Source organism: Argentina anserina, chromosome 4 (genome assembly GCF_933775445.1).
Source record: "Argentina anserina chromosome 4, drPotAnse1.1, whole genome shotgun sequence".
Lineage (NCBI taxonomy): Eukaryota > Viridiplantae > Streptophyta > Magnoliopsida > Rosales > Rosaceae > Argentina > Argentina anserina.
Genome location: NC_065875.1, coordinates 24,610,817 through 24,723,933, shown reverse-complemented (window position 1 = coordinate 24,723,933; position 113,117 = coordinate 24,610,817). Strand labels below are relative to the sequence as shown.

The following is a 113,117-nucleotide window of genomic DNA, read 5'->3' as shown; positions in this document are numbered from 1 at the left end:
CCCTTGAGAAGCCAAGCATCTTTTTTCATTTGATTCCCTACATCCCTATCATTTCCCTTGCTTTTGTCTCTTGGTCTCTTATCACCCACATGCCACATCACATGTGTATGCTGCTTATAATCTTATATGTAACATTCAAACTCTACTTACTTATTCCAACTTTAACAGTTTATGATTCTTCAAGTTTCATCTCAGATTGTGTTGTGCTCAAGGAAATGACATCAAGGTAACCAGTACTTTCTGGTTCTGTAAGTTCATAATGTTGAGATTTGAAATGGGGGGTTTTGTGGTAAAACACAGTTCCTTTCCTACTAAGAAAAGGAGGATTTTTGTTTTTCAAATAGGAATATATATGACTGGGCAGACAATTAACTCAGATGCTGCAAACAGTTGCAAGCAAGCCCATGCATATAGAGAATATTGGAGGAGAATTAAGAATGGAGAACAGAATATAATAGAGAGAGAGCAGATCAGAGCAGCCACCAAAAGAAACAAACACTTGCTTTATGCCATTCTAAGATCTCCTCCTCATCCACTTTAGACTCTTCCAAGCTCTCTTCCCAATGCAACTAAAAACAATCAAGACCAGTGTACTTGGTTTCTTGTGCTAAATGTGTTTCTTTATGCTTTACTTTGCTCTTCTTTGGGTTTGGTTGGGGGTGCCAATATTGATTAAACCCCCATTCAGTTTCTTCAATCAAAGACACTCCCATTTTGCAGATCAATCTTTTTCTTTTTGTAACTCATTGTTTAGTGAGTACTGTGTTTTTAATAGTTTAGATCACATGCAACTTGGAACATTCTAAAGCATAAATTCCTGCACTTTAATCGAATGTTGGGGAGAATGACATGTAGCCTTATTAGGATCGATTGTGAATGCCGACTGGTCACTGGTCATGATCCAAAGCAACCACCAAATCTCACTCAGCTTGAATGGTTTTTTGTTAATATGCTGATTCTTTGCTTTTTACCCCCCAGCTAAAGTGAAAAGAGCCAAGTGAGTTGTAGCTTTCTACTCCATTTTTCTCTCCACGAGGTTTAAACCACCCAAAGAACTGAAAGAAGGTTTCACAAATCAAGCATTACAGTAAACAAGAACATGCTCATCATCCATAAACATTTGCGGCATCAAGAACATGTTCGATCTCCTCTAATGTAACAGTATAATCGCTTGTATATGAATACAATGACATATTAAGTATTTCTAAAGCCGCTGCTATCGAGATTGATCCTATGATGCACGGATACGTCCAGAAAAGTGAATGCCCATATCGTATCTGTATCGGATACGGGAACGGGCTAGATACGCTGCATATATGTATCCAACGCTGAAAATACGCACCCAAACTATGTAGTATATGTTAACTCTGTGGATACGGTCAGAGTACGTTTTAAATACGTTTTGGGGTTATAATTGTCATTGTCATGTAAATAAAACTTAATCTAATACCTTCCCTCCCTTAACCGTATTATTTTGTTTTGCTTGAATTTATTAAGTATTTAATTCATGAACTTATGTTTATTGTAAAATTGATGAGATTTAGGTATTCTAATTGTTTGTTTGATCAAATTTTAGAATTTAATATATATATAAATATTATTTTACAAAACGTATCTAAAACATTACATTTTAGAAAATAACGTATCTCGTGTCATGCCGTACCCTCGTGCATATTGAGCTCACCGTTTCATTGAGAACATTTGGATTCTCAACGCTGTGTCTTCGACTTCAAGTCCAATTGGAACCCTTTTTCCAAATTTAGACAAAGACAGATGCTACCTAGCTGGGGCTATTTGCTTGTTTTGGTTTGTATATCCTCGTACGGCTACGTACCTATCTAGTTGTCATGATAAATCAAGTAATGCTTATTCTTTCATTGTTCTTACTAATCTGGTGAATGTGGACGTGGATCCCATTCCACATCATTTAAACCAGAAAGAACAACTGGAGATTATGTTAACAATTCCAATTAAGGCTTTAAGCGTTCTCGAGGTTGGTCTTAAAGTTGTGGCTTTCTGCACTTAAAGTTTAAACTCCCTTACTTAACTGTCTCGTGAAATGACAGCAATGCTCGTAAGGGCTACATACCAATGGCGGCAATGAGTACCAAAGCAAGTTTAAAGATGACAACGAGGGAAAGAACTGTAGTTTAACTATTAATTGAGTACCATAGCCGATCTTTGCACAATTTAGCTTCTTTCTCTTTTCTTCTTTTCCTTTCCTTCCATCCTTCCACATTTTTAAACATAAAAGACTATATTCATGGTGAACATGACAGTGTAATGTATCTGGCCGATTCATCACAAACTTGCTAACCTTTTCTTTTCTTCCGCGAGAAATGCGACCTTTTCAGTTCAAAGGAGTACTATTCCGGCACGGAGGGGGAGTTCTTCGCTCTCAGGCGCTCCCCATGCCCTACTGAACTTGAACACATAAGTGAGTACGAAGCAGATGGTGCTCCTATTATTCAAAAAATGATCGAATTGGGACAATGCTTCTGGATAAACCCATCTTTAGGGTAAAGGTACAACAATACAAAGGTGACTGGAAGCTGCAAACAGAATGTCCCCAAACTATATGCTAAACAGCTAAAGAGAGATCGAAGCTTCCCTTTATCTACTTTACGATCATTCATCTTGGATCATAATCATACCAACAGTGTGAGAATATATGCTCCCTTCTTTATCATTAATTATCAACAAATCTACTACCTCGTTTTAGTCTAAGTCACTGTATGCTGAGATCTATAGTGAATCCATGATCCCATCTTGCAAACAATACCAATGTACTAAAAATGAGCAATCCTTCTATAGATGGTATACTGTTCCAAACCTGACCAAGTTCATGGGTATAAGCAGCATCTCACATTCTGAAGTTCAGAGATTGAAGACAACAATTCAAAGACCCAGATCAAAGACTTGCAAACATTTATTTGATTCCAGGTTAGGAATCTCTATCATCATTCATGTACAGAGCAAAATGACAATGAAAAGAATTACTTAAGCCTTGTATGGAAATTGGATAACAAAAAGTATTATACAAAATAGGATCAACAAACAGGGCAAATATTTTCAATTTGAACAAGACGACCTGTTCCAGATCACAACCAGCTGTGGTGAAGGGTAACTAGAAGGAAAATAACTGTTTCCTTTTTCCCTGGTTGAATGAAATTAATATAAATACATACATGAAATACATGACAACCAGACAGATAGGTAACTGGGAAGCTATATCATCAAGCTGTAGCCTTCTCTTTTCTTTTGTTTCTACTTTCTCTTTTTAAATTTCTGGAAAACGTGAAATGTGTTCATAATGTTTCCATTTATTTGTTCACTAATTTCCTCTTACTCAGCCACACAATGGAACAGAAAACTCTCCCACATTTTCCTGACTACATGAGGATTAGGCAGTTTCTTGCTGTGCAGTCGTTCCAGGGGGGCTTGATGCTACCGCAAATTGCAGACCCCCATGTTGCCCAGATTGAAGAACAAAAGCGACTTGGGTTGCTGCCATTGCTGCCGCTTCCTGTTCATAATGAAACAATATAAAAATTAATAAAAATCATCGGCACAAATTAAATGAATCATGTTGCACTCTAAAAGTCTTAGATTCTGATTTTAAGTTAAAACCAGGGAACATGCCAGGTAATAGTAGAATAAACTAATTAATATATTATAATCATAAAGTTGCAAAAATTACCCCTAAAAGTAGAATAAACTGTAATACTAACCTGTCTTTGCTGTCGACGCTGCAAGATACTAATCGCCCAAGCCATAATGTAGCAGGGCAAAAGAAATCCAGCCGCTCGAAGCAGAAAGAGCTACAAGCATTCAATTAATGAACTATAAAGTCAGATTTATTTGATACTAAAGTGTCAGATGGGCAAGTAAGAAAATGAGAATTATAATCCACTTACTGAGAAGATGGCAGAGGTATCATCATCAGAATTATTATCTGTGACCCTCAATGCATGTCGCAAGATAAGAAGCGCCATTAGCTGCCAAATGAAGTGAATACAATTCAAATCCAGTCCACATAATACAGATTACAAACACCACTAATTAATATAACAAAATGTCAGTTTTAACCTTAAAAGCTCATGGGCTTACAATTAAGGCAACAGATCGGAAAAATGGAGCCCCACTACTGTCTGAAGCAGCATACTCATCATATTCAGTATCCAGAAACTGACGGTCTGCTTCTGTAATTGATAAGATGCGCGGATCATCCAAACTCAAAGGAGCTCCAGAGAGTGTCCAGCCTCCTCTGTAGGAAACATAGTGATCCAAAGATGATAAGACACGTGCAGAAGCTTATACTGTCTTGCATATACATTTGGCAATTCAATATAGTAATGTAGGATCACAGTCACAACTAACAAGAACTTAAGTATAACTAGTAGATAATTTAGTTGTAGTCCAAGAAACCCAAGAACATAAATAGAGTTTGAAAAAGATAATAGATGCCTATAAACATGCATTACATGAAAAACTATATTCCTATTCCCAAACCTACAATCACATTTAGTCATATTCCTCAAATATGGGGAAAGGAATCCCTAAGAAGCACCACTATAATCCTAAAGTAAAGTGGAAAGTCTTGGATGCTTTTGCATCACAATGAAAATGATAGAAGTAAAGTAGTATTAACTAGCATTGTTACCAAACATCTTTAAAGGATAAAAAACGTGCAAGTATTTCCACTAGAACACAACGAGGGGGGAACGAAAGGCACTCACATTTCAATAGTAGTTTCGTCAGGATGCGGACGAGGAGGTGCAGTGTAGTCAGGTTGGTAAGGCTGTAGATAATACAAAATTCAACATGTAAGCTGGACCTGATACTAAGAAGTAACTTGAGTTTCCTTTAACATGTCAGATGAAGCAATATCAACTACGAACAATTTAGCCATATGGCTAATCCAAAAATGCTACTTCTTCAAATTCAAAAGGATAACTGATCTATTCAGTGTTGAATGAATATAATAAAAGCATACTTCGCAGGAGATCTAAGAACCATGTGAACAACTTTATGCAAATGGCTTTCTATTCACCAGTTAATCTAATATTCATAGATACAAACATGGCCCTTCAGTATCCTTTAATTCATGAAGTCAAGGTTCATCAACCTTCCGTACCATATCACATCATAAATCCTAAGTAAATGCCATCCATACTCTCATTACAAGTTTGGATTCCTCATGACATGGTCGATCCCACACATTCCAATATAAATTAAAACTTATGGCACACAAAAGATCCAAGAAGCAAACCTGATGGCAAATTTCACATATAATATCTCCTTTCTCATTGCACCAATGCTGAACACACTTCCTATGAGCATACTGCAAAAAATAATAAGATTAAAACTCGTTGAATAATTCCAACGAAAACACATAACAACACATGTATCACATTTCACCAAACAAAATTAACCACCATATTCCACTATACACAATCAAAAGTCAAAAACAAACAACTACAAAGCTAACAATCGACATTTACCAATACGAAATTGCCACATTTACATCAATCATTTCAATTCCGCAAAATCAAATCCAAAAACTGTAACAGAACCAACTAACCTTGAGGCTGCCGCAACAACCGCAAGGAGTTTCCAAATTATTCACGCTATCCTCATCCTGGCAAATCCGGCACTCCGCCGTCTGAATCAGCGGCTCCTCCTCCCCGTCCTCCTCCGCCTCCGCAACCGAGCTCGACGGCCCCGCCTCGGTCTCCCTCGCCGCCGCCTCCTCAGCAGCAGGCTCGGACGGCGGCTGCGAGGCCACAGGGCGAACGAGACGGTCGACGTACAACACCAGGTGGTCGCTCATTTTACACTCTGTACAAATCACAACCTGATCAAAATTGAAAAAACCTAATCACAATCTGGTCAAAATTCAAAGCCCTAGGAAGCACAGGGACCGCGCTGGGACAGAGCACAGCGGATCGGAGGCTTCTGAGAGAGAGAAGGGGGAAGCGGGTATTGGGAGAGACGTTACCTCCGAATTTGGGAAGGAAATTCAAAACGGCGATACGAAAATTGGCTGGCTCAGGGGAAGAGAGACAATTCCGCTTCTTCGTTTTACTTTATAATTTGGATTTACCCAAAATACCAACAACCACAACGAGCTGATTACTATATATAGTGCGACGGGGTCCTACGACTCCTATCCTCGGCTTCACCGAACTATTTCAGGGGCGTTTTCGTCAGTCTGGTTTTCGTTGCCGCGTAAATGACCCCATTCTTTTGTATTTAAGTGGCTTGGCGTGAGGGCACAAATTATTTATGCGGATGTGAAATTCTACTTTTCGTCTCCAAGACGTTGCAAAATGCAAAATATGATTTACCCCTAGTGGTAATGCAGGTTGCATCTGCATGTTGGGTAAATGCTGATGTGATACTCTTGGTAATATGAGATCACTAGTTCGATTATCCGCATGTGATAAACACCCCCTAGAAAAGACATGTATCGTATCTGCTCTCCGGGCCCAGAGTGTAGACTCACCCGTCCACCATTTTTTGTACAAAAAAAAATGTAAAATATGATTTTACTAGCATAGGTTTCACATTTTACTGCGATTTCGATATTAATTCACGAATCCTAGTTTAAGAAAAGCATCCCCTTACAAAGAGACCCATCTTAAATTGCTCATGATCCCAGAACGTTAGCTCACTCAATCACCATTTTTTTGTAACAAACATAGAAGAAAAAGAAATCAAACAGTTGAGGCTATTTTTTTTTTCTCTCAGACATATGAGACATAGACTTGACAAACGAACATAATCAAGTGCATTATTTTGGTGAACCAACCAGAGCCTACATACTGTTGAATAGTTCCACCTGCAGAGTCTTGGATATTTGCAACTCTTGTTTAAATTAGAGCCCCGGTAGAGTGGTTTGGAACATGGTCCATTTACTATGTTTTCAATTATTTAGAATGGGATGCATTATTGGTTCCCTGTGGACAAATTTGGTAGGATAACGAATACATCAAAGTTGTAAGACCATTCAATAATTCAAAGTTTCAAACGAGTGGCCTCAGGACTTTGTCATCGTTTGACAGCTAAATAGGTAGTAGTTTACTTTAAAGTTTAAACACCAAGGAAGGTTTGCTTAGCCAAAAGGACAAATGCCGAGACATTTCCATTTGAAAGACGATGAAAAACCGGAAAGCGAATATATCACAGCGTCAAACAAATATTAGTCAAGAAGGGGCACTCGTGCTTCATTTTTATAAGCAAATAAAGCACGAGTGGTTTCAGGAAGGGGAAGGCTGCCGTTTTGTTACAACTACTGCCTGGGACGGGCATTCAAATGGAAGAAGGTTCGTGCTGTTCTTTCATAACATTGATTTCCGGAATCACAATATTCATTTCTCACTGAAAGTGAAAGATTACAATACAACTCTTTCCATACATCAGTCCAGAGATGACTGAATCACCAGCTAAAACATGGAATTTGGAAACCTGATGCCATGAATGAATCTGTGGAGGTATAAGAATAATTGTATGAGGAGAAAGCAGCAGAGCCTGTGCATTAACGTTAACGTAGTATCACACAACAATACAGTGTTCGACATCCTTCCCCACGGGTAGAAGCGAGAGCCTGTAAGCATAATCAACGAGAGGCACCGGACTCCCTCGGTTCCAAAACGGGAATCTAAACCTAGCTCCAGCACCTTACTCTACATTCTGTGGAGAAATCCCGCCCACAATGTACAATCTCATCTCCAGTTGATAATCTTATGAGGGTAGCCTTGGGCTCTAAACCGAGGCTGCTAGAGTGAAATTCAATTTACCATGTTGTGCCACTCATTCCCTCCACATCTACATAACAAGTGGACATTTCTTCTAGCAGAATCTATCAACTCCTATTTATACGGGTGATTATATACCGCCCTTTCTCCAGATCATAAATCGTCTTCAGCTGGGGCTGCTTCCTCCACTTTGAAAGAGACCACACTGTAAACAACAAAATTGCAAATATGAAAATTATTGACAGCAGCGTGGGCGATCCATCACTAATTATGGCTGAAATCCAATCATTGTGCCCTACGTCCAAGTCAGATGCGCTTTGCAAGATGAAAGCTCCCAAAGCCCAGTCAAGTGGAATACTTCCAATCTGATTTGCAACCCTGATCCTGGTATAGGAGTAATTACAATTGATAAGATTCAATGATTCAGTGGGCACATAACACCGATTAACAATGCATTGAGACAGAAGAGTTACTATTTCGGCATACACACTATAGAACGACAAACTGCATCGAGCCAGTCCAAACTCTATATTGAGGAGATACAAATCTGCAGTAAACTGAGTATTACCTTTCATCATCCAAAGAGATTCCAAGACTGTCATGAAGTAAGGCCACTGAATATGCTGAAGAGAAGCAAAACTGCAGCAAAGCTTCTTCATCAAATGATTGATATCTCTTCTTTAACTTTGACCAATCCTCTCCACAGAATTGTTGACCAGCAATCATCAGATTTGAAAGATATGCCCTTGGACCCAAACCAAAGAACTAGGCAAGAAGTAAAGGAGGGTGTAAGAAACACAGAATTACATGCACAATTTAAGTTAGTGATACGTTATCAACAGAAAAAGATGTATCATTGTAATTTCTCCAAAATGAACATTAGAATAATATTGTTTAAAAAACTATATTCTATTAACCAATAATGCTGAAGCATGGAGCATATGAAAACCTTGGACGTGTGAAAGAAATTTTCTGTAGCCAGAAACATCCCCTGAAGCTTTGGCATGAAAGTTGATCCTATACTGCAGGGTTGATATGAACATTTCTCTGATACCGAACAAAGAGATAATACATGTCAAAACAAAGCAAAAAGAAATTCTATTGCATACAAAAATGACATTATGGTGAGAGACAGTATGACCTTTTCCTTTTTGCAACATCATGTTTGCAGCAGATCTGCACTCGGAAAAGTTACCCCTAGATTGCAGAGCAGATAAATATTTATCCTTCTCACCCAAAGAACCTGGTGAAAGCTTTGCAGACTCCATGTCATATAAATATCCTTTAGGAGTGCAAGGATCAATTGTCATTCTTTCTCGAAGTGCTTCTGAAGCTGCATTAGTAAAAAAGGAAATGTTATAAATCTATGAAAAATACAACAGTGGCACAACAATAATAAAGTATCCATGCACCTAACAGAAGAAGGAATTGACAGCCGAATCAGATTGTAACAATCGTCTTAGGCCATCTTTAAGTATGGCCAATGATACTGTTTCAATATGGTTAATAATTAGGAAGGGGGGAAGGAGTACAAAATCCAAAAATATTATATGTCCCAGGGGCTAGTAAGTCAATCAGAATGACTTCTCCGTAAATTGAAGAGCCAATAAAATGGTAGGCAGGTCATACAACCAGCATAACAGCAAATACCGTTTCTTATTGTATTAGCGTATTACCCAAAGTATGGTATACAAGATACTAGTTCTAGAATTTTTAAGTTTCCATATGTAACAATAAGCCCAAGAAGAATTGAACCAGCAGAAATCCATCCCACTAAAATGTAGAGCCAGATCCTAGTATGACAGACAACCATATTCCAAATTGTGTGCGTAACAAAGAGATGTCAACTTCATGGTTGCCAGACTCACAAATTCAAATTGGATTTAAGCATGAGTCATGGTCTCATGAAATAAATGATTTAAGTTTCAAAGTATGCAATAAATAGGTACTGAATGCAAAGCATTACCTGAGCTGAAGTCCCCTGAAGCAAGTGCTTCCTTCAAGGATTCATATGCAACATTCTGCAGTACAAAAGTAGTTATGAACTTCAACTCATAATATAGTACCTGAGTGAAAATTTACTTCCGACACTTCTATTTATCTGATAGTTATGACAAGTTGAACCTGGCCATAATGAAGAAAGCTGTGACTGTAGATATTGTAGGTGACATTTCCAACTTTGACGGGACGCGCAAACTGAGGAGGCATGGGCTCACTTGAAACAAATGTCACCTGAAAAATAACCAAAACAATTCTGTTGATAAAAGGAGGGGCTTTAAAAAAAATCTAATTGCATTAAGAAAGTATCAGTGTTCCTGCCCTTTCTACTATATTGTTAGTGCCTGTCACTAACATATCATTTACAAATTGGAACCAGGTTCATAAAACCAAACCTGAGTGGAAGCACCACCAAGTTCAATAATCCCAATTGTCTTCAAAGGATCACCACCAAGAGTTCCAAGGGCATGGTTTGCCACAACCCACGCATATAGTCCTTCATCAGAACCTACATCAACCATAACTTTTAGCACCACCACTTTCGGAAAAAACAGCTCAGACAATCCGCACATTATAAATCGCCAGAATAAAAGCCTTTTATCTTCTCACATGACATCACAAAAACAATATGAACCACACATTTAAAAGCTAACATATCATATGAATCAACAAAATGTGTAAGCACACAATCAACTATGCACATTGTGGCTTACAGTCAATTCTAGGCTTCTAGCACATGAAATCATCATCTATCAGCTAAATTCGTACAATGCCAGTTATGCCACTGAAATTAAGCCGTCGAAAAACCGAAGCATAATTCACACAAGGCTATTACAGCATTGCAATACCTGTAATGACAGAAGCCCACTCGTCCTGGAACTTAAACCCGGAGCTCCTCAGCACTTGTCTACAAGACTCCAGAATCCGACTCTGAACATCCAAATCCAGCAGCCGGAGCCCCGCCGTGGCCATAAGCCTAACCTCCGTGCTCCCCCACTGCTCCTTCGGCACCTTCCCCTTTGCAAACTCAACAAGCTCCCTCAACGACCCGCCCGCCGCTCTCGGATCCTCCGCGAACGACGACAGCCCCGGGCTGACCCGCAGCGACGCCGACCCGTCCTTTCCGAAGTCGAACCCGCCGTCGGCTTCATACCCGAAGACGTGGACTCTCGTCCCGGTGCTGCCGCCGTCGATGACAATCCCATAGCGCTTGGAGGTTTTTGAAGCTCCGGTGAAGAAGAGGAGGTAGCAGAGGAGGAGCGCGACGGCGATCGCGACGGAGGAGAGGAGGAGGAAGCTTGATCTGGCGGTGGCAGTGTGCTTGGGGCTGCGGGAGAAGAGATTGGATCGGGTGCTGGACCGGATTTGGAGCTTGACCGGATCCATGTCGTCGTCGGTAGGTTTCGAACTGCTGACCCCTTTACGGGAAGGCAATCGTCGCATGAAAAGGTTAAGAATCGGCGCGTGAGAATGAGACGAGATTCATGCGAGTGGAATTGGCTAAAACGGCGTCGTTTTAAAAGGGGGGGTTAGGGTTTGAGGGAAGTTTGGGAATCGGAGACGGAGGGCAATAATCCCTCTGTGCTTCCCTCGCCCTCTCTCTCTTTCTCTAATCCCCCACTGTGTTTTTTTTTTTTTTGCTCTGAAAAAACAAACGACCTTGTCTTTGGTTTTCCCGGGTCGCAATTGTTGGGCCTTTCCCGGGTCGGGTTAGCCTGTCCACGTGTCGGCTTCTCATTCTGGAGTTACTATTCCCGGTCATGCTCGGAAGGTCTTTCCCGTGGATTCGGATCCTCTCACGTGGTAGCAACAAATCCACCTGACCTTGCCGACCTTCTGTAAGATTGGGACACGTGGAAAAACTGGATCTGATGGCTTTAATTCTTCTTTCATTCTCAGCCACACGTGGTCTCTCTCCCCTCTCTTTGTTCTCTGACTACTCTCTACTGAACTTCTTCTCCTACCTGCATAGTGCCTACTACTCAACCGCCAAATCAATTCGTCTCTTTGAATTTCAGAATTGCGAGTCACTTATCTGCTTTCATTTGGGATTGGAAGGGTTTTGTTCCTTGTAAACTTCCATTACCTGATTCTGAAAAATTTGCAGGAACAACCAAAATCCACCAGATTTCTAGAACCATACTCACTTGAACAACTTTGGAATTGAATCCTCATTCACAATCTCCATCTTGGGCATGGCACAAATCTGAGAGATGAACTCACTTCTCTTCTAGTTATTCTCATTCATTCATAGAGATTCGTTTTGTTTTGCCAACAAGTTTAGACACCCATTATGCCATTCGATCTTGTGCTATACTCATTGTTTCATACCAATCCAAATTTTGATATGAGCAAGACGGGCCCAACAAAAGATTAGATCGAGAAAGAGTAGTAGGCATGGGCGTGATATAACTTACGCAGAGTGAAGATTGAAGAATAGAAGGAGAAAGAACAAAGGAAGGAGAACCTAGAGGAAGAACGGAACAATAAAGGAGAGAAAGGAGATCAGTAGAGAGAAAGGGCTGAGAATGAAAAGACGAATTGCAGTCATTGGATCCAATTTTCCACGTGTCGTCATCTCACATAAGGTCAGCATGGTCAGGTAAATTTGTAGGTTAGGAGAGGATCCGGATCCCTTTCCCGTTCAGATCATGAGCTTTTGGTGTTTGTGATCTTTCGTCTTGATCAAGCAAATATGGTCGGTTGGTTCTTTGTTACGTAGCTAGAGTTGTCTTCATAAATGATATGTGTTACACATGATATGTAACAGGATAGGAATAAAATAAATCCAATATGTGTTTGGTGATTCAAAATGCAATTTATAGAAAATTTAAATCTTGTCAAGGTAGTATATCATATCCTGCTGGAGAGGTGGTATATGAAATAATCATACCAGATTTCAATAAACAAGCATGAATGTTGACTAATTGACCAACCACTCTTCTGCACCAAAATACAAACAATTGTTATATTTCTTCAGTCCCTAAGTTTATCCCTCAACTTTCGTCACCTCCCCAGCCACATATCCTCTATCGTTGCTAGTCCTCACCATCCTCTCCATCTCGATCAGTAACAATCCAGCTTAGTCTCCTACGTATCTCCAGTGCGAATTCAAATTTGAACTTGTTGTCGATCAAAGACTAGCAAATTGTGTAGACTGCAAACCGGCAAATTGAGCTGATTAAGAGAGGGCCATAGCCTTGTGGCCGTTACCGGTGGAGATGACTCTCTGCGAGTGACTGTCAAGGAGCGAGTACTAATCAGCGTGGAAGAAGAAGCATTGAAGAACGAGATTATCTGAACTTTGTATATATCCATTCCATCTCCAATTTTTTTACCAAACTCACGAAAGATTTAAAACAAATCCAATCTTATCCTAGTCTAATATGAATACTATCCTAATTCATTCCTATTCCGGATGCCAAACGCGGTCGATGCTGCCACAAGTTAGTGTTATTATGATTTATGTAGTCTACATACAACTCGAGTGTTTTATTATGATAATATTCGTGGTTGATTCTCGAATTTCATATACACAAACGGATTCGCTTGTTACGTCATAACATTTGATTATGTTACTTGTTAGTGGCTGGCTGCTTCGACTCATATAGTACCTTTGCTCGTTATGATATTTTCTTATAACAGTGATTGGATTTGGTGCCGTGTATAAGTTGGGTTGAGCGTGGATGATGTTTGACGAGCGTCTTTTTAATGTGGGGAGTTGATAACAGGCCGAGCCCAACAAGTTTGTCTATGATCCTCTCAGAAATTAGACATTTCATGATCTATCAACAAGATTATGATAAGAACAGCCCAACTCAAGCCCCCACCCAACTGACACTAGTCCCGCCTTTTAATTTTGAAAGCCACCCACATCAAGAACTTTGATTTTAAACAGTAATTTGACATTGGCCAGTGACATTATATCAGGTTTTCCTTTCTTATGTGCCTTTCAATTTCTTTTCAAAAGCTTCTGAATATTCAATATTCCATGCAATATATCGTTGATCTTTTGATCTTTACAATAGAATCATTGAATCATCTTCATAATTTGCCAAAACAATCAATTTAGGCAGGCTCTTTCAGTCACCCGTGATGGCTCTTTCTTTGGGTAAGGAAGGCTAACATCTTTAATGAGGAATACTCCAAATTATTAAAGAGGTTAGGCTTCCCTGAGACCGATGGTTTTCCTATTTTGAAATATTTTCGACAATGAAACAACTGTAAATAAGTTTCTGCCGATCAAATTCGATATGAATTACACACGGTGAGATTCAATAGTCATACCAATGCGTTACGAAACCTAGATAATGACTGATGCCGTATTGAACTGATCGTAAAGTTTACCATTGCATTGCTGAAGCCTAAAGGTCTATCTGAAAACGTACAGTAACTATCTGCTGCTCTATGCTGCACTACTGCTTCAGTCCCCATTATCATGCAATAATGCAAAGCAATTAGAACGATTACCTTAGTTTCTTGCTGATAATGGTGTCATGGTTCCACTCTGTGCACAATATTGGTACGTAGTCAAATGTCTGGCATCATGGGACAAACAAATCACAAGCTACCATTGTTGTTGGAATGGATTGGTTTGCAATTACTTTCTGGGTAGTGCAAAATGAGTCCAATACAATTTAAAGCACTACTGCACAAGAACAAAAGCTATTTTCATATCAAAGAAAAAAATAGTGCTCTACTGTGGATTTGGTTCAGACATCCTTACAAAGTAGTATTACTCTCCCTACTTAAGAATATATCCCACATTGCTTGAAATTTCGTGGTCGTGTACTGATATGCATAATAAGAAAATCAGTTTGAATATTCTCTTTTCCATCAAGATTCATGAATGCTTTTTCTTTGCAGCTGATAAAGAACTGCTCGATCAACATACACATTTTCAATGATTTCTTTTCTGTTACAATTATTTTCCCTTTAAACAAAAGTATGGAAAAGGACATAGCTATATATGTTAGTGATGAATTAAGATACGGGGGTGTGCTTTTTCTAGCTGTTTAAGTGCTATTTTGTTATAATTATATGAAGAGGAAAGGACTGAACATACACTCCAGTAGTCTGTTTAACGATCATTTCTTACTCACTTAGTATTGTGATTATTGTAAAAGGATGTTTATAGAGTTTAGCTACCTATTTGCTATGTTTAGAATTGATTACAGATACCGAGCCATAAGACAGAACTTATTAATTGAGCTATATATGCACGTAGGCTAGTTGAAGGGCACACGTCTTCTTGACAATAGCAGAAGCTTAATTTCATAAAGAGCAAAGCAATGGCTGTGACATGTAAGTGGAATTCCTTTTAGAAAACCTACACAAAGCCACAACGACTTGTAATTCCCACCACATGCGTTAATTTGCAGATATTCTACTGCCTAATGCTCTTGAACTTATTGCGGATGTTGCTGTACGTGTGGCTATCTACTCATTTCCTAATTACCTGGCCTTTTTTTCCCAGGAATCAATCATTTTCATAATGAAATTTCAAGCCATTTATGGAAATGCTTGCTTGGTCATGTATCTTATTTATATCTGGACGTCCCTCATAAATGAATCAAAGCTTTCTCAGTGGGCAACACAAAGATGGAGTTGTCCACCTTCAAAATAGAGAAGATAGAGAGCCAGATTCAACCACTTGAGCCAATCAAAGGCACCACATTTTTCAGAACCTGCTTCAATGGACTCAACACATTATCAGGTAACTGTCTCTTCAAACTATGCAGGGAAAAACCATTAAGCCAAGAATAATAAGTATTAACTCACTTAGTCACTTTATTATATTACCTTGTTTCCTCAGGTGTTGGAATATTATCCATTCCATTTGCTCTATCTCAAGGAGGGTGGTTGAGTTTAGTGCTTCTCTTCTCAGTAGCAATCTTGTGTTGGTATACGGGGCTGCTTCTACAGCGATGTATGGACTCAAATCCGCAGATAAAAACTTATCCTGACATTGGCCAAGTTGCTTTTGGATGCAAAGGAAGAGTGGCCATTTCCATCTTCATGTACCTTGAGTTGTATTTGGTTGCAGTTGAATTTCTATTACTAGAAGGTGATAACTTAAACCAGTTGTTTCCAAACATGAGTATAACCATGGCAGGCCACACAGTTGGAGGTAAGCAGTGCTTTGTTTTAGCCACTGCCCTTGTAATACTACCAACTACATGGTTGAAGAACTTGGGATTGCTGGCATATGTTTCTGCCGGCGGGGTTTTGGCTTCAATTATCTTGGTTGCTTGTGTTTTTTGGGTTGGTGCTGTTGATAGTGTGGGATTTGAAGAAAAAGGTGATCTCCTGAACTGGAAAGGATTGCCTACTACTGTCAGCTTGTATGTGTTCTGTTACTGTGGCCATGCAGTTTTTCCCACATTGTGCAATTCCATGAAAGACAGAAGCCAATTCCCAAAGGTTAAACTTCATGATCTGTGATGCTGAACTGATTGATTTTATTCAAATGAAATGATTTTAACTTTCCGGTTACTTAATGTCGCAGGTTTTGCTTGTATGCTTCATAACAAGTACCGTCACCTATGGAACCATGGCGGTTTTGGGTTACTTGATGTTTGGAGAATATTTGAAGTCTCAAGTGACATTAAATCTTCCAGTCCAGAAAATCAGTTCAAAAGTAGCAATCTACGTTACAATAGTTAACCCCCTGACCAAGTATGCAATTATTATCACTCCAATTGCTACTGCAATAGAGGACACACGCCATTTTCGCAACAGTCATGCCATTTTCAGCATCATGGTGAGAACTGTGATTGTGATAAGCACCGTCTGTGTGGCGCTGATGGTTCCATTTTTCGGTTACATCATGGCATTCGTCGGTGCATTTCTGAGTGTCACAGTCTCAATCTTGTTGCCCTGCCTATTCTACCTGAAGATTAACAGTGCAGTAGTTCGTAGATTTGGGTTCGAGTTGATGACAATACTTTGCATTATGGTAATAGGGTCTTTTGTTGGGGTTGTGGGTACTTACACTTCTCTGAAAAATATTGTAAACCATCTCTAATATCGTAGTGGCTTACTTAAGCTTTATTCATATATAGATTATTCTGATGTAACCATGTTGAAATACCTCAAGGGCTTATCTTATTTAGTTGTATGTTGTTTTGCTTAGCTTGGATTTTGTTCTCTTTCTTCTTTTCTCATTGTTGCTTTCTTCTCATCTTGCTTGAGTACTTTTTTCGTATTTTCAAAAAAAAAAAAAAATCTTGCTTGAGTACTAACAGAATACTATTTGCAGACGTCCAAAACTAACTTCGAACAGAAAAGCTAGCAAAAATGTGAAGAGTAACATAAGCAAACACTGCAAACTCATACATATCTAGGAAGTGCCCATTCTCTCAAAAAAAAAATCACCCTTGCACATTACGCAATATAACTCTAAACGTCACATTCCTAACTTCTTTGATAGGTCAACTTATCATATTAGAGACACGTACCTATATTTTACACCTAATTTTATAATAAATAATTTTTTTAATCAAATAAATAATTAAAATTCTACAACGAATTTATTGTGTCGAACTCATAACTTCTCACTTAATAAGGAGAGACTATAAACTCACTATAAATCAATTTCTAATCTTTCTTGGAACGAGTAGAATACTCATGTCATATTATGATTTATCACTATAGAAGAACAGCTCATGTTTCCAAATCTTCAGGTTAAGTGTCGTTCAGATATCATTAAATATAATTAAAGACAAATAATCATAATATTTCCATAGATAAAAATTACATTAGAAACGTATACAACGGCGAAAGAGACAAACCGTTACCGAAAGGTGAAGGGGTTATAAAGCTCACCGGAGAAACAAACCAGGATTGAAAACTTTCAGAGCAACAGAGAGCTCACCGGCTCTTATACGATCATGGTTGGAGTCCAAAGACCCACTCTTTCATTCTGCTTCTCCACACTTACGGATTCATAGATTTCACAGAGTTTATCAAGTAAGTTGTTTTCTATGTATCAACTCTTCATTTCCGGTTAATCTTATCTCTGAATTTCGTATACACACAGTAAATTCACATTTCTGTGTTTTGATTTTTACTGTAGCTTTGTTCTTTTGAATTTGGAGGTCTAAACTTAATCGCCGTCATTACCGGACATTGTTAAGGTTGTTGATACTAGGATGTCAGTGTCTTGTTGTGATCCTGTTGTTAAGTCAAAACGAGGAGATTCCAAGAGTGTTACAACTAGTGTTGATGACCTCCCCGAAGTCGCATTGGTCGAAATCCTTTGTCGATTGCCTAGTTGCAAATTTGTTGTTCAATGCAAGTGTGTTTCGAAACGTTGGTGCAATGTCTTGTCTGATCATTATATGATCGGTCGTTTTCTTTGGGTGAAGTTGGAGAAGATAGCCCCAATTGTAACTCGTACTAGTCCTGTAGTTAACAGCAATTTCGGGCGCCAGCTCTTCACGGCGGAGGTGTTTGGTAGGCTGAGGAGTTTGTTGGGTTTGACAAAGAATCCACTAGTTCTAGCAACATGGAATGATTTAGCTCTGTGCTCCGCAGATCGTTATCATCGCCCCAGTTACTTCATCTGCAATCCACGCACAATGCATCTGGTTACTCTTCCTCCTGTCCCTCGCTGCGACAGACGTCAGCCTGTGGGATTCATTTGTGAGCCTTACTACTATAAGGAAGACAGGAGTGACATTGGTGTGCAAAACTTAAGGCAGGTGGTTAAATTTAATGGTGAGTTCAGGTTCAAAGTTGTGAGAATACTTCTGCCTGATAAACCTCGTAAGACTTGCTTCAAGTTTAAGATACAGGTTTTCTCTAGTGAGATTGGTGAGTGGAGGGAATCAGTTGTACCGTGTCCAAGAGGCTGTCCGTCTTGTGACATCAGTGTTAATGGCTTTGCCGGCAATGGAATGTTGTATTGGAATGCTGATTATGGGATACTGGTGCTGGGTCCATTTACTAATGCTGCTGATGATCATGGCTATCAATTTCATGTTATTTGGACATTTATGGATAAGTTTACTCCAGTTTGCCTAGGCGTTTACGAAGGATGTCTGCTGTTTTATGATTACTGCTCCAGTTCAGAGAATCCAATCTTTGAGCTATGTATTTGGAAGTTGACAGAAGAAGAACTAAACCAAATGGCTGTTGATGGAGGTGGAAAATTGGGTCGGAATCACAAGAAACATTACCTGAACCTTATGTTTCTGATGGATCTTGATTCAGATAATGATCTGGACCTAAGTGACGCGGATGTATTCGGTTTCAAACCAACTAATTTGGATATCTTTTATGTACGCTTGGGTGAAGCTTATTTCAAGGGCAACATTCGCACAGGCTGGTTGTCTGAGGTTGATGTAAAGAGTTACCACGATGAATGTAGCCTCTGTGATGTTTCTTCAAAGATATTCCGCTCTCTGCTCCCATGGCCAACACCAGTTCCTAGACTGCCAGAACGTGTCGATGGCCTCAATTAGAGAAAATGGCACATTGTCTGTGGATTGTTGAATACTGGCATCACCAAACTAAAAGCGTCGTCCAGTGTTGCATAGTTTGATGTATTTCTTCTCGTTCACTATGCTTTTAAAGGTTCTTCAGCCAAATATTTTGCTGTATAGGAGGTAGATCGCACATTTTTCTGTTGCATAGTTTGTTTCCACTGGTTAAATAAGTGCTGGAGTTGGTTTACTTATATATACTGAATTTTAGTATAGTTGTCTTCTATGTAAGTGTTAGAACTTTCAACCATAACTTGCTGAATTTTTGAAGCACAAAACAGACAGTAAATGGATAAGCATTGCTTGTATATATGCAGCTTGTTCTGCACCACTCAAAAACAGCTATGGCATCACTGGCTGTCCAAACGACCCCAATCTCTCACCCAAAAGCTCACACTCATTCCCCAATATCACTCATTCCCAAATGCACCTCTCTCGCACAACTCCAGCAAATCCAAGCCTTTTCCATCAAAACCCATCTCCAGTATGACTCCTCTGTCCTCGCCAAGCTCATCAACTCCTGCACGCTCAACCCAACTACCACCTCCATGGACTACGCCAATCACCTGTTCGACCAAATTTCCCACCCGGACATTGTCGTCTTTAACACCATGGCGCGTGGTTATTCACGCTCCAGCACCCCATTTCGCGCCATTATACTCTTTTCGCAGGTTCTATCCTCAGGACTCTTCCCAGATAACTACACATTCCCTGCTCTTCTCAAGGCCTGCGCCGGCTCTAAAGCCTTAGAAGAAGGGAAGCAGTTGCATTGCTATGTTATCAAGTATGGAATGCAACATAACATATTTGTGTGTCCTGCTCTTATAAATATGTACACTGAGTGCAGTGATGTGGATGCAGCTCGTCGGGTTTTCGATAGGATAATGGACCCTTGTGTTGTCGTGCATAATGCTATGATCACAGGGTATGCTAGAAACAGTCGTCCCAATGAGGCATTGGCATTGTTTCGAGAGTTGCAGGCGACTGGTCTTGAGCCTACTGATGTTACATTGCTTAGTGCTCTTTCTTCGTGCGCTTTGTTGGGTGCATTGGACTTGGGGAAGTGGATACATGAGTTTGTTAAGAAGAATAGATTTGATAGATATGTTAAAGTGAACACTGCATTGATCGATATGTATTCAAAGTGTGGGAGCCTGGAGGATGCAGTGTCTGTGTTTGAGGACATGAGTGTGAAAGATACACAGGCTTGGTCTGCAATGATTGTGGCATACGCAACTCATGGAAATGTTTCGAAAGCCATGTTGATGTTTGAAGAAATGAAGAGGGCACGAGTTCGACCTGATGAGATCACATTTCTGGGTCTCTTATATGCGTGTAGTCATGCTGGACTAGTTGAGGAGGGGTGCAACTATTTCTACAGCATGAGTGAGAAATATGGGATTATACCAAGAATTAAGCACTACGGGTGTATGGTGGATTTACTAGGTCGATCTGGACGTTTACATGAGGCTTACAAGTTCATAGATGAGCTACCAATTAAGCCTACGCCTATAATTTGGCGAACATTGTTATCTGCTTGTGGCAGTCATGGTGATGTAGACATGGGGATGCAGGTGCTTGATCGAATCTTTGAGTTGGATGACTCTCATGGTGGGGATTATGTGATCATATCTAACTTGTGTGCAAGAGCAGGGAGATGGGAGGATGTTGATTACATGAGGAAACTGATGAAAGACAGAGGTGTTGTAAAGATTCCGGGCTGTAGCTCCATCGAGATGAACAATGTAGTGCATGAATTCTTTTCTGGCGATGGCGAGCGTTCAGTTTCTAAAGTACTGCATCAGGCAGTTGATGAGTTGATTGAAGAATTAAAGCTGGCCGGATATGTTCCAGATACTTCTCTAGTAGTTCATTCAGACATGGATGATAAAGATAGAGAGCTTTCTCTTAGATATCATAGTGAGAAACTGGCCATTACTTATGGGCTACTAAACACTGCTGCTGGGACAACAATTCGAGTTGTAAAGAACCTTAGGGTATGTGGGGATTGCCACTCTGCTGCTAAATACATATCATTGATGTTTAACAGACAAATAGTTCTGAGAGATGTTCAAAGATTCCATCATTTCAAAGATGGCAAGTGTTCTTGTGGAGACCATTGGTAGTTAAATTTATTGACTCTGCTTGTATTTGGTATAGATTTAATCAAGAATCATAATACAGTGTACTTTGTCACCTAAAAACTGTGTTTTTAGTGCTTCTGATCTTTCTATAAGCTTAGATTTTACAGAGGTGATTACCAACCTAATAAGCTACATGTATCTTGTTTTCAAAGACAGACAGAAGACAACTTCGGTGACTAGATCCTCGGTTCTGGATAAATTAAATGTACATAAATTGATGGCGGAAAGAAGTATATAGTGGGATATGCTGCGGACGAGAAGAGACATGGCCGGGTTGCGGTCTTTGCCTAGGAGATGTAACCTTATAATTTTCTGTTTATTTACCTATAAATAGTTCCCCATGGACACAATGATCTGCAGATTTCGCACCTTTTGTGAATGAGAGTAACCCTAGAAAGGCAGAAACAGAGTTGAGATGGAAATGAAATTCAAAAACAATTCATCATTCATCTGGCTTTTGATGTTACAAAGTCTACTACTACTTGGCGTTTCTCGGGATCATGATTTTTTCGATCTCGTACAACAGGTGCTGTGTTGGAAAAGAAAGATGACCTCAGGTCGTTAATGCTCAGTAATTGATCTTCATTCATGAGATTATACTACTGAAGATTATACTGTTATTTGATGCAGTGGCCAGGATCGTCCGGTGGAACTCATAATATATGCTATCCAACTACAGGAAAACATGCACAAAGTTTTATCATCAGTGGCTTTTGGCCCAGTTTTAACAATGGTTCGATCCCAACAACCCTTTTGATGAAACAAAGGTATACGATTTAGAACATTTCTTCTCCAAACTAGTACGTTGTCTTTGCAAGAATGTACTCCTAACAACATATACATTGATCGAGTAGCAGTACTGATATGATGACACCATGTGCAGTTGTGTACTACTACTACTACCACTACTACTAGTCTACTAGTTCAATATGATACCTTGTCTAGTGTATCTGAGCTTGTTTATGACATATGCTGAATTGCTGTCTTGCTGATAAAGCAGGTGGCAAAGATAATTGACTACTTGCAAACAGATTGGCCATCACTGGCCTGCCCGAGCAGCAACAGTACGGTGCTTTGGGCCGAAAATTGGGAAAAGCACGGCACTTGCTCGCAGTCTGTCTTCGATCAGTATAACTACTTCAATCATGCTGCCGGCCTTAAAGAAATCTTGAGAGACATTCTCAAATTCCTTGACGTTTATGGTACACATTCTCTACCTATTATCTTTTTTCGATCTTCTTCTGTTTTATTTTGGCGATTGGAATTAATTATTATTGCTGCTACATACAACTTACAGGAATCAAACCAGATGGGAACGCGTACGAGTTAAACAGCCTGATAAAATATCTGAAATCAGCATTTGTTGGACGCAATGTAGGTATAGAGTGCAATGAAGATGCATCTGGGAAGAGCCAGTTTTACCAGGTTCATATATGTATAGAGCCTAATGGTAACTTCGTCATTGACTGTCCAGTTCTACCCGACGCAAAATGTGCCGATAGCATTGTGTTTCCTTCCTTCTAGGCTTCTAGCTATAGGTTACTAGTACGTACTAAAGAATAATCGAGTTCTGCTTCGGTATCAAAACTATGTCATCTCACAGTCGATCCCATATCATTGATATATCAATGTGAAAGAGATTATATATAACCAACACATACAACAAATAATTACCAAAAGAATTGATGCTCTACAAAATCACTGAAGTGTTCTAGTGTGGATCCACGAGTTGCTTTTGTTGAAGTGTAAGCTCATATATAAATTGAATAGTATTGAAAACACAATGATTGGGGACACATCAAAGAGAGAATATGCTTTTGAATGCTAAAATTTTCTGTGTGAAACCATGTATGAATATCAGAAGCAAATTAATTAGTGTTCAAAGTGTTCATCATGGGAATGATTTGACTTGCACGCTATTTCACCAAATTGTGTTGGTTTGTGAGTGTGACTGTCACTGTGTGAAAGCCTTAACGTCCGTACCATAACTTGGGAGGCTACTTAATTGTCTTGTACCATTCTGGCTAAATAACAGCTGAATTGTACGTGTATATATTCTCGATTTCATTAATTAATCAAAGGTAATATGAAAAAAATGCGTGGTTCCAATAATTTCATGTAAAACAAATGTAAATACGAATAAACATAATTAATAAGATAAATTTCGTAATAATAGTATTAAGATCACTAGAATCTGCACGCCCTTATCTATGGATTCCATTGAAAAAGAAGATTTCAATTTCAGATACTACAGTTCTAAGCGTTAAATCCATTCATGGATTCATAATGAATGTGCACAGAGAATTAAGAAAACTGGGAGGTACACAAGGAGGAAGAAATCAATCAAAATTCAAAACAATAAATGTGACAGCATAAAACAACCACAGAGATATAAAAGGAAAATGAGCCGACGTAAAGAAATTATCATATATGCAAGCGTTACAGCTCACGAATTACATGATGTGGACATCAGATTTTTGATTGATTATAGCATAAATTACTGAATATTAATATTCTTCCTCCCATGCCTTCCAGATTGGCCTATAAATACAGCCATATAAGCAGCTCCATAATTCACACCAATTAATCATTAGCATCTGAGAGTGAGGAGAGGATCGAAGGAGAAGAAACAATGAAGTCCAGCCCCTCAAATTTGGTCAAGCTTCTAATACTAGGACTAGTAGGATCATCATGTCTTACAGTTCTCTGTGCTGCAGATGATTTTGATTTCTTCTACTTTGTTCAGCAGGTGAGATCTTATCAATGTCAGTTAATTTGGAATATTTTTGAACCAATTAGTTTAATTACTGATTGATTAAATACATGAAGTCATGAACGTATGTACGATCATCTATTAGTTTTATCTATGCATGTAGGGATGACAATATTACATATCGGGTAGGGTATTCGCGGGTATTCGACCCTAATGTAGCTGTGTAATAGGTAAAAACGGGGAACGGGTATGGAGATCCCCTATATTCGAAATATGGAATCGGGTAACGGGTGGGGATGATATCCCCACCCAATAAGAATAAAATATAAATTATATATGTTTCAATAATAATTAATTAATTAATATTTATGTAAATAAAAACTTTTTTATAGTTATTATTTTATTTTGAATATACTTGTATTGGTTTACGTTTGATTAATGCAACAAAAAAAAATTCATCATAATATTTAGTTTTCATTTTAGATTTTACGTTTTTCTATACTTCATATGAATTTTTATATAATAGAACAAAATATAATTAACGGGTATGAGAAACGGATCCTCAACGGTTATGGGGACATAATTGAAATTGGATATGAATATGGTATTTCGATCCCTTGACGATACCCTGCCCATTGACATCCCAATATGCATGGTGATTCTTTAACTTCTTTTAATTTCATGGTGTAGTGGCCAGGATCATACTGTGATACACAGAAAAGTTGCTGCTATCCAACCACAGGTAAGCCTGCTGCAGATTTTGGGATTCACGGGCTCTGGCCAAATTACAAGGATGGTTCATACCCCTCGAACTGTGATCCAAACCAAGGCCGGCCTTGAGCCCAAGCCATTAAAGCAATAGCTTTGGGCCCCCAATTTTAAGGGCCCCTTAATTGTACACAAAAAAAAAAACTGGGTCAGAAAAAAAAACGGTGACAGTATTTTTTACGGTAAACGCTATGAAAAAAAAAGAAGGGCCAGACTTTAAAATACCAAAATAAAGAACGAGATTCTAAAATATATATGTATCCGAAGAAAATGGTGATTCTGTTTCAGTTATTGGAGTTTTGAAGCAACTACAAGAGGACCATTGGTTTGGGTGAAGATCAGACTGTGTCTTGGGTAATGTAATGTGTGTCGTAACTGTCATTTCTATCTTTCTTGTATGTATCTAGTGTTGATTTTCTTTAGCACCAGTAGGAAAATTTAACAATCTTCTATGTGTGAGACCCCTCTAAGAATATATTGATCTTTCAAGGATATCAGTAAGTTAATATCTTTTGACTTTGTGGACAAAAGATATTGACAATGTAAGTTAAATACAAAACCTTGTTGGTTGAGACAATGTATTACCTGAGCAATTTTGTAATATAATACAACAATTACTTGTATTTATATTTGTTGTTATATTACTTTTACTAACAGTTATGATGAAACTACATCTTACATTATGTAGAATAACAATTTGTAAGCACTTTGAAATGAGTAAAGATAGCAGTTATTACATGCTTAGATTGCTTACAAACTTTTATTAGCCATACTTGTTACTGTTGCATGTGCTAAGAGAAACTTTTCGAAGTTAAAAGTTGATCAAATCTTATCTTCGATCAACTATGTCTCAAGAAAGACTGAATTATTTGGCTATGTTATCGATTGAAAAAGAGTTGGCAGAAAAGCTTGAGTGTTCGTGCTTAATTGATATTTTTGCTTCTAAAAATGCAAGAATGACAATTTTTGAGTAAGAAGATACTGATATTTGTAACTTTTATATTTTTGTTTCAAACATTATAGCATTTTATTATTATTGAAAGTTTTATTGCTATGTTTTGTTGTTTCAAAAAATTTATTGTTTCAATTTTTTTTTTGACAAGAGGCCCCAATTTTTCTCGTCGCTTCGAGCCCCGGAAATCTCAGGGCCGGCCCTGATCCAAACAACCCCTTTGATCAGTCTCAGGTATGAAATTTGATCTGATATATACTATATATTGCTCGGTAATTGTTATGTGTACGTAGTTTTCCCTAAAAATCATCGATCGATCATACATCTCTTTCACATTTTAAAGATTGCGCCGGCCAGAACATGACGTATATTTTGTTAATTTGGATCAACATGCATGGCCGGTACGATAAAGTTCCGTCACTCTGGAGTCTGGACAGTTTAGGGACACAAAAAGGGTCACTGTGTGAATATCATGTGATTCATGGCAAAGCCTCCGTGCAAGCAAATGAGCAATGCCTTCCTTGTCCTCCATTTTGTTTTTGTACATCTACTCTATTTTTCAGTTTGGGACCCTTTTTTTTCACCTGATGACAAAATGAAGGATAGTTTTATTACTTTAGTTATAAATTATGGAAATTTGGTGATTAACAATGTTGGTTAATGTATGGATTAGCTAGAATAAATTAATTAAGGAAAAGTTTCGTGAATAAATTGTTATTAAAGATATTTAATAATGGTGCATGCATGTTACCATTTTTTATCATGAAGCAATAAGATAAAGTTACGTACCCTATCACTTTTACTCCTTTCTCCTGACCATACTATTTTAATAACAGGTTTCAGATTTAATTAGCAGTATGCAAGAAGAATGGCCAACACTAGCTTGTCCTAGCAGCAGTGGGATTGCTTTCTGGACACATGAGTGGGACAAACATGGAACCTGCTCTGAGTCTTCCATTAACCAACATAGTTACTTTGCAGCAGCTCTTGACCTGAAGAAGAAGGCCAATCTCCTCCAAGCTCTTCAGAGTGCAGGAATTAAACCTAACGGCGAATCTTATACCCTGGAGGACATCAAGGGGGCTCTGAAAGATGCAATCGGGTACACTCCATTTATCGAGTGCAACGTCGATGAGTCCGGCAACAGCCAACTTTACCAGGTCTACTTTTGCGTGGACACTAATGGGTCTGACCTTATCGAGTGCCCGGTTTTCCCCCATGGGAAATGCGGTTCAAGCATTGAGTTCCCTACTTTCTAGATTTATATTAATTCTTCAAGTTTAATTTAGTAGAGAGATGAAGACTCGAAACAATCATGCATATTTAGATTAACTAGCTAGTTTCATGTTTCATAAATCACTAATTGTGATCAATTTCAAGTGTTTCATATATAAATCACTAGTTTTATGGATTCCCTTTGGTGGTACTCTCTCTAGTTCTAGCTCTGCTCATATCTATGATCTTTCACCATGGGTCACCAAATAAACTACAATAAGCTAAGAACCTTTCCTTGTGTTCTGAATTTTTTCAATAAAAGAAAACTAATAGATTAATGATGTAGTACAGAAAAAAATTGAAATAATGTTGGATTAAATTTTGTGCAACTCTGTAACAACCCTAAAATTTCGAACTTAAAAACTCAAAATTTCAACGTCGTTAAACACTAAACAATTTCAATGAAATCGAAATCATTTAAAATGCCACAGCGGATCATCTCTGAGTTCAAAATACAACTCAGTCAAATCGATTATTACAAACCAAATTATAATAAATGGAAATGTATAATCCTCACAACAACCTCACAAGATAGTCACACAAAATCCCCACACAAGCTGGAGGTAAATAACTTCAAGTCCTATGAGCGGTCCGTCAATTTCCGCTAATCCACACCTGCAGAGTTATCCACTACACCATCGAATTGGTGCACTGGGATTGTAAACACAAACCCGGTAAGCTTTACAGCTTGTATGAGTAAAATGAAAATATAATTCGCATATCAATATATACGAAAAATCACAAATCAACAAATATAAATGCCCTCATGAGTCAATGGACGGCCCATCTGGTTGTCCCAAAAAATATATGAAATGAAAGTGCTCATGAAAAATCGGGCAACCCTTCTGGTTACCCAAAAACAATATATAATACGGGTACTAATGAACGCTGGTACACATCTGTTACCCCTCACGTAGTACACCGTTGATATTGGGTAACCACCCGCTACCCAATATCCAAAACAATCTGAGTACTCATGAGCCGATAACCACCCGTTACCTCACATGCAGTACTATGGCAGACAGACTAGAGCTCTAACTGTATCGTAACTTTCACCCGGCCAAAGGCTAGGTTCCGACTTACCAACACGTACAATAATCTCACATCATATTGTACAAAAATCAAGTCCGAAGACAAATCAACATTTTAACAATCTCCATGTTAAAATCACGTACAATAATCTCACATCATATTTTACAAAACAAAATCACGTACAATAATCACACCTCATATTGTACAAATCAAAATTACGTACAATAATCACACCTCATATTGTACAAATCAAAATTACGTACAATATTCACACCTCATATTATACAAATCAAAATCACATGTTCGATATATAAATCTCATCATTAAAATGACATAATCACAATAAAATCATAACAGTATATTATATAGAAAACTATATATATATATATATATATATATGTACATATTTACCATTTATACAATATATATATATATAATCTAATATATCATATACATGTCTTATTTCATAAACACGTCCGAAGACAAAAACTCATTCGAAGACAAAACTCGTCCGAAGACAAAACTCATTCGAAAACAAAACTCGTCTGAAGACAAAACGTTTTAACAAACTCCATGTTAAAATCACGTACAATAATCTCACATCATATTGTACAATTTAATCACATGCTCAATATAATTCTCGTCATCGAAATGACCAATTCCAATGAATTCATAACAGTATATAATATAGCAAACTATATATATAAGTACTTATTTACCATTTATACAAATATATATTCCACTATATCATATACATGTCGTATTTCAATATTTAAAACTCTTGTAAAAATCTTGAATTCCCCGCAAGGGTAAATTCGTAAATATGTGAGATTTTACTCACCTTATCGACTCGAGCGTAATTCCACAATTTCCGAAGATAATTCATTTCCTTGATTTATCGATCACCTTGAAAAGATAAGAAAAGAATTTAGAAACGTTCGTAAACCTTTAAATGCCGAAACAGTAATAATCGGTTACTGTTTAGCAAATCTTGGTTTTACGAATTTACTGTTCACTGAGTACTATTCACTGAGTACTATTCACTGAGTACTATCACTTATTTACTATTCAAATATTATTGTACAAATACACATCCAATACGTATTTCTGTACGAGTACATACTGTTTTACGTATTTCTGTACGTATAAATACTATTCAAATGTACGGACTGTCTCAGTAAATAATAATTATTGACTTACCCTTCTAAAATTACTTTTTACATTTACTAAAAGTAATTTTACATTTACATTTACCGTACGTAAATAAAAATTACATTTACCGTATGTAAATCACCTTTTTACATTTACCGTACGTAAAATAAATTACAAAATTACCCTTTTCGGAAACACTGTTCACGCGCCGCCGCACGTGGCGGCGCGTGGGGGTACACGCGCCACCTCCGGCCAGCCGCGCGTGGGGCCCACGCGCCGACACCACCAACGGCGCGTATCACGCCACCGCCGCCCCTAATCTCCTCATTTCTTCCCCCTCTTCCTCCTCCTGCCACCGGCCACAACCGTACCCCCTGCCTGACTCCTCACGCGCCACCTAAAGGGGCGGTTTCCCCATATTCCTCCTCTTCCCCGATCTCCACCAAATCAAACCAAAACAATAAAAAATCCACAACCAATCCATCAATTACATCAATTCATACCTTATTCGAATCTAAGAACTCCGATTTGGCGTCGGAAGAGCTCGGATTGTCGGTGGAGCTTCGATTCCTCGGGGAGGACTTGAATCGCGCGATTTTTGCCCCTAAGTCGATATCAGAGGGCTCCAAGGGCGAGGACCGGTGTCGTGATGCTCTCCTCCGTGCCCTCGTGTCGCCGATGGTGCTCGACGGTGGCGATGAAGCTTGCAACCTCGGGTTGGAGCGCGGAGGCTCACGACGTCTCGAGGAGATGCGTCAACCTCGGGGTTTGTAGAGAAGCGCCGTGCGGTGCTCCTGTGCTAGGCGGTGAAGACCACGACAGCCTGGATGCCGAGATCGCCAGAGGAGACTTCGTTCGGAGGGAGAGAGCTCGAGGGAAGAGAGAGAGACGAGAGGGAGGCGCGGGTTTGGGGAGAGAGAAGAGAGAGTGAGGGGTTTCCAATTTTGGAAACCCTAAGCTGATAAGTTTTCCTTTTATACCCCTTTCTAAATCGGAAACTAACTTCAATCGTTAATAACTTTTACATACAACGTCCGATTAAAACGCGTCACTTATCCACAAATTCGTATCGACGAGCCCTACAACTTTCGTGAAGGAAGTTTTCGCAACCGACCGACGGAATAAAAGTTGATATATTCGTTTGGAAACGTAACGTTTTTTTTTCTAATTAAACGTTCCGAGAATGTTTCCGTTTCTCGTTTCATAACATCGCAACCAATCACATTCATTCTAATTAAATTTCACAACTTTATAGAATTTAATCAAACCAAATATTGTTTTGAAAAACTAGGGTTATTACAAACTCAAAGGCGGGCAATGCAAACAGAATGAAATCTTATAACGAGGATCATAGTGTTATTGTCCTGAACATAAATATAATGCGACGAAAATGTTAACAAGTTTGGGGCGTTTCTTTCTATTCGGATGATCTACACACAAATAGACATCCATCATTTTTATGTACTTATAGCAGGTGTAGTTCGACCACATCCATTCTTATCGATAAATCTGAATCTGTAAGATCAATAAGTGTACTTAAAAAAACCGATACCCTATAATACCCCCTATAACATAAACACTTTCGGTTAGACGCCCCTATGTACGTATACTAGCTAATTAAGGGCAATTGACCTTCTTGCCTCGATCACACCCTATCAACATTCATCAATTTTAGTTCACGAAGCTTACAAATCGAACTTGCTAGGTAGGCAGGTAGCTGATGTCCCTTTCATAACAAGTTTTTCCAGATCAGATGGAAAATAACTTGATCATCATAAGCTCGATCAATGGCTATCTCTTATCATCAATTCTATATCAACTACTCTATCTCTAGCTAGCTAGCGATCGACCGGCCAATACTCCCCATCTTATTGGCCGGAATTGCATAATTTGATTAATTTCCATGTGAACCTGAAGATTAATTTATATTTCTGGAACCCTAATATCTATTAGCATGTTTTTCTAGAAAAAAAAATCTATCAGCATGACAAATTAAGCTCAAGTAGTAAATTAAAACACATTTGCACTCGAATCATATATACAAAAAGCCCAGATTTCAGGTATGCGTCATCATGGGTCACATGATTGAGTCATGCATGCATGAACTGTCCGTCCACAACCAAAAATGCCTTGCACGCAACACCAGCGCCAACAATAAGCATCGTCTTAAGCATTCAGGTTACTTTAGCTAACGTTCCCCCGTTATCTGTAAGATTGGGCAGAAAAACTTCAGCTAGCTAGCTCGATTCATAGCTTAGTATTACTTCAAGACTAATCCAGCTAGCTATAGCACGCATTCCTTCCGGCATTCCAATTAATATAGTTAGGAAATTAAATAACCTACCTAATTCAGAAAGCATATTAATCAACTGAATGATGTCAAACTGAAAAAATAGATGGAAGAAGGCACGAAGAAGAAGCAAACTGAAATTCTTTTAATGTTAAAGACCGTTAGACACGCAAATGATCATGTACTACGCAGTATAAATTCACAATATTGGGGCCAATGGAGCATAAGCTTTCTGGGCAATTCCATCCTTTTTGTACTTCCATCTCTTGTCTACGTAATGTGTCTATTAATATATAAAGCTTTCAGCTGATCAGCATTGTCGTTCTAAAGCTAGCTTGCTAGGCCAGGTTTGATTAACGTAAAGTTGTCGATCACAAATTAAGAGAAAGAACAACGTACTAGGGCAGCTGGAACGATGAGATACAGTACTAGTTTAGTTTTGATCAAACTGCTGGTAATTCAATACCTGACAGTCGAAGTTCTTTGCACTTCGCAGGACTTTGATTTCTTCTACTTTGTTCAGCAGGTATACCAGTTAACTAGTATTATCAATTTCATTTCGAGCTTCCATATAGGCATATCAATCGGTCTTTATTCAAGTTCTAAGAGTTGAGTATCCAATCGTTATCAAAAAAAAAAACATCATTTTGATGTATGGATCAATGCAGTGGCCAGGAGCATACTGTGATACAAAGTACAGCTGTTGTTACCCGAAGTCAGGGAAGCCTGCAGCAGATTTCGGCATTCACGGTCTCTGGCCGAACTACAAGGATGGCTCTTACCCTTCAAACTGTGATCCGGACAGTGTCTTCGAGAAAACTGAGGTACCATGCATAGATCTATTCTTTGATAGATACCCCTTAGTTTTTCCAGTTTAACGAGATCAAAGTCATTTTAATTAGTATTGATTGAATACATACGTACTTGGGTACTTGTAATTCATGGAGTGTTGGAAGCAAGTTGAGACTCAGACAAGAACAGATCAACATTAACAGAATTATAAGCCCTAGACCTCGATCACATACTTTACCCAGGTCCCGGCCAAATAGCATGAAAAACCTCATTGTTTTATGAAACTTCTATCTTTGGCCTCTTGGCTCTCCATAAATTTTTAAAGCATCGATCACAATTGAGTATTTCTGCATTTAACTTGAAAATCTGTTTTGTTTACTTTTACGTATCGCCATCACCAAACATGCATGCATGCTTCTTGCACTTTTGAACCGACGAGTTATGGGAGGATTGGTTTCGTTGAATAATTCACTTAACTACTAATTAATGTCATGAAACGAGGAATTAATACTATTTGTTTGGTGTCTCTAATTTCAGATCTCAGAGTTGATGAGCAGTCTGGAAAAGCATTGGCCGTCAATGAGCTGCCCGAGTAGTAACGGGTACAGATTCTGGTCACATGAATGGGAGAAGCATGGCACTTGCTCCGAATCTGAACTTGATCAGAAAGATTACTTCCAAGCCGGTCTCAAGCTCAAGGAGAAGGCAAACCTTCTTCGTGCCCTTGCAAAAGCTGGTAATTACTAAACATGCAAGTTCATATATATTCAACTTTACGGTACGTGCCCCGATCATCATCGAAACAAATGTAAAAGCTTTGTAATTGAAATTTGAATTTGCGCGCAGGAATAAAACCAAATGATAAACTATACAGCTTAAAGAGCATTGTGCAAGCAATAAAAGAGGGTGTTGGGCATACGCCAGGGATTGAGTGCAACAAAGACTCTGCCGGTAACAGCCAACTTTACCAAGTTTACTTGTGTGTTGACACTTCTGGCCAGGATATTATCGAGTGCCCAATTCTTCCTAGAGGACGATGCCCTTCCACTATCCAGTTCCCTAAATTTTAGTCGATGGATCTCTAGCTATCAACTGTGCGTGGATTCTATTTATCATCGTCCCTCTTTTTATTTCTTATTTCAAAATTTCAGGCTACAAATTAAAGTCCCTGTTTATGTATCTAAATGCTATAGGCTATTTAGCTTCCTTCTTGTTAAAATTGTGGGTGAATTGCGTTTTGGATGTTTAAGTTTATTACTATCGTGGTGAAGAACATATTTGTGAATAACGAAGTACTATCACTCGCTACGTACGTTCCGGCTTAAGTGGGCAGTCTCATCAAATTTTGAACATAAGCAATGTCAAAATTAAGATCAGCATGCAATAAGGCATGGGGAAAAGTCGTTGAATGTTTTAACTGGCTAATACATAAGCAATATATGCCAAAATTAAGATAAAAAATTAGGAATAGAAAGTCCCTGAACTTAATTTTGGCCTCAGTAATGCAACTATCATCCATTGTTAGGTTTCTAGTGTAATCATTTATTGAATGTCCCAACTATTTCCCGGTTCGAACCAGACGGCAATAACTTTTAAAGTACGATGATTGACATGGATTTGATCCAAAAGACGTAGAGTATACTGCGCAAATATTTTCAATCCAGGAGGACGCTCATGCGGAAACTAAGGCAACACAAGAAATCCTAATCAAAATAGGAAAAGGATTTCAAGCATCGATAGCGCGATCGATAACGTCAAGTAGTTGCTGCTTTCCTGATTCCAGGTACCCTCAACGGCGTGACTGCACTGTTTATCAGGTGGCTTGCATGCGATTGCTAATTAGAAGTTTGAATTGAAGCTGAAACCAAATATAAATGAATAGATCATAAATTTACCTTACATCAGTTGCATGGACTAATGCAGTAAATATTGATTAACATGATATGACCATACATGCATGGGGTCATCGGTCATGGACTGTATTGATTGAGCTGGCCTAGTTTTCTTCCCTCTCTGGATTTCTACACAAATGGTGGTGGGCCGTAAATTGATTATCACTTAGGCCCGCCTCTTGCAGCTGGCCCAACTACATTTTTTTATTTTTTGGTTACAACTTAAACCTACTTTTCGACTACATCTTTTCGACTTGCATTCTACATTTTAATCAACTTGAACCAAATCAATGAAATCATAAGCAAGATTGAACTCATTTAAGCAATGATCTTCTAGTTTCGAATTGCATCTACAATACCGTGTATAGAAAACTTGAAATTGTCATTCATAGTCCCATACTCTTTAAAACAAGAGAAAATAACAAAGACTTTTATGGAGAGTCATATTTAGCAAACGCAAATGTCAACATAGAGATACCACGTGGTAAAGATAAAAATCGTGCTACATCTACATCGCTTGTCAATAATGCACCTTAACTCAAAGAAAATTTGTTGTTTTGTCTCAATAAAGATGCATGTCTAAAAATGTTAATGAATCTACTCACGTACTGACATACATTACACTATTACATTGCAAACTTATCATTATGACCAATACGTTGCATAAGCATAAGACACCCTCAACTCAATGTAACATACAACTTGTGTGACTAATCACACAAAATGATGGTCTCTAGCAACCCAAAAGAGAAACAATGACAATGATTGCTAACATTACAACGTGACATTTGGCAAGAAATAATGTAACAATTGTGTTGGTGGATCTGATCCCTTTTCTAATGATCCAATTCTAGGTCAGTTCCTTCATCCCTACACGTGCCTCTCAAATTGTCATTATACTATGTCTCTATTCCAACCCAAACCTCCTCATAAACGCTCAGAATTAATCACTCCCCCTTCATTATAATGTCTCACCATCATGTCCGCTCACCTGTCGGTGCTCCTCCGCTGCGTATAAAGCCAGTCATCCATTAGCATCAAGCAACCTCAATCCTCTCTAATTCCCCCCACGTGGCTCACTCCAATTCGTCCTTCTCCTAGTACCCGGTCCGGTACGGGGCCGTGTCCCTTAACTTTTAACCCACCCCTTTTGAAAATTACACTTCACCCGCAAACCGCGGCCGTAATTTCTGAGAGCGAAAACGTCATTACAATTACGCACTCCCTTGTTTACGGTCCCTTTGATTTTTCACCGGTTACCACGTTCGATGTTAATGAGGGCGGGGCCGGGGTGTGGGTCCCGGACGGTTATTATTTCCATCGGCCCTTTTAACGTTTTGTGATTTGTCCCTATGGAGCTGGTCCAGCTGGAGGTGCTTTGCTAGACGGACGGTGACGATTTCCGTTTGCCGGATATGATGAAGAGTATAAAGCGGAAAGAAAAAATAGAAAAGAAGGTCGGGCCTGCCAACAAGAGAGTGCCACGTCATAGCGGGACAAATGTCGTTGTTGTGGTAAGGTGGCCATTAGTAGGTCAATATTCAATCATAAAGGGACAGGCAAATTGGAAACTTAAAAGAACAGCTGAACGGGTCTTTCAAGGAAACCAAAATATATTTCTTTCCTCGTATTCTTCGCTATAAAATTCAAAAGCATAGAAAATAGAAAATGAGCCGGACTATGTCATATGTTTTTTTAATATAAATTAAACAAATAAAGCGGGGCGATGAGTTTTTGATGAGTCAAACTTTTTCTTCTAAACAAGAGAATTTGCTTGATCATTCTATTCAATACTAGCCTTGATACACGTGTTGTAATAGTGTAAGTTTGTAAAATTGTATTCTTAATTCTTGAAATCTCATTCTTTTATGTAATTTTATTTCTTATAAATAATAGTTTTAGTAAAACACATTAGTAAAACATTTGTATTTTATATAAGGATTAAATACTTGTGACACATTATATTTTAGATGTAAAAACAGTTTTGTCCTTCTACTTCCAAATTTAATATGTATATCCTTTAATTTTTATTTTTTTAACAGTTTTGTCAATTCCGTTAGTTAATCGTCAAAAAATTCAGTTAAACCGTTAAAATATCTAGAATACCCCCAATTCAAATCAGATTTTTTCTTTATTTTCATATGCCTTTTTTATTTTCTCCTTTTGTTTTTCTTGTTTTTAAATTTAATTCATCATATGTGTTATCAAATATATATAATTGTAATCAACACAAATTATCAAGTTAATTGTAAACATCTTATAATCAATTAGATAATGCCTAAAATGACATGTGAGTACCAGTACTCAAATCCAGTTAGAAACTTCATTTATATTATGATGCTCTACAAACATATTTTGATTATTTTCTACAGTGCTAAGACAAGAAAGACTTCTACTATCATAACCATACTTTGATGCAAAAATAGTTTCAAATTATTTATTTCTAACTTGATGTTAAGAAATTGTCATTAATTCTCCTCTTATTGCACAAGCAAATTAACAAAATCTCCAACAATGGGCTTAGATGCTCTGACCAAATGAAGAAAAAATGTTAAAAAGTAATTTTTGGAACTAAACCTCCTGTCGTACAACAAATGTTAGATTATAATTGGAAACATAGTGCAATTACTAGTAATAAAGTTTTCAAACAATGCATTCACTATCATTCGCTCTAAGTTTGAGTTTTGAAACACACTTACGTGAGGAGAGTTATTCTATTTTACTTGTTTTACATTTGCTCCAAGTTCTCGCAAGCGTTCAACAAAATTTACAGATAACTTAATAGAGAGCAAGATCGTCATTCTCTTGTTTACAAATAATTTGATAATTTGTGTTTATTACAATTATATATATTTGATAGCACATATGATGAATTAAATTTAAAAATAAGAAGAAAAAAAACCAAAAAAGAAAAAAAAAGGCATCAGAAAAGAAAGAAGAAAAATATGATATGAGTTGGGGTATTATAAACATTTTAACGGCTTAACGAAATTTTTTGACGGTCAACTAACGGAATGGACAAACTGTTAAAAATAAGAGTTAAAGGATATACATATTAAATTTGAAAATAGAATGACAAAACTGTTAAAAAATAAGAGTTAAAAGATATACAGATTAAATTTGAAAGTAAAATGACAAAACTGTTTTTACACTTAAAATATAGGGTGTCACAAGTATTTAATCCTTTATATAATTATCCTTATGTTTATGTATGAGTATAAAGTTAGAGAAATGTAAATTGGTAGTTTACAATTTGGTAAAAATTTCGGATGCTGACTTTATAATAATAGAGATTTAATTACATATTAGAAAATTATAGTAAACATATGTATTTTCCTAACTTACGTGTGTTTACTTTTACCTAATAAGCGGTTAGACATACAAAATTTAATCAAGTGTGATATACGTAACTACTCACATTGTCTAAACTCTAAAGAACTACCTTATACTCCACACTCATCAGGCGCTTTATAATCAAAAACTTTATAAAACTAAGACAATTAGAAGTATATATACAAGTTAGCGGTGTACTACCACACGCAATTAAGAGTTTTGCTAATGATTGAAGCTGATAAAAAAGAGCCCCAAATTAAGGGAATTCAATTAGGAAATAACAAAAAAGAAAATTCTTAACCCTTGGTTTCCTTTCATTTTCACTATAATAATTGTTTTTCCAATTCATATAAATAAATGCTATTTAGTTTTAATAAAAATAAAGTAAAAGCGGTAATTCACATTGACTTGAAAAAGGACCAAAAATTAAGTCTCCGCACATATGGCACAGCAAAAACAGTTTCTTTTATGGTTTTCCCACCGTTAACGCGGAGCTTCAAACGCTCCCTCCGCATTCCGGCTTCTCTCCGATTTCCGGCCTTCCTCTGCCGGAGCTGCCTCACTACTAACTCTTCAAACTAACAGTCCAACTCGGTAAGAAGAGCGGTGTCCTTTTTGTCATATCCATCGATCAGTTTTTATAGCTCTCTCCCCTCTTTAATTTCCCCTCACTGTTTTTTTACTGCCTCTCCGATCTGTACAGTTACTTCGCGCATCTCGGTTTTCGCTCCGCCACTATTTGCTCGCCGAGAAAGTTCGATAAGTTACCGGAATCAAGCTCAGCTTCTTTCTACTGTTTCCGGTGCCGAAACGACGAGAAGGTAACTGCTTCTATGAACTTCCAGACTTAGTTGATTTTCAATTTCGATGTTCATTTTTGCATTTTCTGCTTGAATTTTCTGATTTCGAGCTTTCTCTCGCCGGCGTCAATGGCGGTCCGGAACAGTTTTGTAGTGCCGTGTGAAATTTCCGGTGATTTTATGCTTTGAATCAGTCAGAACTAGTATTTTGTACTAAATGAACCATGAAATTACTAATATGTTTAAAGTATAGAGTTCGAGATTTTACATTGATATTTAGAGGTGAGGAGCTGAGGATGGACCGGTTTGGCCATCTAATTAGTCTTCCTTAAACTATAGTTAATTGGAGTAGAAATTACTGATCTGGTCCTGATGGAATAATTCAAAGAAGGATTTGACCAATTGGTATAGGAGGTTTGGCAGTCTGGAAGGTCCAAGCTAGGAATTTAGTAGTTTGGTGGATATTTGGGTTGAAAAGTCTAGATGAATAATGCATATAGTTTAGGTCAATTCCGTGATGCTGCAGCCGAAATTAATAGCAGAGGAGAAAGGTGTATATAGGATTGATGCCATAAGACAACATCAGCAGAAGCTTTTGGCTTCATGATCAATTCCCAGAAATAGAAAGCACTTTGATTGTCATTTTTTAAACAGATTCATAAGACTTCTTGTAGCCTAATTGATTTGGTTTCAGTTTCAGCCTGGTAGTTTCGTCTCGGATGCCTGAAGAATAACCACTTCAGTGTGTCTATTGGATTCAAGTTCACTGGAGAATTAAACCGTCTGGCTGCAAATATATTGGTAACTCACAGTTGTTGGTTTCAATGGAATAGCAGATCGGAAAGGAAGTGCAGACAAAACATATATGATTCTTTCTTGCTGAAGATCCATTATATCTAATTTGTGGATTCATTCTCACATTGGCTTCTAGTAATTCACACACATGGTAGCTGGGCTTCATTCCAATGAATAAGTTGGAGATTCCGACTCACAAGCTCTCCTGTAACTTTGAGATTACCAGAATGAAGAAATCCTATGGTGGTGTTGTGGCTGCATCTTTAATTATGCTGCTAGTCCTCAGATATGCCATCACGAGCTATCCCATTGGTGATAGTTACTTGACCAATGCATTCATTGCATTGTACTCCAATTCTACTAATCCAGTTGGTACTAATCCTCTTGAATGGTTGAATACTGCTCCACCTGCAGTTCAGAACCCAGAGAATGTTTCTCAAGTGGTAGCTACTGAGAAAATAGTCTCTAGTCTCTTTGTTCATAGGAATCTTTCCAATGAAGAGCAGCAAACTTTGAACACATGGAAACTATTGAAGGACCTAATTAATCAAGGTCAGGGTTTGCCTAATGCTGTTGATGCTATAAAGGAAGCTGGAGGTGCGTGGAATAGCCTTATGGATTCAGTTCAAGAGCAACGACTTGGTCATACTAATGAAAGTTCAGCAGGGAGAACAAAGCAGTGTCCTCATTTTCTTAGTAAGATGAATGTGACAGAAATTGAGAATGGTGGTTACAAGTTGCGTGTTCCTTGTGGCCTCACCCAAGGTTCATCGATTACGATTATTGGTATCCCAAATGGAATTCTTGGCAACTTCCGGATCGATTTGACAGGGGAGCCCCTTCCAGGAGAACCTGAACCACCCATTATATTGCATTACAATATTAGGCTGAACGGTGATAAGCTGACTGAGGACCCTGTAATTGTCCAAAATAGCTGGACTATTGCTCATGATTGGGGTGACGAAGAGCGTTGCCCGTCTCCCACTCCCGAAAAGAACAAGAAAGGTACAATACATTCCTAAGTTCTCATTTTCTAGTTGTTGAGTAGTACATAATGACAGTATTATCTGTTTTATTCGTGGCTAATGACTGGAAACTACAGTATGCTGTTGATATCATATCTGGACTTCCTTCTGTGTTTGGATTGTCAAGTGTGGCCTTCTTAAATTTTTTATTTCTTCGCATCTTGGTGGTTATTCCATAGGAGAAAAACATTGTCTCCATAAGTGGAACATATGAGGTTCAACCTTCCTAAATAGAAGTTAGTAATTTGTTATGCTTAAGAAAGTTGAGAAAAAGCGTGTCAAGAGTTGCATAACCAATTAATCAGCATAGCCCGGCTCAGATGCTTTGATGTTTGTGCATAATTTGAGAAACACGGTGAACTTGTATCTATTTAGAAATTTTATAGCCTGCATTAGAGTATGTGGCATACTTGCTGGTGAAAGCTGCCTGTGTTTACTTCAATATAGGCCATAGCATGGTACATTAAATTTGTAATGTTTACTAAAGAGTCAAAACTGGACGGTTTTACTGTGAATGTCATGTCCATGTATCTATTTATTCGTACAAGCATTCATTGGTACTTACTGTTTTTCTCTGTTTAAATAAATGATGCTAGTGGATGAGTTGGACAACTGCAACAAGATAGTTGGAAAGATTGGAGAGCAGAAAATACGTTCCAATGTCTCAAGACAGTTTTCAGTACAAGATGGATCAAAGCCCAGAAAATACTTTCCTTTTAAGCAAGGCTATCCATTTGTCGCTACACTTAGAGTTGGCTCAGAAGGAATTCAAATGACAGTTGATGGGAAGCATATAACATCCTTTGCCATCCGCGAAGTAAATTATTTTATCTTTGTTCTTTTATCTTTTGGCATTTCGAGGATTGACATAAGTGTCATTGAATTTATTTTCTTCTTTCCTGGTTTTATGTCCAGACTTTGGAGTCATGGCTTGTTAGCGAAGTAAGGATATCTGGTGACTTGCAATTAATTTCTATCCTAGCCAGTGGTTTACCAACGTCAGAGGATTCAGAGCATATTGTCAATCTAGAAGAACTAAAATCCGCTCCACTCTCTCTACACAAACAATTGGATCTCTTCGTTGGTGTTTTCTCTACCGCAAACAATTTTAAACGAAGGATGGCTGTTCGAAGAACATGGATGCAGTATGCCCCAGTAAAATCAGGGGCAGCTTCGGTGCGCTTTTTTGTTGGCCTGGTGAGCTCACTTGTAATTTTCTGTCGTATGTTATTGCAACATTGGATGAAGTGGTGATGTAGATTATTAATAGGGGATGTCAGTCTTTTAGAATACAAGATTATTTGGTCTTCTAATGGGAAATCCTATTATTGACGGGTTCAGATGCTTAATTATCATGTGTTGCAAACTAATTTTTATATTTGTAATATGTTGCAGCATAAAAACCAGATAGTGAATGAGGAACTCTGGAATGAGGCGCAGACCTATGGGGACATTCAATTGATGCCTTTCGTTGATTACTATGGCCTCATCACATGGAAAACTTTGGCCACCTGTATCTATGGGGTAAGCTCCTAACTTTCCCTTGAATATGAGCATACCTGTAACCCGTCCTTTGTCTCATTGTTACATCTCTTCAACAGACAGAGGTTGTTTCGGCAAAGTTTGTCATGAAGACTGATGATGACGCATTTGTCCGTGTGGATGAAGTGCTAGCTTCCTTAAATAGGATCAAGGTGACTAGTGGCTTGCTTTATGGACTCATTGACTCAGATTCCCGACCTGATCGAAATCCAGCAGGCAAGTGGTACATCAGTCCTGAGGTAATTTTCTATGCTTGATCTTTCTCAGAATTGCAATCTATAATTTCGAAACCTCTGAACTGTTCCAACTAGGTTAAATCTATTGGGATGGTGGTAGAATTTCTTCTATGCACCTGGAATATGTAACTAAAGAAATAGGTAGCACATAAGCTCATGCCACAACAGGATTCCTGAATTAGAGATCCGAGTACAATATATCTAGACTGGTTTATTGACTCTTAGGTCTGTATAATGAAGGAATGGCGAGAAGAAAATTACCCACCTTGGGCACATGGTCCTGGCTATGTTGTGTCAAGTGACATTGCGAAGGCAGTTTCCCAGCGGTACAAAAAACGAAGTTTAAAGGTAAAGAACAATCTACAGCTACTAAAACTCACTGTCTAGTCTATTGCTAAGTTCTTATATCTGAAATGATACAATGCTTGCTGTATCAGATGTTTAAGCTAGAAGATGTGGCCATGGGCATCTGGGTTGCAGAAATGAAAAAGGATGGTTTAAAAGTAAGGTATGAGAAGGAAGATAAAGTCTACAACGAGGGTTGCAAAGATGGTTACATTGTTGCACATTACCAAGGTCCAAGGGAGATGCTTTGTCTCTGGCAGAAAATTAAAGAAGGACAAGTTGCTAAATGCTGTGGGGGTGAGATATAGAAAAGATTATCAGACATTTGATTGGTTTTCTAAAGCTTCATCCAAGTTGAAGAGAAAAATCTTGGTCACCCCATCTTTTTGTAGAGAGTAGTTGAGCAAGATTGAGGGAAGACGAGAAGATTACACTAACCTAAGAGGAGCTATGGTTAGCAACTGGCCGATCGATTTTTGTATAGTAACACTATATAGTGATGCCTTAGGGTAAGCATTCAACTTAGTATGAGCGTCAGAGTTCTGAGTGTATAGAATCAGCTAGCATAATCCGCACCTATATTAGGTTATTCCTAGAATGAGTAGAATCCCTTAGTCTGGTTGTAAGTTGTAACAGGTGGTTTACTTCATATTCTAAACTCAGCCTCTTTGCTCATCAATATATAGAAATGAAGTTAACAAGGAATTTGTAGAGCTCATAGGGTATGTGAACAGAGCATACATTATATTGCCATAAAACTACTAGATTCCAAGTAATATCAACAAGAGTTTTCTGTCCACTGCAAGTTATCTTGACAAGAAGCCATATTCTGAAATTGCAATCTCAAATGCTTGAATTCTTTCCCCAGTAGCCAAGCCGTTGCGATCATAAGATGATATTTCAGCTATGTTGAGATCATTGCAGGCCTTGATTAACTCCTCGCCAACACGTTTAGCAGTTTCCTACAAGATGGCAGAACTGAACAGGCTCAAGTTGCAGAAGAACACAGAACCCTCCCGGAGAAGGATTAAAGAACTTGCACAAGCTTAGAGAACTCACAGAGGTACTACAATGGGGATCCTGACGTATAGATTTCTGCAGAGTGCTTCCATAAAACAAACACTTCTTGTTCCGGTCATCTACCAGCATTGCATACAACTGTTTGTCGGAACAGAATACTGAAAGCCTCGGCTTCTTAGCCGTGCCGTTGTACTGATCAACAAGTAGACATCAATGACTCCGGAGGGATCAAAATGCATTGAAACGATTTACAAAATGAACAAAATTACAAATATGCATTACTGAAGCACACACAAAGCATCACGCAGAAAGTTTTCAATCAGATAAGCACTTAAAGTGGGGTGAAACTACCTTCTTCTGCATTCTTTTGTTTCGAGTTTTCGCGCTTTCAGTTCTGGCAGGCTGCCTCGCTCTCATTACTACCGGCTTCGTGGAGAAATCTACACAGTAAAGTCGAGAATTAACGCGCTAAACTTCACAATGCAAATTTTCCACGACTACTAACGTACGGGTACATACCCAGTGAGCAAGTTTGAAGGGAAACTAAAAACAAGCGGATGTCGAAATTCACTTACTTCTTCTAGTATGCAAGACTGGAAGGTTGGAAGTTGCAGAACGACTCCCGAAAAGAGCAGAAGCTGTGAACTGGAGAGCAGCAACATTCACTAAAGCCATACTATATGGAAACGATTTACAGAAGCACCTCACCCTCCGAAATGGCTATCATCAAAAACACACTGCCGGAAATTTGCAAATAAACGCAGAGCACGTTCATTGAGGCATTCGGTCGAACACTTTATGGGCAGTCTATACAGTCTTTATGGCGCGAATGATGACGCATTAAAATTACACCAGTGTCTCCGAACTGAAAAGAGGTCACGGAGAGGGACACGAATTTGTCTCGCTAAGATTTCCTCGAGAACAATTTACTGCATATACCATATTAACTACACAAAATCATTGGATATACTAGATTTTACAATCATTTGATACTTTTATCTACTTATACACTAGAGTCCCTTGAGCACAAGATACGGAATGAGTTTTTTTCACCAACAGTCCCTCAATTCTGGTGTATCTACCAATGTGATACCTCAACTCTTAATCGTACAAATGTGATACCCAGACTCTAGTATTGCTATCATTGAAGTACTTCCGTTAGTTTTTTTAAACTTTTCCATTATCTTGGTGACGTGGCAGGTACGTGAGGCCCACAAAGAGGGTTAAAAGACAAAATTAACCTCATCTGAGAGGAGCAATGTTTTTCCCGCCCTTTACCTTGAGAAAGACACCCAACAATTCCAATTTTGGCGCCAATTTTCACTCCTTACTCCTTAATTTGTGTCTAATATCTAAACTAAAGAACTACCGCCAACCAGTCGACCACAATCTGATAAAACCTAGATCAATCTCATTTTCTATTTTTACCCTAGCACTTGTTAAACTAACAGAATAAATATATAAATTTATATGGAACATCTCATTTCCACAATCTCATAAGAATATAGAAACACATAACTTAACGAAATTCAACTACATGTACCATTAGTTCTTACAAGCAAAAATCATGGCAGATCAACATAAAAGGTGGCAACTAATGGTACTTAAACATGTATTTGAATTTCGTTAAGTTATGTGTTTTTATATTCTTATGAGATTGTGGAAATGAGATGTTCCATATAAATTTATATATTTATTCTGTTAGTTTAACAAGTGCTAGGGTAAAAATAGAAAATGAGATTGATCTAGGTTTTATCAGATTGTGGTCGACTGGTTGGCGGTAGTTCTTTAGTTTAGATATTAGACACAAATTAAGGAGTAGAGAGGGAAAATTGGCGCCAAAATTGGAATTGTTGGGTGTCTTTCTCAAGGTAAATGGCGGGAAAAACATTGCTCCTCTCAGATGAGGTTAATTTTGTCTTTTAACCCTCTTTGTGGGCCTCACGTACCTGCCACGTCACCAAGATAACGGAAAAGTTTTAAAAAACTAACGGAAGTACTTCAATGATAGCAATACTAGAGTCTGGGTATCACATTGGTACGATTAAGAGTTGAGGTATCACATTGGTAGGTACACCAGAATTGAGGGACTGTTGGTGAAAAAAACTCATACGGAATTGGGCTAACTTTGGGTCACCCAGCTCCAAACTTACTAGCCCGAAGAGAATGCTTACTAATCTAAAAACGGAAGGAAACCATACGAAATGATTCTCACCTCTCTTATAATGAATGTAAACTAATAAATTGGAGAATTAGTTCTGTGTGAGTTTCACAATATTATCAAGGAATGTCAATGAGATTGAATCTTAGGTTACGGGTGAATCAATTTTTCATTCCGACATTATAATCAAGGTGGAATTATTCCCGATACATATTCTTTCATCTTAATAAATACACGAATGAGAGTTAATCTTGAGATTGGTGGCGATTTCGAATAACAAGTAAAGAGAGAATGACGGTTCTTAACATTACAGTATACACGAAGTATAGCGTCGGATTAAAACATTTTTAGTCCCACATTTTTAATTTTTCATTACAGAAGATGACGTGGTTCAGGTGGGACTGGGTTATTGCTAGAACTAGAAGATATCCAGAGCGCCTAATCCAGATTTCTAGCTGTCCTCTCCTCCAACTACCAGCACAAACGCACGAAATAAAATTCCAGATTTTTCTTTCCCCCAAATTAATTTCATTCCAGATCCTTCCACAACGTTCCTTCTCATTCTTTGCGGGCGCCCCTCTCTCCCCTTTATAAACCCCAAATCCGAATCACCGCCACCCTCTCTATTCTTTCTCTCCAAATCAAAATTAGGGTTTTCCTCTTGAGATCAAACCTAGGGTTCCATGGCCTCCGACGACGCTCTCTCCCAATTCGCTGCCTTCTTCGACCGCCTCAGCCGCGACCGAGACCTCCCCCCGATCATCCCCTTCATCATGGGCCTGGCCGTCGCCGGATCAACGCCCCCCACCGCAACAACAGCCACAGACTCCGATCAGCAACCTCCCTCCGCCGATCGCAGATCCAACCGAGTCGACCGACTCGTCGTCCTCGACGGCGGTAACCAAAACATGGTGGTGATCCAGAGCGGCTCCGCCGGAATCGGTTCTCTGATGCGCCAGCTGGCTAAAGAAGGCCACCCGCCGGCGTCCAAGGCCTCCATCGCCGCCATGCCGACGGTGGCGGTTGCGGAAAGCGGCCGGGAGTGTCCGATTTGCCTCGACATTTTCGACGTCGGCGGAGAGGCCAAGCAGATGCCTTGCAATCACTTGTTCCATGGGAACTGTGTTGAGAAGTGGCTCCAGGCTCACGGGACCTGTCCTGTTTGCCGGTATACTATGCCGGCAGACGAGGAAGAAGAGCCGGAGAAGAACGAAGAGAATGGGATTTCTGTTAGTATCTTTATTAGGGCAACAACTGAAGAAGAACCAGATCAAACTCAAGACGATGATGACGACGACGATGAAGATGGCGGTGATGAGTCGACTCCAAGCCAAGAAGCGGCTGCTGATGATCATATGCAGAGTTAGAACAAAAATCCAAAGGCTTTTAGATTTGATTTTTTGGTAGTTTTTTTTTATGAAAATTTATAGGGGGTTTAGTTTTGTACAGCGTCAAAAGATTGATTTCTCTTTTCGAGCAATGGAACATCGTATATTCTTTATATTATGTGTGCCTTTCTTTGTGTTCGAAATTTATAGGGGGTTGCGATTTTATTTATGATATAGTAGCAAGTGAAACAAGCCGAAGCTGATAATGTTCTTGAGGAATTTTGACTTCTTGGTTAACTAATAGCAGCGTGGCCATTGGGTTTCTGCTCTTTCTTGAAGTATTTTGAGCCCTTGGTATCGTCCGAGCATTAGCAGAGTGGCCATCGGGTTTGTGCCTGGTGAATCCAGGAAGGTTGAACCATCAATCACTCTCAAGCTTTTTACACCGTAGACCCTGTAGTTATGGTCGACCACGGATCCCTTTGTCCAACCCCCATGGTAGTGGTAGAAGGTTCTGAGATTGTTCTTGCAGAGTTTCCGGAGCTCGTGTCTGGTAGGCATTGTCCTGTTTTGGTGTTCGGTTGAATTTAGGAAGTAAGCGATCGATGGAGAGACCTTACGGGATCAATCAGCTGGGCTAGCTCCACACATTGATGCAAGTCTTTCTTGCTTGATAGGTGATGCAAGTCTTTCTTGCTTGATAGGTAGTTGAATGTGACTGATGGGTTTGCTCTGGGATTGGTGATGTTGAGCTCAAGCTTTCCGTACGAGTCTGGGAAGGCAATTTTGGCAGTGACGAATTGTATTGTTGCATTGAAGCTATTTGGTAATATCGCTGTCTGGATTATGATATCGAAGTTATCTGCTATACCAACAACTTTTGGAGGGTCCGGTGTTCGATTTTGTGGCTTGGAGTTGGTTGATAAACAAGGATTGTCTTGCATTCCTTCTCCGACCCTCTTTAAATACTAGCGGGATTTTGAACTTGTTTAGTTGTTCTTGAGGGCCAATGCCACTTAACAGCAAAATGTGAGGGCTGCCTAAAGCTCCTGCTGCAAGTATCACATCACCTGCTGATCCTGACTTGTCTGGCTGGTTGAGGTAAGCTTCACGAGCCTGGTTTGAGCTGCCATCGCTCTTGATGAAACTAATACCTCGGGCTACCTTGTCATTGATAACATAACTGCCATGGCTAACCTGAATTGAAGGAAGCTTGAGGAAGACGAAGGCTAGAGAGAAAATGGAAAATATCTCTATGAATATTGCATCAAAATATATTGAACTTAGATCAACGAAATTACAGATCAGAGAGTATATATAGTAGCTGAAAATATAACTCATATTTACTATTACAGTGCCAACTAAGCTCACATATAAACCAATACAGTCAAAAAGTAAATCCAGTTTCATAACACTTGGACCATTGTTATCACCTCCCCTCAATCTCAGCTGGGCCAAGCACACTGAGATTGAACAAGTGTTCCTTAACAACCGGACTTTGCAATCTTTTAGTAAGAAATACATGCAGTTTGTAGTCTTCAATCTCACCCACACTTAGATTGGAGCATGTATCCAACACCAAGCATGCTTGACTATCTTCATTCTTAAGCATTTGAATAAAAGGTGAGGAAAGAGATAAGCAAGATCTTTGTGTATCCATACCAACACCATGAATACGTAGATCCTCCCTTGTTATCCTTCTAACATCAGTTTCATGACTATTAACCTTCGGGTGAACAGTAATAGCACCCATCATAGCACTGCCATCATCACCCTTTTTCTCCACTTTGATGTACTCAGAACTCTCTCTGACAACCTTTGTACTTTGAATTCCTACAACAATACCAATATTGACTTTCACAACTTCTTCTCTCTTCTTATCAGAAAACACACGAAGAACAAAACTATTATAGGAAACTTGAGCCACATATTGAATTTTAGTAGAATTTCTGGTGCTATCAGTAACATGGATATTAGTTGAAGTTGAACAAAAGAGACATTGATAAGCCCCAGTGAGATTTCCCATTAAGTCTGCAAAATAACCTGGTGTGCATTGAAGACAACCTCTAAGAAAATACCATACCTTAATAGAGATCCACCTGAACAAGTTGTACATGTGAACATAATTGAAAACCCTTAACACACTGAACATGATTGTAAGTACAGCCACTGAGATCATGACTACTCTTAACAAGCTCAAATGGCTAGACTTGGTAAACTGTAGTAGCCAAGGAACTTGATCAACATATTGGATTTCAATAGAATTGTCAACAAAGCTGTCTTCAAAAATAGAACCAACATGATTATCAGAAACAGATTTATCACCAGCAAAACAAACACTATCAATGTTATCTCCACATGAGTTAACACTTCCAGAAGTATCTTTATCATCACCAAAACCAGTCTCATCACCAGAACTATTCATCTCATCACCAGAGCTATCACCAACCAAACAAACAACACCAACATTGATTCCACCAGTAGTACCTTTTTCAGAACTACTACTATTGTTACCTGATTCAGTTCCAATATGACAACCACCTTTTATCTTACTTTGAGTAACACCAACATTGATTCCACAAGAACCAACACTTCCATACCTACCACTGTTATCACTAGAACTATCAATTATCTCACTTTGTTCTCCCCCCTCAACCACAGCAGGAGAGACTCCAATGTGGATGTCACACCTTGCTCTACTAGTCCTATGTGCAATAATTGCGGGAATAGTGGAAGGTGGTTCAACTCCTTGAAATGCATAGTTTGACATGCGATGGCAGTCCAAGGCTCCATGTCCCTTCAAACCACAATACTGACAAATAATCACAAAGCTAGAGGGATGACCAGACGGGATGTCAGTTCTATTCCAGCAATTTACGGCAATATGACCTTTCTTCCTACATATTTGACACTCTAGAGATGATCCAAAAGTATTCATGTAGCCTAAACCATTTTTAGACATGTTGCCAGTGATATTCCCATAATCATTCTGACACATTGTAGACACATCTCTCTTAGTTCTTGAGGCAGAAAAGGCTGGTACCATCTTGAGATGAGCCTTATTTGCAATATCTCTTTCAGTAGCTAGTAAAAGAATCCTCAATTCGTGCATTGCAATTGGAATTGTTCTTGCCCGAATAATCGTTTTTATGAGATTAAATTCCACAGGCAAACCATTGAGAACTATTACAACAATGTCCTCATTTTCCATCCTTACTCCTAATGTATCCAAAAGGTTCCTTGCACGTGTGATTTTTAGCAAATATTTCTCAACTGAATCCATTCCCTTTGTAATTGTATATAGATCAGTTTTCAACTGCATAACATGTGATCTTGAAACTGTTGCATACCTATCATTCAACCTCATCCATACTTCTCTTGATGTTTGGCTGCCCACCACATAATCCATTGTATCAAATGAGAGTGCAGCAATTAGAAGACTTAATATAGCCTTGTCAATCTTCTTCCACTCTTTGTATGCCGTAGTTATATCACATGTAGCTCCTTCATCATCAGTCATCACATACTTTCTAGGACAAGAGACATTACCATCAATATAACCAAAGAGGTCCTGCCCCTCTAAAAGAGTTTGGAATTGGAATCTCCAAGTAATGAAGTTATTATCATCCAATCTGCTAGTCATCATACTAAGCAACATATAAATCTGATATGGAGCTTGACTAGTGGTCATAAATGCAATACAACACTGAAACAAATCAACAACACTCCAAATTCTCTAATCACCAATCAACTCTCTGCTTACTATTCCAAAGAAAGGCTTCAGAAACTAATGGAATGCAGATTTCCAATCATGGAGCATCAATCATAATCAGTTACTTCACAATTTTGATTTTCACAATCCGCACATACTCCACTATATTGCTCCACCATCCACTTCACTACACAATTCTCTGCACTACACTTCACCACAATGCCCACTCTACTACACAATTTTATCTTCACAATTCACATATACTCCACTTCACACTCCACATTCAAATACTACCACACAATCACAACGATCTTTTACTCTACTTCACATTCATAATCCACAATCCAGAGTCTACTCCTACAATCCACAATCAACATCTACAGTACTCCACTTAAAACATGAACTATCACTCTTACCGAATTGCAACATTGAACTCCATAATCAAACTTTGACGATTTATCCATCAATCAAATCATAGAAGAAAGAAATAAGATCTAGATCTATATGGAGTGACAAAAAACCATATCGAAGCCACAAAACCAGAGAATCGACAATGAAATTGAGCAAAGCAACTTCTACTATCACGATTAAAGCGAAACTAGCAATCGAAGGCAAGGATTTCATTAACGATTATAATCGAATTGAAAGCAAGGACTATGAACACAAAACCTAGGTTTTCAATTGTAGAATTAGGATTAACGATAAAAGCGGAAGCAAAGAAGAAACGAGATAAGGCATGACCCAGAATCAAGAGATGAAGCACAGGATCAAGAGCCGAAGCTCTGATACCATGATAACATAACTGCCATGGCTAACCTGAATTGAAGGAAGCTTGAGGAAGACGAAGGCTAGAGAGAAAATGGAAAATATCTCTATGAATATTGCATCAAAATATATTGAACTTAGATCAACGAAATTACAGATCAGAGAGTATATATAGTAGCTGAAAATATAACTCCTATTTACTATTACAGTGCCAACTAAGCTCACATATAAACCAATACAGTCAAAAAGTAAATCCAGTTTCATAACACTTGGACCATTGTTATCAGTCATCTCTGGTACCTGCAACACCATTTACACTATCAGCGAGGTTTTCCTTAAGAGATTGTTCATTAGATGCTACCTACCCTGTTTATGGTTTCTCTGAAAGATAACTTTGGTCACTGTTGCATTTAAGAGAACTGTGAGTCGGCATAGCTTTCCGGCCAGTAAAAGATCAGCTGCTAGGTGTCTTCTTCCTTGTCTATCGAACAAAGTGCCTCCAATCTTTGTTCCCTGAACGTGCTCCCAACTGAAATCGTTGTTAGGAGAAATTCCAGCTTCAAGAAAGCTAAGCTCGGAGACATACGACGATGGCGTCAAATCTGGTTGAGAGATGATTCTGGACTCCATCCATTCATAAGCGTCCCTTACTCCTTCATTATCCCTCCCAACCTTTTCGATAAAATCTTCACTTGCTCTGCTGTAGAATCCGCCATTGAGAGCAGATGATCCTCCTACGACTCTTCCTCTGAGATTGCTGATACCATCTTCCGAGACAAAGCTTTGTGCAACTGATGTTTACTCGTCAGTTTGGAGCAATGAGAGCCCGTAGTGCTTTGACTCCATGATGAAGGGGTTTCCATAAGGCAAGCCACCGCGTTCCACCAGCAGTACTGAGTACTTCTCAGACAAGGTTGCGGCTAGGGGGCAGCCGGCAGTGTTGTAGTCGAAGAACTTAGCCAAGACTTGTTGCACATCTGAAGTCAGGATATGAGCATATAATGCGACGTTCTTAATATATATTATTTCTCTTATTTAATTTAGTTATTCACTTAATAATGTTAATTTTAACTTAGTTTACTGTTTTTAGGTTTATTGGAGCAAAACAAAAAAAAAAAGATGTGTTGAAAGGATCAAAAGAAGTAATAAAACCCGAATCAGGATTTTGTCTCTGCAGAACAGTCAACTTCGACAGATCATAGTGGACAAATGATATGGAGGAAAATTATGCATAATATATGGATGAAAAGCCCTATGAGTCTAGTTTTCATAGCCGTTGGAATCGCAGCAATCTCATTTTACTGGAGAAAGTTATGCTTGATTTACTGAGTAGAGGTCAAACTGTCTAAGAATGAAAAGAGGAAGCAATCCTAATCAAGGAAGGAAAATAGGTGTAATCCGAATTAGACTTTTATTAGGGCTTTTCTGAGCATATATTATGGATAGAAAGTTGAGTTATTTTATGCTCTTGGATCAGTTTATCATCATAAAAAAGAAGGGCCAAGATTAGCTCAATTTTATAGGATTTCTTCCCTACATATAGGAGACTTAATAGATGAATGGGGGAGCTCTTTTTTGCCGCACCAGTTCTCCATCTCCTGCCCCTCTTTCTCTACTCCATAATAGTTTAGCTTTTTCTTTCTCCTTAGTGATTTCCCTCTTGTGTGATCATAGTAGCTGTGCTCGAGGTTTCGACGAACAAAAAGTGTAACTCTATGATTTCTTCTTTTTATTTTAATTCAATCTTTATGTTGTCCATCATCTTATTCTCCTTCTTTCTGTTTCATTTTGATTATTAGTCTATTTTTATGTGTGATTTATTGTTCTTACGTTATCATATGATGTTCTAGCTATTTGATTCATTCTTGTTTATTGGTTTTAGATCTATGATTCTTATTCTTCATACATATGTACTTTGCTTGTGTTTGGACTGCGTTGGTTAACATAAGTGGGTAGGGGAATCATATATTGCATGTTAATATGGGGTATTGGGCTGCGTCGACTATACTCTTGTATTAGTATGTTCGACTTTATATTTTTCGTGCTTAATGATTCATGTAATTACTTAGCTGCGTCGGCTGTTTTTATATGAAATATTCTTTGTATCTTGGCTGCGTCGGCTGATATTTAGGAGGGTTTAGAAGCATTTAGATAATTACTTGGTCTGCGTTGGCTGTCTTCATCTAAGGAGTTGATTCAACGTTAAACTTGCATGTTTAGGTTGCTAGGATTGAGATAGCGTAATATTGTTTTGTGTTTACATATGTGTGTGTGCAATAAGGAGAGTCACATGTACATAAGTATATTTTGCTTTCGTAGGGATTTAGAAATAAACACATCTCTCAAACAATTTATCTCTTGTAAATATGTGAATATCGGTAAATAATTATTATTTTTTAATGCTCTATCTTGCAGAGTACTCTCAATCTCCGGCCTATAACGATACCATTACTTACACTATACTATCTTCTACATGGTTTTATTGATGACCTTAAAATGGTTCATCAAGTCATATAGGGGAGTGTCTATCATGAAGAACATATAGCCGAGTGAACAAAGAGAAGCACCAAATGCAATGAAATCCCCACCATACCACCAAAGCTTGTGCTCCCACTAGCTATAATAGACTCAAAATTCCGACCTAGGAACCATCGGTTGAGGAAGGAGATTAGGAGGGTGATCGATGAGCACCAAGGGAGGAGAGCCTGAGATGGCTGCCATAGTAAGGAGGCATGTGAAGGCTTCCAATGGGGGGAGGCTTGAGAGGGCCGTCATGGTGGGAGAGCTGATGAAGATCTTCATAGATGGAGCAAATAGCTCCAGCGGCTAGGGTTTAGTCTAGCCATAGCAACGACCATTGGTGACATCCTAACTTGCGGTGCATGTTATAGTGTTGTATTAGTTTTTAGTTTATACGAGCTTTTAGAGCTTACCAGGTTTGTTTATTTACAACTCGGTGCACCAATTCATGATGTAGTGGTTGATCTTGCAGGTGAGAGACAACGGGGTTGAGGCACTGATTGCATTGTGATAGCTAGATTGTGAGGACTATGCCTTAGTAGTTTTCATAGAGTTGTAACAAGTTAGATAGAGTTTTTCATTTTCATTTCTTTTCAAGTTGTAAAATTTAACGATGTAATTTGAATTGTATGAGTTGAACTTTCGAACACAATTTTCCACATTTAGTTATTTGTATTAACTCATAATTATTCCGGAATAATTTTGAGATTTATCACAACTCGAAATTGAATTTTTATTGTTCAATTTTGGGGTTGTGACACACTAAAGAAAATTAACAATTTAATTACTTATCAAGACCATGCCAAGTTGCCAACAACCATCTCCTTTGAATAATGGTGTTGTTTGAATGGAAAACTCGCATTCTTATCCTTTTGACTCATCTCTGAGGATGCAGAATGGTCCTCAATAAACACATTTAGTATATACAACTAAGAGAAGTGGAGTTTTTATCGCTGCCATCCAATAATGCGTTAATTATGTTTTCATTATGTTATTGAAACTACAGTGTCCTGGTGACACCAGAGACAAACCAATCTAACCAAGTTCCTCACCTTACAAGTTACAGACATGGCGGATCCCAAGTGTAAATGCAACAGACGCTGATTACATGGTGACCAATTAGCCGTATGTCAGATTGCAGCCGAAGTTGTATTACACTACTGTAGAACGAGAATCTGAAAACAAACAAGAGTGCAGACACGTGTACAAATAAAGTGTGATTTATTGAATATCAAGCGCAGGGTTACAATTTTTGTGAACTCCTTTGATTCTATCTCCGTATATGACTTGGCTCAAGGATGACATGCACTTGATCTTGAGAATTTGAGTTTGATTTGGATTTGGATTTGATGAAGAACGAGCGATTTGGTAGCTTGACGATTCTTCGTGGACTTGAGTTTGGATTTGGATTTGATGAAGAACGAGCGATTTGGTGGCTTGACGATTCTTCGTGGACTTGAGTTTGGATTTGGATTTGATGAAGAACGAGCGATTTGGTGGCTTGACGATTCTTCGTGAACTTGAGTTTGGATTTGGATTTGGATTTGATGAAGAACGAGCGATTTGGTGGCTTGATGATTCTTCGTGGATTTGATGATCTTCGTGGACTTGAGAGACTTCGGGATTTGCCGAGAGTGATCTTGCTCAAGTGATTTTCTCTCTTCATGTTGAATGGGGTATTTATAGTGTCAATATTTCTATTTTGTAGAATATTTTAATAACACTAAAATAATAAATTTATTTAATTTTATAATTAAATCGATATGTATTTTCTGATTAATTTAAAATTAGTTATTCTCATAACTAAATTAAACAGAAAATAATTAATTTAATTATAGCCGTTTAAAAATTTATTAATTTAATCAAATGTCTGATTACCATTTTGAATCGTCAACGACATTCAATTTTCGATTTAAGTCGGAATCACGTAGCTTCGATTACAATCATCCATTTATGTGCTGACACGAGTTTTATTCGGATCCGCACCACCTTTGTTGACTTTTGGACTACAGGTGCAATTTTACGGGCTCTTGGTCGATTTAATCATTTAATGAAGATGATTTACTTCATTAAATTTCATGTGTCTACAACTATTTCCAAACATTCTTTATGTGAACATACGCTGCTGTTCCGTGTCAGAGTTCTAATGCAAAGAACGGACCTTGTTAAGATTTATGATCGATCAAAGTAATTATCTGTTACAAGCTGATCAGGTTGAGGGATTGTTAAGGGAAGCATTTCTTTATTCATTTCTATCTACCTTCAAGAATTTTGACCCCTTGGTATCTTCCGAGCATTAGCAGAGTGGCCATTGGATTAGTCCCGGGTGATTCCAGGAAGGTTGAACCATCAATCACTTTCAATCCTTCAACGTTATGAACCCTATAATTCTCGTCGACCACTGATCCCTTTGTGCAGCCACCATGGTAGTGGTAGAAGGTTCTGACATTGTTCTTGCAATGTTTTCGGAGCTCATCTTCGGTAGACATCATCTTGTTTTGGTGTTCATTGGAACCTAGGAAGAAAGCAATTGATTCAGACCTTACAACCCGCTCAAGCAGCTGTCCCAGCTTCACACATTGTGCCCTGTCTTTATCGGATGATAGGTAATTGAATGCAACTGATGGGTTAGCTCTGGGGTCAGTGTTGTTGAGTTCAAGCTTTCCTACTGACTCTGGGAAAGCAATTTTGGCAGCAATCGGAATCACTGTTGCATTAAGGCTAACAGGTAAGATCCCTGCCTCGATTATGATTTGGAAGTCGTCTGTAATACCAGCAACTTTAGGAGGTTCTGGTGTTCGATTTTGCGGCTTGGAGTCAGCTAAGACTGCAATACCTGGATTGTCTTGCATTCCTTCTCCAACTTCCTTCAAGTCAAGTACTAGCGGGATTTTGAAGTTGTTTAGGTGTTCTTGAGGGCCAATGCCACTTAACAACAATATCTGTGGGCTGCCTAAAGCTCCTGCAGCTAGTATCACATCACCCAATGTACTCGAATTGCCTGGTTGTTGGTTGAGGTAAGCTTCATATGTCCGGTTGGAGCTGCCATCGCTCTTGATGAATCTTATACCTCGAGCTATCTTCTCACCTCCGGTACCTACAAAACCATTTACATGAGCAACAATAGGGCTTATTTTACATTTCTATTTAGATGCTATTCTAAAGAAATACGTACCATGCTTACAATTTGTATGAAAAATAACATTGTTTACAGTTGCATTCAAGAGTACTGTGATATTGGTTGGATTTCCTGCCTGTAGAAGATCAGCTGAGAGGCATCTCTTTCCTTGTTCATCGAACAAGCTACCACCAATCTTTGTTCCCGGAATATGCTCCAAACTGAAACCATTATAAGGAAAAATCCCAGCTTCAAGAAAGCTAAACGCAGCCACATACGACCATGGAGTCAAATCAGGTTTAGAGATGATTCTAGACTCCACCCATTCATAAGCGTCCCTTACTCCTTCATTATCCCACCCAACCTTTTCGATAAAACCTTCACTTGCTCTGCTGTAGAATCCGCCATTGAGAGCAGATGATCCTCCTAGGACTCTTCCTCTGAGATTGCTGATACCATCTTCCGAGACAAAGCTTTGTGCAACTGATGTATACTCGTCAATTTGGAGCAATGAGAGCCCGTAGTGCTTTGTATCCATGATGAAGGGATCTTCATAAGGCGAGCCACCTCGTTCCACCAGCAGCACTGAGAATTTCTCGGACAAGGTTGCAGCTAGGGGGCAGCCTGCAGTGCCTCCTCCAACCACAATGTAGTCGAAAAACCTACCGGAGACTTCTTGGACATCTGAAGTCATATAAGGGAATGTTTGCCCTGAAAAGCATATAGCTGAGTGAACAAAAAGAAGCAACAAATGCAATGAAAACCCCATCACTATGAATGTGCTTCGCAGTAGGAACAGTAGAAGCTTCAAGGCTCAGGTGCTTTCATATAAACAGATTTAATTAGCGTGACTTGATCGACTTGAAATGACATGTAGGGGAGAAATGTTTACCAAGTTCTTCAGTGATGGTAGTATATAATCTGTTAAATTCCTTAGCTATCATAAGTTAACATGCGCATGGCTTAGTTAATGATCCTTACTTTGGACCCTAAATGATTTTGTCCCTAAACTTGCTACGAGTAGTATGATTAGTGGTAGTTGTAATGCTCAAGGCACTTTAGTACAAAGGAGTAGAGCTGTTAGATGTTGCTCAGTGTCTAAGCAAGGCCTGCCTTTTTGTCCCTAACAACTATAGAAAACTTTTATGGCAGAGAATACTAGAATTTCTGGTATATATATTAACTGTGACACATTTACTGACATCAGGTCATGTGACATGTACATAAAGCTTAGGGAAACATACATTTGATGTATGTAATTATACCGTACAATTTTCCTGCAATATAAACAAGAATCTAGCAAAAACTGTATGTTTAATTGCAGAACAAGCATGAAGCAGTTTACAGGTACACTTGGTGGTAGTATATCATACCTTCTTTTGAATATGAATATGCTTTCAAAAGGTCCATACATATGACAATGTACATAGTATATAATACAAGATTAGCTCTAAACCCAGTGGGTTTCATTTTAAAGTACTAAATTTCCTTGCAGTTCAAGTCTAGTACTTTTGGACTAGAATCAATGTCATTCTGATACTTGCTATTCAAATCAATTGTAACCATTCTCAGATGGTTGCCAATTTTATCTCTTCGTGTTGCTGATGATCTTTTAGCAACTGGTTGCTCAACACACAACTCATCAGAAATGGAACTACTTATACTTCTCTTCTTCCCAATCCCATGATATTGATTGCTTGTAACATTAATTAAAGGATTCACTTCTGGGTGAATTTCCATTAATGGTAGTTCTACACAGGTTGAATTAGACTTCTCTTCCTTCCTCCCAGAGCTTTCAGAAGATGTGAGGGAACTTTCCATGGAACACATTGTGCCTCTAATGTGCTTCCTTTTGATGTCTTTTAGTGTTGGAGTTCCTGTTTCTGTTATCTCTGAGAATGAAGAACTGGGGCAGCCACTATTGACCATTGAAACTAACTGAGAGATTTCAGCCTTAGCAAGTTCTACACCCACTGATGAAGGATTGTAACCAGAAAGAGTTTCATGTGCTTTCTTTAGTACTGATTGTAAATACTTCCCTTGAGCTTCAATTCGTAGCTGAAGATGTCTCTGTACCTGAAACAGAACTCTTGGTAAAAAAAAGTTTGGCTCCTATATTGGCACATAGTAATTTGTTAATGGATTGAAGATGGTGTTACCTCAATTTGTTCATGTAATTTCCTCTGCACTTCCATTTGCAGTTGGAGAGACTGAGCTATCTGCACGCTTCTGATAAACATAACACATAGAAATCAGTCAGTAGCTGCTTTTTTGTGTAGAACATGAATATATTTTCATCAAAGAATATGGGATGTCTATTTATATATATACTCATTAATCTGGCTGTGAGGTTCATCATTGATATCTGTGCAGAAATGGCCACCACTGCTCTGAATCTCTTTGTTATCTGCATCACAATATCAAGATTTTCAGATAGATACATACAAATGCGTACAGATGATGATCCTCTAGAGTTTATGATGATCTAATGCACTGGAGTTACCTTCTTGAACACTGTCACTGCAGTTTTCTGATTGTTGGCTTTTCCCAAGCCTATATTTCTGCACAAGAAAACAAATTGTATTAGAATCATCCTTTTCCATTATGAAATGAAAACAGATTGCATATAAATCACTTAATTGAAAAGAGAAAATGCCTGTAAATGGCTCTTTAGGTGGTACAAAGTGAGTCCATGAATTCCCATCACCCTCATCAGAGTCTTTGGAGTGGCCTCTGCCCATATATGAAACATAAACATGAGAACTATCTATAATTGGTAACAGAGGGAATTTGAAAGAGAGTACAATAATTAAGCTTATATACTCAACTATCTGCACCTCCAAGCTGATTGACTGCTTCAACAAATCTCTGATGAAGTTCTGGAGTCCATTTTAGCCTAGGCTTTGCATCAGTGGACAAAACTAAATTCATATTCTGATTTTGCATATTCTGCAGACCCATTCTGGTGTTGTGGATGAGAAAGAGATATCACAAGACCCAAAAACATATATATTGGTTTTGATCCCAATTTGTGGCAGCTATTATAGCTCTTTATAATTGGGGACTAGTTGGCCTGTACTGTGTTCTCACTCCATATCTGGAAACATAAGTGGGGTTGTGTTGGGGGGAATATATGCCATGAGCTGTACTACCCTCCTTTCCTCCATCTCTCATTTCATACCAAACTTTTCTTTTTCCTATTCTTTTTCTAATTTATTTTCTTTGGTTTTCATTTTCATTTTCTTCCTTCTTTGACTTGAAAGAGGTGGAGAGAATCTGTGAGGTAGCAAAAAACACAGAAAGCAACATAGAGTTCAATTTGAGCCTTAAAAGGAGAGAAGAGAGGAAAAGTGTATGGTTTGTTTTATCTTGCTGTTTTCCCACCTCTCTCCCTCTTGATTCCCTTGTGAATTACAAGCCCTACCATGATGAATAATAGTGCTGCAACTTTCCTAATAGTGAGATGAACCAACATGTACAATATGAATTAAAATAATTGCTTAAGCTGATGGGAATTTCATCATGGATATTTCTTTTGCTGATTGAAAGGGAGATGTGTCTTTCTTTCTTTTAGTTCTTTTCTCGTTTTCTTTTATTTCTTTTTCTGTGGAGGATGTATTGTGATTGGCAGATTCCTTTTGTTCTTTCTTATGGATGGAGGAATCAAAGAATCTAATCTTAGATTTTAGGACCCAATCCATTACCTATTTTTCCTTCAAAAGAAGTATTCCATAGAAAGTGAATCAAATTAACAATTTACCTGAGTTCCTACCGGAAACTTATATATATAAAAAAAAGGAATGATGTTCATATTGTAAGACTATCCAACTACAGAAGGAGAATCTAGTACCAAGTGTCACAGAGAGCTCATATGGGCTAGTTTTGCTTGGCTTATATTGAAAAACATCACTAAAAGCCAGCAGAGGGTAACATCCATCAATCAAATCATGGTTCCAATCCAATATAATTGCAGCATAGACTGAAACTCATTACCTTATTTTCTGATTTCTTTATCTTTATACATAATTCTGCCGATTAGTTTGTTCACCGGAACTAACCCGTTGGAATTCACCAATAGCTGCCTTGAATTCAGAATATTAGGGTTTCTCGAATCCACGAGAAATTCTGTAATTCACCAGAATAATTGAGAAAACTCAAAGGTTTATTAATATAAAAGTTGTCCAAATACAAAGAAAGATGATGCTTATATAGTTATATATGCATCAATAACCTAAAGTCATAATCTAACATTGAAACTTAAAGAATCCAAATTTAAAAGGAAACAAATAAAATTAAATAAAAAGAGTTCTAAAATAAAAATATAACAAGCCTAAAATACTAAATTCTGAATCAGAACAATAAAACGTCATTATTTGTCTTACATTTGACAAGGCTCACTAAAGTGATTCTTGTTTGTCGTTCCCATTCCAGAAATGTATTATGTGTCTCAAATGGACATTCTAGCCAAAATCCACTCAAATTTGATTCACAAATTAAAATATGCAATTTCGTACGAGCAACCTGAAAAATCTAAAATATCATCTTCTTAAATATTTCAGCAACTAGTTGCCTTAGAACGCGTGAATTACCTATCTTCAAATCATTATTCTTGATTGTTCACCGCTTCCTATAATTTATATTTTTTTCTGATTTATTTTACCCTCATCTTTGTCCTGCATCAGTCTCTTCCACTTCAAAATAACTCGACCTCGAGTTCTTCTTAAATAAAAAACAAGAACATGTAGATAACAATCCCCATAATAAATTAGACAACTGAACATGTGCCTTGTAGACACGATCATCAGCAAACTCTGATGACACCACCATGAAGCCAACTCCAAAGACAAGTTTGTCAAACGTATCTTGAACAGATTCTTCTTGCATACCAAAATTACAATGTTGAATGACCTCTTTTGAATAATTAAACTGAGGTTGCAAATTTTCTTCAACACTAATAACCATGTCAACAAATGCAATTTCTTCTCTTACCTCTTCATTGATAAATTTTGGTGGAGAGTCTTCCATTAAAAATTCATGAACAAAATCTTGGGAGGCTTCCTTCATTGCAACATATTCCCCTTTTTCCTCAATAAAATTATTATTCACATTAGGCAAAGTAAACTCCTCAAGCTTTATCTTCTTCTCTTCCACCTTAGAAAGGTACTTCTTAATTGAAAATTCTCTTGGCATAAACTTTTCTCTAAGAAGACCTTTCATTTTTCTCCAAGTTCTAATATGATCTTTACCTTGCATCTTTCTGGCTTTTTGTAATCCATCCCACCAATCAGCGGTAGTGCCCTTGAGATGGGAAGCAACTGTCTCTACCTTCTTATGATCTGGAACCATTATGATCTCAAAGAATGTTTCAACCTCATCCAACCAATTCATAAAACTCTCATTGTGCATGTAACCGAAAAACTGGCGAAAACTTGTCATGCTTCTAAAATTTTGACTCAAAGTTTTTTTTTTCGCCCATTTGATCCTCTTTCCCTGCCTCTGCTACGGTTGTTATTATGTTCTTCCAACAACTCGCGAATTTTTTTGAGTTGATTAGATAAAACAGTCATTGATGTAGAAAAATATGAAGCACTAATATCTAACTCTGTTGTGGTAACCAGATTGTTATCATGTTGTTCGTCACCCATAGGTAATCAAAGTAGATAAAAGAGACATGTTAGATATGCTCTAATACCACTTAATGCAGCGGAACTAACCCGTTGGAATCCACCAACGACAACCTTGAATCCATAAGACTAGGATTTCTCGAATCCACGATAAGTTCTGAAATCCACCAGGATAATTGAGAAAACTCAAAGGTTTATTGATATAAAAGTTGTCCAAATATAAAGAAAGATGATGCTTATATATGCATCAATAACCTAAAGTCATAATCTAACATTGAAACCTAAAGAATCCAAATAAAAAAGGAAACACATAACCTAAATAAAAAGAGTTCTAAAAGGAAAATATAACTAGCCTAAAATACTAAATTCTGAATCGGAACAGTAAAACGTCATTACTTAGCTTAAAGTGAGCCTTGTAGATCTCGTTGTTCCCATTTCAGAAATGTATTATGTGTCTCAAACGAACATTCTAGCCAAAATCTGCTCAAATCTGATTCACAAATTAAAATCTACAATTTCGTACGAGCAACCCGAAAAGTCTAAAAGATTATCTTCTTAAATATTCTAGCAGCTTGTTGCCTTATAACACGCGAATTACCTATCTTCAAATCATTCTTCTTGCTCACCGCTTTCCCGCCTTTATATTTTTCTGATTTAATTTATCCATCTTTGTCGCATCAATTCTTAATTAAAAAACTTAAATTCAATTATAGGACTTTACTTATATCTCACATTCTATAGGTGATAAATGCCGACACAAAATGAAATGACATAAAGGCCAATCAAGAGGGCTCACTCTGCATGAAAAGTCTTATAAAGAAAGAAAGAACTATATTCCAAAGGGATAGTTTTGTTAGCTTTAATTCTGTAATCCATATCCAAAGCTCAATTGAAAGAAAATAAATTTTCTCACTCAAGAGAAATGAAAAGAAGAAAAGGAAAGGAAAGAGGCCGTGCCACAATGGCCAACAACAAATCGTAAAAGTCAATCATATGAGATTGATCTACGTATTTCTCGGGTTTCGGTCAACAGTTTGATCACCTTTGAATCAAAATCCAATCATGAATTGATCCCCCAAACCCTTGCCTTCCCAGTGCTATACATACTTGGTCTGCTACATTGTTTAAACATATGTCCCGCATTACAAAAGCATCAAGATCATACATAGTCACAAATGGATTCCACTAAGTTTGGGGGGGTTCTTGCTGAGTAAGCGATTAAGCTCATACATAGTTGATCACATTGCAAGCAAGGAATATAATTATTAACAAGTTCTTGTGGTAAGGTGGCCCGAATGTTTGAAAACTAAGGAAAGAGGAAGAGAGTGTTGTTGAAGTAGCAGTAGCAGTAAGAGTAGTCCCTTTCTCTTTAAGCACCTAGCTGCTGTACTTGAAGCTCCTTTGTTTTCTCTCTTTGCTTTAATATATTCCATAGCAGGGTAAAGGAGATTCTAGGATGATGCCAAATGGCCCCTGGTATTTTTAGGTCTGTCACAGTAACAGAAGATCGAGAAGGTCCAGTGAATCAAAAAGTCATCATAAACAAAGGTGACCTCCCTACCTCTTCATCCTCCTCAGTTTCTCATGAATTATTATTCCTCAGGGGTCCCAATAATAGAGATCTCACAATATATAGAAAGCATATGTCAAGATAGAAGATGAGAAGAATATATGTGGATGGCCTCAGGAATCAAGAAAAAAAAAAGAGATCATCAACAAAAGGAACCTGTCAAAATCGATCCCACCGAAGAATACCAAAGCTAGCTAATTGTTGCATTAACATTGTGTCCATCGCAGTCGGCCCTACTGAAAATGACGCGAGCAATATGTCACTAATCAATCATCAAAGGAAACAATAAGAAAGGGAAGAACTAAGATAATTATACAGAAAATTATATCAGTCAGTTTGCTGGAAGAACATGTATAGTTATTACACATTATGAAAAGGAATTAGAAAGACATATACCATTTATTGTCATCTGGAAAAAGAATTTACAGCGATGGAGTCACCAACTGATGTTTATCTGTTTATGTACCTTAACGAGGATTTTCTCCGTTCTTATAAATGAGTAATCAAAGTAATATCATGAGTCCTTAATTATCAAAGTGGTAAATATTTCATGAAGATTGCATAGCATAGCCTTGCCCTTGAGGATTCAGAACTTCAGTGGCTGCCTAGAATCTGGTAAATGTTTTCTTAAGAGACAATGAACTAATTGGTCGAATCGTTAAGTTGATGTTGCATTTTCTGTCAATATTACTTCTATTGATAATCCAAATGGGATGCCAATTAGCCGATGATGACGCTTAACATGGGATGCTAGCTTTCATGTTTATCTGACGTTGATAACATACAAGAGAGCATATATATTGGTCGACATATCATGACAGTACGTATATCTCACAATTGATGAAGTGAGTGACGTCCATTTCTGGAACCTGTACGATGCAAAACATCTTTAATTCACACCTCACAGTTGAACTGAGACAAAATATAATCATTAAGAATATTCCCTCAAATAATTAAGGCAAGACCAAGTTAACTAACTCCCCAACAAAATGATACAGCTGATATGCAGTTCTAATTCTTGGTAGGCATTAATGAATCCAAGAGATCGACAGTAGCACAGATCGGGCACATGTATATGGAGATTGGAGAGAAGAGGGCTTAAGTAGTTGGACAGTAATTCTCAAGAAAACAAGTATGGTAATACTTATTCAAATCATAGCTTCATTCATTAACACTTTCACAGGCAGGTTTCTATTCTTTCCTTTTGGAAATAGTTGAAAGTGTATATTCCTTTATTAGAGTTCCAAGACGTATAATTTGGAAGCAGATTTCGGCATTTCGCTGCGTAGTCTCCTTTGATGATTTATGATGGTTATCTCCAGCCTGCAAATGCTGAGGCTCAAACTTCAAACGAGCTCATATCTGGACTACTGTTTTCATTTCATTTACCTCTATTGCACATGTGAGGAAAAATGCATGTGTGTGTGTGTATGTATGCATATACAGTCCCTTGCATAAAGGCAGCAATGACAAAAATGATACTTACGCGTATATTTATTGATTCTAAAGATCAGCGAAAGTATACTTTAGATGGAATTTCACAAAATTAGCATAAGGGGTGAGAAGCCTATACATTGTTAGGTTACTTCGGCTGCATTTTGCTGAAATAGCTAGTCTAATGTACGTGGTTTGTGTTTCCCTCTGGAAGTCAACTCAAATTTGTCTGCTATGTACAAATTAAGGTTTCATGTAAATAACACAGGAAGAGTGAAAAAAAAAACACTGCTTTGTGGCATGTACATGGTAGTTCCATTTGAAATGTTGAATAATCTTCTTGGACGTACTTCGACTTGTTTAGGGAATCGTTTCGCTAAGCAAATTTAGTTTCGCATTTTCAATTTATCTGTATTTCTTTGGCTATGTACATTGAGATTTCTGCATCTTTGCCGTCACGACATTAAAACTGTAAATGAACTCTGGACATCTGTATTTCTTTAACATGCATTATTCATGGATACGACACGCAGGGCGTGCTGTAAATCCTGTAATGTAGTTAAGGTGCTCGTTTAATTTTCTTCTCGATCAAATGGAAATTGGTGTCCGTTAAGTAGTATAGGATTGGAACTCCAAATACTCTGCAGTAAGGCTAACTTATATAAGTTGGCTGAGTGCTAAAGACTCCCCAAGACCTAGTTACTCTGTGCAGAACAAGTAGAAACTAGAAACTAGAGGACCAACTTTCTATGGCTCTATGCAAGAGGATACTGAATTACTGATATATTTATGCTAGTCTCCAAGATGAAACATGAATACATGATGGGCAATCAGCCTATCACTACGGCCCAAACCTGAATCAAAAGGAGGAAATCCATCCAGTCCAGTATCCACGGTTTCTTTGGTGGACATGCTGATGAAGATGGTGTACTACAGTACTAGTAACATGCATATTGTTACTTGCAGAAAGGATGATCAAATGGTTAGCTTGAATTATTTAAAAAAAAAAAAAGTTTCATGCTACATCTGAAACTTCAATCAAGATTTTGATTAATTTACCTACACCAACAGAAAGTGTGCCACTCAATTAACCTAACCAAATATGCATGCGCAGATGTTCTAGTCTAAATATGGGATGCAGTTGACCAAACAGGAACTTAAAATCAACTTTATCATATGTTGCAGGTAAAGTTTGAAGTCCGAGACTCTAGCTCATATCATCCATTGTTATCATAACTCAATGTTCTAAATATATATATCCTGATATATTCTGATATATCTTCGATATATTCTTGATATTAAGAAAATGATACGATAAGTTGTTTATCAGTCTATTATATCGGTCAACCCAAAAAATCAAGTCAAATGGCGATATATCGGGTCAAACCGAGTTTGACTCGATATATCGGTGTTTTTTTATTTTTTATTTTTAAAAACCACGTCGTTTTGAAAAAATAATTTAAAGAAAATGAAAAATTCGTCGATAGTATTCAATGACGAAAGAGTTTATGATGAATGATCAACTCTATTTTTATTAATTAATACTATTTATATATTTTAATTATCAAAAAATCAAATATTTTTTAATAAAGTTTAGTTGGTACATTTTAAAGTATAAATTTTAATTTCTCAAGTTTATTTGGTATATTTTGAAGTATATGTTTATAACTATATTAAATTAAATTAAAAATTAATAAAAATAATAAATCTGATATAATCCGGTATATCTCTATATATCCTCGTTACATCTTTATTATACAAAACCGATACGATGCCGATAACTGCTATTTAGACTATTGCCATAACTCCACAAGTACTCGATCTTTCGCAGAAGCTAGCTGCATGCTTTTGTTCAAGCAAATTAGAGAGTTCAGAACTCTAAGGCCGATTAGGTTCATTGCTAATTGCTACGATTCAAGGTCGACAAGCCTGACAAGTTAGAGCATATTTATATCAGTATATGTAAGGCGCGCCATGAATTGGGAGTCTTTCTTTGTCGTGCCAACCTCATCAGTAGTCACTCTCATGCATAAACAATCTTAGTTTCACTAGACCGATCTAGTGATCTTCGATCAATTCTTCCACCGCTACAAAACCGGTTCTTTCTCCAGCACCATCATTTTTAGATTCATTCTTTTTTATGGATTGTTAGCATGAGTGAGTTGTGTGTGAGCTGTGTAAAGCAACAAACATGGTGGTAGAACAGTTAGATTCATCATTAGAGATAGTGCTAACAGCAATGTCATTGTCTAATTTATTTCCTATAAATAGCTAGACTTGTATCAAGATAATCAATCAAGATCAAACAATCAATATAGCATTTCTAGTTTTAACTTGGTATCAGAGCCAAAAATATTTTTCTGTTCTTCTGGGTTTGGATTCGTACCTCCCATAAACCAGCCGGCAGTGGCTCGGCGCTTTCCTCGCATCCCACCAAGGAGCTCCACCACTCCTCCACCGCAACGAGGCCATAAACCAGCCGGCAGTAGCTCGGCGCCTTCATCCGACGGTCTCCTCACCACTCTCTGCCTCCACACCGCAACGCGGAGCTCCACCGCACCGTAGCTCGGCGCCTTCATCTGACGGTCTCCTCGCCCGAGCTCTCCACCGCCTCCGCACTACACCGAGGAGCTTCACCGCACCACTGCCTCTGCACCGCACCAAGGAGCTCCACCGCACCGAGGCTCCACCGCCCGAGGTCCGGCTCCACCTCCTTTTTTTCACGTTTTCCATCGAAGGAAGTTTGGGAGAAGAAGAGGCAGCGGACGGAGTGTGTGGGTGGGTAGGCGAAGGTATTTCCGCCCTAAATACCCGGACCAAAATCAATTCGACCCGACCCGACCCAGAAAATCCGACCCGACACGGACGACCCGACCAGGACTATCTGACCCGACCCGGAAGATCCGGCCCGACCCGGCAGATCTGACCCGATTGCAGGTTTATATAAGTTTTTTTTATACTTCCGCTGTATAATTCATGATCTTCTCAAATTCATTTTCAATGGGTTCTAAAGGCGCAACTGAAGTTCCGAAATTTGAAGTAGCTGTCAAAATTGGTATGGCTTTAAATGTCTCTAACTTTGTTGGTTTTGATACATGGATTATTGATTCGGGTGCGTCTGATCATATGACTTATGACAAATCTTATTTTTCCGTATTGTCTCCTCCACCCGTACCCTATGTTACTAATGCTAATGGTGAGGCATTTCCCGTATTAGGAAAAGGGTCAGTTCGTATTACTCCCACCATAGAGCTTCACAATGTGCTCTTTGTACCTGCTTTATCTCATCATTTGATATCTGTTCCTCAATTAAACACTGACGCTAAGTGCTCAGTAACATTTTTTCCTATGTATGTGATATTTCAGGATCTTCTCACCGGAGAATTAATTGGTCGGGGGTATCTGAGGGGCCGCTTGTTTCATCTGGATAAGACATATGCGGGAGAGAAACCAGGGGCACAGTCTCGGACCGCTTTAATCTCCATTTCTGACAAGTTAAGTGAAATTTGGTTATGGCATCGTCGCTTAGGGCATCCATCTTTTAGTGTTATGAAAAAATCTATGCCATCTTTGTTCATTAGTGTGGATGAGTCAGTTTTACATTGTGAAACATGTGTTTTGGGCAAGAGTCATCGATCTACTTATTCCCATAATACTTCTAAAAAACATACTCTTCCTTTCGAATTAATTCATTCTGATGTTTGGGGACCCTCCAAAGAGTCTATTGTGTCAGGGATGTGGTATTATGTGTCATTTATTAATGATTGCACCCGTCTTTCATGGATTGTTCTCCTCAAAACTAAAGATGAGGTTTTTCCCGCTTTTTAAGTCTTCTATACCACTGTCCAAACACAATATAATGCCATTGTTAGAGTTCTTCGTTCTGATAATGGAGGGGAATATGTGAATCATGTATTTCAGGAGTTCCTTAACACACACGGAATTGTTCATCAAACAACGTGTCCTTATACACCTGAGCAAATGGAGTTTCTGAAAGAAAAAATCGTCATTTACTTGACATGGCTCGGTGTATTCTTTTTAGTGCCCATATGCCTAAATACCTTTGGGGTGATGCTGTCATCACTTCCGCCCACCTCATTAATCGTCTTCCCTCTCGTGTCCTTGAGGGAAAAGTTCCATATGAGGTGCTTGCATCTCATGTCTCATTACCCTCTTTTCATAATCTTCTTGCCCGTGTTTTCGGTTGTGTTGCTTTTGTCCATCTTCCAAAACATCAACGGTCTAAATTAGATGCCCGGGCAGTTAAATGTGTGTTTGTTGGGTATGGAGGACATCAGAAAGGGTACCGCTGCTATCATCCACCTACCAGGAAGTACTATGTCACTATGGATGTTACTTTCTTTGAGGACATGAGCTATTTTGCCTCTTCCGATACTGCTCTTCAGGGGGAGAATTCATATTTTGAAGCACTGTATCATAGAGAGGGGGAGACAAGTAAGCCAATAGATATAGTGACAGGTTTTATTGAGATTACCAATGTGTCAACTACACATGCACCACCGGATGATTCCGGTAGTGAAGTCACTCCAGATATTCAGGAACCGGAAGCTGACAGCACAACTGCCCCTCATGCATCCCCTACTGTTGTTTATACCCCTGACCAATGTTCCCCTGGTACAGAAGATCACTCACCTGAGGTTAGTCATTCTATTGGAGCTAATACTAGTGAAGCTAATAATATACAATATGTCTTGCCAAATAGGTCTACTCGAGGTCAGCCAACAAAAAAATATAAACCTACCCTTCAGGCTAAAGCTAAGTATCATGTGGCAAATTTTATGTCTACCAAAAGATTGTCTAAGTCATATGAATCATTTGTGAATCAAATTTCTACTGTATCAATACCTAACAAAGTGCAGGATGCATTGAGAGATACAAAATGGCTGAAAGCGATGGAGGAAGAGATGGAAGCATTACAGAAGAACAACACTTGGGAGCTTGTACCTCCACCACATGTCAAGAAGACCGTGGGATGTCGTTGGGTGTTTACAGTGAAGCATAATCCAGATGGATCAGTAAGCCGATATAAAGCACGCCTAGTAGCAAAAGGGTTCACCCAAACATATGGCATAGACTATGATGAGACATTTGCACCGGTTGCAAAGATGAATACTATTCGGGTATTGCTCTCCTTTGCTGCTACCTTAAACTGGCCACTTAGACAGTTTAATGTTAAAAATGCATTCCTTCATGGAGAACTTACAGAAGAAGTGTATATGGATCTTCCTCCTGGATATGTGGCAGCTTCTCTGGATAACTTTGTATGCAGGTTGAGAAAGTCTTTGTGTGGTTTTAAACAGTCTCATCGTGCTTGGTTTGGAAGATTTTCACAATTCATGAGGAAAATTGGCTACATGCAGAGTAATTCAGACCACACATTATTTCTCAAACACCAACAAGGGAAGGTAACAGCCCTAATCATATATGTTGACGATATGATAGTTACTGGTAATGATACTATTGAGGTGGACAGATTACAAAAGCAGCTAGCCACAGAGTTTGAGATGAAGAACCTAGGTACACTCAAGTACTTCTTGGGCATTGAGGTAGCCCGGGGAAGTGATGGTATCTATCTGTGTCAGAGAAAGTACATCATTGATCTACTAACGGAGACATGTATGTTGGACTGCACTCCCATTGATACTCCTATTGAGCAGAACCATCGGTTAGCAGAGTATCCAGATCAAATCCCTACTGACAAACCTCGTTATCAGAGGCTAGTTGGACGCTTGATTTATCTATCACATACCAGACCAGATGTTGCGTTTGCAGTAAGTGTAGTAAGTCAGTTCATGCATAATCCCAGTGAGGACCACATGGATGCTGTTGTAAGGATCTTGAGGTACTTGAAGTCAGCCCCGGGGAGAGGAGTAATGTTTTCTAATCACAACAATATCCTTGAGGTTTATGGTTTCACAGATGCAGATTGAGCTGAAAATATTACAGATCGGAGGTCCACATCAGGGTATTTTACCTTTGTTGGAGGTAATCTTGTTACGTGGAGGAGTAAGAAACAAAATGTGGTAGCTCGATCTAGTGCTGAAGCAGAATACAGAGGTATGGCTCAGGGAGTGTGCGAGTTGTTATGGCTTAGGAACTTACTACAAGATTTGGGTGTTAAACCTAAGTGTGCTATACAGCTGTACTGTGACAACAAGGCAGCTATTGATATTTCACAGAATCCTGTGCAGCATGATTGTACAAAACATGTAGAGGTTGATCGTCACTTTATAAAAGAGAAGTTAGACGTTAAGATCATTTGCTTTCCGTTTGTTCCTACAGAAGAGCAACTTGCGGATATACTCACCAAATGAGTGTCCAAGAAGGTTTTTTATGACTCACTTTGCAAGTTGGGCATGGTTGATGTGTATGCGCCAACTTGAGGGGAAGTGTTAGCATGAGTGAGCTGTGTGTGAGCTGTGTAAAGCAACAAACATGGTGGTAGAACAGCTAGATTCATCATTAGAGATAGTGCTAACAGCAATGTCATTGTCTAATTTATTTCCTATAAATAGCTAGACTTGTATCAAGATAATCAATCAAGATCAAACAATCAATATAGCATTTCTAGTTTTAACTACCTCATCAGTAGTCACTCTCATGCATAAACAATCTTAGTTTCACTAGACCGATCTAGTGATCTTCGATCAATTCTTCCACCGCTACAAAACCAGTTCTTTCTCCAGCACCATCAATATTTCATTTTTAGATTCATTCTTTTTTATGGATTGTGCATATCTGTGAAAGTGATGACCACATTTGTATAACTTTAGCATACAATTTTGCGTTATTCAAGTTCGACCAGCAGGTAACTCGGTCTGATTTGACTTCCTCGATCACTTGGTGTGTATAAGACTATATAAGTCTATAGTGTATTACAGTTAGTTCAGATAATGGAATTTTTGGGAAGATATGGATCATATTCAATATTTGGAAGATATATAGCTAGTTTCCCAACCCCAATTAACAATCTATTTTTTGACATCTTTCCGCCTCTTCTTGTCATTTAGAAATTGTGTTTGATGTAACATGTAGTTTAAATGTTGTCCTTCTTTTTGTTTTTTGACTTGCATAGTTATTGTGTGATTTACATTTTTAATATCGTTTCAAATAGCAGCGATGTATTACGTATATGAAGCAACAGATAAGAGTACCATAGCTTATCTACTGTGTGATGCGAGATGTAAAATTTGTGAGACATTGAAGTAAACTAAAATACTTGTGAGACACTAAACTAAAATGTGTAAAATTGTAAATCAATACAAATCAGTTAGTTTCACTCGTGTATAGATGAACCGAGCTACTGGTTGTTTCCGCTGAGAATAGTTTATCATGCTCTATGTGTGTGTGAAGATAGATCATCCATTCTTATCCATGTCAAATGGCTCAAATCTAAACCAATTTATTTCCAATAATCTCCATCTTGGCGTAATTCAAATCATCACCAATTATCTCACGATCTAAATAGCTCCACCTGACCACAAGCATTGATTCAAGTCCAAATCTTGTGACCCCAATCCAACTAGGAGCTCCACCAAATTCGACCGTACGACACATCAAGTCTCAAGCGTAACTTGGGCTCTGATACCAATTGGTGTGCGAAAGCGACCAACAATCTCACACACATGGATCCAATAATGCCGATACTCCCCCCAGTTTAGCCACACAGTGGAGTTCGGATATGGGGTTTTCCACAAAAACCTCGACATTAGTATGTGTGGTATCAATCCATATAACCCAAATATGACTCTTCACTTTTTTCAATGTGGGATTCCAAATGGCTCAAATCTAAGCCAATATATTTCCAACAATCTCCACCTTGGCGTGACTCGAGTCATCACCAATTGTCTCACGATCTGAATAGCTCGAACTGACCACAAGCATTGATCCAGGTCCAAATCTTGTGACCCCAATCCAACTAGGAGCTCCACCAAATTCGATCGCACGAGACATTAAGTCTCAAGCGTAACCTGGGCTCTGATACCAATTGTTGTGCGTAAGCGACCAACAATCTCACACACACGAATCTAATAATGCCGATACTCTCCCTAATTTAGCCACCCGGTAGACTTCGGGTATGAGGTTTTCCACAAAAAGCCTCGATATTAGTATCAATTCATATAACCCAAATATGACTTCATTTTTTTCAATGTGAGGTTCCAAATGGCTCAAATCTAATTCAATCTATTTCCAACAATGTCATCTCATGTACATTACAAATAAAACTTTTATCAGTTATGAATTATTGTATAACCTCAAACCTAATATGAACTCTCCTAATTAGCTTACCTCATGATAGTGGTTATGCATTATATGTGCTTGATCGAAGATTAGTTAATCCGCCCAACTTGCTCATGCATTTTGCTCGCACAGTTTAAAATAAAGAACATCAACCCAGCAAAAAGTTCCCAGGCTTAGAATCAACCTCATATTATGCAGGTAAATGTTAATAGTCTTGAGTTATATATGAACCCTTGGCCATCATCCGTTACCATAAAGACTTCTGCAGAAATTTAGCTTGCTGGATGCTTCTGTTTCCAAGCAAATGAAAGTGTTTTGGACTTTTGGGTTAGTTGGATTCAAAACCACATATGTTATTTGTAGCATAGTTTAAGGTCGGCCAACCTGACAAGTTATAGCACTACCAAGTTCGATCAATTTGTTTCTTTCGATCAATTTGTTTCTTTTCACTATAGTAAGACCAATAAAAACATTGTTCTTTACATTGTAGTCGCTTTCATGCATATACAATGTAGTTCCACTTTGAATCATCTTCAATTCTTCCATTTGCATCGTGATCATTTTCTCTCCAAGAGTCCAAGGATTTGTATTCTACCTTTTGATTTGTGCATTTGTGTGACAAGTGACCACTGATTTTAAAGGGACCTTGTAATATGGATGCCCGATGCCCCTTATTACCATTTGTGGAGTTACGTAGTCTACTGTATTCGATTTGATATTTTGATTCGATATGGATGGCTGGGCTGTTTGAAGCAAAATATGCTGATATTCCTGACCGAATTAGATGAATGGGTTTTTCGTTTTCTTGATCAATTCAGCTTTTTTCCACTCTTTCTGGCTTTTTGTCATCCATGATCGTGTTAATTCGTCATTGCTATTTCCTTCCATTTTACTTTCACGTGTATTATGTGATTTGAGATTTTATATGCATAGCTTCATAGTCTTCTAATACTTGATCTGATTATGTGTTTTTGGTTTTAATGCAATTTGTGAACATGAATGTGCATTATCAATTAGGCTACGTATCTTACGATAAAACAAAAAATTACCTATCTCCGTAATATTCTTGAGATATTGAAAGAAGTTAAATGTTACCTTAAATGTTTCCTTACAAATATGTCAACAGTAAAGAGTAACGTATGATGTATACCAATAATTCGAAGAGTGATGAAGTATAAATAAAATGTTGATAATCAATTAAAAAAGTGTAGTTCCCACTTTTCGTCTTGTAATGAATAATGATCAAATTCAAATGGAGTGGTCACGAAATCAACTTGTTACAGTTATTTACTAGCCTCATGACACACTTCGTGTGTGTAATTTTGGATTTTTTCTAATGGAAAAACAGGGTAGTTATATCTTCAATACATTGGTAGTTATAATCCATTTGGATTGAATTGTAGGATAGTCACTTTCTCCTTCTTTTTCTCATGATATTCTTTCTTTTCACCTTTATATATTTTACAAATTACAATTTCATCATTCCAACCATAGCCAGATAACTTTTTGAGTTTAATAAACTTTGGGCAATTTAGGTAGTTTAAAATTGTAACCATCTAAATTTCCTTCTTACTTTATTAATAAAAGATTTTTCTTTTATATAAAATTTGATTAATCATAAAGTTGGAGTTTAGAAAGTTAACGCAGAGAAAACTAAAACAGTCGTGTTTCATTGTTTTGTATCGTTCTTTTAGTATTTGGTAACTATGTTACGATACCCGCGTGTTGCTGCGGGTTACACTATATCTTGACAGTAGTCTATTAGTTTATAATCTGATTGTAAGAAAATTAGAGTTTTTAAAACTAATTTAAGTAAAGATAATAACAATAAAATAAGATAAAGAGAGAGAAAGAGCAATTAAAAAAGAAAAATAACAAAAAATGAAACAAAAAAAATTTATACTTAATAACAATTAAGTAAATAAGCGAAAAAATATGACCGAGCCAAACCGTTGGAGCCGGCAGTGTTTATAAGCTAATAAACAGTTCATTATCAAATAATAAGTAGGAAATGACCTTGGTAACGTAATAAAAGCATAAGTAATGAAATAAAATAAAGAGTCACTGCGCCCCAGATAAAGTTGACCTAGATTTTTATGGACAGAGGAAAGTGAGAGAAAGAGACTATTCTCGGGAACCAACGGCAGGGATGGGATAATCTGACCTTTTCGCTTGGGCTTTTTGCAGTGGGTCCCAAACCACTATGATAGAGTACAGATGTCGGCTCCTTCATAGCTTTGATAAGCTGTCCCGTGGTCCACCTACACGTGTCTGCCCCATAAATAAGGTGCCGCAAACGGCCCCAAGCCTGCCGAGCGTTACTATTGCTTCAACCAATTTGGATGAAATAGGCCAAGTAAAATTGATTTTCAGAGCATCTCTAATAAGACTTATCTTTTTTTGTCAAATTTAAATTTGACATGTGAGGTGGATTTTAACTAGTATAGAAATTTTTCACTCCATTAAAGTGTCAAAATAGATATATATTTTATTAGTAACAATGAAAAATTGTAAAATTCTGAGTATGAATGAAAGAGAATAAGAGAGAGAAAAAAAATAACCTTAGTCATTCATTTGGTCAAATTTCACATTATTGTTTGGAATAATCATCCGTGTGACATATAACATTATTATTGGAGTGGTTTCAATAATCAATTATAGTTGTTTGATTTTCCAGGTAGAATTTGACTATATTGTTAGAGATGCTCTCATACCTTCAAAATTGTTTCCAACCGTATAGTTTGATCCAGATCCAACATGGTTGCAAAATTTTATCTAAATGTTACTTGGATGGTGATTTGGGCATGCAACTCCCTTTGATTTACTTGAACGACTATATTATAAAGTTTAAATTCGAGACTGTAACTAACGGTGTGAGAATAAACTATCTGGATAATTATGATTCGGAATATATGTTGTGACAAGCTTGCGTAGCAACCTCTAATACATTAAACATATCAATAAGCAATGCATTTGAAACATCATGTGCTTGAGAAGTACAATTACAAATTCGTGAAACCTTATAATTAGTTTGAAATTGTGAACTTCTTGTTTTTTTTAAAGTAAATTCCATATGCTATATAGTCTTTTGGTCTCGTATAAAAGTTTTCTGACATTAATTTGCAGTCGCTACTCGCTACATTGAAACTGTTATTTGTCCTCTAGACATTTGCAACAGTAAAACTTTGATAAATGCAATAGACTCCAACACAATTCTACATTATATATTAATGTGGAAAAAATAAGTGAATTGACAATCAAATCTTTATCGTTTGAATTTTCTTTCTTTCTATTATAGGTAACGGTTACATGCATTTTACGCGTAAAATTCAATTTAAGCTCTACATAGAAAATTATTGTATCACAAGTCACAAACGACAAATTAAATTTTCGCGCCTATTTAAAAACGAGGCTCCTCTACATATAATGGTGGAGACTCCAAACTTTGCCTAACCTAACACAAAGATGGACACAATTCATCACTCACCATGAACTTGAAGAGTGAAGAATTATTGTGCAAATGATAGACATGGATAAATCATAAATGAATCCACAAAAGGGAGACAGGTTTTTCCCAAATAAGTTAACTACAACTACAAATGAGAAAAAGAGAGGGGGGAGACTGCTGTTAAAAGCAGAGTAAAGCAATAACAGGGTGAAAAGGGGAAGGAAAGGAGGAAGGGAAGAGAAGGCTGGGTGCTGGCAAGTGAGGAGTAACTGTGGGAAAAGGTAGGGGAAAAGGTTGGCTTTTGCTGACATGGATGTGGAAAAGTAGAGGAAGACAAAAGAGGCACTAGTATGTACTCTACTAAGTCTCTATATAATCTTTTTAAGAAATTTGAGGGAATCCAACAGAGCCAAAGATCTCAAAGGCCACATACTACTTGTGGCTCACAATCTCTTCCCTTTGTGATGTGGCATTCCCACCTTTGGCCCCCACCTTCCTTAAGTCTCCCACTACTAGACACTTGCTCCCCCTTCCCAATTTCACAACTCAACTCTCTTCTTCTTCTTCACCTCCATCTCTCTCTAGACTCTCTCTCTCCTCTTCTCTCTATCTTCCTCGATCAAAACTCAAATAAAGACTCGGGCTTTGGACTTTGTTTTGAACCCAAGAGGAAGGGAAAAACCAAACACAGAGATTGGATTAGAGATTACAAAGAAAAATGTCTGAGAAAGAAATCAGTCCCACCATAAAGCTCTTCGGAAAGACCATACCTTTGGCTTCCGCCGGCCGTGACGTTCCGACCAATGATGACCCGCCGTGTGGAGGTTCCCCTGCTGCTGTTGATTCTGTGATTGCTGCTGACACTGGTGGTGCTGCTGTTGAAGAGGAAGACTGCTCAATCAAGCTTCCTTCTTGTTCTGAAACTACTTCACCTGAAGAGCAAGAGGTATGTATAAATTTTGAAGCTTTGAGTTTACAATTGTGCCTTTTCGAATTATAAGACCAACCCATTTCTCAAAAACCCTGAATTATAAATGAGTCTTTCACTTGTCTATTGGATTTTCGATTCTGAGATCTCACAGTTGAATTAAGTAGTTAAATCTGATTGCTTGATCGTTTGTAGAATTCAAGATCGAAAATTTGGTCCTTGTTTCTCCTTATTCTTTTTTCTCTGTCATCTTGATTATATCGAGGCTGTTTGGTCATTTTGGGACTTCGAGGGTTGCGTTATATATTTGGCTGCTGTGTTTCTCACGAGTCTTATTCTGGGTTGGTTCGATTGGATTCATGTTTTCCAAAATGATATTTGTTTTTGTGTTTATGAAATGATGTTAGTTCACATGTCTTTTAAGCAGTTGTGTTTGTTAGAAGTATGAAGTATATATAACCTAGGTGAGGATCAAACGGCTGTTTTGTGTTTTGGTGAATGAGAGAAAATCAAAGATATACACCTACTTGGTGATTTGAAAAACTTAGCCTACTCTTTTTCAATCCACTTCGATTGCAATGAGGTAGGTTGCTCTGTTTTTGAGCAAGTGTTCTTACAGGGAAGAATTTGTCCAAGTACTGTCAAATTTAGAGAAAAAGAATTTGAAAGATGTATTCTGAATACTTCTTCTGTATTTGGGAGGATTGGATGACCCTTATCAGATTCAACAGCTTCAGATAAATTCCAAAATGTTGTTTTGGTTTTTCTGCAGTGTTTAATTATTATTCCCACAAGCCTCTTCCACCTTTTCTGTTTTCCGGAAAAACTTTTCTGTTTTGCTACGTCTGCTTCTATAACAACTTTTCATTTCTTTCTTCAGAGAAAATTACCTTTCATTTCTTTCTGGGGGTTTCTACTTTCCTAGCTACTTCACTTCAATCCCTAATAAAGTGTGACAGTTAGGAAAGCCTACTGAAGGTTCATCCCTTACCTGAACTCTGCTTCAATGATGACATGAGAGCTGATTGCTGTCTAATTAAAATGGTTTGGCAAATGGTTCTTTGAGATTTTTGGAGTGTAATAAAAAGTTTCAGAATGTATGACCACAACATTGTGTTTAACAGTAAAGAATAATAATTCTCCATGATCCAGATAATGTTAATGTACTTCAAGTGTTCTGCCGTGTTCAACACTAGTTTAGAGTTACATTGCTTATGTTTGCTTTAATTTACTGGTATCCTGCAGCTGCATTTCTCTAATTGGAACTTATTGTTTACAACTATTAGGAAACAATATCAGGAAAAGAACTCGCTGCTGACAAAGAGGTAGAAGATCCCTCAAATCAATCCACAGAAGACTTAAAACCTCCAACAACATCATCAGGGATTAGTGAGAATCCCAAAACTCCCTCAGCTGATAGAGAAACTTCAGTATCTCTGAAATCCTCTAAGAACGGAGAACAGAGTGACGAGACCAGTAGCTCACAAGACAAGACTCTGAAGAAGCCAGACAAGATACTTCCGTGTCCCCGATGTAATAGCATGGACACCAAGTTTTGTTACTACAACAATTACAACGTCAATCAGCCCCGCCATTTTTGCAAAAACTGTCAAAGATACTGGACTGCCGGCGGAATCATGAGGAATGTGCCTGTGGGAGCTGGTCGGCGCAAGAACAAGAATGCTTCGTCAGCTTCACACTACCGTCATATGCTAATGTCGGATGCTCTCCAAACAGCTCATGCTACTGCTGCTGCTGCTTCTAATGGTGCGCACAATCCAACTGTGGGAAGAAATGGCACTGTGCTTACATTTGGTTCAGATTCTCCTCTTTGTGAATCAATGGCTTCTGTACTGAGTCTTGCCGAGAAAACACAAAACTCTGTTAAGAGTGGGATTCATGTTCCTGATCAACGAAGAATTCTGGTTCCTTCCATAACTGGAGATAATGGGGATGCCCAGTCAAGTGGATCTTCAAATATTACAGCTTTAAATTCATCAGAGAGGGGATGCCAATCAGGTGTACAAGAGCCAGCAGCTCACAACTTTCAAGGGTTCCCTCCTCATCAAGTACCGTGCTTTCCAGGCCCCCCTTGGTCATATCCATGGAACTCACCTCAGTGGACCTCTGCAATGCCTCCACCTGCATTCTTTCATTCAGGGTTCCCCATATCATTCTACCCCGCACCACCGTACTGGGGTTGCACTGGACCCGGCTCGTGGAATGTCCCATGTAACTCTCCACCATCCTCGACTCTTAGCCACTGTGGTACAAACTCTGGTCCAAATTCCTCAACCTTAGGGAAACATCCTAGAGATGGGGACATTCTTAATCAAGCCAGCTCTAAAAAAGAAGAGTCCAGCAGACAGAACAGGCCAGATAGAAGTGTTTTGATTCCTAAAACATTGAGGATTGATGATCCTAGTGAAGCTGCAAAGAGCTCTATATGGGAAACACTTGGCATCAAGAATGAAAAGGGATATTCTATCAATGAGGGAGGTATCTTTAAGTCATTTCAATCCAAGGGAGAAGAGAGAAGGCAAGTTTTTGAACAATCATCGGTGTTGCATGCAAATCCTGCTGCCTTTTCGCGGTCAATCAACTTCCATGAGAGATCGTGATCACATGTAGAAGGAGTCTACCTACTGCAACATTTTGCTGCTGACCCTTTTTTTTTTCTCAACACCTTCTCCGCAATGTCTATCCCAGAACTTCAAACCAGAGCAAAGCTGCTTCTGACTAGATCACAGATATACCCTCTTTTTTTGTTTGTTCTTTAATCTTTTATCAGTATGTGCAGGTACTGTTAGTTTTCAGCTTAAGTGCTTCAAAATGTTTGTATACATACTGAAGTGAGAGGTAGTATAAGTTAACATAGGTAATATGGAGAGAGATAGTTGGATGTAATAGGAAAACTTGATGTGCAGAATAAATTTCTCAATTTTGTCAGGTTCTTTTCTAATAGTTTTGCTGTTTCCATTCGTGCTGCTAAAAATGAAAACATGGCTGCAGCCTAAGTTGAATCAGTAACAGTTTTAATTCTAAAACGTGATAAATGGTTATAGTGCGAAGACATCTAGCAGCAAGTGGGAAATCATTATCGAACAGCATAGTGCATTGATAATTCTTGTTTTCCAGAGGAACCGAGAACCGTTAGATTAGTCATAATGCAATCGAAAAATGCACGAGCGAAAAGTCCTTGCAGGGTAGGTCCTGAATTGAGTTGTGCAGATAAGCTTGCGTCAAAAGGCGAGGCATCTCTCACTTTCAACTAAGCACAACGAATCCGAACTTGAAAAAATAAGGAAAAAGAGTAAACCAGTGTAAGCCAAGTATATCCACAAACCTAAAGCGCCTTGCTTTTCCTTTCTGTGTTTGGATCACTTAGCAGATTGTAGGTGGATTATATATCAAAATCAGACTCCATATATGTGTGTCTCTGGAACCCTCAGCCAAGAGAAATATTTCAGATATTTCATTGTCTTCCTTGTCACTAGGAAGAGGCCACAAACTCTGCATATACTAGTTGTTATGGGACCCTGTACATGTGATTTTCAAGAGAATAATTCAGATATGTAATAGCTAGTGTGTTTCTAAATTTGCTACTCTTGTGGCTCTCAATTTGGAGCTTGTTAACATCAACCTTTTTGAGCTAAGTGAAAGGATGGAAATGTCAAACCTATGTTTTGCTTTGATTAATTTGTCACATAATTAGTTCAGTACTTTTATTAGTTTTCAGAAGAAGAGAATGCAAACCTTTTTGTACTGTTACCATTGATTATAAATTGAGTACGTTGATAACTTTCTGTTCATACCTCGTTGTCCTCGTAACATAAGTGTGCTTAGGAAATATTTGAGTAGAAATTAAGGTTGTTTTCATAAGGAAATGTGGATAGTATGTACCTTCCAGAGACTTACAAGTTCCAACCAAGCAATGAGAATTTTAAGTAGAACTTTTCTTGGTCTTGGGCTATTGGTAGTGAAAGAATTTTTATTTTTTTAATCAAATACAACAACTAATATACTATAACAAATATGTTGTAAGTCGAACTTACGACCTTTCACTAATAAGAAGAGGCTTATGTTATTAGACAAAATGGTACTTGGCGACAGTGGAAGAAAATTAAGAAAGCGTTTTGAAATAAGGTTACATATACAAGATGATAGGTAAGAAAAAACTACCATATATATACTAGGAAAGTTACAGTTAAGTGATATGAAGTTAACAAGGTCAACAACATATAGAGGGGATATAGAATAGAAAGAGAAATAAGTCAAATTACACGAGAAACGTTAATTGTCTTCCAAAGTACCGCCTTGTATATATAGGATTGAGTATTGTTTAAAGATCACTCTTGCTTCTCCTTCAACTTTTATAGGATTGAAAATAAAAATACATTGAACTACAAAGACAAACATCCAAAACAGAAAGACCACTCTTCCTGCTTAAACTTGGTTTATCAATCTATGCAGTCTTTTGGGTCAGAGCTATTGAGCCGAATATGAAAAAACTGTTTAAGATTGTCCACCAATAGCTCTAATGAAAGGGCTTTAAATTTTGTTTTGAGACGTGTCCAATGAGAATGTAAAGCCCATCTCTTCCAATTTTTGCTAGGCCCATCGCAAGGAAAGTAGAAGACGTCTTTGGTCGTGCTGCTTTGAACCAAAGTCGTACGTGTAGCCAAAGGGTGATTGTCAATAATAGATTCCTACCCCAGATTCCAGAATATCCAGGAAATTCATATAGTCACGCATTGACATGTTTACTTAGATACGAAACTTCTAAATTTCTAATAGCTAGGAAACACAGAAAACATAATATAGACTGCCGGTAAGTTATTTCTTATTCTATGTTGGAGTTAGTAGACGTGAACCTTAAGCTACCATATATGCATATCCAATTCATAATACTCGGATCAGTAAAATGTTTGCAACTCCTTCATCAACGAAGACATGGTTGGGAAGAAGAGGTGTCAAGAGTGTTTAGTGCGGTGGAGCCAAGCTTGGATTAGTTGGATAGGAGCTGAAGGAAGCCTTTGATGTGTTTGATGGGAATAGAGATGGGTTTATAGGCGCAGCTAACCCTTGACACCTCTTCTGCCCCAAACAAGTTGAATACGCACACTAGTTCAACTCGCTCATCACTATACCACGTGATCAACATAGTAGCACCAAGAGATCAAAACAAAATGGCATGGTTTTGCAGTAGAGACCAGAGAGATCGAGTACGTGTTGGTAAAACAAAATTTAAAACCTACTTATAAACTGCATGTGGATGGGGCTTTTCAAGTCAAAATCCAACCAATATATGGAGTTTCGGACCACTCAGTTTCCTCTTATGGTGAACTAAGATTGGAAAGAGCTTCCATATATTACAATACCATCTGAAACAGATCCCACTGTAAACCATGTCTTACAGCAAAACCGGTTCATGATACCTCGCTGGCTTCTGAGTAAGATATTGAGTGTGGATTAATGCGTCTTTCTTGTTTCAGCAACCAGAGATAAACATCAACGGCAAATTCTGAACCACTACACATGCCACAAAAGATCAGAGATATCTCCAAACGGCAAAAGAAACCATGTGCATTGCTCGAACGTTTCTCAGTGAGATTCTGAGAAAACGATGTTCGACATGACCTCCGGCCTCAGAGTATGTAGGAAAACGATGCTCCAAAGTCCAAACAGTTCCTGGATCCTCTTTTCCTAACACGATCATTAACTTAAACACTAGTATTTAGATTAGGTTAAGCATTTTTGTACGTTTCATGTCATTTCATGTACTACTCCCTCTTTTCAGTTTGATGGGATTGGTTCCTACGCTTTTAACATTAGGGGGTACAATCACTAAAATATATATGCATTAAAAAGATGCAGGAAATATGACATGTCAAAATTTGTGACAAGAACCTAATAATATCCATCTTTTGGTAAGGGTCTCATGTGAGAGTTAGGGGGTAACATTGAAAAAGATGGTTGGACATGACTTAAAGAGACTACTGATGCAGATTTTTCACTGTCAGTAGTAGTAGCTGAACTAAGATCAACAATCCTCTCTCTTTTACCTCTAATGGCTTCTTACAATTCTTGGACCACAACCACATTGAGACCCTTTCGCGTGATTATGTGAAAATTTTGAAAACCCTTTTCCAGCTTTGCTTGGGCTTCTAACTTCATGTGGCTCCAACCCCAAGAAAATCAATGAAGGATGGTGCAATGTCTCTTCTTTCATGATCTGCAGCTGATGATGATGATGATGAAGGGAGTTTGCCGCCAGCTGAAACTAGACTTGTGGATGATGGTGTTGAATCTGAGTAGCTCTGAAGGGTATGGTAGTAATTTGACTGTCGCATTGCCATCACGTTCATCATGTAGGGTGGATGATCATAGAAATCACCAGATGATACTTGAGCTGCTTCATCATTTGTACCTTGACAAATCATAGCATGAAACAGTAAATCATAAAAGATAAGACCGTAAGAGAAAGAAGACAATGGAAAGGTGACAAACTTAAAAGGGTTTAATTGAATCAACTCCTTTTGATTCAATGTATCAGTGGAAAATCAATAGAGGAAGAGAATTATTATGCGACCTCGGATCAAGAAGAAACAAGACAATGAGGCAGACTAACTTGACAAAAAGGGAACCAAAACGATTAAAGAGAAAGAGAAAGATAGAGAATCCTAAGGGACAGATCGACATACCAGGAAGGAATTGAAAAGGAGGGACCTTTTTGCTTGTGATTATTGCTGCTTCTTCCCAACTAGCCATGTTGTTTATATAACCACTTGACCCAAAATTATTGAGATATGAGTATGGTCCTGCTGGAGGAATTGGATTCATGTTTTCCTCCATTGATGAGGTTCTAAATACAGATTGACTTAGCTTCCTTCTCTTATAAGCACTGGACTGTTCTCTGTACTTCCTTGCCATTATAACATGCCAATGATTCTTCACAGCATTGTCGGTTCTTCCAGGGAAGAGTCTAGCTATCATGGCCCATTTGTTGCCGTATACTCTATGAGCTTGCATTAGTCTCTCTTCCTCTTCTTCACTGAAAGCTCTTCTGTTGATCCTTGGGTCCAGCTGGTTAAACCATCTCAGCCTGCAGCTCTTCCCTGATTCCAAGAAAAAAGAGAAAACATTAGTGGAGAAAACAATATATATGGCTAAACTAACGAGTAGAAATTAGACCTCACATCTTGTTTACCTGATCTTCCTTCCAGCTTTTCAGCTATGAGGTTCCAGTTCTGAGGTCCATAAAGAGCAACAAGTTCCTTGAGCTTGGAATCCTCTGCAGGCCTCCAGTGCCCTCTGGCACACAGTTTTGACGGCCCATTTTTGTGATTCATAGATTCATTATGTTCCTCATTCACATCATCACTCATGCTGTCGGAACAAGACTTACCGCCACTGCGGAAGTCACCGCCGTTATTGTGCTGACCAAGCTGTTCCTCGGCGCTTCTGGTCCCCAAAGACGGTGCAAAGCCCCAGAAATAAGCAGGGGTATTACAATTTTCTAGTTCATGATTCAGAGAAAGGTTTGAGCTTGAGATATTGTAATAACTACTCTCCTGATGAGAAGGAACTAGGCCATAGTTGGAGGCACTGAGGGAGAGGGAGCCCATATCTGCATAAACCAACTCCATTGAAAAACCAGGTGGTGAAGAAGAAGAGGAAAATGAGGAAGGGAAACAACTCAAGGCATTTGGATTTTCTGTTGCATAAATAGCACTGGCATTGTGATTGGCCATCAAGCTTTTCATTTGATGATTTGATGAAAGTAATGTTCAGAAAATAATGACCTATGAAACCATCTGATGTGGGACTTTGTTTGTTGCAGTGTAGCAACAGAAAGCTACAAGGAAAGAGCAAAAAATAGTATGAGTGTTTAAGAAACCTACTGAGAGGCCAACTCTGATTTCACTGACTCCCTTGGGGAGTTAGATGATGATGAAAGAGACAGAAAGAAAAGAAAAAATTGGTTTTGAGTAGTTAACAACCCTCCTGACTCACCCAGTCACCCTGACCCCTTGAATTTAACAAGCTAGCTTCTCCAATCCTACTACTCTTAAGATTTAACAAATCCCACGTGTGAAAGTGAAGCACACCCTTACCCTAGCCCTGAATTCATGAAAGTTCTAAGTCTGTCTGTCTGTGGATTGACAAGAAAGGGTCTTTAATATGATGTGTTGCTACTTGCTATAGTGCAGAGCTAGCTAAGAGCCTAAAGACACAATCTTTTAACTTCTTCTCAAGCCAGGAAGAGAGTGGAGAACACTTTCAACTAGAGTTGAGGGATTTTAACTCGGGTGAAAAAATAACCATCTCAAGTGTTTGCCCCAGGGACCATGGTCACCGAACCAGCAAACCCCGTCCAATGTCTTAACAGTATACACTCTTTCTTGATAGGTCTTACTCTAAGAGATGATAACAAAATGAACAGAAACGAATGCTAGCTACTATAGTGTAAGAGAAACAGGATTCATAGTCTGGTCTTATTTCCAGCTTTCACTCGTTGGAAAACCCCATTGCAGACGTCTTATATTTATTGTAAGCCAGGAATGTACAACAAGAAAAGACTGAGCATTTGGGTCAATATCTTTGAACACCACCCACCCTAACCATTCAAATAGAGATCAAAGAGAAAAACAAAGAACCCTAGCCTGACAGAGATAACTTAAAGAAAATGAGAGTTTTGTACAAGACAAGCTAGCTAAGGGTCTATTTGGTTTTATTGAATACCAATACCTCATCTTTATATATATCGAAAGAATTTAATAACGGTACCCTAACTATTAGTTATTTTAATTTTTAGTATCTCACATTTAAAAACTATCGTATTGATACATCAAGTTTATATTTCAGCCTAATTTTAATTCTTTCCGTTAATTAACACCGTTTGTGGCTTCATCTCCCACTAATTATTAAGGGTATTTTCGTCATTTCATTATTTTTTGATTTCATCTTTCATTTTCCTCCAATTTCAACTTCTTCTTTTTTAAACCAAGTTAATTAATTCATATCATTTCATTATAAAATTAATAAGCAATTTCATTTACCACAACTATTACAAACAAGTTAAAGTTCGCAATTACAAAATAAACCAGCATATATTTCATATTGTATATGTTCATCAACCAAAAACCATATTGTTATAATAATATGCTCAAAAACTCTATCATAGACATTTAAATATTTCAAAAGCAAAAGAAAATGCTTATATAACAATTGGTTAATTTGAATGATATAAAATGTTGGCTATAAACTAAGTGAAATCAATGGAAAATAAAGTAACAAAAATACCCTTAAAAATTGGTAAGAAATAAAACCACTAATTGTGTTAATTGATGGAATGAATTAAAATTAACCTGAAATGTAAACTTAAAGTATCATTGCAATAGTTTTCAATTGTGAGGTACTAAAAGTTAGAATGACCAATAATTGAGGTACTGTTAAATTTACCCGGCCTTCATATATCTAGAGTTACTTGCAATCAATATCTTCACCACTCTAATCGTATCATACATTGCTCTCTAGGGTCCCCAAGTAGCCAACGCACGCAGTGGTGCACGTTTTGGTGTCACTACGCTGAGTACTCTCACTACTTGCTTTTGTCTTCATACTGGTTGCATGCATCAATCAAAATTCATATTAAAATTTATCTGAATACATGCATAGAGTTAGAGACACACACTACAACAGACATGCGAGGCAAGTAAAGTAAATAAACAAACTACTTTCACCGGCAATGTATTACTTTGAATAGTATTTAGTACGTAGTAACCATGTTTAGCAGCATAGGTGATAAAACAAACCCGGCTAGTACTTAATTGGGATTTGGGGAGCTGTAATAATCTGGCCTACAGAACAGAGAATTGGCCGGTCTCATTCATAATATGACGCGATGGCCGGATTAGTTGAGTTAGGGTTTAGGACTGTTGACTGTGTTGTTTGGGATTAGGCCGGGGTACATTGAGATGATCGAGATGAGATGAGATGAGTGGCCGGGGGGAATAAAATCCCAATAATGTTATCTCTAAAAGACACTGGGTAACTCGGTCCCAACATTTCAGACCAGATGGGGGAGGAGGAGAGAGGAAAGTGAAGTATGTGGTGTGAGTATTCCAGTGTTTCATAATCAAATACTGTAGACAATGAATAATGGTTAAATCAAACAAAAAATACTGTACGCAGGTAAAATTGTGCAGGGTTAGTACTTGATATAGTGTAGAGAATATACATAGTGTACCCCATGATAATGATTTGCAGATATCATCTGGCTTTGGTTCCATGCATGAGTCCATGATCTATCTTCGATCTTCTCATTTGCCCAAATCAAACCAAACTCAAACCCCTTGCCCCCTCTCATTCCCACACTCTCCGGTGACTTGGTGAGGGCGTCTGCATAATTATTGTCAATGGTGCCGCCCTGAATTAACATGAAGACGTTACCCTGGTTGAGGCCTCATTTTTTTCTCCTTTTCTTTTTAAGGTTTTATTTGAGGCATCAATGAATCATAAACTCAGATTGCAAATTAGAATGGCGAAGATCATAAATTCAACAACTAGGTCGTTGTAGTATAGTGGTAACCGGTAAGTATTCCCGTCTGTCACCCGGATTTCGACCCCCGAGTTCTCTTTTTTTTTTTTTTTAAGCGTTTTCAGTTTTTTTTTGGTTGAAACATTCGGTGACTTTCTTACAAGTTCGATCACAATAACCCAACTGATGATCATGTGATTGAGGTAGTTATACTGATCGAGAGCACGAGTGATTCAACATGCTTTTGGAATGACAACCCAAAAGAAACATGCATGCATGGAAGTTTTCAGACTCATATAGCAAGCAAGGCAACCAGATATGCGTGAAATAGAATAGGTCTATAGATTGTTGATAAAGAGATGAATGGATGATGAACTAAGATCCTCTCCTATGGAATCTTCCTAATATTGCCTACATGATTGGATTATTAATTCAAAGCAAACATATATTCAACTTTATCTTAGCAAAAAGTTTTCGGGTAAATTCAACAAATAGTACCAAAATTATTGGTCATTCTAACTTTTAGTACCTCACATTTAAAAACTATCGCATTAGTAACTGTCGTACCTCAAGTTTCTATTTCAGGTTAATTTTAGTTCATTCCGTCAATTAATGTAATAACCCTAAATTTTAAACAATGTTAGTTTGATTTGGAATTCTATAAAATTTCGAATTTTATTAGAATGAACGTATTTGGTTGCGACGTTAGTAAACGAGAAACGGAAACGTTCTCGGAACGTTTAAATTGAAAAACGTTACATTTCCGTAATGTTTATATCGACTTTTATTTCGTCGATCGGTTGCGAAAACTTCCTTCACGAAAGTTGTAGAGCTCGTCGATACGAGTGCGTGGATATGTGACGCGTTCGAATCGGACGACGTACGTAAAAGTTATTAACGACGGAAGTTAGTTTCCGATTTTGAGAGGGGGTATATAAGGAATGATTTAGAGCTAGGGTTCCCATAATTGGAAACCCCCTCTTCAGCCCGCCTCCCTCTTCCCTTTCTCTCTCTCTCTCTCTCTCTCTCTCTCTCTCTCTCTCTCTCTCTCTCTCTCTCTCTCTCTCCCCGACCTTCACTCTCTCTCCCCGATCTCCGGCCTCCAGCTCCCCGTGGCCTGCACCGCCCCGCCTATCGACGTCGCAAGGACCTAGGCAGTCACCCTCCAGCCTGCCAGCACTTGCTTCGCCCCCGTGAGGACCCCCGACGTCGCCACAGTCGCTGCAAGCCGCAGCGCCGATCCACCTCGCCACCACCGAGCTCGAGACGAGTTCCCCACCATCGATTGAGGTGAGATAGATGCTAGGAATGATTATGTGATTGTTGTGGTGATTTGTTGGTGTGTTTGGAGAGGGATCGGAGGAGGAAGAAGGGGAGGATCACCGCCGCCTAGAGGCGGCGCGTGTTGGAGTGTGGAGTAGCCTAGGGGCGGCGTGAGCCCGTGAGAAGGGCGGAGGTAGAAGGAGGATGATTTTGGGCCGGCGGTGGCGTCACACGCGCCGTGGGTGGCTTCGGCGAGTGAGCCCCACGCGCCGCCTGCCGACGGGTGGCGCGTGTGCCCCACGCGCCGCCACGTGCGGCGGTGGGAACGGTTTTGACAGAAGGGTATTTTGGTAATTTACTGTGTACGGTAAATGTAATTAAATTTTTATTTACTACGGTAAATGTAATTAAATTTTACCTACGGTAAATATAAATATAAATTACTTTCAGTAAATGTAAAAAGTAATTTTGTAAAAGGGTAATTTAGTAAATTTTATTTACTGAATTTGTATTTACATTTAAATCGTACGTATACGTACAGAAATACGTATTAATATTTATACGTACAGAAATACGTATATAATATTTATACGTATAGAAATACGTATTAATATTTATACGTACAGAAATACGTATTTATATTTATACATACAGAAATATGCATATAGTATTTATACGCACAGAACTACGTATATAATATTTATACGTACAGAAATACGTATTAATTGCATATTTGTACAGTATCTGGGAATAGTACCACTGAACAGTAACTTCGTAAAACCGAAAATTGCTGAACAGTAACCGATTATTACTGTTTCGGCATTTAAAGGTTACGAAACGATTCTAAATTCTTTTCTTATCTGTTCAAGGTGATCATTAAATCGAGGAAAGGAATATCATCGGGAATTGTGGAATCACGCTCGAGTCGATAAGGTGAGTAAAATCTCACTGATTTACGAATCTACCCTCGTGGTGATTCAACATTTTTGCAAGTGTGTTTATTTAATGAATTACAACATGTATATAACTTAGTGGACTACATATATATAGTATAATGGTAATAAATACATATATATATATATATAGTTCATTAAATTACATACTGTTATTAATTCATTAAAAATAGTCATTTCGGTGACAGAAAAATTGTGCATGGGTGATTTTAATAGTATGATATGATGTGAGATTATCGTACGTAATTTTTCAGGTGTTTATGAAATATGACATGTATATGATATAGTGGACTATGTATATATTGTGTAAATGGTAAATAAATACGAATATATATAGTTTGCTATATAATATACTGTTATGATTTTTATTATGGATATATTGTGAAAGTTTTAAAACGTACAATATGATGAGTGATTATTGTACATGTGATTTTATCACGGAAAATGTGAAATATTGTGATTTGTCTTCGGACGTGATGTGTGGTACAATATGATGTGAGATTATTGTACATGTGAGGCAAGTCGGAACCTAGCCTTTGGCCGAGCGAAAGTTACGATACAGTTAGAGCTCTAGTATGTCTGCCATAGTACTGCATGGGAGGTAACAGGTGGTTATCTGCTCATGGGTACTCAGCTTGTTTTGGATGTTGGGTGGCGGGTGGTTACCCAACATCAGCGGTATACTAAGTGAGGGGTAACAGATGTGTACCAGCGCTCATTAGTTACCATTTTGTGAAAGTATTAGAGTAACCAGATGGGTTGCTCGTTTTCTCATGATTTTCATTATACTGTGTTGATGTGGAGTTGTGTCTTTTATGAGACGAGAGTTATTTTAATATTTTACTCATACGAGCTGTAAAGCTTACCGGGTTTGTGTTGCAATCCCGGTGCACCAATTTCAATGGTGTAGGGGATACTTCCGCAGGTGCTGAGTAGTGGTAATTGTGTGACGACTCCGAAGACTCGAAGTCGATTGCATCCAGTCGCGGTGAGGTTTCAGCGTGGATTGTGTGTGAGATTTGGTGTGATTTTATTTGTGAGGTTGTTGTGAGGATTATACAATTCCATTTGTTATATGTTGAATTATCATTTGGGTTTGTAATAATCGGCTTGACTGAGTTATATTTTAAACTCAGATGTGATCCGCTGCAACATTAAAATGATTTCGATTTCATTGAGATTATTTTTGTGTTTAACGATTTTAAGATTTTGAGTTTTAAAGCTCGAAATTTTGGGGTCGTTACAATTAACACCGTTAGTGGCTTTATTTCCCACCAATTTTAAGGGAATTTTTTATCACTTTATTTTCCACTGATTTCACTTAATTTATAGTCAACATTTTATACCATTCAAATTAACTAATTGTTATATAAGAATTTTCTTTTGCTTTTGAAACATTTATTACAACAATTGGTTGATAGACATATACAATATGAAATATATATTGGTTTATTTTGTAATTGTGAACTTTAGGTTATTTGTAATAGTTGTAGTAAATGAAGAATGCTTATTAATTTTATAATGAAATGATATGAATTAATTAACTTGGTTTTAAAAAAAGTTAAAATTGGAGAAAAATGAAAGATGAAATCGAAAAATAATGAAGTGATGAAAATGCCTTTAAAAATTGGTGGGAAATGAAGCCACAAGCGGTGTTAATTGATGGAATGAACTAAAATTATACTGAAATAGAAACTTAAGGTACTAATGTGATAGTTTTCAAATGTGAGATACTAAAAGTTAGAATAACCAATAGTTGAGACACCGTTTGTTGAATTCGCCCTAACAAAAAACAAATGATTATATATACTAGTTAGCTTATCCGAGTTTGTTGTTTGATATCAAATATCCAATTGCCCGGGCAGTGAATATGTCGATGTAGCAAATAGCTAGGTAGATAGGGTATACATGATATATAATTTACCACAATGACATTTTATAGCGAAGCAATTTATATGAAGCATGGAGATCAATCAATTTTATATGAGGACACAAGAACATGCATATATGGAATGCCTTCCCCGCGACATGTGACTCTTTTATGAGTTTGATCAACACATCAAGTGAGTTACTGGCGATTTTTTTTATCGAGAACTATGTCCAAATAATTATTTAGCTTCTCCCGTAACAACTTGGCCAGGACATGGCATACACCATTTCTGTCCCTAAATCTTTAAGTGGTAATATTTACACCAACAATGTAGACCCCCCGATCTCCCTTCCTGACCCAGTACGTATTGATCCCAAACACAAGGACGTAGCTACACACGGGCTACGGTCTACCTCAAATTACTTAAAACCTTGTATTTCTAGCTAAATTTTAGTGTTAAATTTTAAATTTTAATTATTAACACACTCTAAATTTTTATATATTTAATAAATAATCGTAAAATTTTGTATAGCCCAACCCATTATGAAATCATAGCTCCGTCTTTGTCCAAACAAAACCAAATGATGTCGCGTTTAATTTAACATTGCATCGATTTGTGAGGTTTGACTGACAGTAGTGTGTAGTTATGAATCATTGTCATAAGCGTGGAACATTATTCGATCGAAACCATGGTTTCATCATAGTGTATTAGACAAACAAGATCTTATGTTCCGCAGAACTGTTTTTTCTCACTGTAATTGTAAGCCTGTAAGGTGAGAGGCCAAGACCCACATCTTAATGCTAATATACGTACAACCTGCAAGGAAGAGTGATTTGGACAAAAGAGATGCATCTGAATAATTGAAGAAGAGTTAATCATAAGATCAAGGTATGCCCAAATAACAAAGTTAAGGGTCATGATCGAGGATCACATATGACGAGCGAAGTTTTCTAACGCTCAAAGCAGGAAAAATAGGATAAATTTCGAGTATAATCTCAACGACGAATGCATCCATCGATGGTGATTGATCGACGAGGATGACCATCTCTGGTTAAATATGTCAAAACAGTAAAATGATGTCCAACCGTCTACATACACTACAAAAAATCTTAGTAATAGGCACATTCAAATGTGGCTATTTTGTGGGTGTTAACCATGTGGCCAACCCCCAAAATCTCACAAAACTCTCATAATAATTATAATTAACAAGCCACGTTTGTGAGGGTTTTATGAGATTTTAGGGGTTGGCCACATGGTTAACACCCACAAAAGAGCCACATTTGAATGTGCCTATTGCTAAGATTTTTTGTAGTGATACATAGGAAATTGGACTTTAATTTTATGGAAACAAAACCAAAACCCTAAGATGATCGAAGAGTAGCTGAAACCTCGCTGGCCAGTTAATTCCGGATTGAGCTTAATTATAACTGTGGCTACGTCACCACTGCGACCGCCCTAAAGCTCCCTAGCTCGATCCACCTCCATGAATAATCAATAGCCATAGGACATCGATCAGTATAAAACTAGTACACCAGCTGATCGGTGAAGTCAGCATATGATACATGTACGATTCCAGTTTCTCTCTCTAGGGGGGAGAGAGAGAGAGAGACGTAAGACTGATCGATGTGATAATCGGGGTCACTAACACTGATCGAGTCGCCCAGTGAGTCTGTGTAACTAGTAACTACAAACATCTAATAACTCAGGATTGATGATCGATTGCCAGATATAGATAAAAAGACTACTGTCATAGCTCATACGTGTTAACAGTCAGTAATCTGTAATCTCGCTTACTGAAAAGGGAAATATTAAATGATGCAGATATGACGTAACATACCAGTGCAAACCCCAAACCCTAGCTAGCTATCTGTAACAGCTTTCTGTTCCAAATTCCAAATTTCAAAACTACGCCCACTCCTAATCCCATATATAGCTATACACTGCTTGGTTTTTGCCACACTCCTTTCCATGATGTTATTTCCATCTTGTAAAAGAAAAAAATTATTGAAAACTCATGGACTGGTTGATTTGAAGATGGATAGATCGAGTACGGTTTCAAATTTTGAATTCAACTTAACCACTCTGTCCTGCTCTTCTATTTTCTTGTTAGTATAATTATACCTCTCTCTGGATATCAATCCTAAACAGTGAAACTGGATCTGATTCTTGAAATAATTGAACAGTACCGTACCGGATAGCGAGAAAAAAAAATCAGATGTTCAGGCCTATGAGTCGAATAGTGAGGAAAATGCCAAGGCCGGGGGTATAGTTGTGAATTTGAGAATGTACATTGTTTGGTTTGGTGCACAGTATTAATGGAGTACATCCGTGTAAGAAGTTAAGTAACTGTGAGAGAGATGGAAGAAGGAAAAGGACAATGGGCCGGGGTTGATTTTGTTGGAGATTTTCTTTCATTGCATTGATTAGCTATATATGGAGAAGAGAGAGAGAGAGAGAGAGAGAGAGAGAGAGAGAGAAACACACAGTGACAAATACACAGATACAACACAGCTTCGTTAAGCGATGGCATAGATATATCGAAATCGAGGGAAAGAGAGAGTGAAGAATTGTCTGTCTCTCCATCCATCTACAGTAGTCTACCTTTTTATTTCTGGTTCTTCCATCTTTGCTTTACTCCTGAATCTGAATTTACATTTATTATCATAACCATATGAATGCATGTCTCTTCTCTCTACAGTGTGTTGAATTCAAACTGACCATGACGTAGCAAAGCTTAGGGATCGTGCTCGCTCTCTGAACAATTGAATTATTTTGATTCTGGGTGCACGTAAATGTTTCTGGTTCTGAATTTTCTGATCAATGAAGCAAGTAGAACAGAGCAGGTGATGGTACATGCAGAGAGTCCCACGTGCATTGGAGACCCCCTGTGCTGGTTTACAAAGAAAACAAAACAGGTCCAACGGTTCATGGTCCTTTTCGACTCACCACCGTACCCTCAAAACCCTGTCGTTTACTCGATAAAACCTCCATACATGCATGTGCTTAGTACCCTGCTTATTATGATCCATGCTAATAATTCTTTGTGTTCTAGGTTCGACCTTTTATTAAGTCCAGCTTAATCTGTACAGAGATCGGTTCTGGTGTGGGAGTTTTTGACCCATACAAAATGGTCTCACCGTTGCCCTGCATTTCAATCCGAGTTTGAGCTCTTACATTGAAGTAATTAACGGCTGGTTATTTAACTGCAACTAATTGTCACTCCAAATGAAACTGCATAAAAGAGCCTTATCTAGTTTATTAAAACTGGTATGAAAGATATTGCTGATCATTAATCTTCAGAACGGATAATGATGATCGAGCATGATAGTATGAGCATAGATCGATGCGACCCTCTTTCATCAGTAGGGTTTGCAAACAGGAAGCTAATAGCCAGGGACAGACTCGTACTGTCATGCGACATTTCATATCATATCAAAATTGTAGCTAGCTAGGTAGGGGGTTGATGTAAATTTATTATTAGTTGCTACAACCTCTAGGTCTGGTTGTTTCATTCACTAATTGAAATCATGAAGATGGAAATATATAGTTGGATTATCTCATTTAGAGTGACACTCTTGCCGCAAATATTATGACTAATTTTCTACTCCGGATGTCGAAATTTCAATACCTCAAGTTCTTGTTCTATATTAGAACTCTGCCTAATCTCATACAACACTAATTAAATAGACAAATTATCTGCGGTAAATAGATAATAAGCTCCAGAAATTAAACATATTATTGAGCCCCACAGGTGCGTAATAGTTCTATATTAACCAACAAAGCAGACAATTAATCGAGTGATTAGTTGCTATCACATATACGCCTTGCTTGTAATGATTGCATCAAAACCCTATAACTAACCGATTCCATAACTAACTACTTTCTTTCTTTCTTTCTAACAGCTAGTTAGAAAGAACGCTGATATAGTTCTGCATAATGCAGAATGGCCAGTCCAATCCAATCTAAATCTAATGATTCTAATCCAAAATTAACTTAACGATATTGATCGATATAGTTAATTCTGGCTATTGCAGTATTGCGTATGTATGTATCCTCTTACAAGTGCAGTAGCCACACTATTCTCGTTCACAGGCTTCAAGCTTCTTAAAACCAGCAAAACGAGCTTGCCAGGGCTATATAGGCTTAGCTAGGGTAGCATCAGCGATTGGTCATTTCAGAGAATAAATAAAGGCTCAAAATATTGCAGTACAGTCGGATCACGATTCATGCTTAATGTGCATGCATGAGGAGGTTGGTCAGTGATTCAGAAAGCTGATATAAAGTCATTCCCAAAGAGGTTCTTGGGCTAATTGCTTTTTATAGACGAAGAAGAACCGCCCTAATATAAATGTGAAGCAACAAACGGGCCACTCGCATGAGAGTGCAATCTTTAATCCATTGGACAAATGGGTGCTTTGGTTCTTAGCTACCCTTGTCAGCTGTTTCCTTCTTTCATCTTTTTGGTCAATGTGTTAAATTGTTTTCTGTAATCAAATTACTGCAGTTTGTGCTTTCCAAGTTTCCATATTTGTTTTTAGACGTATGGATTGTCCAAATCAGAGCAATAATATCGCCGCATCAATAACTTCAGATGCCTCGTATGTGAAAATTAGATGATACAATGGAGTTTGTACTGTGGTCGACGACAGAAAGGTATTCTTTTTATTCTGATTTTACAGTCCCGATCATCTGTAACAGTTCAAAATGACTGAACAACGAATTTTTTTTTTACTTTTAAATAAAACATGCATGGTTCTAAACTTCTAATAAAATATAATCGACTCCTGTTAATATTCAACAAAACTAGGTGCATTCTTACATCCAACCCTATCTATCATTGAACCCTGCATCCCCACATAGATTGCATCATCTCAAGAGAAAATGCACAACATGGAGTCTAAAGACTACAAGAACAAGGGACCCATTGCACCAACCCAATCTAAAGTCTTGCCCATTTCGCCTGTCAAGGGGCCCATATTCGAATCCAATGAGTTACAGAAAACTTTTAACAGTTTTGCATCGCTGATTGATTCGCTGCAACAACAGAGCTCATTGATTCACGCACATCATGAAATGAAGATCATGAAAACTCAAGGGTATGGAGCCAGAAGAACCCACAGTGCCACAGGTTACAGAACGATGGATCAGATGCAGAACAGCTTCACTATAAGCACACGAGATAGCATAGACTTCAGAATAAGCCACGCAAAGCTATAAGCATTATCACAGAGAAAATAATAGCTGTAACTGTAAGCAAAGAAAGCCTGTTGACATATCACTCCTGTTCACATTGTTAGAGAGCTTATACATGTGTTCAGGCTCAGAAACTAATTATACGTTCGCCCAATTTCCGTTGCAGATGTTACCAAACAAACTATGGTGCATGCCATACGAGATTACGAGCCCCTCCGCTGTTTTACCTGCATCCATAAAATCTGAAACAGTCGAAAATTAATTGGATATAGTCTTCATCAGCTGCAGCAGACGATTGAGAACCTAAACAATGCTGGCTGCTACTATATATATATATATATATATATATATATATATACGCAGCTGTATCCAAATCATAAGTGCATCATGCTTCAATTATGATTCATAATAATCGTAGGCTACATAGCCAGAGTCCAACAATGAACAGAGTGCTAGTAAATGCAGGGATCACATTCTTCTGATATTGTTGAGCTTCTCCATCAGTGTTCAGATCATATGGACGTCTCATACCAGAAAGGTACTATTTGTAATAATGCAGCAAACACTAAACACCACTGGTTCATCAATATATGTAACATTGATTCCCAGAACAGGGAATCTATGTCATAGATAACATGTCCCAATTCTTCTCTTCTAAAAAAAAATACATGTCCCATTTTATTTCACTCTGCTTAATCATACCGTAAAATGTACATATGCTCCCAGCGAGTGTCAGTCTACCAGATAGATTCAAATGCAGATGAACCTCTACAATTCTCTTTTTCAAACACGTTCCACTTCTAAAATCGCCGTTGGCATTGATCCGCACGATCATGACTCGGCTTCTGGAATATTATGTTTCAAAAGGAAAATTTAATAATTTTGTGAACTAAAACTCGTACAACGTTATGTATAAGTTATGTTCATGATTCAGCAAAGGTATTTCATTTCGAGTTTTTTTTTTTATGTCTCTTCGATTGATTCAAGATTTCATCCCAGTTCAACAAAAATTACCAGACAAGCCAAGGCAGGAATCCTTCATTACAGCCAACCTATTTTGGCTCTTTTTAATTATGAGGTGAAGTTCCAACTCCCAAGTTCTTCTTCACTGGTTTGAAGAAAAAATAAAACAGAATAAAATCTCCTCATCTCGAACATATGAAGTGAAATATATAGTAGGAAGAAGGCAGCATTCTAAACTGCCACAGCAAACCTTGGCAGCCAAGAAAAGTGGGGAGGCAGCAAAAAGATTACTCTATAGAACCATTATTTATATATAATAATAACACACATGATCTCACTGTTAAGAGGTTTGTGCCTCGTTCTTAGGCATTAGCACCATCCTTTCCTTATGGCAAGGGACTAATCACTAATGACAGGGCTTATGTGGTTGCGGAACTGAACCCCCTGCTGTACACAGCTTGGTGGTTGCCTTCCACATATCCGCGGCAAAACATAACTCAAAGCCGTTGATAGAAGTCCATTTTTTCAGGCAATCATCAAACTGTCGCAGCAACTGCATCAGTGGATGAAAGAAAAAATCACTCATGGGTATCTTAGTTTGTCTGCTGTATCAAGCAACCAGGATATGCCTATAAGATTTCAATTACAGTAGAGGAAAGTAAACTTCTGTATTGTATCAAACAAACAAAAATGTACAAGAATGTGATGAGCATAATGCACAAGTGCTTTTTGAAAGTGAGGGGAACTATATTATATTGACTTTGCCGATTACTTCTTAGCAATCACAATATAGTCGTGTAAACGTGAATAGCATTCTGTAATACAGAAGCTAACATTTTCAGGCGAGCAAAAAGCTACCTCAGCCACACGCAACAAACAATTAACACAACTAGTAAATAACTTCACGTACAATGTTGCAGGAGGTAAAATTCGAATAAAAGGGCAGAACTCAGTTGATAGGCTTATAGGGTTACCATACAAGAGATAACTAATAAGCAAGCAAATATGATTGAGAAATCAGAGTACTTAATAAACTGGGTTTTCATGATTTCCCAAAAATATCCATCCAAACAGTTACAAGTTGATCAGTACATGTTCCATTTCAGCAATTTATATCAACTAAGTTAGTTTGTATACTTGTACATCTTTTGTGAACAAAAATATGATAGAATGACCATTTAGACAACTACTCAACTATGAGGAAGCAAGTTTGGGTCCTCTCATTTTTATGTAATCCATTTAGGAACTGCAAGATGAGTATTATAAAAATTATATGTTTGGACCATATAATTCTAAAAATAACGCATCAGGGGAGCTTATTCAAATCAGAAAAACTTTATTACCTGACTGGTGCATTCTAATTACATTAGTTGTCAGAGATTTTCCTGCCAACAGAAGAATAGATAGCTAGTATCACAAGTCTAGGAACAATTGAAAGCAAGTAAAAGTAGGACAATTTGAGGACATCTGGAAACTAGAAACATCTACGTTATTATACATTTCATTCTGCCAATGATTTCAATTTTTTTATTACGCTCTGTAGTCCATATATATACTAGTTACTTAAGCAGCACAATCCTAACATCAACAGAGCATACACCGCATTTCTCATAATGAGATCCCACAACTGGAGCAGGATGTTACCTTATGTGTTCGAATCTGGTTAACTCTAATTGAATCATCCATTTGCCTCATTTGGTCGACACTGTTGATCTCATCAGGGTTAGTCCAAGAGCTGCAGAATCCAAGATCTGCATTAAAAAAAATAATATTGAGATCATTCCATAGGGTTCAACAGCCACATAAGTGAATGAAACCAGAAACCACAACTCTGAAACCCCCACTCTTTCTAGAACCCACCTTAATACCTTCTTTCTCGGAAACTTGGCTTTGCAATAACCTAGATTGATTACTCAAGTTCTGTGCAGATCAACTCAAGCACAATTCTGAATTCTCTACTTTGCTCAAACACTAGATAAAACCTGAGCATCCTACTCACTAGAATAACAGCAACGACCGTAGTGTGTTTATCATTCATGTCTTAAAAAAAAACATATACACAAATAACACAATCAACATTAGGCAAATGCAGATCACCACAAAAAACTCCACTATCATTTTCCATATACAAAGAAAAAATCACCAACACATTAGAATCCGGCGCAATCCAACCGCATCTCAATCAACATAGCATTGAACTCTCCATCACTAACCCTCAGCATCTCCCTCAAAGGCAGCGAAAACCCGTGCTCGACCAACAACCTATGCCTGGGCTTAATCTTGCCCTCCAAACTAAACGAAAAGTACTGCGGAAACTTCTTCACCTCCTTCACATCTTTCCCCATCTCCCCAACCAAGAACTCCACCTTGGGCATCAAATTGTTCTTTATACTAAGCGTCAGCAGCGCCGGCGACCTCACCACCATGTTCTCCACCTCCTTCTGGCTCAGCCCGAGGCTCCTGAGATAGTCAACCTTGGGCTGGAGCGTGCCTTTCACGCTCGAGACGAGGAGGACGGTGGTCTGGGCAGTGACGCGCTTGAAGCCGAGGCGGAGGAGGAAGCGGAGGGCGGGGCGGAGCTGGGAGGCGACGTCACAGACGAGGAGGCGGGGGCAGCGGACGACGGAGGTGCGGATGTTGGGGAAGGGGATGGCGGCGTCGTGGAGGAGGAAGTCGAACACGGGGTAGAGGTGGAGGTGGGGGTCGAGGGTGAGGAGCTGGGGGTGCATGTCGAGGATGCGGCCCATGGCGGCGCGTTCGATGCCCATGGAGGAGAGGCAGTGGACGACGGACTGGACGGAGGAGAGGGGGCAGGACCGGAAGTCGGGGTTTTTCTCGAGGGCTTTTTGGGGATTTGCGTGGAGGTGGGTCTCGAGGTAGATGAGCTTTTCGCGGAATTGGAGGCCGGGGGAGGAGGAGAGGGAGGGGTAGTTTGGGGAATTGAGAGGTGGGGTGAAGAAGGGTTTGGGTGTTTGGTGGTGGGAGGGTTTGGGAGATGGGGTGAGGGAGGCTTGAGGGAGGCAGAGAGTGTGAGGTCGGAGTGTCATGGTCTCTCTGTGTTGTTTCAGTATGAGGAGGAAGAAGACGATGACCTTTTTTTTTTATCTGAGTTCAATCTCCGATCATGTTGTACCAAACGACACGTCGTTGGTAGTTTAATAACTCGTCTTTTTTATTTTTTTAATTAATTACATTAATGATGAGGCCTGCGACCGGTTTTTAAATATTAATTTTTTCTCGGAACCAGAACTCGAATTGAATAAGAAAAAACGTTCTAAATTTAGCACAATTTTCTTCTGAAACCAGAATTGAATCGAATTGAATAATAAATATCGGGTCGGTTTCCAAATTTTTACGATTCTAAAAGTTTATTGTAATATATATGTATCTCTATGCCTTAACCATAACCAAGGTTCTAAAACTCGCTACTCGGTAGTCGGTCGGCCAGCCGGTGAGTAGCGAATAGAGGAGTACTCGGATTCTAATTTCTGAATTTTTTTATTATTTTTAAAACATATAATCTAATATATAATGTCCAAAATAATAAAAATAGTCCATAAAATATTACAATATTTAAGAGATAATAATGTCTAAAAAATAAAAACAACCATTAGTCTATTACAATAACATAAGAATAAAAGCAAACTAAATTCAATTTTTGCAAACAATCCCAAGCATATGTAACTATGCCTCAAATTCTTTTTCTCCATATCCATCTTGTACTCCCTCCGAATCCGACTCAAAATCAAAAACTCAAGTCACATATTTTCTCTTCATCATCGGATATAAAATCATCCTCATCAAGTTTTCTAATTTCTTGATGAATCAGGGTTGAAGGCAAACGACGTCGTTTGCTTCTTCTTCTTTTTTTCTGACCGAGTTGACCGATTTGAACCCGAGTTGGCCGAGTTGGACCGAGTACTCGGCCGATTTTCTTCCCGCCGAGTAGAGGCACTGAGTAGGTTAAAATCGCCTCAGTAACCAGCCGAGTACTGAGTACTCGGCCGAGTTGACTGAGTTTTAGAACATTGCCAATAACCATATAAAATACCAACTTCAAATTCAAATACAAAACGTCAACAATCTCTTTAGTATAATTAACCAATGATCACCAATTAACATATTCAATTATTTCAAAAATAATTGAGAGAGAGTGAGAGACAAAGAGAGAATGCAAACCTAGGATAATTTGGATTATAAGGGGTAACAAAATAATATAGGAAGTCAGGGTGTAAGGCAAAACGAATAGTGTTTTTTTAGTTTATATAGTGATTAATGTGAGTCTAAGAAGTAAATAAAAGAAGGTGATGAAAGATGCGGCGACGAACAATGTTTCTTTTAGGGTTTTTCTTATATAATTGTGAATACTCAATTGTAACGGTTCCAAAATCATTTTCAAAAATAGGAACCTGAACCGAATTGAATTGACTATTTTAGTGCAGTTATGACGGTTCTAAATGGTTCTCGGGTCTAAAATTCCATACCTATAGATGATCATATGTTATTATTTCATAATACTATTACTAAATGATTCATATGCTATGTACCTCTGAGATGTAAACAAAATTTCAAGAGGCATGTGGGCAATGACCTCATATATGGCTTTTGGGGTAGGTGTTAGATGCATGAGACTAGTATTCGAGTTCATCTCATTTATCGTTTTCTCCATAAGATACCATGTCAGTTATGTATCAGAAATTTCATAGTTATGTTATTATTATGCACGAAGTGTCATCTACTTGTTTTTTTTTTCTTTATTTACTTATTAGAAAGACATATATGTCGCTTCGTGATATTGTATGATTTATCATGTTATATCTACAACGTCAACTGTTTTACATGAAGTGTCAGAACTATATTCATGTTAATCATCTGTATTGAGACACTTAAGAACATGATAAATAATAAATGAATTTTTTTATAAAGGGAATGCTAAATGATATTAAGGTATAATAATTGGAGGCTATTCATCTCCCTTTGCCTATATAGGTGCATTTATTGGTATCATAGCATTGTTAATTTTCTAGGAAAATAAAACAATGAAACCGTGGAAGCTTCACATACTAAGAACCACAAGTGATTTTGCCAACGAGGTTTGGCTCAGTTGGCAAGGACGGACTTGAGGTGTATCACTCACACAAGTTCGATCCCGCTGTTAGTAGACCTTGTTGGCTCGCGATCTGTAAATTCTCATGCGGAAATTCATATATGAGGGTTGTGTGACAGGTACGTGTCCGTCGTAAGTCATTAAGAGTTGAAGTTGTGGATATGTCTTGGCGATAGTGGTGTAGCGTAACCAAACTCTCACCGAAATTTTTTGTAACAAAAACAAAAAAAACCACCAAATGATTTTTGTTAAACATAATCGACCATACATCTCCATCATTTAAATGCATTTCCCAGAATGACCACAAACGACTTCATCCTTCTTAATGGAAACCAGTCAAACAAGGCGGACAAGACCGGAATTTCCCCACAGAATTTGAGCTCCAAAACCCACCGACCATATTAACCGGCAGAGTACGAAGTTGCTCGGTGACACAAAAGAAGAGAAATCAAAAGAGGAGAAGACCGAGAGAACTGTTTGGTTTGTTTCGGAATTTCTAACGTTCCCGATTCTCCCGCGCTGTATCGTTTACCGATCTTCGTGGCCACCCGGTCGTGTTATGTAAAGCTATTCGTAAGCTCTCACACACCACCCTTCTCTCTCCTCTCTCTCTCTCATCGGCTTCTCAATAATCAATCTCCTATTGGCTGCCTCCCCAATCTCTCTGTCCGAACATTTTCCGACGTTTGGATTTTTCGTTTTCTAATTTTGATTTCCTCGTCTGAGTAAGTTTCCCTTTCTGTTGTTTTTCATTTTATCCTTTTTCTCATTTACTATTTTTTGTTCCATCGTTTCTTGGTTTAAGCCCGAATGTTCAACTAGTCTCTGATTCTCATAAGGGGTATTGGTTTTTTTTTATCTAATGTGTTAGGTTTACTGTGTTACCCCTTTTAGCTAGGTTCAATTCTCAAATGGATTTTGGTTAAATTTTTGTTTCTTTTGTATATATCATGGCTCGTACGATTTTAATCTCTCCGGTTTCTCTTCATGATTGAATCTGGTCAGTTCGAAATTCCGGACTTGTCTGTTAATTCTTGATGAATTGTGAGCTTGTGTTTTGTGAATATTGTGGTGTTTGAATGTCATGATGGAATAACAATATGTGTGATTTTGTGGTAGGCTTTTGACTGTTTTGGGATTTCCAAGAGGGGATTCCAGAGTAAGGGAGGTGCAGAATGGGAAGGGTTAAGCTAAAGATTAAGAGGTTGGAGAATACAAATGGGCGTCAAGCAACTTATGCCAAAAGGAAGCATGGCATCATGAAAAAGGCTAATGAATTGTCAATACTATGTGACATAGACATTGTCCTTCTTATGTTTTCGCCCACTGGGAAGCCTTCTTTATGCAGCGGAAAACGCAGGTATGCACATTCCATCCCAGGATTAACAATTTAAATATACTTGCATGAAGATGATTAGCCAATCATACTAGTCCCCATGATTGCTTTTGGAAGCTCTCTAGATTTTTTAGGAAGTTAAGAATTGCTAGTGTAAAATCTTTCAGCTGTGTGAGTTCCTTTTCCGATTTTCTTCATTTCAATACTTAGAATGTGGACCTAAAATTAAGGACTAAGGGGAAAGATGATTGAAAAATCTTCTGTACTCTTGGACTTCTTTAGATGTGAGGAGGAAAAGAAGAGAAAAGAATACAACTTATCATCGCATTTCATGAGTTTGAACAAGTCGAACTGTTGTTCTTATATGTAGAGTAGCTAATATTTACTTGATTGAGAAGTATACATCATAGACCGGCGAATCCAAAATCTTTAATAGCATGATGTTTAATTGAGAAACCGTATATCCGCCACGATCATCGTAACTTTTCTCATTTCTGTTCTTTTTTGGTGTTGTGTTTAGTAGCATTGAAGAGGTTATAGCAAAGTTTTCTCAACTTACCCCACAGGAAAGAGCTAAAAGGTACGAAATATATTTCATCACGAGTCCAATTAAGAAGAAAGAGAACCCTATCTGATTTTTTTCTACTTTTGGATCCAAACAGGAAACTGGAAAGCCTCGAAGTAAGTTTCTTGATTGTTATGATCCTCTGTTTTTCTTCTTTGGATACCGAATCCCTGTAATCAGCATTGCTATCTGTTACATAAGTTTATCATATTGAAAGTATAGGCACTGAAGAAAACATTCCGGAAACTGGACCATGATGTGAATATACAAGAATTTCTGGGTACAAGGTATGCAGGCCTACATTACAAAGTTAATTTTTATCAGAATTTTTGTAATCAGAACTAATACTCTTTCCCTCTTCTTTTGTTTCAGTTCTCAAACGGTTGAGGTAGGCATTCTAAGAATCTTGATCTTAACTATGATTGCATCGTTTTCCCCATCTCATATTATCTCTCATAACAGGACTTGAATAATCAATCTAAGTTATTGCAAACCCAGCTTTCCGAAACAAAGAAGAGATTAAGGTGAATGCCAAGAAACTGGGGTTTGAGAGTAGTGTTTTCTAGTTTCATTCACTTATGTTGCCGTATAACCCTATTAGATGATCCCATACTGATGTTATGCAATTTTTTGGATTCTGCAGTTGTTGGACGAACCCTGATAAGATCAACAGTGTAGATCAATTGGGACAAATGGAAGATTCAATTAGAGAGTCAATTAACCAGATTCGAACACATAAGGTAACATCCCGTTAAAGTTGTGGATTTCATGATAAGAGATGTGGTGTCTGTTCGTTTGATACAAGGATTCTGCTGCTTAACAAGTATAACAAGTAAAGGGACCAGCTTAATAATATTGAAAGCACTTCACGGAATGACATGTAGAATAACTTGAATATCTAATGAGTTCTTGTAGTTCCGAATTCTCATTGTATTGTGCTACTTTTACTTCCTTTTAAATAGTAATAGACCTTGTGAATTGTGATATGTTATCTATACTTTTTTGGCAGGAAAATTTACAAAAACAACAACTAATGTCATTAGAATGCACCAGTCAGGTAAACAAGCACTTCTGATTTGAGTAAGCTCTTCTGAGGCATTATTTACATAATTATATAGTCCAAATATTTAAATTTTAAAATTTACTTACAGTTCCAAAATGGATTACATATACCCTTTAGCATGAGTACTGAGCAGCAACTCCAGCCTCTGCCATGGATTCCTAGTAATGAAAATCGGCACATTGTTTTACCAGAGGACACGAACTTGCTTCCTCATAGGTGAGTTGTTGTCTAAGTGGAAAATTCTACCATATTTGCTCTCCCAGGACTTCTATGTTCACATCTTTTGTGAAAATAGACAAACTGACATAGTTGATAACAAATGAAACGTGAACTGATTAAATGTGTGTATGGGTGTTTTAAGAAAAGAAGTGTAACTATGTGGATCAATGTCACGTTTTCAGGGACATGGAATGCTCTGCTAGTTCCTCGTTCGGAAGTTATTCTGGTTACCTGGGGACAGGAAAAAGTCCAGAGATTTCCAACTCTGGTCAGGAAAACAGTATACTAAATGACTTGAGTAGAGCTGCACCACTGAGGCTACAGCTGGGCGGGCAGTTTTCCTCCTACCTTCCATACAATCTTAATATGCTGACCGATACAAAATTCCAACAACCCGCCGAAATGAGTCCTCAAGAAAACCCTGTGGAATATCATGTTAATGGAAGCTTTGAAGCTCCTAGACCTGATTTTTTCACTACCCAGCATAGTTGGGCATCTACATCTGGTCCCTGTGCCGTTACTATGTTTGACGAGCATTTATATTCCCAGGTCAGTATCCGGTATTCTGGATTTCTCAATTATATTTGCTTGCTTATATCTTGAATCGTAGTAAGCTTATTAGTTTATTTCTGCCCTTAAATTTGAGTTCTACCCTCCTGCAACACTCTGAATGAAGTTTGTATACAGTATATGTATTCCAAAAGAAAACATTTTGCTGTTTCTCCTTTAGCTGAAATTTGTGACTTGTGTCAATCATTTGGTGTGTGTGGCTGAGGCCTGAGGTAACTATTTGCTTGCTAGAGAGTGTTAGCTTGCCTTTTACAGAATACTATTCACTTTCAAATTGGCTATAATGTGGTTGTTTAGAAGTAAACAATGTCAATATTCACTCGTGCATTATGCTGCTTATCCATTCTCTAACTGTTGTTGAAATCATATAAACATATCTTCATTGCCTGAAACTGCAGACAAACTAAGATACCCATGAGTGATTTTGTCGTCATCCACTTATGGAGCGTTGCAGCAGTTTGATGAGTGCTTGAGAAATGGACTTTTAAAAATGGATTTCAGTTATGATTTGCCGCGGAAATGTAGAAGGCAACCACCAGGCCATGTACAGCAGGGGGTTCAGTTCAGCAACCACATAACAGCCCTATCATTAGCGATTAGTCCCTTGCTATGAGGAAAGGATGGTGCTGATGCCTAAGAATGAGGCACCAACCTCTACAGTGAATGTGTGTGTTATTATATATAATTATAGGTTTTGTAGAGTCTAATTTTTGCTGCCTCCCCACTTTTCTTGGCTGCCAAGGTTGCTAGTGGTAATTTAGAATGCTGCCTTCTCCTTGTTCCTCCTCAGTAATCTGAGCTTTGTAAATAAAAAGTATATAATATATATGTAACGATATATAGTACACCAAGCATGAACTTAAAATTCCTACAACTTCCATGTTACAGAGGAAATTGTTTTATACATTCCTCCTTTAGAAGGATAAGCCTTTCTGAACTTTAGTCTAGTGGGTGGACAATAACTCATGAGATGCCCAGTGACTCCGGAAATTCCAGCAAAACATGAAAGTTGGGAATGTGTATCCTTCACTCTTCACCATTTAAAATGCACAGCTGAAGTGTATCCTTCACTTCAAATCAAGATGAAAAGAGTTTTTTTTTTTTTCCAAACCAGTGAAGAGAAACTTGGGAGTTAGATTTTGGAACAGAGCCTGGTGATTCACTAACAGGGAAAAAAAGGTAGGGTCCATGAAGTTTCCTGTCATGGATTCTCTGGTAACTCATTTTGTTGTTTACCTTGGATGAAATCGTGAGGCAAATCGACATCGAAAGGGACGTGTAAGCAAAGGGACAATCGGAGACATGGAAAACTCAAAATGAAATGTCTAGAATTAAGAATCCAATTCATATCTATAACGTTGTATTCAGTATTCACTTCCGTCTTATCATATCTCAGTTCACAGAATTTCTCATATTTCATTATGAAACATGATTTTCCAAATGAAAGTGACTTTCATTAATGTTTTTAATGTTTACCATGAACAACTTTAAATCTGCCAAAAATTACTATAAAATGCTCCGGTGTATGAGTGTATGACTGCTTGGTGAACACCAAGTGTCTTATGCTGTTAAGTTTTACTGTTGTCATCAAACTTCAAATTACGTTTCTTTTAGGCAAATTTTTCATCAAGACAAAATGAACTAATGAAGTGCAGATATTATTTGTTGGCATGAGCTGAAATTCATACATAAGCATTGGAAATAAGAACAGATAATATACATTAGCACTTGATTCATTACTAGTAGAAAATGGGAAATATTAGTCCCGAAAAACAAACTTCAAACACAGACGACGACCTGAAATCAAAGCATTAGCTGATTACCTGATTACAATGGCCTTAACAGAACAACCACAAAACGCATCGGAAATTGGAACATTCCGGGAACATAAAAAGAATCTACTAATACTAATGGCGGGTGGTCAACTGACCGCCTCTGCCCAACCTCTGCTTTACAACATGCAGAAGTAAAAAAGCAAAAGACCCAGCAAGGAGAGTTTAGGGTCCCAAGTTTAGTAAGGGTACCCTAACAAACCTTCAAGTGATATATAAAATTAAAATGATGGACCCCTATAAAATAAGCCCTCCCCCATTTTGAATTCCGACCCTAGAGGCCAACGACAACTGACCCCATAGTTATAGTATACTAATTAATATCCTAGTATACTAAGAGTCACACAAAACTTTAATATATGATATGGTAGAAAATATATATGTAAAATCCTAAGAAGCCGCTAAATATAGAGGACAGCAGAAAGACCCAAGTAGCCAAGTACGAGGCAGAGGGTAGGTGTCCCTTAACGGAACTGAGCACCAGTGAAGGTCTGGCCAAAGGACCAACGAGCTGGGGCAGCATTGTAGGACACTACAGTGTGGCCATCACTGGTTGTGACCTTGAAGGAGAGGGCTTGTCCGTTCAGATATGAGTTGCTTTGCCAGTTTTGCCCCCAGTTTCTGGACATTGCTTGCCATCGGGTTCTGGATCCTTTGACTGCAACAGAGTGCACATCACCCGCACCACCGACGTTTGTGATCAAAACCAGGTTGAAGTAGGAGTGGCCATTGATGGTGAATCTGATGCCTCCCCTTCTTCTGCAGGGTACCCTACAAAAAATAAAAAACAAAACAAAACCACACAAAATTAGTCACTTTCACCCCTCATGTTCCATCAAGATCAATTTTTTATACCAAATATACCATAAGTTTGTGATTTTAACTCCAATATGTTTAAGTGATTTACCTTCTGTAAGAGACAGGGACAACTCCAGCTTTGTATTGAGCAATGTGTTGGAATATAGGCTGAGAGAGATCAAAATGGTGCTGGGGAGGGTTGCACCATCCTCCATCACTGTTTGGAGGGCAGAAATTAGTGGCTGTGACCACAATGGAGCCAGGAAGGCACCATTTTGGGTCATTCACACACCTAATTTCATAGCAAGAGCCACAGCCCAACCCATTGTTAAACAGAGCAGTGCTCAAAGCAGCAGTGTTTGTTCCATACCCCTGGCTGTAGAGGTTTCCATACCCACAAGCTCCACCTATACAAACATAATGTTATTCCAGTGTTGCAGAGTAACCAAGAAAAATGACATATCTCTTTTTGCTTGTGCTACTCACCCATTGTTCCAGAAGCATCACCACCTCCATAGAAAGTAGCACGAGCGTTAACCCATCCTCCACCGCCGTAAGCATGTGCAGAGGCCACCATTGCAAGAAGAACCATCAAGAAGAACACAGCAGAGGCCATTTTCCTGCACAGAAACAAGTGAAAGATTCAGCATTTCCAGCTAAAGATGCAACCTTTTTCTAATCTAAGTGAAAGTAGAAGAAAAAAAAAAAGGAGAATGTGAGAGAGAGGGACATGATGCTTACATTAGGGAATGGATGATGAGACTTCAAAGAGAGTAAAAAAGGTTGAGAAAATGTGAGGCAGTGGTGTGAGGAATGTGGGAGGAAGCTGGGGTGTTATATAGAGTTTTGGGATGGGGGCTTATGGCACTGTTTAAGAAACCATGCCCACTGACTTCATTTTTTTTATTTTCATTTTTTATTTAAATTACGAAAAAAAACCAGTTGGGACCATAACTGACTGAAATCGGTTTAGAAGAGTAAAGACAAGTCCTTTTTGAGTCAGGAAGAGCGGTTTTTGAGGGAGAAAACGCGTGGTTTAGAGGGGTTTTTCACGGCGGTAAAACCCTTCAGCTCTGGTGACTCACTGTGGTTTTCTGCCGTTGATGTTTGATGGTTCATCACCCACATGCAGGCAACTCCCATTTGCCGCAACTACCCTTTTCCCTCTTTTTGTTTTCTTCCTCTTATTCTTGTCTCTGCTTTTTCCTCTTTCATTTTTTTTCCAGTCAAAAATTAACCAAATATATCAGCCACAATGTTCTTACCACAACAACCATTTTCAAAAGAAGTTACGATTATCGTTGAACTGGGATTTCTATTTACTTGAACCAGAATCCAGAAAAGCTCTGATCTTTACTTATGAATTGGTACAAGTTCTGCGTTTGTTGTCTCTGTTTCTGTTTACTCTGTCTTCTTCTGCCTTGACAAGGCACACATTTTACTGTTGGGAGATCTAGACCTTTAATCACAGCCGTTTAATAGGACCTAGGGAAGCAGGAACAGGAATTCAATTCCCAAATCTTTTCTGGTAAACATAATTGAATTGCGATTCTTGACTCATAAATGTAGAGAATGTCATATTTTCTAGAGCTTCTTCTTCATCTATCATCTTCAATTCTTCAATAAATGGTAAACCAAGACAGGTTTAGCAGATGAGAAGGAGAACCCTATCAAATCAGAACAAGTGAGAAAAGAAGAAGCCCTCAAGGTCCACACAGCACATGGGCAGATGACATTTTTAGGAGTTTATAATTGAGCAAAGCTTCAATCTATTTCTAACAATCTCAATTATTTATCCAAGGAATGAAACCAACGGCGAACTAGACGTGGATACGTGTAGTTGTAGTCAGACAACAAACGCAAAGTGACAAAGCCCTGTGCGAAACTACTACTAAAAAGATGCTGATATTAGTAATGGTTGATATTTTAAAATGGGAAAATCTGGATTATTAATAGGGAGATAAGATTTGCATGGAAAACGAAAGCCTCGATGCTCATTTTTCATTGGCACCGTGTTAATACAACCGCGATTCTCGGCATTAGTGTTCTCAAATCATCTTGATTAACGGCCAAAAAAATTAGTAGGAAAACAATGGTTTTCTGCAGTAGCTCTACTTGCAGTGTTCATTGACTTGAAAGAATTAAAAACCATTAGTACTCCCATGATTATATCTAACAATCTTCTTTGTACGGTGCTGTTTGAGCGGAAAAACATTAACAATCTGACACAATTTAATTATAGTTATATGGGATTTAACTGGGGAGGTTTTTCCAAGTGGACTTGCAGTCTTGGGAGAAATCCGTTCTTCTAGCTCTTGTTAATTCTTGGATCTTGACCGTTTCGGCTTTCAACCCTAAATGTACGTAAAATGTACGATAAGACCTATACATATTTGTAGTGGTGAAGTTCGAGACTTATGTTTACTCTATAGAGTGTTACGTGCCATATTGATTTTGTTATATGTAGACAACTCCTTTCGCTATATTTGAATCTCTAATTTTGTAGAATTATGCATCCATGATTGAGAGCCGCACTTGAGCGTGAGAGAGCGGCACCGTCTCTAGTATCTTCCAACTTTGATTTTATGCAAATTGTGCATTAGCTATCCACTATCGAGA

General features: G+C 38.1%; 18 protein-coding genes and 1 pseudogene across 27 annotated transcripts; 10 read left to right on the top strand and 9 right to left on the bottom strand.

Annotated features, from left to right (window-relative positions):
- Positions 1-2,897: 2,897 nt before the first annotated feature.
- Positions 2,898-6,126, bottom strand: LOC126790568 (uncharacterized). Of its 2 annotated transcripts, none has more exons than XM_050516863.1 (8): positions 6,002-6,126; positions 5,585-5,841; positions 5,273-5,344; positions 4,740-4,801; positions 4,111-4,267; positions 3,918-3,998; positions 3,732-3,821; positions 2,898-3,526 (listed from the first exon to the last, which is right to left on the bottom strand). In XM_050516863.1, the coding sequence occupies exons 2-8, from the start codon at positions 5,831-5,833 to the stop codon at positions 3,404-3,406; spliced, it is 834 nt and encodes a 277-aa protein (XP_050372820.1). In that variant the 5' UTR covers positions 5,834-5,841; positions 6,002-6,126; the 3' UTR covers positions 2,898-3,403. The 2 variants fall into 2 exon arrangements, with proteins under 2 accessions (XP_050372820.1, XP_050372819.1); XM_050516862.1 differs by having other exon boundaries at positions 5,585-5,857; positions 6,002-6,107.
- Positions 6,127-7,319: 1,193 nt separating this feature from the next.
- LOC126789944 (probable apyrase 6) lies at positions 7,320-11,363 on the bottom strand. Of its 2 annotated transcripts, XM_050516029.1 has the most exons (9): positions 10,607-11,363; positions 10,154-10,266; positions 9,885-9,992; positions 9,727-9,781; positions 8,902-9,093; positions 8,710-8,807; positions 8,329-8,525; positions 8,060-8,144; positions 7,320-7,965 (listed from the first exon to the last, which is right to left on the bottom strand). In XM_050516029.1, exons 1-9 carry the CDS (start codon positions 11,199-11,201, stop codon positions 7,927-7,929), a joined length of 1,482 nt encoding a protein of 493 aa, XP_050371986.1. In that variant the 5' UTR covers positions 11,202-11,363; the 3' UTR covers positions 7,320-7,926. The 2 variants fall into 2 exon arrangements, with proteins under 2 accessions (XP_050371986.1, XP_050371984.1); XM_050516027.1 differs by having other exon boundaries at positions 7,320-8,144.
- Positions 11,364-15,359: 3,996 nt separating this feature from the next.
- LOC126791628 (amino acid transporter AVT1I-like) lies at positions 15,360-16,785 on the top strand. Its single transcript, XM_050518104.1, has 3 exons — positions 15,360-15,474; positions 15,574-16,181; positions 16,267-16,785. The coding sequence occupies exons 1-3, from the start codon at positions 15,360-15,362 to the stop codon at positions 16,783-16,785; spliced, it is 1,242 nt and encodes a 413-aa protein (XP_050374061.1).
- A 780-nt stretch (positions 16,786-17,565) lies between these two features.
- Positions 17,566-19,397, top strand: LOC126791567 (uncharacterized). The gene is made up of 2 exons (XM_050518036.1): positions 17,566-17,729; positions 17,858-19,397. Exon 2 carries the CDS (start codon positions 17,912-17,914, stop codon positions 19,223-19,225), a length of 1,314 nt encoding a protein of 437 aa, XP_050373993.1. The 5' UTR covers positions 17,566-17,729; positions 17,858-17,911; the 3' UTR covers positions 19,226-19,397.
- A 193-nt stretch (positions 19,398-19,590) lies between these two features.
- On the top strand, positions 19,591-21,372 carry LOC126791768 (pentatricopeptide repeat-containing protein At2g02980, chloroplastic). The gene has a single exon (XM_050518240.1). It carries the CDS (start codon positions 19,591-19,593, stop codon positions 21,370-21,372), a length of 1,782 nt encoding a protein of 593 aa, XP_050374197.1.
- An 893-nt stretch (positions 21,373-22,265) lies between these two features.
- LOC126792457 (ribonuclease 1-like) lies at positions 22,266-22,914 on the top strand. The gene is made up of 3 exons (XM_050518872.1): positions 22,266-22,277; positions 22,391-22,592; positions 22,688-22,914. The coding sequence occupies exons 1-3, from the start codon at positions 22,266-22,268 to the stop codon at positions 22,912-22,914; spliced, it is 441 nt and encodes a 146-aa protein (XP_050374829.1).
- Positions 22,915-23,989: 1,075 nt separating this feature from the next.
- On the top strand, positions 23,990-27,133 carry LOC126790934 (extracellular ribonuclease LE-like). The gene is made up of 4 exons (XM_050517312.1): positions 23,990-24,139; positions 24,794-24,928; positions 26,037-26,057; positions 26,660-27,133. Exons 1-4 carry the CDS (start codon positions 24,023-24,025, stop codon positions 27,080-27,082), a joined length of 696 nt encoding a protein of 231 aa, XP_050373269.1. The 5' UTR covers positions 23,990-24,022; the 3' UTR covers positions 27,083-27,133.
- A 4,701-nt stretch (positions 27,134-31,834) lies between these two features.
- On the top strand, positions 31,835-33,618 carry LOC126791001 (ribonuclease 3-like). The gene is made up of 4 exons (XM_050517393.1): positions 31,835-32,098; positions 32,241-32,396; positions 32,902-33,100; positions 33,211-33,618. Exons 1-4 carry the CDS (start codon positions 31,988-31,990, stop codon positions 33,432-33,434), a joined length of 690 nt encoding a protein of 229 aa, XP_050373350.1. The 5' UTR covers positions 31,835-31,987; the 3' UTR covers positions 33,435-33,618.
- A 4,416-nt stretch (positions 33,619-38,034) lies between these two features.
- LOC126790875 (beta-1,3-galactosyltransferase GALT1) lies at positions 38,035-42,942 on the top strand. Of its 4 annotated transcripts, none has more exons than XM_050517241.1 (9): positions 38,035-38,183; positions 38,293-38,410; positions 39,090-40,189; positions 40,806-41,026; positions 41,125-41,406; positions 41,605-41,733; positions 41,811-41,990; positions 42,228-42,335; positions 42,425-42,942. In XM_050517241.1, exons 3-9 carry the CDS (start codon positions 39,355-39,357, stop codon positions 42,638-42,640), a joined length of 1,971 nt encoding a protein of 656 aa, XP_050373198.1. In that variant the 5' UTR covers positions 38,035-38,183; positions 38,293-38,410; positions 39,090-39,354; the 3' UTR covers positions 42,641-42,942. The 4 variants fall into 4 exon arrangements, with proteins under 4 accessions (XP_050373198.1, XP_050373195.1, XP_050373199.1 ...); XM_050517238.1 differs by having other exon boundaries at positions 39,084-40,189; XM_050517242.1 differs by lacking the exon at positions 38,035-38,183 and having other exon boundaries at positions 38,196-38,410.
- Positions 42,943-43,138: 196 nt separating this feature from the next.
- On the bottom strand, positions 43,139-44,369 carry LOC126790876 (uncharacterized). The gene is made up of 4 exons (XM_050517243.1): positions 43,928-44,369; positions 43,704-43,792; positions 43,392-43,544; positions 43,139-43,294 (listed from the first exon to the last, which is right to left on the bottom strand). The coding sequence occupies exons 1-4, from the start codon at positions 44,025-44,027 to the stop codon at positions 43,139-43,141; spliced, it is 498 nt and encodes a 165-aa protein (XP_050373200.1). The 5' UTR covers positions 44,028-44,369.
- A 1,607-nt stretch (positions 44,370-45,976) lies between these two features.
- Positions 45,977-47,014, top strand: LOC126790745 (E3 ubiquitin-protein ligase MPSR1-like). Its single transcript, XM_050517088.1, has one exon. The coding sequence runs from the start codon at positions 46,197-46,199 to the stop codon at positions 46,878-46,880; it is 684 nt and encodes a 227-aa protein (XP_050373045.1). The 5' UTR covers positions 45,977-46,196; the 3' UTR covers positions 46,881-47,014.
- A 56-nt stretch (positions 47,015-47,070) lies between these two features.
- On the bottom strand, positions 47,071-53,909 carry LOC126790744 (protein HOTHEAD-like; annotated as a pseudogene).
- A 2,033-nt stretch (positions 53,910-55,942) lies between these two features.
- On the bottom strand, positions 55,943-57,814 carry LOC126791372 ((R)-mandelonitrile lyase-like). The gene is made up of 2 exons (XM_050517818.1): positions 57,023-57,814; positions 55,943-56,935 (listed from the first exon to the last, which is right to left on the bottom strand). The coding sequence occupies exons 1-2, from the start codon at positions 57,723-57,725 to the stop codon at positions 56,091-56,093; spliced, it is 1,548 nt and encodes a 515-aa protein (XP_050373775.1). The 5' UTR covers positions 57,726-57,814; the 3' UTR covers positions 55,943-56,090.
- Positions 57,815-58,330: 516 nt separating this feature from the next.
- On the bottom strand, positions 58,331-60,020 carry LOC126790897 (myb family transcription factor PHL8). 2 transcript variants are annotated; one of them, XM_050517269.1, is made up of 6 exons: positions 59,794-60,020; positions 59,613-59,689; positions 59,460-59,517; positions 59,288-59,363; positions 59,116-59,185; positions 58,331-59,032 (listed from the first exon to the last, which is right to left on the bottom strand). In XM_050517269.1, the coding sequence occupies exons 1-6, from the start codon at positions 59,915-59,917 to the stop codon at positions 58,436-58,438; spliced, it is 1,002 nt and encodes a 333-aa protein (XP_050373226.1). In that variant the 5' UTR covers positions 59,918-60,020; the 3' UTR covers positions 58,331-58,435. The 2 variants fall into 2 exon arrangements, with proteins under 2 accessions (XP_050373226.1, XP_050373225.1); XM_050517268.1 differs by having other exon boundaries at positions 59,785-60,017.
- Positions 60,021-77,868: 17,848 nt separating this feature from the next.
- Positions 77,869-81,162, top strand: LOC126790606 (cyclic dof factor 1-like). The gene is made up of 2 exons (XM_050516916.1): positions 77,869-78,240; positions 79,509-81,162. Exons 1-2 carry the CDS (start codon positions 78,013-78,015, stop codon positions 80,841-80,843), a joined length of 1,563 nt encoding a protein of 520 aa, XP_050372873.1. The 5' UTR covers positions 77,869-78,012; the 3' UTR covers positions 80,844-81,162.
- A 3,110-nt stretch (positions 81,163-84,272) lies between these two features.
- LOC126792456 (transcription factor MYB54-like) lies at positions 84,273-85,976 on the bottom strand. The gene is made up of 3 exons (XM_050518871.1): positions 85,433-85,976; positions 84,927-85,340; positions 84,273-84,652 (listed from the first exon to the last, which is right to left on the bottom strand). Exons 1-3 carry the CDS (start codon positions 85,974-85,976, stop codon positions 84,396-84,398), a joined length of 1,215 nt encoding a protein of 404 aa, XP_050374828.1. The 3' UTR covers positions 84,273-84,395.
- A 13,214-nt stretch (positions 85,977-99,190) lies between these two features.
- Positions 99,191-102,058, bottom strand: LOC126790872 (transcription termination factor MTEF1, chloroplastic). 2 transcript variants are annotated; one of them, XM_050517235.1, is made up of 4 exons: positions 100,869-102,058; positions 100,653-100,759; positions 100,352-100,393; positions 99,191-99,561 (listed from the first exon to the last, which is right to left on the bottom strand). In XM_050517235.1, exon 1 carries the CDS (start codon positions 102,053-102,055, stop codon positions 101,159-101,161), a length of 897 nt encoding a protein of 298 aa, XP_050373192.1. In that variant the 5' UTR covers positions 102,056-102,058; the 3' UTR covers positions 99,191-99,561; positions 100,352-100,393; positions 100,653-100,759; positions 100,869-101,158. The 2 variants fall into 2 exon arrangements, with proteins under 2 accessions (XP_050373192.1, XP_050373190.1); XM_050517233.1 differs by lacking the exon at positions 99,191-99,561 and adding an exon at positions 100,221-100,254.
- Positions 102,059-104,557: 2,499 nt separating this feature from the next.
- Positions 104,558-108,731, top strand: LOC126790549 (agamous-like MADS-box protein AGL30). 3 transcript variants are annotated; one of them, XM_050516831.1, is made up of 12 exons: positions 104,558-104,688; positions 105,235-105,475; positions 105,972-106,031; positions 106,114-106,132; positions 106,239-106,303; positions 106,389-106,404; positions 106,479-106,540; positions 106,660-106,756; positions 107,026-107,073; positions 107,168-107,295; positions 107,481-107,847; positions 108,267-108,731. In XM_050516831.1, exons 2-12 carry the CDS (start codon positions 105,291-105,293, stop codon positions 108,273-108,275), a joined length of 1,056 nt encoding a protein of 351 aa, XP_050372788.1. In that variant the 5' UTR covers positions 104,558-104,688; positions 105,235-105,290; the 3' UTR covers positions 108,276-108,731. The 3 variants fall into 3 exon arrangements, with proteins under 3 accessions (XP_050372788.1, XP_050372789.1, XP_050372787.1); XM_050516832.1 differs by having other exon boundaries at positions 104,573-104,840; positions 105,975-106,031; XM_050516830.1 differs by having other exon boundaries at positions 104,573-104,840.
- Positions 108,732-109,608: 877 nt separating this feature from the next.
- Positions 109,609-111,145, bottom strand: LOC126792790 (expansin-A10-like). The gene is made up of 3 exons (XM_050519266.1): positions 110,985-111,145; positions 110,608-110,905; positions 109,609-110,471 (listed from the first exon to the last, which is right to left on the bottom strand). Exons 1-3 carry the CDS (start codon positions 111,112-111,114, stop codon positions 110,165-110,167), a joined length of 735 nt encoding a protein of 244 aa, XP_050375223.1. The 5' UTR covers positions 111,115-111,145; the 3' UTR covers positions 109,609-110,164.
- Between the last annotated feature and the right edge of the window lie 1,972 nt (positions 111,146-113,117).

Coding starts and splice junctions, on each gene's coding strand:
- LOC126790568 (XM_050516863.1), bottom strand. CDS start 5,833: ATGAGCGACCACCTGGTGTTGTACGTCGACCGTCTCGTTCGCCCTGTG. Junction 4,268..4,739: donor GACGAAACTACTATTGAAAT/GTGAGTGCCTTT, acceptor TGTTTCCTACAG/AGGAGGCTGGACACTCTCTG. Junction 3,527..3,731: donor AGCGTCGACAGCAAAGACAG/GTTAGTATTACA, acceptor CATTATGAACAG/GAAGCGGCAGCAATGGCAGC.
- LOC126789944 (XM_050516027.1), bottom strand. CDS start 11,201: ATGCGACGATTGCCTTCCCGTAAAGGGGTCAGCAGTTCGAAACCTACC. Junction 10,267..10,606: donor GTGGGCTTCTGTCATTACAG/GTATTGCAATGC, acceptor TGGTTGATGTAG/GTTCTGATGAAGGACTATAT. Junction 9,094..9,726: donor TTCAGGGGACTTCAGCTCAG/GTAATGCTTTGC, acceptor TTACTAATGCAG/CTTCAGAAGCACTTCGAGAA.
- LOC126791628 (XM_050518104.1), top strand. CDS start 15,360: ATGGAGTTGTCCACCTTCAAAATAGAGAAGATAGAGAGCCAGATTCAA. Junction 15,475..15,573: donor TGGACTCAACACATTATCAG/GTAACTGTCTCT, acceptor TTGTTTCCTCAG/GTGTTGGAATATTATCCATT. Junction 16,182..16,266: donor ACAGAAGCCAATTCCCAAAG/GTTAAACTTCAT, acceptor TTAATGTCGCAG/GTTTTGCTTGTATGCTTCAT.
- LOC126791567 (XM_050518036.1), top strand. CDS start 17,912: ATGTCAGTGTCTTGTTGTGATCCTGTTGTTAAGTCAAAACGAGGAGAT.
- LOC126791768 (XM_050518240.1), top strand. CDS start 19,591: ATGGCATCACTGGCTGTCCAAACGACCCCAATCTCTCACCCAAAAGCT.
- LOC126792457 (XM_050518872.1), top strand. Junction 22,593..22,687: donor CAAATTCCTTGACGTTTATG/GTACACATTCTC, acceptor TACAACTTACAG/GAATCAAACCAGATGGGAAC.
- LOC126790934 (XM_050517312.1), top strand. CDS start 24,023: ATGAAGTCCAGCCCCTCAAATTTGGTCAAGCTTCTAATACTAGGACTA. Junction 24,140..24,793: donor TCTTCTACTTTGTTCAGCAG/GTGAGATCTTAT, acceptor TTCATGGTGTAG/TGGCCAGGATCATACTGTGA. Junction 24,929..26,036: donor CCTCGAACTGTGATCCAAAC/CAAGGCCGGCCT, acceptor CCTGATCCAAAC/AACCCCTTTGATCAGTCTCA.
- LOC126791001 (XM_050517393.1), top strand. CDS start 31,988: ATGAGATACAGTACTAGTTTAGTTTTGATCAAACTGCTGGTAATTCAA. Junction 32,099..32,240: donor TCTTCTACTTTGTTCAGCAG/GTATACCAGTTA, acceptor GGATCAATGCAG/TGGCCAGGAGCATACTGTGA. Junction 32,397..32,901: donor GTGTCTTCGAGAAAACTGAG/GTACCATGCATA, acceptor CTCTAATTTCAG/ATCTCAGAGTTGATGAGCAG.
- LOC126790875 (XM_050517241.1), top strand. CDS start 39,355: ATGAATAAGTTGGAGATTCCGACTCACAAGCTCTCCTGTAACTTTGAG. Junction 41,027..41,124: donor CATCCTTTGCCATCCGCGAA/GTAAATTATTTT, acceptor TTTTATGTCCAG/ACTTTGGAGTCATGGCTTGT. Junction 41,991..42,227: donor AGTGGTACATCAGTCCTGAG/GTAATTTTCTAT, acceptor TGTATAATGAAG/GAATGGCGAGAAGAAAATTA.
- LOC126790876 (XM_050517243.1), bottom strand. CDS start 44,027: ATGGCTTTAGTGAATGTTGCTGCTCTCCAGTTCACAGCTTCTGCTCTT. Junction 43,793..43,927: donor AGTCTTGCATACTAGAAGAA/GTAAGTGAATTT, acceptor TTTACTGTGTAG/ATTTCTCCACGAAGCCGGTA. Junction 43,545..43,703: donor ACAAAAGAATGCAGAAGAAG/GTAGTTTCACCC, acceptor CTTGTTGATCAG/TACAACGGCACGGCTAAGAA.
- LOC126790745 (XM_050517088.1), top strand. CDS start 46,197: ATGGCCTCCGACGACGCTCTCTCCCAATTCGCTGCCTTCTTCGACCGC.
- LOC126791372 (XM_050517818.1), bottom strand. CDS start 57,725: ATGGGGTTTTCATTGCATTTGTTGCTTCTTTTTGTTCACTCAGCTATA. Junction 56,936..57,022: donor TGTTATTTTTCATACAAATT/GTAAGCATGGTA, acceptor ATGGTTTTGTAG/GTACCGGAGGTGAGAAGATA.
- LOC126790897 (XM_050517268.1), bottom strand. CDS start 59,917: ATGGGTCTGCAGAATATGCAAAATCAGAATATGAATTTAGTTTTGTCC. Junction 59,186..59,287: donor CCTCACAGCCAGATTAATGA/GTATATATATAA, acceptor TATGTTTATCAG/AAGCGTGCAGATAGCTCAGT. Junction 59,033..59,115: donor AATTACATGAACAAATTGAG/GTAACACCATCT, acceptor GTTCTGTTTCAG/GTACAGAGACATCTTCAGCT.
- LOC126790606 (XM_050516916.1), top strand. CDS start 78,013: ATGTCTGAGAAAGAAATCAGTCCCACCATAAAGCTCTTCGGAAAGACC. Junction 78,241..79,508: donor CTTCACCTGAAGAGCAAGAG/GTATGTATAAAT, acceptor TACAACTATTAG/GAAACAATATCAGGAAAAGA.
- LOC126792456 (XM_050518871.1), bottom strand. CDS start 85,976: ATGGCCAATCACAATGCCAGTGCTATTTATGCAACAGAAAATCCAAAT. Junction 85,341..85,432: donor AAAGCTGGAAGGAAGATCAG/GTAAACAAGATG, acceptor TCTTGGAATCAG/GGAAGAGCTGCAGGCTGAGA. Junction 84,653..84,926: donor TCCTTTTCAATTCCTTCCTG/GTATGTCGATCT, acceptor TGATTTGTCAAG/GTACAAATGATGAAGCAGCT.
- LOC126790872 (XM_050517235.1), bottom strand. CDS start 102,055: ATGACACTCCGACCTCACACTCTCTGCCTCCCTCAAGCCTCCCTCACC.
- LOC126790549 (XM_050516831.1), top strand. CDS start 105,291: ATGGGAAGGGTTAAGCTAAAGATTAAGAGGTTGGAGAATACAAATGGG. Junction 106,541..106,659: donor GAAACAAAGAAGAGATTAAG/GTGAATGCCAAG, acceptor TGGATTCTGCAG/TTGTTGGACGAACCCTGATA. Junction 107,296..107,480: donor ACGAACTTGCTTCCTCATAG/GTGAGTTGTTGT, acceptor TCACGTTTTCAG/GGACATGGAATGCTCTGCTA.
- LOC126792790 (XM_050519266.1), bottom strand. CDS start 111,114: ATGGCCTCTGCTGTGTTCTTCTTGATGGTTCTTCTTGCAATGGTGGCC. Junction 110,906..110,984: donor TGATGCTTCTGGAACAATGG/GTGAGTAGCACA, acceptor ATGTTTGTATAG/GTGGAGCTTGTGGGTATGGA. Junction 110,472..110,607: donor GTCCCTGTCTCTTACAGAAG/GTAAATCACTTA, acceptor TATTTTTTGTAG/GGTACCCTGCAGAAGAAGGG.